The following is a 110023-nucleotide window of genomic DNA, read 5'->3' as shown; positions in this document are numbered from 1 at the left end:
ACAAATTTAAGTTCAGTTTCCTCCACATTATTTAGCACCAAATCGTCTACATCTCGGCCCCCTGAAATATCACAGTCTGCCTCGCCGCAAGCACCAGTTACAAGTTGGAAACTAATTACTGTAACTCCGACAAGACATGAATGCGATATTAGATTAGCCTTTTATCCAGCGACAGTTTTTTTGGGGGGCGGCGCTCGTCAGACTCTCATCAGATAGTGTGAGTGAGGAGATGACAAGAACAAAAAAGAGGAGTGGAGCGGCAAAGTATTGCATTTGTATTTGATTCTGGGACGCTGCCGTTCACTCCAGGGAACTCTAATTTATAACACTTACATGACAGTCGGGGTTGTGATGTGTCGAGGCGGAGAGATGGAATGCAATATTAATTCGGAACATCCTGTTTGAATAAAATATCCCATGTGAAAGGCAGCAAAGACATTACACGTACAGAACCTCACAAGTCTGTGGTGTATCCTGCAGTTACGGCTGGTACTCAGACCAGCTCGCTCGCTGCTGGAGGAGTGATTTTGACAGGCGTGTGTCAGATGAATAAAGGATGGAGGAAATCGCAGACTCTATCAATCGCGTCGACCTAACATGTTGCTATAAGTCCCATAGATGTGTCGTGGTTTTTCCAACCTGCTTTCCCAAATAAGCGCAGTAGGTTCTCATCAATGATAGATATGAATGATAACCACAAGTTCAGTGCATAAATTTAAATGTGAAATGCTTCACTTTATGAATAATCTGTTGAAATGAAAATCTAGATAACATCATATACTGTATATTATATCTTTTTTTAAATGTTATCTCTGTAAACTTACTGCAATGTAATTTTCAGAAAACATATATTTTTTTCACATAGTGCCAGTCATCTGTTGGTTTTACAGTCAGTGTTGAGTTAAGAATGAATACAGCAATAATCATACTTACTGCTGCATGACATTACCTAAACACAGAGCCTATTGCATTAATGTACAGAGATGTATTTGTTTTTAAACATTATTTACTTTCTATGTTGAACTAGTGAATGATGAATGAAATATTAAAGACCCCTTTTGAAGACTAAAAGAAGCTCATATAGCAGCAGCATTTAAAAAAAAAAGATGCATTTTCCCCGTCAACACATCGAGTCGAAGCATTTTCTTTAAAAATTCCAACTTAGGAGCAGTTTTCAAAAAATTGCACCTTCAGGCACGTTGTTGTTGTTTAAAGTGAACATTTTTGCATAAATGGGGCCTTATGAAGTTTGGTCAGACTTGTGTGCCGCCAACCAGGGTCAGATATACATTCCTGAGCAGGGAGGTTAAGTCGATTCAATAATTTCCTCTACCTTTCAAAAGCTCCTGTCCCAGCTTCATATTCTGAGTGAGACGTTCCTGCTGTCCTCGTAACACCCCCCTCTCAGACTTCCTGAGCAATATCTACTGAAGCTGCCCACATGGCGTTTCTGGCCGATTGAGGGATGAGCACTTCTTGGACCTTCCTGGTTCCATGACTGGGCTCCTGTGACCTTCATGGGTCTTTTGTTATTTATTGTTTTTAATCAAACTGTGTCTTAAGATAATGCATCACCAGTGGTTTGAATAATGTAATTTGCGACACAGCTTTGTATTTCTCTTTGCCCCTTTACCTGTAATGTGCTATTCTCCAAGTGGTTAGAAGAGTATCACTTAAATGAATGAGTGCCCTGCAGAAACAGTCCTTGTTTATGAATCACAATTAAGCATTGCGGTTACTTCAACCATCCTCACACAAAGAACCGTGAGGCATTAACACATTCAGAACGAGAACACAGACCGGGTGTAATTTGGCTGAACGGACTCCTGTTACATCAATTGGCTGTGGCCTTTTCAACCTAATGTTTCACGGCAGTCCTGCTTTCTGCACCCACGTATGATTTTGCGTTTGAGTTTTTCTGTCTGGGTTGTGATTATAAACACCACAGACTGAGCAAGCCACGGCCTTATCAGTTGCACTGACACCTTATTGCATAATCAGACAGATTAAAAACAAACCGATTATCAGTGCCAGACATCGGAAACTAACTGCGATGCCCTTTGTAGCATAGTGCATTATAAACTGTTGCCCTGTTGTAATGGAGTAGGTAGGTGCAGTACTCACATTTTAATCAAATTATGGTGAGAAGTTGTAAGCAGGCAGTGTTACAAATCGAAGTAGCAGGCATGGCTGTTCAGCTGTGTTGGTATAGTTGTGTCATGTTTAGTTGTTTTCTTTGCTTGATTTCTTGTCTGGAAATAAGATACTTTAAGTTTAACTAATTAATTCCGTGAAATACTCCTTCAGTCACTGGAATTCTTTGGGTAATGTCCATGATAAATTCCTTCATAATGACATAACACATTTTTTATATTAAAAGAAAAAAAACATTCTGTAAAATCTCTCCACCCGACACTGCTGGCTGCGTTCTTATGGATTCATATAGAAACGCGCCCTCCACTGTGTCCTCCCTCGATTATTTACAGGTCTTTTTGAAGCACAGCCATCTTTAATTTCAGCAGAAAATGATTTGTCACCCACCCCTGCACCTTTTTTTTCTGCTTGAGAGATCCAGTTGATGAAGTTACACAGAGATATGATGGCTCCTCAGCAGGATAATTATAAACACGACAATGCAAGTTTTCGGCTGTGTTACCAGCTGCTGAGATATCCTCCATTTTCATTATGTTGAAGAGACTCTTCACAATTGGATGCCCTCAGCCTGTTTGTGGCTGTCATGTCATAATAGCTAATGCATGCTGTCCTTAACTTAACCCAACCTGACCATTTTCAAGCAGCAGGATGCACGACAATCATGTCAAAGCCAGAAAGAAAAAAGTAGAAAATAACCTTCTAAATTCGTATAGTCATTGTGAAAGAAGTGTACAGCACAAACCTGATTGTATGAACGTGTTTGTGTGATGTTCATCGAGGATCGGCTCTTTCTTAAATGTAATTTATTTTTTGTCAAGCGTTAATATGGAGTTCAAACCAACAAAAATCATCACTGGAGTTCTTCAAGGCGCTGTGCTTGGACCCCTTCTGTTTCATATCCAGCTGCTCCTCCTCCCTCAGAATGAGGAACAATACTGTATAACATGTTCTATCAGGCTTGTGCAGCTGACCCTATGTGCTGTGAATCAGGTCCAACACATGACTACGGTCCATCATTGCTCAAGGAATCCATGAATTTCAGTGGATGTTTGAGAATTTTTGTCAACCAAACTTTAATGTTTTAATGCCAAAATAAAATAAAAGATTAATGATATACGATCCCATGACATTAAAACGTGATACCGTATGTAAAAATCTTAGTGTACCCTGGTCTCAGTTGTCAAACCAGCAAACTTGTGCCCATAAGAGAATAGATTTAGAAATTAGTTTATAAACCGCCGTATCCTCCCAGCCTTAAATTCATGTTACACAGACCCCCCAATGGCATCAATGACCAGAACTATTCGGTTTTTATCAGAATCGAATACAAGCCAAGGAATCTGCTTTCAGCTACCACAAATTATAATGATTGCTGAAACTGCGGAGCTTCAAGAAAATCTGCAGGGTTCAAAACACAATTATTGCAACTTTCCAGGAAAGCAAACAGAGAATTCAAGAGCAATAGTTCTACTGCGGTCATATTTGCATACAACTCTATTTTTGCCTTTTAAATTTGTTTGCGATTTGAGGTAAAGGATTGCATTTTTATTAGCATTCTTTCCATCTCTGTCGCACTTAAGTTGTCATATGCATGAGAAGTGCTGTTTGAAATAAACCAGCCTTGAATAAGAAATGTTAAAGGAGTTCATTTGCATGATTAATACTCCATTAAGCCAATCCTCCCTCCCAGTTACTTATCTCACATACATGAAAAATGTATGCATGCATTTGAAGGATTATGAGCAAATTAGGACACCACAGCTTTCAAAAGCTTCATTCATAAGGAGAATTACTAATTGCAGTCATGGATGGATTGCGAAACAACAGCCAGCCTCTTGGCACTCCACTTGAAAATGATCTCACTTGAAAGAGACAGAAAACAGCCACAAACTGTGAAGATGTAATTCCTGTTTTCTGTTTTTTTTAATATGCATGTATTTTTGTGGACTTTTTTCATCATGAGGTCATTTCACTTATGTGACAAAAGCAACTCTTTCATGTAATGCCACTCTGTTTTCATGTGAGTAACAATACATATACAAGTACGGATGTTCTCAAACATTTGGAGCACCTTCAGATTACTGTCAAACCATTGAAGTCAAACTCAATTCTCTCATAAACAACTCCACTCCACGTGAAATAACCAAGCAATTATTGTGCGTCAACCTAACCAGATGGTAATTTTTAACACATTGCATGTTTTTACTGGTACGCCTGTTACAGGTAATTCCCAGCGGTCATATATCTTGAAAAGTACCTATTCCATCATTTGTGTCTGAGGATGTGCTGTAATGTTCCCGCAGAGATTACAACAAATGTACATAATTATCATTACACCCAAAAAAAACAAGCCATAGAAGATAAATGGGCTAATTTACAGCATCCTTTTCTTGCCAGAAATCTCAAAAACAAAGCGTGATACAACATAAAAACCACCTCCATTATTAACAATTTATGGTTTGACATGTCCTTAGCCTGTCCCTCCTCTGACTCAGACGTAATTGGATTGAGCAGAAACATTCTCTCGTCGCATCGCGATCTCATTTGTAACTGGACCGGAGCCAATCCCAGTGGGAGTCATATCGGATGAGCGAGCAAGTGTCTCTGATAAATCATTACACGCATCCTCATTAGCAGCTTGATAAAGAGAGGAGGGAGTTCCAAATTGGTTTTGTAATCGCTAAACGTTTGAGATGAATGCCCGCGCTGGTGTGAATGAGTGAAACAGTTCAGAGTGGAGTTCTAAATCTCACAGTGGAGTCTGTCAAGGCTCTCGCTCTTAAATACAATGTCAAATAACAATAGAGTGCAAAAGGATCTTTTGTCTTTTTTTATGTCTCCTCTGTCACAAGCCAAAATGGTATATAATTTAATAAAAAAGTAATTAAGTCATAAAATGCCTGAAAGAATCGCTTATAGTTGCTTTTTGCTGCTTATCCCTAACCCTCAAGGGTCACATAAAAGCTAGAATGTAAAAGACACTTATTGGAGAGCTAAGGTGGTGGCTAAATTTATGACCGTAGTTGTGATCTGTAACACCATGATTTATTTGTTTTCTGTAGAAGTTGGCAACAACAGCCTGAAAAGTTTCATGTACTTCATGTACACATGTTTACTGTGGGTTTTCAGTGATTTTTTTTAATTTCTCATATGGACATCACATGGCATCAACCCTGAAAAAAGAAAATAGTTGGAAACTTAATTGAATTGCATCGATTGGTAACACCTAAAAAAAATCTGTTTCTTCAAACTGAAGTTAATGAATTCGATTAAGTTGGAAGTATAATTGCAAACGCCCCCAGCTGTAGAAAGAGATCAGCAAGTGAAGCCAAGGGAACAGCGTGAACCGATGAAGCCACTTCGATAAAGAATGAAATGACCAAGACGTATGGACCATGAGGCACTTGACTTTCAATTTGCTTCGAGATCGCCGTCGATGTGTGAGTGTGTGAATGGGCAAGTGCTGCAGCTCATGTGAAGTATGTTAAGACTGCTGGATTGGTTGGTAAGGTACACCACACGTCAATGAGAGAGTCATAACACAACACTGAGGCCGAGAAGTAAGCAGAAAAAGGCAAAAATGCTGCTTGTGTTTAAAAAAATAAATACATTTAAAAAAGTGTTATTTTCTATAATTTCCCGCAATCAAACTGAGGTTTCTTGTTGGAGTTGTGTGTACTTACTCTCAATTCAGCCGTGATTTTACTGCTCTGGCCAAATTGAGATTGATTTGGTCCGATTGTGGCGCGTTCGACTGAAAAATGAGTCCAATGATCTTGGTTTATGCTTTCCTGTCTGTGAAGCTGAAAATGTGTAATCTGTCGTTCCAATCACCTTCAGTCAACAACATGTTGATTAACTTGCCATCTGATGTCCACATGTTTGTTTGTTGTTTTCTCTTCTCTCTCTTCCCTAACCCCAATTGGTCAAAGCAGATGGCCATTACATCCAGACATGAATTTGCTGCAGTTTTCATTCAGTTAAAAGTGAGCGGTTTTGGGTTTTTTCCCCCTCCACTCACCTGTACCTACTAATGTGGGATTTATTGAGTTTTTCCATCTTTTCAAGTGAAAAGTGCCACAAGAGGACAGTCTGGTAACTGGTGTTATACAAACATAACTAAACATAACTAAATTCAGTCTCTGTTCTGGAGCTTTGAATCTTCCTCTAATGAGTTTCTTGTTAGAATGCGTATTCCCAGTATAATGTTTAAACTTTCATAGTGAGTTACCAGTTTCATGGTTGATTTGTGTTGCACTCTGATGTTTGTATGGCTTCCTGGACGGACTGCAAAATCAATCTTTCCCAATTCAGTTTTAGCAATTAAATTCTTTGTTGCTGCTGAAGCAGCTGACACAAAAAACCTGCAGGGTTCCTCTGGTTTGTGTTTTCAGAAAGTGCAAAAGAAATTCATTGGGATTTTCCATCTGTCGTACGTTTTATCTTATCAGATTCCATCAGCTCTTTGCGCCCCAAGGAGACGATTGGTTGGAAAAAGTGCACCACACAAACCATTCGGATCTTTCACGGGGATTCGACTTTAATTTGCCAAATGTAGTCCATCTTCGTCATTCATTAGTCCAGAGTGAAGCTGAAGGACGGAGCGGAGAGGAGGAGAGACTCTCATTCAACACTACAGGTCAGAAGTGGTTGAAAAGATCCTGGTTGGAAATGCGAAGGAAAGACTGGTGGCAGCCGCCTCCACTAATGCTACAGGAATCCATCAGAAAGCTGCAGCTCGCTCATATTGAGGCATAGTTCAAATTTATGCTTCATACTGTCAAGGAAGAAAATTGATTTCTCCTCCCCGAGCGCATTAGCTCTTGTTGGAGGAAGTAGGATTATGGGTGTTGAAAATCTGCCAAAAGTGCACGATAAATAGGGCTATTTATGGAAAACAAATTATTTTGAACATATGAAATTAGTACCCATGGAGCATAAACGTAAGTGATGCTTTAATTATATTTGAGGATCTTCTTTGCAAACCTGAAAGCAAATCACGTTAATTCCAAAGCAGTCTGAAAATGAACGGCACTGCAATGAATTCAATTCAGTGACGTTTCTGAGGAACAAGCTCTGCTTTAAAACTCCAGTTTAGGTTTCTCCGAGTAATTAAAGGTCAACCTTCATCCTGTATACATCACAGAGGAGCAGGTGGATCCCCAACAGCATGATAGTAAAAAGCAGATTACAGCCTGGACGGGTTATCAGTCCATCACAGAGGTAATATATAGATCAGGCCTGGACAACATTGATCTCTGTGGGGGTTGAAGAAGTTAATCATTACTAGCAGGCAGACTCATGTGACAGGGCATTTCTAGTGCATCAGACTTAAGGATGAACATTTATGAAGACTTTAATTATTTATTTGAATTCTGTTATGTCACACTATTTAGTCCTCCCTGGAGGAACAGCTCGTCACATCTTGACCCTGAGTGTGAGCAATCTGGTTCGAAGTTTATTCTTCTCTTCACTAGCGGTACCTACATTGCATTGAATTTTAGAAATCGATTTGCAGGCCACAAAAAAATTGAGAATGCAGCTTCCAGTTCATCTCCGACAGAGAGATGATGCATCAATGGGCACATACGTGCCAACTTAGAGTCACCAATTAACCGAAAAAGCCTCTTAAAAGGACAATGTGATGTGGTTCTTATTTCCAGGTGTTACATTTTAATATTTTCACAATTTCCAATAACCTTTTACATTGGGCTAATGGACAACACAATAATGAATAAAAAAGCACAAAAAGTCACACAAGTTATGGCTTTTTTTTTCTTTTTCTTTTTTTTTTTGAAGTGTATTACTTTAATAATTCAAAACATGACAGACTTCATTGCAGAAACATCCTCCATTTCTTTTTTTTTTTTTGCATTTAAACAGCAACATTTTGAAAACAATGTCTGTTTCCATGGCAGAAAGGCTGAACATGGTATAGTTTTCATGTTGGGCCACTAGTGGGTTGTAATGAACTCACACACTCAGCTGCTGCCATGCGAGTTTGTTCATACGTCACAGGGGTTGAGTGTTTTTAACCAAGCATGCTTCGACAGGATGAGATGGGGATCAAACCGCCAACGTCTACACTGATAGACGACTTGTTTTAACAACTGAGCCACAGCTGCACTTTTATATTGGACTTTCCAGCTTTAGAATTCACTTTCCTCATACATCCTGAATGAATTAGCATGCGTTGCCATGAATGCAGACTGTTTGTTTTGCATTTTACTGCCTCAAACTGCTTTGTTTGACTGTTTCTGCTCAGCTGGCTGGCTGGTGTGTGTGTGTGTGTGTGTGTGTGTGTGTGTGTGTGTGTGTGTGTGTGTGTGTGTGTGTGTGTGTGTGTGTGTGTGTGTGTGTGTGTGTGTGTGTGTGTGTGTGTGTGTGTGTGTGTGTGTGTGTGTGTGTGTGTGTGTGTGTGTGTGTGTGAGAGAGAGAGAGAGACCAGGTGCCTTAAGCACCAACAAGTTGCGGATTTGCACAAAACACAACTGCAGTTTGATTTGTTCATTTACTTAAACGAATGTTGTGCAACCTCAAACAATAAAACCCAAACTCAGATACGAGCCACCTGTCTGCAATATCAGCCTCGTGACACTCAATACAGTGTTGACAAGCAGTTGGACCAGTTGTGTCCCAGCACATTGGGCAGCTTGTTTAAACTCTGGTCCTCGTGCTACAGCTCGCAGTTTATTTCTCACCTCCCAGTGTGATCATGAGCTCACTGGGACGTGAGCTTCCCCGCCTCCTGAGCTTTTACCCTTTCTTCCGTACATCTGTCTGTCTCGCTGAATAAAATATCCCTGCTGCCTCTTCCCTCGCATGTCTTTGTTTCCCCCTCAGTCAAACTGAACCGCCTCAATCTGATAATAGCATTTATGTGAACAAAAACAATGAAACAGTCTTGGCTGACATGGAAACCCACAAATAAGAGGTAAAGTTGAACTAAATTCTGCAGTTTGAAATAGTAAGGAGTAGCATTGTAATTAAAACCCCAACTTCTGTCTTTTATTTAAAATAGTCTTGACTGTGTTTTCATGCACAAATATGAAACTACACGACCTCTTCTGAGATGTAGTCGCAAAATGTAAATCCAAATGCCACTTCAGTTTCACTGGCTTCATGCAGTCACATGACAGTCCTCCATTTCCCCCCAACAATAAAATCTAATATTCTGCCTTTTTCCTGTTCTGCCACGCTCAATTAGCTTTAGTGTGTTGTCTTAAAAATGTGATGGTTTTCTTCTACAGTGTGAAATGGTGGCTGGCAGCACACTTTACAAGGTAGTAAAGTGCAGTAGAGGAAGACCGACCGACCGAAAGTCACAACACAAATCACTTTGGTTGAATCACTGACCTCCTTTACCTCGTCTCATCCAGACAAAGGACTTTTTCTTTTGATCACCTTCTGCTGGTTATTTCTCCTGGAAGTACTGTCGCTTGAACTCAGGGTGTATACGTGATGATACCTGTAAACACACAAAATGAGCACAAACAAATAGTTGACAGCTTATTTAGATAGAAAATTAGCGACAGTCAAACTTGTTTCTCAGGGTCACGTCACACTGAAAGGAGGGAACAGCCTCGTCAGGCCACAGAAGGGAAACAGAGCAGGCGATCACTGGCTCTTCTTTTAACTGATATCAGCACATTGAGTCATACAAATAGTCAAAATAATACTTTTTTTTGTCCTTGTAGTATGACTGAAACAAGCCTGAACAATTTCTTATTACGACCTTCTGTTGATGATGGAGGATCTGTTAGTAAAACCTCTTGGCCTGAACAACAAAACGCTTCAGCGTCCGTTGAAGAGGAGTCTACTTCTTTGTCATTATATTGTAGCTTGACAATCAAACTATACAGTTTGAGTATATATCACATGCTTCAGATTAAAATAGCGGATTTTTTAACTTGTAGACGAAGGCTACAAGAATATTTCTGGAGCCATTTGTTGTGCAACGTTTGATGTTCCTGTTTCTTGAGTTTGTTTTTCAGACGAAGCAGAGTTTACACGCCGATGGTAGCAGCTGTCATACGACGCAGCCCTGCTATGGGAGCAAAATCAAAATTTTAGTAAACTTGATAGTCCACATAATTTTGAAATACATTCGTAAATCATACTTGATGTGCTTGTCGCGTTAAACTTTGTTTACTGACCTGAGGATTTCTGCCTTACTGTCCAACCCTCCTCCTTGGTGGTGTGTAGTAGCCATGTGCGGGTCCGTCTGTAGTCGCAGCTGTCAGCTGATATTTCTGTAAACATGAATTTAAAGGCACGCACATGCATATCATGCACACTCATCCATTCATTATGTGTTTGTCTTCTTCCCAGGATGGGCTCTCACAGGAAATGTCTACGGGCGAGTTGAGTAATGAGAATATTCATCACAGCAAATTACTATCAAACAGTTGCTCGCTCGCACGCACGCACGCACGCACGCACGCACGCACGCACGCACGCACGCACGCACGCACGCACGCACGCACGCACGCACGCACGCACGCACGCACGCACGCACGCACACACACACACACACACACACACACAAAGCACACAGTGTCTGATTTACACCTGGGCGTGCATACACATGCAACAAGAGCACGGAGCCACGTGACGCTTGTTTATTGTCCCTCAGTTCACTTCCATCCATCATCTCTCACCTTGGTCCTTCTATCCATTCGGTAGACGGCCGTGCCAATGAAGAAAAATGCGGCCGCTCATTCTCGTCTCCATAAAAGCACATTCACCGATATCCTTGGCCTCTCCGGATCCCGCCCGAGCATGGTCATTCCCATTCTCTGCTCTTAGCTCCTTCTCATCACCTTGTTTGTTAACCTTATGGGAACGTCGTAACAGAGCTGAGTGGCTGTGGTACACTAACCATTCAGAGCTTTGTAAGGAGCAAAATGATTTATTTATTTATTTATTTTTGGCGGTGGGGGGGCCGCAAAGGCTACCAAGACACACAATAGAATAGAATAGAAGTCCTTTATTGTCACTCTCTATCAATGTTAAAACACAGTGTGAGCAGTAGTGAAATGTTGTGACAGCAAGAGAAGAAAACACACACTAGTAGAAAACTATAATACAGAGAGAGAAGATATAAATATTAAAATATTAAAGTATGTACAACCAAGAAGTATTTACAAGTAGTGAAGAAAGGAGTGTAGCAGCTGTGCAAATTGACACAAAACAAACATCTAATACTGTCGCTGCCTGGGAACCTTGGAGCATGACCTTTTACTCATCTGTCAGTATCTATGCATTATATATTGATGATTCACATTTTGTAATTTTCCTGTTGAGATTTCTTTGCATCATTTATGACTGTGTTGCTGCACAAATGTCCCATCTTAGGGGGAATATCTTAATGGAGAATGACAGAATTGCTGGATCAATGCTTGCCAGCTGCGAACATCTTTGCAAACAAAAACAGTGAGGAAGACAAGGCGAGCCGATCTCAGCTGGACCGCGGTGGATCCTGTGAGGAAAGCTGTCGCGCTAATTGTGCCTCTTCTCACGTCTGTTGGAGAAGATTCTTTCTCACTTCTGGAAGTGAGATGTAATTTTTATTTATTTATTTTAAAACATCCGGTGTTTTTAGTGTGTTTGTTTGTTGGTGCGCTCACAACTCAAGACTTTATGTATTTGGAGGTGTTTATTTTTGTACCTGGAACGACACAGACTAAATTGTTGAAAGCAGTATAAAAAATAAATAAATAACGGCTCCAAGCGAGAGGTAGCTCAGCCGGTTGTTTTTTCTGGACTAACAGGGAAGGTAAACACTGGCAATCTGGCCATTCACACGGAGCCGGGAGACCCTACGGCCAAGCAAACAGGAGGGAGACACTGAGCTACAAGGATCTTCATCCTGGATTCAGATCTTTTCCCCGTGTTGTTTAATCCCTCAAGCTTTTCTACCCTGTAGTCACTTCAACCAGAAGCTGATTGGATCTGTTATCATTATCACTGTGATCAGTTCACAGTGAGAAACCTACGGTGAGTAAGTAAGAACAGTTTATTTATAAAGTGCTCTTCACTGATAAAAATCCCAAAGTGCTGTACGGTGGTCCAAAAGGCTCAACACAACTGAAACGTAATGCTGACCAACATTGCTGATCAGTCACAACACATAATGACATTAATCTCAATCATTTGGCAGCAGCGTTTTACTTACATTAAACTCCCCTGTGAGTAAAATAGTCCATCAGAAAATATTGTCCACCCTGATCCTGTTTCTCCGACAGCTGTGCTCTTCTATTTTTACGTTGTGGCTCTTTCTGTTGTGTTCTGACTTTTGCGGTTGCGTTACGTTGTTTTTTTGCAGTTGTGTGACCCTTCTGGGCCACCGTAGGGAAACCCGATGCATGCCGTTCCTTCAAAAATGTTGGTGTAATTAGCCACTAATTTAAAAAAATAAAAAACTGACTACGGTCACTCACAAATCAGACATCACTCAAATATATGTTAAACTATTATTACAATGTTTGAGTTTTCATGTGTGATCCGGATGGAAAATATACAGTAATCATGTGACTTTCCAGAAGTTCATCCTCTGCCCTTCAACTACTTGTTACCCCACTGAGTTGTCTGCCCTTCAGATCACAAGCACCCTGCCTGTGCAGATACCTAATGAGCTGAAAGATTATGGCAGATTGCACAGGAGCCTTCTTAAGGCAACAGTGCATGCTTTGTCATCCTGTTGGAGAAATGTGCAGGTACGTATGAATGTCCAAAGAATGTTGTCGACGTAGTTGGAAAAAGTACTTGAGTGTTATTGAGCGTGTATCAGCAGCAGGACGTTGAGGCCCCATTTACACGATTCAAGTGAAAACGCATCGTTTTGGCATTTTTGTTTCAGAAAAGTTTCGCATTTACACAGAAACGTTTAGAAAATGATGTCCGTTAACACAAAAGCTGCAGAAATGCTGAAAATTATGTAGTTTCGTGTTGGGCTACAAGTGGGTGCTGTTTTTTTTTTTGTTTTTTTTTTAATTAAACCACAAACACACATGTGGAGACAATATGCTATAATCATTAACTTGCTATAATGGCGAGTACATAAACAATCATATGGACAGACAATAAAGTTTGATTACATTTGACTCCCAACTCTAAAACCACCAAGTCCCAGGAGAATAAGGCCTGGGAGTCATGGCACTCTGGCGGCTTGTTGTCCATCTTCTTAAACATATGTAGAAGAACTAAAATACTGCAGCTGTGGCGTGAATGCTCAGTAGCAGCATTTCAGAAAAATAGTTTTCCCATGTTTCTGTAAGGGAGCCAAGTCTGGTAACTGCGACCCTGAAATCCTGCCGTCTCTCCTTATTAACAAGACAAAGTATCTGCTCCACCCCAACGCTTCTTCTGCAGCGACCTTTAATAGTGGAATCCTTTTCTTTGAGAGGCTTTTAATTTAGCCTTTTAATCTACGTCCGCATCCTTGATTGTGCTGGAGGTAGATGTTGACAGCAGCATCCCTTATGGCTATTCAGTGAAGCTTATTGTTTTTATTATAAGGTCCTATATCTGCAGGATTTGACGACCATACACTCTCCCACCATCTAAAGTAACTTCACATTCTCGTTATTGCTCATGGCCTTTTCGAGGAGCAGGGGATATACTGTAACTGACAATAAGCCATCGCTTTCCAATCTTTGCCTCGGACCAATTAACACAATTTGGGTAGATGCAGACAGAACTGCAGCCTCAGAATGATGAGCTCAGCTCTTTTAAATGTCACCATGCTCGTCATTCAATCTTCACTTAATGTTAAAAATGCCCCCAGTGCCCATTACAATCGTGCTGGTGTGCCTTTCATAAAAATTAAAGAAATGATACAACTGATGGCTGACGCATGTCCGTATGTGAACACGGTGAAAGAAGAGACGTCAACGATTTCCACAAAGTACTTCTTGATTGACGATTTAATGAAACAAAATTTGAACTTTTGTACTACAACTGGTTCTGACGCCAAACTGGTCAATACTGTCTGGCTTTTTTTTTTTTTTGGCTTCTGAGGATGCTTTTATGCTTCTGCGCCATAAAGCTTTCACTGCAGCACTTAGGAGTTATAACACGGGAGGACCACAAATTTCAGCCACAAAGAGTCAGGAAGAAGCTCGACCTCATCGAAACTGTCGAGACGAGACAATCCGATGTGAAATAGATGGAAAAAGAAGCTGTAATTCGCGCCAGCGACGATCCGGCACTGCTTATTTCCATTCAACACTGGGAAAGATGCCAGTAACAGTGAGTGACTAAAAATTCTGAAGTTAGGACGACTTTGTGAAAACACTGTCAAACAGGGCCACTTCATTTGCAAAGGGAATCGTCAGGACACAAGCGTGACCATATCAAGACATTTTGTCATGCACCGTTGCCTGCCGATTCGCACCGGTCCTCAGAAGCACACACCAATACGGTCCCACTCATATTTCTCTCAACAACAGCTCACGCAGATGACTCTGTTGTTCTGCTAATAAACAAATGATTTTACACATTTCTATTTGGGCACTGAACACCTGAAGACCAATGCGGTGAGTGTTTTTCACACTTCTTTGCTCTCCACCTGAGAACACTGGCATGCCCACTGCTCATGAGTAAGCTCATGAGTTTGCTCCCTGATGGGTCTCGCTACCTTTTCCTGCTGAGTCCTAAACTTTGTGATATTTTCTCGTCAGCTCATTTGGAGCCATAAACATGAGGGAGCTGAAGCAAGAGAAAAGAAAAAAAATATATATGAGGTTCTCTACCCTTTCCTACGATCTTCACATTTAAGCCCTGTGAGGTTTTTTTGCACACTTGGTAGAAGGTGTTCCATTCATTGCTGCATTATTATGACACCAGTACATGGGTGAAGTATAAATCTACAAACACGGTGGAGTTGGATCACAGAAACAAACAGGGAGTGTCTTTCTAATTCTTTCTAATAGGAGCCATTAACCTACTGAAGGAGAAGCATGATAACGAGAGGATAGGATGATGAACTGCCTAAAACTTGCCGGAAGATGTGATAGAAACGACACAAAAGCCCCCCAAACATGCAACAAATTTAGACATGATCGCATTGCAGATAATATACTTTATCTTCACATTTTATTATTATTATTATATCCTTCTTTTGAGACATACTTTAAGTAACCAGTATACTTACTATTCCTCACTTTTTGTCCATATTTCCACACATTGTTGCCACTTCTGCAATGAAAAAAGACACCAATGTTAAACTGAAGCGTCTTGGGAAGAAAAGAAGAGCATGGTTTGTATTGAAATTACCCTAAAGGTTGTGTATCGGATGCATTTAATGTACATCTCATGAGCTGAACCCAAACTAGAACAAGCTTTAGGTCTCAACATCCTCATGAAGGAAAGTTGTTTTTCACCAATGTTCCACAACATTTGCTGCATGTCGGCGTGATCGGGCTTTTCAGAATTAAAAACGTGAACTAAAACTCTCACATGCTGTTAACAGTATCTCTCAATTTACACATCAGACCTTTGACTATTAACTGCTGTTCTTCTGTTTTCAACGATCTTAACATTAAGTCACGTTTCATATGTGGCAAGTTATGCAATGGTGTTCTTGATATTTTGGACAGAATTATAAACACATTGAGCCCAACCTACAACCTTAAGACCCCGTCAAGAAAAATACTGATTAATTTGAAAAACTTGGGTGAACACAGATCTTGAAGTCCTTTAAAATGAAGGACTGCTTCTCCTTCAAGGGTTAAATGTGACGGGCTTCAGGGGAGAAGAGGAGGAGCCATCTGTTGTGGTTTTAAACAGCTGCTCTCCACTTCAGATGTACAAACCTGAGGCACAGTGGCTCCAGATGGTGAAGCTTCACGGCCAAACATGGAAACTTTGGGAGACGTACACTGAAAGGAGGCTGGCCGGCAGAATTTAGAGACACGTATGCCTACATGTCCATTCAAGTTCCTTCCTCAAACAGACTTTGTAACCCTGAGCGAATGCCTTCATAGAGTCCACTCAGATTTGAACTTGAATTCAATTTGTAAAAAGGTGTCCGAAGCTGCGAGACGGAGGCGCGCTTAGAGAAACAAGCACTGCCCGTAGGAGTTGCAGAACTAAAAAGGGGAAAATGAAGAACACACATGCCTGGCGGTATTCTAAAAAGTGATGAATAATTAATCCGATTACGCCGTTAGCGAGGGATGTGGCTCCTTTCAGAGGCAAAAAGATGAATGAGTGCTCATGGCGAAGGATAGCAAGATAAACACCAGAGCTTTGCCAAGACGACAGCGGGAGGCGGAGACATCGATCACACCAAGGTTGCCACGACAACCTGCCGTCGGTTGTCGCCAGGCGGTAGCTTCCCGCCCGTCGGCTGAGGAGCCGTGGCCCTCGAGCATCAAACTAGACAGAAATCCAACTGGTCAGGGTCACACAACGGAGTGAAGGAAACTTTTGAGTGACCACGAAGCTCTGAAACCGGCACGCGTCCGGCCTTCAAACTCCGTCTTGGTTTTGTTTTTCAAGTCGCCAGATACCAACCGGATGAAGCGTGCCTATGCGCCTCACATGGCGACAGAAACAAAATTACATTTACATAATAATGTCTGCACGAGGATCGAATAATTGTTTCCAACATACCTAATATCTCCAAGTAATTAATAGTCATTTTCATGTAAATTTGGTATGAAATTAGTTCATGGTTTTTAGTCTCTGAGCGACCCTGCTCCACAATGATAAGACAACCCCACCCCACCTCGTCTCAGTATCTCCCGCTTACTCTTTTCTCCTCCTCGTCCTCGTTAAGACGTTTTCCCAGCTCCTCAGGGGGAAACGCGAGCAACCTTATTGACTGAACTAGAAAGAGAAGTGATCCACTGCCCTCACTGCAAATACACAGCACAATCAAAAATACAGCATTATGCATTTATTCACGTTCAAACCATTTACTGTAAGCTCACATGCTGACCTTGGGAATGGAAGCTTTCTTCCAAGTGAAGATAACAAAGGCGATTTTCTTGAATTTCCGCTACGAGAAACCAAATGCACGCCGCTAGATTTCTGATAACCTTGACGAAAGCAATTGGAAGCGACGCAAAAGTTTGCTAAAGGGAGACAGGAAATGGAGAGAAAACAGTGAATAACATGTGAGGTTAAAAGATGGAGAGAAAAAAATCCCTTCCTATTAATATTGCGGACTCTTCTTGGGTCTAATCCTGCAGATATAGGACTTGCAAAGATCTGCTGACACAGTCTTTCCTCTGACCTCTCTTTATCTGATGTGAGCGCACTCGCGATGCCAGCGTGGGGCTTTCTCACATTCTGTAACACCTGAAAACACAGACCTTATGTAAGGTGATGTGGGATGACAGAAGTTGTATAAAGTAATTATATAAAATCAGGTCTTGCTCTAAGATTTCCATTTCCATGACTGTATTTGTGGTGATTCAAGCTGTATAAAGACATGAAGCATATACACATGCTGGATACATTAAAGACACTCGACAGGAGCTGGACAGGGATCCAAACTACACCAAGCTTTAAGTCTGAACAGGAATAAACAGTTAACTAGCGATGAACACAAACACTAACTAATAGGGATAAAAGTGTGGACTCTACATGCTTATAAACTGCAATTCGGGCCTGTTCCTGATATCAGATTAGCAATCTTGATGATATGATATTTTGAGGTTAAAATCTGGGGCAAACATCACAGTTGTGGGACTGAAAGCAGCTTAATATGATTTTCTGATAGTGTCAGAAATTTTGCAAATGCAGCAGATAATGACAATCAAAGCGACAGCCTGCGCCGCAAAAAAAACAATAGTGAGCAGATTACAAAGGAAGTGACGCGATGGCTTGTGTCCACACTTTATATTTACTTCGATCCTTTTTCCCCTGCACATGAATTGTACAAGAACAGCAGCCCCTCGGTTCACTTTATTTATTTCCTGAAAGTACAGGCGTCGTACGGCGATGATGTTCAGGATCACACTGTTGTTCTTGTGCAATAATACATCACAGAAGTCGTCACGTTCGGGAGTGACACTGTGAAGTCGAACTTAATGCTGTACGCAGATTCATGACATCCACATCGCACAGTTTGGCAGGTAACCCACACATACGCACATGCAGACTACGAGTCACGCGCTGCCTTTGTACCTACAGCCCAACTGGAAAAGGGAAGTTCAGTTTGAAACAGTTTCTTCTTCACATCATCAGCTGAGAAGATTCCTGCTCATGGAGACGTCTGGGCTTTGACCTTTTCGGACACACGCCTGCCGAGTGTCTCTTTTTCTTGCACCTTCTCCTTGTCGTCTTACTTCTGTAGTCTCCCACTTTATTTCTTTTTTTGTAACATTTTCTTTCCTCCTGCCAGCCACTAATTGGATAAGGAATCAGAGGTGGACCACCCCCAAAGCTTTTTATTCCACTGAACTCAACACGAGGTGACTGTTGTAACACCGTTCTCCAGGTGAGGCCTCATGCTGATCTTTCCAGTCATTTTTATCCATTCATCTGGCAAACAGGCTTCTCTTTATGTTTTTCTTCTCTTTTCTTTTTTGGAGCAGGTACAGTTTAGTTTAATCCTTTTTAGTTTGGAACAAGGAATCTTTATTACATGTATTGGAGTTCATTTTAGTCACTGATTGCTTTTCATTAACAACTTCAACACAAGCTGCAATACAATCCTTGCATTCGTTCCATTACACTTGTGTTGCATGTGTTGTTGTAAATGAAACACTTTAACACCTAATGACAGGAAGGAGGTGTTGAGGATGTTGGGTAATCAGTTTGACAGTGCGGTCTATTGTTAGTCTAGAAATGATCGGCTCTGACTCCTGTTGACAGCATCACCAGTGACTGACGCTCAGTCGGCAAGTCAAAAAACCACAAGAGGGAGTCCCAGCTTTAGTCTGTGTGTTTAAGTGTGTGCGTCTGTGTGTGTGCAGGAGGTATGACTTTGTCGGCAGCTGCAGGCAGACTCACTCAGATATATTTAGGGGTGAGGATTTCTCCTGGTGTCGCACACATATGAGCAGATGAGACACAAAGGCAGCATTCACTCCTTCTTCCTCGTGCATGGAGCTGGTTTCACGCTGTCTTATCCTTCATTTCTGGGCTTTCTGATGTCTGATACCCTGCAGGAGTGCAGAAGAGGCAGATCCATTATATTTTGTCTGTTTCAACGGTGTGTTGTTAAATTTCCATACAACTGGGAAAAAAAAGAATCTACAAATGTCAAACACACTGAGCTTACAGTCTTTGTAAAGGTCATAGTAAAAAATAATAAATACTTAAAAACCTTAACGTTATCAGTCACTCAGCACTTTGGGTTTCTGTTCCACCTCAGAGTCAAGCTTCACTAAACAATTGTGTTTAGCTAGTCAGGTTTTGGGTCGATTTCAAATTAAAATTGGGTTTCCTTGAAAACCAATTAGGAATTTTTTTTTTTTTTTAAAGGATTCTTTTTTTTAATTTTTTTTGACTGTGTCAATCGAGCAGCAATCAGCTGAACACATCTCAACTTCTAACATGGCAACATCAAGCATTTAAAGCAGTATCAGCATCAATAATCACACCTTAAAGTTATGACAACCACCAAGAAAGACAACTTCAATAGGATAATAAGTTTTAGAATTATTCAAAAAGAATTAACCCAAAGTGACATACAAGGTATCAGAATTATTGATATTTTCATATCGATCTGCAACTTGGCATTAGTTCAAAGGTAAAACTGGTCTTCAGTGGTTTATATGCTTGTTGGAAATTATGTTTCACGACGTAATAAATGAAGAGTCAGGAATGACGACGTGTCCTCACTCCTCAGGGGTTCAAACATGAGTGTATTAGTGTTTGTGATTGGGTGACACAGACTACAGAGGTTTATGCATGTGAAGCTGCCCAGGAGCAAATGAAGATACTGTAAGGACAGTCAGATCTCAGATCGATGTAGCTGCAGTGTGCCTCAATCACTCCAAAACAAGTCACACCTAAAGAAAGGTTTTCAGTTTATTATTCAATTGCAGCTCAGCTATCATGGCTAAGCATAAGTGGACAGTCTAATTCACTAGCGGGTGAATATTATGTATTGATGTTCTCGGGGGTCAGTGATTGCTTTGGAGCAAATATCTTACCTGTCTGCGCCTCGCTTCTTTGAAGCCGGTTCATGTTTCTGCGAATTCATTTGTTTTGTCGCTCGACTTTATAATTTTCATATTACTAGGCGTGTAACACGTTTTGTTTCCTATAATCACTGTAATGGAATCCTTGGTACAATAATGTTACCATTGTTTCACAAATGCTGTCAGCAAAACCTTAAAGGTCAACTCCTCATCTTCCGTCTTTAGTCAAAGTGCTTTTCTGCACTCCCACACGCTAAATGAATGCATAAGAATTATAATATGCCGGAAAGCACACTGGACTCTCACAGAAGTGTTTTTTTTTAACCCATGTCACACCCTGGATATCTCATTTGGTAATGATCTTTCTAACAAAACTTTTTAACCCATTTTCTTTTTAAAAGAAAATCTTTATGTCACTGAGAATCCAGAAAAAGTTTGGCGTTATGACCAAATGTGTCATCTTTAGATGCTTTGAAGGTCTTTGCCTTTTATCAGGGGAAACAAATGGTCTTTATCTCAACTCGGGGAAAGGTTGGGCTGTCATTTCCAACCGACTTAAATTCATAACTGAATGAAAAAGATTCTGATCGAAATGATCCGACTTGAAGATAAAGTTGTTTCTCATGTCTCATTAGGGAAGGCAAATTTATTTATAGAGCACCGTTCAGAGACAATTCACAGTTCTATAGTTTCACTTTTATCATTTAGGTTACTTTGTTATGTCACAAAGAGACCCTAGATAGTACTGAAAACAGTGGATGTTAATAGATTTAAATCTTCTCAAACACAGATTAAAAATGAAAGATCAAACTTAATGAACAGCAATAATACATTACAATTATTACTTGTCAAGTGTTTCAAATATCTCATAACTTTGCAATGCTACTTGACCACGAAATATACAGTATATATGTGCATATACTTAAGTTCCCAAGTGAAAGTGCATAATTTTTGTTTCTGAAAAGTTTTCCGTTTATACAGCAAAGTTTTGAAAAACAGTCTGTTTACACGAAAACGGCAGAAACGCTGAAAACAATATAGTGAGCATGTTGGGCCACTCGGGGGCAATGTTGTTTGCTTTTGTAATGACACCACACACATTAGTATTGTTTCTTGTGTGAATGCACAAATATTGCATGATACGCGATGTTCTTTGAGATGTCAGAAAAAGGTCTAACAAAGCGCAGTTTACTGGGGGTTTTTTTTATTAGAACATTCAAAATGGAAAAAAAAATCTTTACATAAAACCATCACTGACAAAAAGCAACAAACAAGTGAAAGATAATTTGAAATGCAAAGATACAGAAGCAAAGCTGAGGATTGAGAAGTCATTACACATTTGAGGGCATCGAAGAGGTTAAGAGGGGGAAAGTGGAGAACATTGCCAAGGCAATTAAATTGCTGAGTGTTTCAGCAACATTTCCGAGGGTGCACCTATAGCGCGATGCTGTGTTTCTACGTGCGTGCATGTACTTGCTCATTGAGTCCATAGACTTCACCGTGTCCCATATCTGGTCCAGTTCGAACTAGCTGCTCGCCGCGAGAGGCGTTCAAGCAACAATAACCCATGGGACTGTGTATTCATGTCCATCTGCATGCCTTCTGTGCTAGTGTGTTTATTTCTTGCGGTAGTCACCTGCGTAAGCTCTGTGATCATCCTGCTCAGGGAACTGGTCTCCGTAGCGTCTGAGTATGTCCTGGAGGCTGGGCATACCCGGTGAGAGCTGCGGGTAGGACATGTGAGGCTCCTCTTGGCCACTCTGGTAGGGCTCTGAGTCGTAAGGGTCCTGCTCCTGCTGCTCTCTCTCTGCCGCCCCCTGGCTGCGGTCCTCCTCGGCGTGGTGCTCAGGCTGGGTTTCGGCATGAGCCGGTTCGGCGTCATAGCGTCGCAGGCGGCAATCCCGGTCATACTCGGGGTCACAGTGGGGGTTGGAAGGCTCCATGACTCCATTGCGAGTGCCGTCAGCGTTCAGATGAGGCTCGTAGGCTTCGGCGGGGTACGGAATGCGACGGTGAACTCCGGAGCGAGGCTCACTGGGCTTCACGGGGAAGCATTCTCGGTCGTACCCAATGAAGCAGTCATAGCCCTCCTTGGTTTTGCCTGGTGGGCCCAGAGGGTGGCGCTCCTCCTGGGGTGGCTCTTGGTAATTGGGATTGGAAAAGGGGTGCTGCTGCCGGGGAGTAGGAGGGCCTCGGCGGTGCATAGCAGCCGCTGCTTCCCGAATAGCAGAGAAAGGGTCATTGGGGTTTGCCTCAGGAGCGGCCTCCATGCGTGGAGCATACGGATCAGTAGACTGAGCTTGGTTCATGAATTGGCGCAGCAAAGCATACGGGTCAGAAGCTGGGGGGGCAGCAGGGGCACTAACCTGGCGATACATAGCGTAGGGATCAGTAACTCTGTTAGCATTAGCGTAAGCATCCCTAAACATGGCATAGGGGTCATTTTGCTCAGCAGCAGGAGGGGGGGCACGGATGGCAGCAGCCTGATCTTTATCCTCGCCTTTGTATGCATTTGGAGGGCTGGCAAATCTGGTGGCAGAAAGAGGATTGCAGTTTTCCTCATAAAGAGGGTTACAGGACCCAGGAGCCGCTGGGGCTGGAGGGTTAGGAGCACGGGAAGCCTGGAGAGACAGATCACAGTAAGTATGCCTTACCTGATGATAATCACACAACAATGTATCTTAAAATATAAAGTGAAAAACCAGCTGAACTCAGTCTATCAAATAAATTAAGCTTACCGCACGGGAGGCAGCATAGGCACAGTAGGGATCCCTCAGTGGATCACAGTTGGGGTACTGCAAGTAGAGACCAGAAGGTGCTTTCTGGACAGGTTTGGGTTTGCAGGTGGGATCTTTCTTTGGGTCACAGCCAAGGTGGGCATATGAAGGGAGCGGCCCAGCAGAGGGTGTGTACCCATAGGCGGCTCTCAGATGGTACTGCAGGCACTCCACATCCTCTGCAGAACAGATGCGGAGAAGCTCGGCCTTCTGCTCCTGCAACATGAGAAACAGGCAAATACTTTGGCTGGTTCTGTAAAAGGAATGATAAAATACTGCATCTTGCAGAGTCAAGTCTGTACTTTTATTTCCGTAGTGTGATATATCCTATGTAGGTCTTCTGGTGCACAGCTTTCAAGCAACCTTACCTGTCTCTACAAGTATCAGCAAACTGCTATGTTTGAGTAATGATCTATAAAAATTGAATATCTTCAAATTGCTATTTATAGATGCTCAACAGCATACCTTGGAGAGGAAGGACTGTGTGGATGGAGCATAGTAGAGATACCCGGACTGTGGTTCCTTGGCGGGAGCAGCAGAGCGGACATAAAGAGGGGCGGGGGTCTTGGCTGGTGCTGGGGCAGGAGCAGCAGCCGGGAGTACAAGGGGAAGATAGGGGCTCTTTCCCTGGACCAAAGCAGCATACAGGCAGTAGGAGTCCTTGGTGGGGTCACAGGTTTTCACCGGTGCAAGTTTCGGAGCCTCTGGTTTAGGCTTGGACCTGGCGGTGTAAGAAGACACACAGTTGGCGTCGTCCGAGTCGGCGCAGGACTTGTAGATGTCCCCCAAGTGGCTCAGGTAGGCCTTGTAGGATCGACGGCCATCTGCTCGGTTTTTGTTCTGAAGGTAGGCCAGGTAGATGCGATCCATCTCTTGAACCTGAGGGACCGGAGGTGAAAGTCTTAGTTCATTATCAAACACCTGCTGCTCAGAAAATGCTGGATAACTTCGCCGTCGGCATCTGTTATGAGGTGAATTTATGAGAGTTGTGGTTGTAAGAAGAAATTATCCACAAAGCATCTTTCAGTGCAAATGCTAAATTTGCAGCAATAGGAAATGTATTCAGTATTTATATGTTTTAGTGTGTCCTTTGTTCATTGTCTACTCACTGCCTCCTGGTTCCCGTTGTCAGAGAAGTACTTGTACCAGCCCCAGAAGTCAGAGTGCTGCTTGTACCAGCTGATGTTCCTGCGGTTGCGGATCAGCCTCCTGTGCAGCGCTGCAGCGGCCGCCCTCTCCTGGATGCTTTCGCCCGCTAAGGAGAGGAGAGAGGAGCGAGGTAAAGCCACTGCTGATCCAAGGGCTTCCACATTCGCTTGGACGTCAAACTCAAGGATGTTCTCATGACTTGTAAAGTTTCAAACAAAACATCCAAGGACTCAAGTCTCATTAGGTGCTCATCCTCCCCCCTACTCCTGTAGATCACTGGATATCAGTCATAAGGTTGAGTGGGTACTACATAAATGAGGTGCAGTGATGAATTTAGGTATTAATCAGAAACTACTTTCTTGGACTCATTTTTCAATAACATTGATGGCCTTTCGCACCAGGCCACCTGGCACTGGGTGTATTTGAGATACTAAAGTTCCTATGAAGGTGCATGTATCGGATGAAAACCACATATTTACCATCTCTTTTCGTCTTCTGTCCGATTGGTCCAGCAGACAAAAACGCTGCGGAAAAGAGAAGAGACAAGCAAAAACTGAGTTGCTGGATGGAAACTGTCTGTAATGGATGAGTGATAATATGACATTTAATCTCAAACACTTACAGGCTGATATCACCCATTATAAAAAGGCCTAGGTAATTGGCTCTGCCTGAAGCGCTGGCAAATGCAGGCCTTTGTAGATTTTATAGGGGAGTCTGTAACGTCAAACCTCACACTGTGCTTTCAAAGACTTTGTGTACACACACACACACACACACACACACACACACACACGGCTACGTGCACCCTTTGACCCCATACAGCGAAGGCAACGGCAGACTCAGCTCCGCAGTGAGTTTCTTTCATCTCCGCAGGGAAAAGGTGTTAATCCCTCACAGAAGGAGAGGAAGATGGGCAGAGGGAGGAAGAACAAGAGGGCGAGAACAGATGAGAGGTTTAAAAAGATCCACGGGGGGATATTTCAACATTACGTGTCGCATGTCTGAAGTGAAAAAAACAAACAAAAAAAACCCCCAACAACCCATAAATCTCACGATTAAAGGGGGAAGACAGGGACAGATGTGCACTGCAGCATTTAAGGTCAGAAAAGACGACAAAGGTATGAATCTACTGACAAAAACAGATTTAAAGGAGGGAGGGGTGAAGGTGACCCGGGCTGATGGGGAGAAGAGGTGGAGGAGGAAGAGGAAGGTGAGCTAAATGATGCTGTCTCAGTGTATCCGCTGCATTTTTTTTTTTTTTTTTTTTTTTACGAGCCTGTAAAAAACCGGCTGGCACATCTGGAAACAGCTGAGCTTTAAGAGGGCAGAGGAGGAGGCCATGCTGACAGGTACTAATTTTTTTTACTGGACCTGGACCGATGAAAGAAACTCCTCTCCTTCAGCTATTTTCCCCATTTAACCATCGGACGGGTTAACTTTGAAAACCATTTTTAAAAGGAAGGGCCGTGCTCCCTTTTAAAAATGTGCCAATCATGTCAAACTGGAAACAGGTGGAAGCGCATCGACCTGTCTTCACGCTGAGACACCGTTGATGATTTATGGGCATCACGGGGTTTGTTTGCGTGCTAGATTATAATGTACGTGAAGCCCCTCTGGGTCCGTGACGTGGGTTTTGTGTTCCTGAACAGGTCAAGGACAGAACCTGGTCCAAACTCACCCTCCACAATCCTTCACATATGCACTGTGAAGCTGTAAAACGTACATTGACGGGCCTTTAAAACAACAAATCAATTTGCAAAAACAAAATGGTTTCTCAGAAATTCTGATCATGTTGGTGAACTTAGAGTTGCTCCATGTCTTCAATCTGCACAATATTCAAATGAAAAAGCAGAAAACAAGCCCATGAAGGGTCTGAATGGCTTCATCAGCATCGTGATGACCTTTAAACTATTTCTCATTTTGAACGGTGTGTAAAATCACCATGTTTGTCTGTTGTAATTTCCCAATCAGACTTCTCTGTCTACGTGGCTGATGGCTTACAGTAAGTGTATGCAGCAAAATGTTACATAAGAGCTTCATTCAACGCACAGAAAAATACTGATTTCGTTCAATTGTAGATCCAAATTACATCAAAAAAAAAATTGTTGGAGAGAAAAGAAAATTACAGCAGGGTTGCTCCTCACATTAAGTGGCAATAGCCGACATTTTTCATCACTCTGTAAAGATCTGGACTGGAATGACTCATGAAGACGTACATACGGCTTCTCCTGAATGGCCCACTCATTCAATCCTTCAGTATTCTCATGTCTCAGGCCTCTAAGGCCGGATTAATACCTTTTCTGCTTGCTATCTATTCATCTTGAAAGCGATACATTTTGTTTCCGCTTCAGTTGTGATTATGAATTATATTTACTCAAGCACTAGATTTAAGGGCAATTATATTCTGGCAGTTGTTTAAAGCTGAGCTTTCACCTGAGTCAGCACTCCCGCTCTGCTCCACTGTTACTATAGTGAGTACAGCCCCACTTCTGTATAGCTTTGTTTGGAAAGTTTATGTACGTTTGTTTATATTTCAGAGCGTCTATGTGTTGGAGTGAAACAGATTTGCTATAGAAGCAGGTCAGGAGTAGGTCGATTTTTGTACTTTTGTAGATTTGGGGCATCACACTGGAATATTTTTTGAGTATTTTCAGTATTGGTGTTTACCAACCTGGGGCAGCGGAACCCCTTGGATGGGCGCCAGAGATCACGTCTAGGACCTTTCCTGCTTTAAGACCATCAAAGTTAGGTCTGATCATGTTGGAGAAAACTATAATAAGAAACTTTCTAGAATGGATTGGTAAATCTGCTGACAAACTCTTTTTTGAAGCCTTCTGCTTTTGCATCTGGCTTCACTGGGGGTCCGCAGTCTTTTTTAGACGCAATCTATGGTTCTCCCCAGAGAAGAAAGTTAGGAACCACAGAATTATGATTACACAATGCATTTTGTCGAGATTGCTTTTTGCAGTTTCGTTTTTACCTAGTTGACAGTACGTGTACTATTCCCAAATTGATAGAACTGTAAATGTTGCTGATTGCGCTTGTATTTCTTTATTTGGAGTATATTTACGATGCAGTTCTCACTGCTCTCAGTGTAGACCCTTGTCATGAAGCTTGCGTCTGTATGTATCCCCCACACTGTGCCGTACACCGAACGCTGTGCCCTCGGTTATGCGACACTGCATGTTAATATAAGATCCCCCACTGTGCACTCACCAGGCAGCAGCATCACAGCCAGCAGAGCGACGACCAGCACGGCCGAGAAGCCGCTTCTCCTCTGTTCAGCCATGACCGCACCTCCTCCTCTTCTGCTACCATCCAGCACACAGATGTTTAAAAAAAGAACAACCAAAAAAACAACACATTAAGTTTCACCTCATATCACTTCAATCAGTAAAAAGGTGCTGTTTATAGTCACCAATCACATCAATATTTATGTTGACGAATTCTCTGATTATCCTCCAGAAATAAGATTCAGGTTGAACAAACCGGTGCCAGTTATCACTTGGAAAGCTGCACTGGTCTTTTAACAGACATGTTGCCACTGGCTGCTGGTTTTGTCATCGTAAAACACAACCAGGTAGTTTTCAGTGGTCAAACTTGACTTCAAGCTGAACTTGAAACCAGAAAAGTACCAGAATCTACAGGGATAAACATAAATCTGGCTGCTTTCTTACCTGTGGTTGTTTTATATTGGCTTGTCCGTCCACAGATCCAGCGAAGGATCCAGAAGAAGCCACTTGGCCTGTTGACTTGCTCGGTCGGTGTGTGTATGTGTGTGTTGATGTGTGTGTGCTCTGCTCCTGCAGCCTCTCCTACAGACTGCTCTGACTGTGGGATCTTACAAGGTTTTAAACAAGGCCCTTCATCTCTGACACATGCAAAAAGGCACATAATACCACCTGAGGGGTCAAGGGCCACCTCAACCAGAGGCTGATTGGCTGGAAGTTTCAACCAATCAGAGGCCCCCTAATTAAAGGCAGGACGGGAGGGACGGTGGGAGGGCTCGAGGCAGTGATGAGGACGTGGAAAACAGGGGCGAAGGAAGTTGCTTTGAGTGGTAATTGTTAAATTTGAGGCACCTCATGACTGGTAGTTAACCCTGAAAGGTTGATTGCCAGAAATCTCTGGCAATTCGGGAAGCAACGGCAACTCCTGAGTAAACAAAACAACTGTCAGTGAGGACAGAGGAGAGAAAACAGGAGGCAGTAGTACAGGGGAGTTTTTTTTTTTTTTTTTTAAGGTGCCACATAAGCATTTCTCAGTGTGGTCCAAACCGCAGCTTCTGTCTAAACGTCAACACACACTCTCTCTCACACACACACACACACACACACACACACACACACACACACACACACACACACAGAGGCACAGCTGGTCTACACATGAGGAATTTGATAATCTACAGTTTCCCCCTTAGTTTAACTGTGTTCAGGCATGCCAGCCTCACAACACACACACACACACACACACACACACACACACACACACACACACACACACACACACACACACACACACACACACACACACACACACACACACACACACACACACACACACACACACACACACACACACACACACACACACACACAGTGGAATCTCAAATCCACAAATTCAGTGGAAAAGACTGAGATTCATGATGCAATGTCATTGTTTATGACTGAAGACTCACACCACACTGTGATTAGCTTTTGTCCAGACCAGCATCAGGGTTCGTTTTTTTTTTTGATTTATGTAGAATTTTCTTCTTTTTTTCTGAGTTTTGGTTTGGAATTTTGTAGCATTGGTAGCACATTTAACATAAAGACAGTTCTAGGGTTTGTGCACAGATCAACTGTGTTTCAGAAGTGTTCAGAGCTCATAGTGCATTAATCAATGTTCAACAAATTATCCAACTTGAAGTCGTGGGACTTCAGCTCCAATTGACTATGGGCAAAGCCATGGTACATGGTGGACTGGACACACAGGGCAAATACAGAAAGAAAACAGACATACTCACTGCCATCTACGGGCAAGTTTGAGTGTTTCTGGACTGTGGGAGTACAGAGAGAACAGCCAATCACAGAGAGCACTCAAAAGGCCAGGATTCAAATCGGGGTTATTCTAGTATCTATATTATAGTAAGGCAAGAGAACGAACCACTTCAGCACAGAGTGTGGTACAATGACCATTAAATGTGTGAAACACCGAAAAACAGTTTCACTCCATCTAATGATAGGCTGCAAAACTGAACTGCTTCAGGTTTGATGTAAGTGGGACATGTCACAGACGTAGGAACCAAAGGCAGTCTTTTACAGATTCGCCTGATCATTTCTGCCCAGACAGTCCAGAACAGACACCTCTCGTCTTATATGTGGAGGAACGCTACGTTCAGAGTGCAGATTCTGCTTCTAAGTCATGGATTGTTGGGTCAAGATGCAGAGAGCGCCTTAGTGATCGCCGCACTGACGCAGTAACACCTTCAGGAGATGCTACTCTTGGGTGAAGAGCATTTCTGGAAAGAAATCAGGCGCAACAGCACCCGCCCCCACAGAGCAGTTAATCAGAGTTGCTCCAGAATATGGGAGTGGCGCGGTAACTACCATGAGGAGGAGGTGTCATGGCTGTTGTGTATTTTTTAATAGGTTTTCCAAATACTGCCAAAAATAGTTCCATTTCTAATACGTCTTTTAGACCCGAGCCATGTAATCCACCAAACCAGAGTCAACAGTACAGAACAACATTGGCATTGACAGCTGACAGAAGATTTACCCCGGAAGCTGAATGGGAGATAAATCTTGCAGCTGAACTCCAAAATCACGTGAGAGGCCGCTCCAGCCGCAGATTATCAGCCACAGCTCACAACCACATGTGGGGGTCGTCCTGTGGCCTGTTGCATTATTTCCACGCCGCTTTATTCATCTGTGAAGGAAACTAGTAGAAACGGCCTACAACTTAAAACAGTGTGATTTCACTGAATCGATGCTTACTGAAGTCGTTTGGATGTCGTTTTTATACGCATTCAGCGAGCGTGTGCAAAACCGGCATCACCTCCGGGAACATTGAATGTATTAAAACTGGATTTGTTCTAATAGAAAAACCTCACAGCTCATTTCACAGTCAGTAAGAAAAGCTGAATCAAACGAAAAATCGCCTTTTTACCTGTCAAATAAACCGACTTCCTGCTTGCCCAAAAACATTTATTGCGGATCGAGTTTTTAAACATTTGCAGCCAAAGACTTCACTTTTTCAGTTCACTTAGGATTTCCACGCATTTGTCAGCCTCTTTCCTGTCCCATCATGCCCCGGGTGACCATTTAGTGGTCATGTTAACACTGTATGCTGTATATAATTACGTATGCTAAAACAGGTGTTTCGCAGAGCCTGCAAACCTGCAATCCGGCCGCGAGCAGATTGGAACACGACGCCGGCAAAACCATACTCATAATTTTCTCCAAAGCTGGAATGTGAGGGATCCACAGAATTCACACACACCTGGTTCATTTTGTTGGCTTCCGTAAAAACAAAAGAGACTTTATTTCAGTGCGGTGCTGAGGGGCTTATACAAGAGAGGCTGTACAAAAGACTGGGGGAATAAGCCCATTTTTCCTTTTATGTACACGTTCACAGATTTCCGTGGGTCTTCGGAGGGCCGCCGTCACTGCAGGTCGTCGTCGTCGAACAGATCCTCAAAGTCTGCGGCGGGAGAGAATACGAAAGAAAGAAAGAAAGTAAACAATGGCTTTAAAATAACTGTGGCCGTTTTCCAACCTACACCTACATTCACCGCTAATTGTTCTACGCAGAAAGACTTTTTGGAATCCTCACTTAAGATGAGTGAAAAACCTCATGTAGCATATGCTAAGGTGTGGGTGCTTTCATCCCCCCCCCTTTTTTCTTACTTTGTTCTTTGGATGCCGCCAAACACCCAGAAAGTGCATATGTACCTCCTACGTATGCCGGCGTTTAAGACAAGGAACAGTTGTCACACGAAAGATAATGATGATACTGGAATACAATTCGCTTTGTTTTTCCTCGTCTGCTCGCTCAAACACGACAATTACAGACGCTCTCGTCTGCAGTGACTCATCGAGTCAATTTAAAAGAAAATAAATAAATAAATGAAAACCATGGCGCTATTTTTTTGTTTTTTTAAGTGTATCAAAGACCGATTCGTTCGGTCACATTTTGAAAAGCCTCGGTTCAGATACACCAGAAGGGGCATTCCCTTAACCCTTGATAAGCAAACACGTCGATCTAATAAATGACAAAATGATTGACCGGCGAATCAATAATGCAGAGAGTCAACCCTGCAGGTGGTTGCCAACATGAAAGGACGCTGCTGGTTCTCCTCCGCTCCCATGCTCAGATGACTGTTTGGCTACAGGCGGCTTTATTAGAGGACTTTTACGAGAGTCTTTGTTCGCGCCCCTTGCTCCGGGACATTTTTTCAACACGCCCCGACACCGAGCACATCCTTTTCTAAACAAGTCAGAGTGTGTTGACTGGCAATCAGCAAACGTCCCGTTTCAATTCCACCAGTGCCCGGCTGGTCAGGAGGGATCTGGAGCCATTTCCAGTTTGAAGCCACGTGTGGCGAGCACAACTCCAGACGTTGCAGAGTTGGCGGCTTTAATGGGATATTTAGCGGGTTAAAGCGATGCAGCCTGCTTGGGTTTTGCGGCGTACCACCACGACTGCCCAGTGGGAGGCCCCGCAAATCTGGCACAACGCCAGGGCACTTTCAGTTCATGAGGTGTTGCTTTTGCATTAATCAAGACGAAAACGTTCCAAAAAAGGCATAAATGATATGTTACCTCAAGTTTGAGGCCCAATTTACACGACATTTTCAGGTGAAAATGGAAAAACCTTTGTTGCGTAACTTTTTGAGTACAACTCTGAAGGATGAACTTTACAAAAACGTTCCAACCCTGTCTCTACGTAAACAAGGGAAAGCACAACTTTTGTGAAGCGCTGCTACCGCGCAGGCTCATAGCGTATTGTTCTATGTATTGTTCTATGTACACGTGCATGTGGTTTCATTCCAAAAACAAACATCAGCACCCTCGAGTGGCCCAACATTGATACTACATCGTTTTCAGCTTTGCTGCCATTCACATGTAAATGGACATCGTTTCCAAAACGTTGCAGTGTAAACGCAAAACCTTTCCACCGTGGTGCAGCCTGAGGGAGGTTCTCTCATTCAGAGTGGAGCGGGTGTGTCGGTGACGTGTTGAGGGTGGGTGTTGGTGATGCGGTAGGTGTTAAAGGAGGAAGTGCGGCGATGTCACGAAAAATGCTTGACAGGTCTACTGTCCTACTTTGTGTGAAGCAATAAAGAAAAAAAACGACTCGACAACTCTGTCCGTCTCCTCTTTCACGGCTTCCACGCCACAAAGAAAACACGAAGACGATGCGTTTTCACTAGCAAACGGCGGCCTGAGTGGGTTTATGTGCGAGGTAGAGATTACTAATGTAAAGTAATACGTGTAAACACTACAGATTTTGAAGTCAACATTTGAACACCAAGAGAAACCACTTAGTAAATGTACTTTACTGAGTCTCGGTGCAGTTTATATATAGTCAAGATGGGACATTGTGTATCTGGGATAGAGCCAACGAATATCCAGAAACTAAAATAAATGTTGATGTCACACAATCTCCACAGAGTTCACTCCACTACAGCTGGGTTGCGCTCCCAACTCTTGACCGTTTGGTTTATCAAAAGTTGAACAATCCCTGATTACCCGTGCTGCTTCCTTTGGTCGCTGATGCAATCCAGTTACATTACCCCCGCCAACCGACTCTCCCTCCGCCACGTTAACAGCCGTCGTCCTCACATGAGAACCTGTGAGTGGACGCAAACTGCCCACTGACCTTTCAAACTGTCTGCGCGTATTACCCCATATCAGAAGCAAGTCACTGTTGGCATAGTCCTAATGCATGTAAACTCTTCTGCGGCCACTCGAACAATAGACACTGTTTTTACACTCTGTCATGTCAATTTGTTCACGTATCCAAAGTCCACGCATGACTTTTCATAGCAGTCTGCAGAAACTTCGCGTTTGTTTTGCCGGGACGAGACATTACTGCATTTTCTAAAATTAGTGACAGTTTGGCCTTTAGCTGCACACAGATATTTTCAAATTTAAATGTAAGAGTAAAACGTTAAAGCCACTCGGGCATGAAGGGATACGACTCCTTATCCCTCATTTCTGTAATGTAGTTTTTTGATTTCGAACAAATTCAAAGATTTCTTTTGATATACACTCATTGGCCTTTTTATTAGGAATACCTGTTCAACTACTACAGAGCGAGTGTGAGAATGGGAAAGAAAAGGTGATTCAAGTGACTTTTTTCTTTAGCAGTGAGTGTACATTGTAGATATTAGATGTATCGATATTGTACACTGACACAAGGTAATTACCTACAACCCATTTTCTGGGCAACCAGATAGAAAAGCTGGCATTAATGGATTTCACTGTAACAGCAAGTTAACACTGTCGCTGACTTGCTGCACTTAGGTGTATGTCTCATGTGTGAATGTCATTAGTTTGAGCCTATAAAGATTTTTTTTTTTTAAACACAGAACTAATGCAAATTACTAATGCAAAATTTGGGGCTTTTTTAATAAAGATCTTTTTGTGTTTATCTCCTGTTTCAACTTGGCCAAATGGAATCTTTTTTTTATATATATATATATATATATATATATATATATATATATATATATATATATATACATTTAGATGTATATATAGATATATGTAGATATATTGGCATAAAGGTGATCACCAATTACGCAGAGGAAGGGAGGCATCAGAACACCCTGAAATTGTAATTACCCTCACAATCTTTGCTCTACTGCCGGCATCCCTGGTTTTGGGCGAAATCCAGTCTAATTGGTGCAACAATTTTGACAATGAAGTTTTTGTTGTCAAAGAATCCTCAGAGAACTTTAGCGTGGAGAGGATATGACGGTACTCTCGCGCTAGAGGACAAACAGCTGCACCCAGCTTCCAGATATGGCTCTTGACAGCAGTTTTAGTAGGAGAACATGGAAATCTGAAAATACTTTAGAATACGTGAACTCGGCCTTGATCCCTGTATTTCAGGCCAGGATGCCAAAGAAGACCATTGAAACATGGATTTTTTTCGTTGTTGTAGTGTTATAATTTTCTCGTCGGTGATCACTTCAAACATACTTGAAGTAAATATACTATCATGACATTTTCTAGCTCCACTGTGCAGTATTTTCAAATGTTGTTCACACCAATAGTGATCCAGTCATCAACAACTGGTCATCGGACTGGAAGACAACCTGCTCCCCCACCTGAGCCACAGATGTTACTGTGTATTTACTGTACAACTAGGGTTTCGCTTCGAGTATCAGGGTCATTGGTGAATGTGCACACATCAATCGAGGGGGAAAATGTTATGTATTTGGACAAAGGAGGAGCACAGTTAGTCGGTTAAACACTTAAATGTCTTCCAGAAGTTATTCGGAAATAGAAGTTGGTGAAGTCAATAAGCGTTTTATTTAAATACAAGACTGCTCAAATGTCATGCAGCCGCCCACCCTAGAGGGGGCTGTTGAGTCATCAGACAGTCGTGCCCATGCAGCAGTGCAGAAGTTTTAAAATAGCAAGATGAAAAGTTTGAGAGAAGTTCTCTCACTTAATGAACAAAGAGCATACGATCAGTCCACAGGAGCAACGCTTGACCACAATCAACTCAAGTATTTAGACTTGAATAGTCTATGACGTTCTCATCACAACAATGACCCCGTAAGATCTGCTTCCACTGAACTGAAGGTAAAGGCTGGGTTTATTTCCATCGAGTTGACAGAGAAACCACTTCCATCCTTTTCAAACTTCCTCTGTATTTTCATGGCATGACAAACTCGTCACGTAAGTCCTGTACTCAAACGTTGGTTGAACTCAACAGTGCTTCACACTGTTGAGTTGACCTTAAACCATCATGGCTACAAACCCCCTTTAAAGGGCAGCGTCACTGGAATCAAATCTGGATTATGTCACCTGAACACTGCAGGACTGACCTCTTAATCACTGACCTTTTGGATGACTGCAATTGTTTTACCAGCAATCAAGCCTAAAATTAAGAGTTGCTACATGGAGAAACTAAGACAACTGACGATTACAAACAAGCTTTTGCTGAAATAGTGATGTTAACTCAAGCTCACATCAGCTCTGCACTGGATCTCAATGCACTCACTCATTTGAATCTTATCTGCTAAGTCTCTGCTTGTAATGCGATGCGTGACGTGTTTGGGTGCATGTGCAGTCATATGTGCTAACAAGACAAGTAATTTTTGAATCGACGGGTCCATTTCCCGAAGTCGCTTGTGCATTGAGAGTTTTTGCCTTGTGCCTCGAGGTGGTAGCTTGTGCATACCAATATTTGACCCCGGTTCAACAAAATGAGACACTTTCAAACATTCATAACTCCTGTTATGGGTAGTGAAGATGTGTCCCCCCCTTTTTTTCCCCCTTTTTTTTTTTAAACGTGTGCAACCATCATCCGTTGCTACTTCTGAGCAGAGCCAAGTATCACAATACTTAGAGAGCACACATTATTAGCTGGAGGGGACTCAGTTTGAGCAGGCTTAACAACCTCAGTGATCTAAAGGACTGCCATGTGTGTGTGTGGGTTTTAAAGCAGCTGACTGGCGAGGTATCCCGCTGAGTTTCAGTCTGACAGCAGCTATAAACTCATTTTACCGTCCTCCTCTGCTCTCATTTTACCCCCCTCCACTTCTCTCCATCTTTTTAACAATCAGCTCTTTTCTTTCTAGGTCATGTGCTGCTGAGCCTCAAGTGTTCTGCCGGGAGCCAGCGCTGCAAGACGGAAAAGCGATTAGCTGGGTGTTTTTAGTGCATCTTCTGCCTGTGTTTTACACGCGCCCGCGTGTAAACGGGTATTTACGGGGAAGATATAGAGAGTCTTACAGGTTAATGTGAGAAATGACTGTAAAGAAGGAGAAACTGGCAATAATCTGCATTCTCCTCAGTGGCCGTTCAGGAAAATCAAATTAACGCATCTTACATCTGCAGGTTCCTGCACCTACATGAGTAGGAATTTCTAAGCTTTGTACTTAGCTTTACCTCAACAAGTTTTAGAAAGAAGTGGTCCTTACAAACATCTAAGTATGTTCACCAGGTGGCTGCTAATCCCTAAATCCATCCCCCTGCATGTTTCAGACGTGTCCCTGCATGCTTTTCAAATGAACCATGAAGCTCTGCAGAAGCCTGATAACTAAGAATCGATTAAAAACAAGTGTGCTGGAGAAGAAAGATGTCAGAACTATGTATTGACGTGGTGAGAAACACCACACTAATATTAACATCTACTTTCTTATTGCATATAAAAAGTCATTTATTACAAAAATCCCTCATATCTACATTAATGAGGGCGTAATAAAGCACCCACACAGAACACAACTGCAATATCTGCCTTTCTTTAACTGGCCAAACTTACAGCCCGAGGGCACTAGAGGGCTTTTATATGCTCAACGCCATCTCTTCCACCAAATGTGACCATTAAATGGACCAATGAGCATCTTTTTGCTCCTTCTTGTGGAGCAATTCACCATGCTAATTGGCCTTATATGTCAGAGTCATGAGACAATTATCTAAGGATTTTCTTGCCAGTTTTCAGTTCAACTCTACATGCTTTCTCCTCATTTTTGAAGTCACGTTTAAAGAACAGATGCCTGATGCCTGAGGCAATGAACAAACACTCCTCCACAGCATGTGCAAATGTGCCTACTTGAGTATGCAGAAATCTGTGTCTTACCATTAAAGAAATCTGAGTGAACTGCTTTTTCATTGGCTGCCAGGTCCATCAGCAGGCCGCTGCTGCCCCCTGCCTGTCAACACACAGCAGTACAATTCGGCTTACAGCATAAATATGACCACAGTAAGGTCATTTTAAATAAATAACAAATCAGGATAAGGTATTAAAAGAAAGGAAATATACATTTATCAGGCAAACTGTGTGTGCTAACACTAACTGTGTTATAAAACATCATATGATAGCAAGTGTGTTAACCCCCTCTATATAGGTAAAAAAAATTTAATGAGAAATGATTGCATTCTGTACACCTGATTCAGTACCTGGTTTAATCTATTTGTTTAGTGGAGCGGTAGTGCTGTTGTACTTTAACTCTGATTGGGTTCAAGATAGAAGATAATCACAACCATGCATGCAAGTCAAGTATGATATTGATATCACACCACTGTTACACTCAAGCTGTTTATTGGTTAACAAAAAAATAACATTTATTTTTCTATATTAATTTATGTTGTCTCCACCAATACAAATAGAGTTGTAACTAAACCATAAAGTCATTACATCAGCTTAAACATTCCTTTATTATTCACACCAAGGGGACATTTCAGATCATGCAGCAGCTTATTTGAAGCAAGGTCTGCAGAACAGTGAGCACAGTTATTACGGTGCATGTGTGACCACTGACAATAATGACATCACAAGAGAAACAGAGGAGCTATAAATACAAATACTACAAATACATGTGCATGTAGTATATATGCTACAAATACAGGGAAACGTCTCAGTTCTCCGCAGAAGCTTGATGATTACTTGTTGATGTCAAGACAGAGGCAATAAGACATGTTTTGGTGTTTCCTTTTTAAAATGTTTCCTGGATCAATAGCAACAACAAATGATAATAAATTAAACAGGTTGGGAAGCTTAACAATGACAGCAGACAGTAGAAGGTCTGAGGTGCAGATTTTACAATAAACAACACGAATGCGTGTTAAACATTGGATTGGTTGAGTGTGCCTTCATGATTAAAAAAGGCAACTACTAGTAGTTTGAATTGATTAATCTAGTCAAATAAACATATTTTCTGTTTCTACAAAGTTTTGTTTACACGCTCCTCAGCGTTAGCCATTAGCAAGCTAGTTAGCATCATGCTATTAGTAAATTCCGCTTTAAAATGTCTTCACCAACCTCGTCCAGATCCACGTACGGGCCAGCTCCCTCCGGGAACATCTCGTCCACGGCTGGTTTCATGTTGTGCCGGTAATAATTCAGCAGTGTTTCGTCTTTTCAGGATGTTTCAGCTTTCGGCTCGATACACCGGAGGTAAACAAAACAACTGTGTGCAACACTAATCTGCTCCCGTTCCGGCTTCTCCCGCAATGGTTCCGCTCTGTTCGTGAGTTATAGTACTGTCCTGCCCAGAATTATTTGTTTATTTTTACCTCCAAAATATATATTTTATTAGTTTGTTTATTATTGTGAGTTTTTCCACTATTCACAGTTCAGTTCAGGAACATTGTGGTTCAAAAGTTTCCAACTATTTGCAGTGGCTTAACTTTGCTTTTTCTCACTTGTTTCTGTTTTATGTTTCCACACTAATAGTAGGTATAGGATGGAAATCCAGAAAATGAAGGTTAACCGGGCATTGCAGAGAAAAGCTGTTACAATAATTTATTGTCAGTACAAAAAGTAGGTCAGAAGAAGAAGCATTTGTTTTTTCAACTGTATCGGATTTGCTTGTGTATTTCCTTTTCTGTTGTCAATGTATCTTTACTCCGCACATACATGGTATCAGATGAAATCATGCATTCATTCGTTATCTGTTTTTCTTGTATACTTGTTTAAAAACGAATTTTAAAAAAGTGATTTAAATAGAGAGAGAAAAGTAAGGAAAGTACATTTAACAAATAAAATTCCATCCATCCATCCATCCATTCATCCATCTATGCATCCATTGGTCCATGTCATGAAAAAAACCAAGAACTTAAATTTTTCAGAAATGTTTTATTTATTCATGGTCATTTATATGAAGATATTACGAAGTGCTACAAGACTATTTGTGCTAACTGTATTTTCTATAAGTATACAGACCGTGCTACAACCTTTGAGAAAGACCTTTGTATGCACTTCCTCTTATTCACCTAATTTCCTTTATAATCTCTCCCTTCAATTAAAGTAATTAAATGCATTGCTTTTTTTATTTTTTTATTTTTATTTTTCTTTATTTACTTGGATGATCCCATTTCCTGTTTTGTCCTTCTTCTACTTCATCTACCCCTTCAGTGTTCGTGCCCTGCGTTGGTCTCGTAGCCCAGCGTGTCTCCCAGGTGCTGGTGGGCAAAGAAGGCCCGGGCCATCTCGTTGATTTGGTTGTAGGCTCCGATGGATCTGAAGTATTCAACGTAGTTCCAGAAGTCGGAGGTGGAGTAGGGCCAGTAGGGAACAGCTGGACGCTCATCGTAGGGAACTAAAAAACACAAAGCAGGCGGGGAGAGGATGAAATGTGAAGCATTAATAGTAGTAATCCAATTGAATAATGAGCCGTGTTAATGTTGGCTGGCTGTGGATCGGTTGGAAGAGAAGTCACATGATATTTGATTGTAGGGCTGGAACGTAATGCTGAATCTTTAAAATGACTTTAAAGTCATGAAGGAATATCCTTCGTCAACATTTTGGAGTTCAAATGTTAAATTTACACATATTTTATTTAGTGCCCTATGAGGAGTCTCAAGCTTGAATCAAAGTCGATTCCATTCATTTTAACTGAGATGTAATTTGTAAAAGAAATTCAGCCGAAATAGTCTAAGAAGAGAATTTATGGTCAAGGGAACCATGTCAATACACCATGAAAGTGTTTTTCTTCATGACTTTACAGTGAGATAGTGTGCAGGATTATAACTCTTCTTGTCTGTTAGGACACTTAAGGAATGTGCTTCCATCGCTCTCAAAGAAAAACAATAAACAGCAACCGAGAGGATTGTTAAAAAACGTATGAGTGATTGGATGAACTCATCAAATCGCGAGGAGAAGATAAACCAATCGTTTTATGAGAGAACACCTTGAATGGTAGAAATGGTAAATGGATTTAATTTATTACGACAAACATTTTACATTTTAGCAAATATCAGACAACAGTATTGTTTATACAACAAAAATACAATTAATAAACCATCAATCTCTATTAATAGCACAACATTTTTAGCTATATTCTGGTATTTCCTTCAGGTTGTCATTGTTAGTCAAGAAGAAAACATAAACAAATGCAGAAGCTATCAGATGTGGTCACTAAAAGGTTCACTTATTAATCAAAACTTGGTATTAAAATAAAGCACCTGGGGGCATTCAGTACTGCAGTTGACCCTTACATCAACAATGTTTTATTGTCAGAAAATCAAATTTGGCTGAAGACAAACAACACATGTTTGTTTTCCATTTTGAATCTCTGAGAAGAGTTCTCTGTATAATGCAAGTTTGTTTTAAGGCCGGGCTTGTGGGTCCAAAGCTGGCCCGCCAGAAGGTCCAAGTATGCAGACAGAGGAGACAAAAGATTCTCAATGAATGTAATTGTATTTTCTAAGCCTGCATAATAAAGAAATCCATAAAGGATTTATTTATCTATTTTTCTTTGCTTTTAACAATAGAACTAATTCAGTTTCTGTTTAAAGGTGCTATCCCACAGGCCAGAAATCAAATGTATTTAATTGCTTCTCCCGTTAGTAATTCAGATGCCAACATCTAGAGAACATTATTTAATATGTAAATTGTATGTTTGTGTGGACGTGGGTTCGAGGAGACGTTAAGTGTTGTTTGTGTGACACGGTACCTCCTTCGGGGATGACTCTGGCCTCTGTAAGGTGGAGAAAGAGAGGAGGAGGAGGAGGAGGAGGAGGAGAGGGGGAGAAAAAAAAAGTTAACATTCCCGAGCAGCATTCCTTAGCTGTCTGTACACAAAGACGGGATTCAGGAACGGGAGAGTGGAAAGTGAGCTTTTTCCCAGCGGACTGTAAGGATACCTGCTTCCTCCTCAAATATTATTGCTGACCCTTTTGCACACACACACACACACACACACACACACACACACACACACACACACACACACACACACACACACACACACACACACACACACACACACACACACACACACACACACACACACGTCTAAACCAGGCGGATTTCATTGCAGACACTCGGACAGACTCGTCTTTGTACACAAAACAAATACGTCCCTATAGATGCAGCACTGTCACTTCACACGAGCCACTGAGAGAAACATTTCTACACGCACATGCATCAAACTTTATGTTCATCCAACTGAGTTCAGTAAAACACTCGTGAAAATTAGTTCTAATTCAGAGATTGAATTGGAGAAACTCACCACTCAGATTAGAGGCGGAGACACAGAGGAGAACGCCGAGCCACACCAACAGCTTCATCCTTCAGTCCTAAATGAACAAAAGTCTCAGTTTAGTTTAGTTTATCTGGACCAAAACAGACGCAGTCACTCACAAGCAACACGATAATATCATGCTTTTCGGAGAATCTTGCAGATGTTTACCTGTGGAGGGTTTGTGAAGCCGTGCAGAGCGACGCTGCTGGTGCTGTGCTGGTCCGCTGTGGTCTGTGGTGTGATGGGGGCTCAGCAGAGGAAGAGCCGGACGACCTCCGACTCTCTCTCTCTCTCACACACACACACTGAAGTCTCACCCACATTACACTGTCAAGTATTTACCGAAGGTGGCTCTTTTTTTTTTTTTTTTCCCCCTCCAGATATTTCCAGCTGGTGTAAAATGAGTTGATCTGTGCGGCTGCATGCGCTCTGCACTGACTAGAGCAGCAAACTCAATTAGTGAGTTTGATTTTTAGTCGACTGGACAAAACCTGAACTCATCATCTGTCCTGATGATGAAGTACTTTGTGTGTAAAGTAACCGGGAGCTTTAGGATCCATACATGAATTTATATGAAGAGCAAAACTCTTAGAGAATTAGTGTTCCACTGTTTCTACATAAAGATTAATGAGTCCAAACAACAAAGTTAAACTGAAGCAGGCAGCGTACGTATGATGCACATATTTAATTTACAGAGTTGCCACAATTTTCCCAACGTCTGCACTGATTTTATCAAGATAGTTTGTAAATTTTGTAAAAAAAAGATTTTGAGCAAAGTGGCCAAACATTTACCTCTTTCATGTTTTAAAAAATGTTCCTCTTGAGTTGAATAAATCTATCAGGAAATGACAGATTAATCAGGTGTTCTTCACCTTTGTCAGCATGTTCGCTTCCATTGTAAATACGATCACCTGCTTTACTTTTTCTGTAACTCCGACCTCCCAGCTTCTGCATTACAGTTCTGCTGTTGAAAAAAAAAAGCAACCAAAACCCTTTTCTTTAACAAATCTTTAATATACACAAACGTTATTACAGAAAAGTTTAGTTTTTTTTCCATCACCCAGAGCAAAACAGTGCTATTGACTGGAATAAGTCATTTTGAATAAACTATTAGATTTGCTTGTTGATGCTTTACAGACTTCATTACTTAATATTGCAAAATGCAGTATTACAAATTTAAAAGGTTATATATTAGATTTTGTTCCTTCATGTTTATATGTAATGGTGCAGGCTGTGATCAGAATAATAAAATGTTGATCATCTGAATTATAAAAAAAGTGTTGAAAAATAATACATTTCTATTACACTGCATCATTTAAGAGGCGGGAACAGGATAAACTGGTCTGAGCAGGACGGCTGAACGACCTGATGAGTCTCTAGTCGTCCTTGCAGCCCGTCTGGTCCGTAGCCTTCATCCTGAAAACGTCGACTCCTTCTCTCACCAGCAGCTGCTTCGCGTGTTGCACCGTCTCCTGAGGTATGAAGCGCGAGCGCCCGAGAATCCAAGCGAAGTCGATGTGGAACAGGCGGAGAACGTCGGTGCAGGAGTAGACCACACTCATGCTGGTGTAGTCGGTGGTCAGCACCCAGTACGGGCTGTACGGAGAAACTGCGAGCAACAAGAAAGAGAAGACAACAACAATGTCAGAGGCAGAGTTTGAACAGTGGAGGCACTGGCAAGTTGACGCAGTATGTGATTAAAAGTGGGGCTGCATATCAATGAATCGATAAAACCTGATTTATCAGGCACTTTTCATGAGAGCAGAATGAAAAACAGTGTTAGTCACAATAAAAACCGCAAAGTATAAGTACACACATAATCACAAAGGTAAGGGAAATATCACAGCAAGGATAAATAGAACATTTTAAATCAGTCAACAATGACGTGGATGAGTGTTCTGAAATAATAGGAATCGATGAAAAATTAGAACAAAAAAAAAACTATGGTCACGAGTAAAACAAAACTGTAAAAAATAAGCTGTAAAAAAAAAATATATATATAGATAACTACAATAAATACAAAATTGTTAAAAACTTCAATATAGCCACCTTATATGCTGGTTTTATTCTGAAATTGATCCCAGCTAAGAATGGGCAAAGAGAGTTTACACCCTGGACAGGTCACTAGTCCATCACAGGACAAACACACTCATGACAGACCTGCTGTCAATACAGAGTTCACCTCAGTAAAGGAGAAAAGCAGGGGAGGGAGAAATTCAACCTCGAGGCAGAAAAGCCCAGTCGGACTCGAACCGGGATATTTCACATCACCATGACCTAAAACTTGCAGTTGAACAAAAAGCCAGGCTGGATATGAACAGTGGATCAACGCTCTCTCTGCGGTGCCTCAAGTCTTCAGGCAAATAGAAGGCCACTCCAAAAAACAAACAAGGACTCCATTGGGTTCATATGATAAAAGCAAATCTGACAAATGGGTAAGAGTGAGATATGAGCTTCAGAAGCCAGTAAAAGATCCTTAAAATCAATTCTGAAGCACACAAGGACTCTTTAAACTTGTTGGTTTGTGTTCTCGATGGAAAAAAAAGTGGAATGTTCAGTCTAATAATGATTCTTTGTTGAGCGACGTCTCATCTTAACTCTTATTGCAGACACTCTGTGCACAAACACATTTTCCTTCAAGTCAACAGTCACATAAATGCAGGCGTCATCGGCATACCGATGCTATGGGATGTTGACCGTAAGAAAACCTCGTCATCTGTCCCTGTGATGCTGTTTCCCAGCGTCGCTAAGAAAAAACATGTCTGGAGACGCAGTGGGATGAACATGAATGATAAAGGACGGCTTTCACTGACAGACAGACTCATTGTCGCTGCGCCTTATAAATAAACTGAGGCTCCTGTGTCACGCATCAGCCGATATCGTCAGTCTGAGGTTTATGTGTTGCGCTTAAACGGGATGAGTTCAGACGAGTTCAGCGGAGAGTCGCAGTTCTGCTAAAGGTGACGCAGAAACCCAACATTATACTTACAATATGAAAAGCCGACTCCAAGTTTGGCTGCTTCTCGTGGGTCAGTAACTATCGCTGTGCCCTCTGCCGTGCGCACCTTGTCTTTGCTGAGAAATTAAATAAAATCAGAGAAATATCATTAAAAATAATGAGCATTTTATTCAGTTATTCATTAACAAACGCTGATATGATAAAATGACTCACAGCATTTCCCTGTAAATGTTAAAAAAAAAAAAGTATGATCTTTCCAAAGACGTAAAAATGTTTATATATATTCAGAGGGAAATTGACGAAGTTTAGCTGCTTCAAAATAAAACTGATGTACAAGTATGAAATGACGGGTGAAGAAAGGAGGAGTATGAACAACTTTGTGTGAGACGATGGGAAACACTTCAGGCCTCGTTTAAACGCTTCAAGTGAAAATGGAAAACCTTTGTAGCGTTCCGTGTGTCTGTTTACACGACAACGGTGCTCGGAGAAAGCAACTTTTCAGAAAAGTCAACAGTGGGTGAACAATAACCAAAATGGCGGCCTCCAGAGTGTCATGATTCCCCGTCCGGATATTCTCCTTGGACTTGACGGTGAACTGCGTCAGAGTCCTTCAGTACTCACTAGAACTGAGAGTTCAGCACTCGGATGGTACCGTCACCCCTGACCGCATAGTTTGCCTCGATGCACTTTCCTCTCTCGAAGGAGGCGGGGAGCTTCTCGATCTCGTACCATCTGCCCAGGTACTGTCGACGGAAACAAGCCGTTCATTCTGGGTAGCTCACTGGGTGCCGGGTTCACACGCCTCTTTATGTATTGCGTTACCTGCTGGAGGTTGAAGCCGGGCTGCACCGGTGGGTTAGGACAGGGACCCCAGCGATACGTCTGGGCTGAGATCAGAGGCAGCAGCAGCAGGAGAAGACAGACAGCCGCCATGATTCCTGCAGAGGAACCGAACAATGTATTCCCACCAGAAAGAGGGTCACCAAAGAACCAATCACAGGCTGGGGATGGTTGTTCTGTTGATTCCAGCGTCTCAGGGGGAAAGACAGACAGAGACAGACTCGGAAAACTATGAATAAATGTCCTTTATAAAATTTGTTTTTTTTTTGCTGTGAGCTAAATGTCAAGCACACTGATGGGATGTTGCCTCAGGCCATCCAGATTGTGGCCTGCCCTGTTGTAATCTGTATATGTGCGTATATAAAATGTGTATATATTTGTTGTTGCTTTTACTTAACTGTGTTATATTGTTACTAATGTGCGTCTGTGTGTTTTAAGCTGCTGAAATTCCTGTGAAGGATCAATAAAGTCAATTCTATTCTATCACTGTGGTTTTCAGGCATGTTAATGAAATATATGACGTATGTATGTATATAAGAATGTGTGGGTATACTCGAATATAGATTATCTATTTTGTAAAAACATGTTTTCATGAAATAAATTTTCATGAAATAAATTTAATTATAATATCATCAAGGGGTTTATATATATATATATATATATATATATATATATATATATATATATGTAGATATGTATGTTTGTGTATATGGAATATATGGATATAGGTGCATCAGTGTGTATATGTGATTGGACACGGTTTCACATGTCTGCAATGAATGAATTAAAAAAAAATAAAAAATTCTTGAAAGTTTGGGACAAGTTCTGAATCTGTTTTTGAACAGAAAAACCAAACCTCCATAAATAAAAAAGGGGGGCTCTGATTATTTCTTTTAGATTATTTTACAATACAAATGGTTAACTAATGTCTTAGCGCATTATTCCCAGCTTAACTGCTACAAAGGTAGATAAGTCTTGGTTTTACTTGCGTGACATGAGATCATAATGTACATTTTTAAATCTTTCTTTGACTGGTCTTTGAGTCTGACACATGTCCCACAATAATGCACTTGTAATATAAATCATTTAATGCTTGAAAGAAAAAAAAAGTTGCAAGAGGAAAAAGTTGGAATGTCAGATTTCTTTTTTGAAATGAAATTTTAAACCACATTAACTATTCTACATTTAGGTCCAGTTTGGAGGGTTTTTCCTTTAACTGACATTTTATGAGAAATGATTTTAAAAAGGGTAGCAAGTTGTTTTGAGGATTTGTTTGACTTTCAACAGAAGATGATAAATGAATAAGAAAGCTGAATTCATCCATCTCGTTTCGATGGTTCTGCAGCAACGTGACGAAGGTTTCCGCTTACAGGTTTAACTGTACACAAAGGCCAAGCTTTTGTTTCCGAACAAAGAGAATTAAGGTGCAGCATCTGAACACCTGACACGATTCACATTCTCGCTCTCACTGTTCCATGTAAAGGCACAAAGAGAAAGACAACCAAAACAAAACATGACACTTGTGTAAGAAACAGACATGGCAGCAAACGTTGCTTTTTATCTGTGGGCTGTTTTCTTTTTGTCTCATAGAGCAACATGGCATGTTGCCCCACCAGTTCTCCTGGTTGCTGATAAAGAGCTTCACACACTGTAAATATGCTGGATGAAAACACATACATACATTTATCAGTTTTTTCAGGAGCTTTAAGGTTCTTCTTAAAGGGCATTTGGAAATAAGGTTAGGATAAATTCTTATTATGGCATTAATGTAGTAGAATAACAGTAGAATAACAAATATTGCTGTTAGAAATAACAGAAAATAATAAATAAATAAGATTAACAGGCATACCTGTGTGTGTTTGTGGTTTTATTCCCTCCCGCAGTTGCTGGTCCGTCTCACCTGCGCTGCGTGGAGACGTCAGGTGTGTCAAGTGAAGGTCTGACGCTCGCAGGGGAAAGTGTCTCTCGAGCTCCTGTGCGTCTCACGTTGCGTCACTCACGTGGCACCTCGTTAAGTAATTGTTATCATGCGCACATTCCCGCACGGTGAGCGTGTGCGCCCGGCTGAAGGGAGAACACAGCAGCACTCTGCTCACTTCAACATGTACAATTCACTTACATTTAAAAAAAATGTAGATTGTTTTTCCTCAGCTCGGCACATTTTAATACGATTAAAAATCGCACTACTTTAAGAAATAGTATATATCTTCATCGTTTACTTTCTGATGATGATCTGGTGCTGGTCAGCATGTAGTCAAACATAATCACTACTGCAATACCACAATCAAAATACTGTACTTAAATGTCTGAGGAATGGCTGCATCAGAAATCACTTACTCATAAAAATAAAAAAATATTGTCATTCATATGACCAGTCTGACTGTGATTCATTATGTTCTATGACCATATTGTATGATGCACTATTGGATGCCTACTGAATGGAAAATATGCAAAAAATACTGTCGTATAAGGACGTGATTTGCAGCAGTTCCTTATTGTGTACAAAACAATCTTTTTGTGGTTAATATCTTACATTTCTATACAGGACATAAGCATAAAAGGAATGTAGTTTCTGAATTGCCCACCGACTACATACCAAAATGGCCATAATATAAAGGAAATAATCCTAATTTTACCTCCTGGTTACATTTATAATAGACTTCAATGTAAAAATGAGGCAAGATTAGATTAGAAAAATACATTTAAAAACAAATGCGAGTTCTGATGCAGTTTATGTAGCCATAGGGAAAATATATTTTACTAAAATAAAATTATTCTTCATTTGGTTGATTGGACGAATGACAAACATCATACCTGCTTGTATTCATCACGACAAACAAGCAGCTTTAATAGAGACACAAAATACTACACAGACTGATCGTCACTCACCTGTGTCAGTGCAACTGGCGTGTTATAACGAGTGCAGACTTCTTCTCCTCTTCAGTGTCGATGCACAGGGCACCCAGCTTTCACTTGGAATTCACCACCTACTGTTCTGGAGTGTTAAAGCAGCTTTTTTTTTGTCTCTGGAGTTTCTGAACACCGCACATGCTCAAATCATTTGTTTGTTCTGGCTCTAGTTCACACTGTATCAAACTATTTATTTATTTAAACAAGCAAAACAACAAATTATTATTTGCTGTGAAAATTATAAACATATTGAACAGTCATGGATTCATTCAAATAAGTAATAGTAAATGCTTCTACATTGGTGAGGAATAGAAGGATGAAGTATGAGTTGATTCCCGTTTTGTTGAGATGTTTCATGCGAAATCAGGAAGCAAAACACACCAATCTAATAAAGATTATTTATTTCCAGTGTTTGTTGGAGGAGGGGCGGGGGTGTTGCACCCATGTTTCGCTGTACACAGGCATAGAGATGTTTACACTTCAGCAAACTTTGTCTCATGCAAAGATACAAATCTGTAGATTTTTTTTTTCTCCCAGTTTTTTTTTTTTTTTTTTTTCTTGTAGCGCCCATGCATTTTACTGCACTTGGAGAAAAAAAAAACACAGAAAGAGTGAGAGAGAGAGAGAGAGAGAGAGAGAGAGAGAAAAAAAAAAAAGAGTAATGAAACATAAACACTGACATAAGCTCTGACCGCTCTGATGCTACTATGGGTTTAACTATAAACAGGATAGAATCTGGAATGCGTTGTGAGGTCATCTGCTAAAAAAGAGCTTTTTCTTGTCTCCACAACCGTCTATAAAAAAACAACAACAAAAAAAAAAAAAAACAGTTTTTCTTTTTAAAAAATAAAAAGAGGCACTTTTTCTTCTCCAGATAAAAACGACTCGCACATATGTAAAAATGTTACTTTTTGGACTATAACTGAACAACATTTGCAAAACAAAAACTACTTTGTACCAGGCATTACATACTATAGTATCAGCATTTCATCACTGCTTTATTCAGTCTTCATCGGATGAAACTTTAACAATGAACCTTCAGTCCTTCAAGCTAATATCTGGCCGTTGAGACTGTACTGCGAAAAACTGAAACTTCCCACAGCACCCAGCTCAGAAAGCAGCCCTCGGTTACTTCCACATACTTCAAGTACAGGCGAAAAAATAACATACATGTTCCGAAGGGAACGTGAGTAAATCGTGTTAGCCTAAAAAATAAGGGCCCGTGTCCAAACAGCAGTTTTTTTTCTGAGCAGACATTGAGGGGGGAAAAAAAATGTGTCGTCACTGGAGTTTTCTGAAAGCAGCCAATCACCGTAGACTGAACGAGTCTCGCCTGGGCGGGCGCCGATTGTGAGCTAAATGTTATTAGTGTTGAATATTAAACTTAACTCAAGTGTTTTTACCTTCTTTCCTCTTTAAAATGTCCTAACAGAAGGAAAAAGGGTACCAAAGTGTGGGTCTCTTATCAGGGGGTTTTGAAGGGGGCACAGCAGCAGGAATTATTAAAGGGAGGGTGTAACGTGGGCTATGACAGAGGGCTGATGCAACAATGCCGCACAATGGTGAAAACCAAAATTTAGGGCAGAATAGGTCTGATGATAATTAGGAGGCATTGTGACACCTATTCAGTTATCTGCTATCAAAACAAACCACAAATGATCAAGTTCACTGTTAAAATCTTTGGAATAAAAATCATCTCAAGTGTGTTTTTTGTAAATTCATCAAAGCAGATGTAAGGACGTCAAAACTCTTAACCAGTTGCCTAATTCCCTGCTTTGTATTGTTTTCATACTCAACGATCCAAAAACATGCATGTGAAGTCAATTAATGAGCCTCAAGGTGTGAGTACGAATGTGAGTGTTTGTCTGTGACGGACTGGCGATCTGTCCAGGGTGGATCCTGCCCTCGCCCATGGTTAACTGGGAATGGCTCCAGCGCCGAACGGCCCTGCACACGATTAAACAGTCTCGGACATGGATGGATGTGTCGTCTTCACATAATATCTTTCCAAATTGAATGAAAGCCAAAAACAACATCTGAAACTCTAATGTGATTGGTTGTCAAAAGCACCTGTGACAACGGTCATAAAGCTGAATGGACGCAGGCCCCGAAACATTCTTCATACGGCTTGTAAGAGGAAGAACTGAACCATGATTCCTATTAAAAAACAAAATTCCTGCTTTCCTTCAGTAACTCTCAAAGTTGACCCTTTTTTTATTTTTAATTTTTTTTTAACTTTTGTATTAGTGCTGTATAACAATCCTCTTGTTCTATTAGTGTCACGTATCAAAAGTTATGTCACATTCTTGCATTAGTAGGGTGCGATCCTGCGGGAGAAAGTTCGTGTTGTTTCCACATCCGTTCCAGTATGGCCGACGACTCGGCGGGTTCACACATAAACATCTCTTCAGCAATAATTCCAGTAACAATCACGGGAGCCTATACACAGTATGTACAGTAGATACATAAAGTATACTTTGTAGAAAAAATATTGTGCAGTAACCTCAGTTAAAATACGCACATTCGTACATGGACACATTCATTCATGTATTGGTTTTCCCACCTCATCACGTCAGACTACTCCGGACCGTTTCACAGATACTGGTAGAACCGTGAGCGGACCACTTGTGTCCCGGAGAGTTTGTGAGGGTGAGCGTCCGCCCCGAGGGAGGCTCTGTTTTTGCCCTGCGGGCCGCTCCCGTTCACAGTCTCCCCTGCGAGCGGCTGAGCGCTCATCGAGGCCGACTGCAGGGGTCGCTCTGCGGTGACGTCCTGGGCTTCCGGGTGATCGTCTTCGGGGACGGCTTTGGGCGCCACCTCCAGGCTCGGCTCGGAGCCTCTGCAGCGTTCTCTGGCGATCCAGTCCCGGATCGAGAAGTCCTGGGAGGAGCATCGGGGCTTGAGGCGGTCCAGAGCCGACAGTTCGGCTGTCTGGTCCACCCCGCCCTGCTCCCTCCAGTCGTTGATCACCGCCAGCTCGGCGAAGTCTCTCTGCCCGCCCATGGTGTGCCGCCGCCGGATGTTCTTCTTCTTCCCGCGAGCATCTGGAGCTCGGTTCTTCTGAGTGAACATGTCATCGGCGGAGGTCCGTAACCTGAACTTGAGCCGCTCGGTGATCTTGAGGTGCCAGGCGGGTTCGGGACGGTCCGACTCGCTGCGCGACGACGAGCTGAGGCTGCTGGTGGATCGGCCTTTCTTCATCACTTCCAGGACTCGAGACAGGCGAGTGGAGGACTCCGCTCTACCTTCGCTGCGCTCGCCGCTCCCAGCCATACCCTCCACCGATGATTCACTGTCTGTTTTCTGTCTCAGGGACCACCGTCTGGAGAGGGTGTCGCACTCTATCATCCTATGCGACGGAAAAAGCCGTCGAGATTCCAGCTTGGGTGTGGCGTTCCCCTCAGCTGCCCCCACACTGCCTCTCTGCTCCGTCTTTTCGAGACTCTGCTCCGGGCATGGCGTGGACTGGCTGCTGCCACCTCCGGGGGCAAAAACCGGGAAGTCGCTCTCGCTGTCCGTCTCCATCGGACGCCCCTCGCTGATGAGCTCGCTGCGCTCGTCGTCTGCCTCCTCGCCGCCCTGCAGCTCTGGGCTGAGCGCGCTGGACTCCGCTCCGGTCAAGAAGGTGATGGAGGAGGTTGTGGAGTAATCGGAGGTGATGGAGCTCACCTCGGCACCGGCGGACGCCCCCGCGCCGATTCCTGGACCACTGGACACCGCGAGATCAGCCGACGCTCCAACCATCCACTTTTTTGGTCTTGACCGCGGCACTGAGGCTCCTGAGCTCATGGTCCCGAGGTCTGAGGTATTTTCATCCAGCTGGGAAGGCGGATCAGACAGGGAGGATTTACCCTGAGGGGCAGTTTGGTAGCTGATGTTGGGGGAGCCGGATATTATCGGGGAAGGAGAGGGCGAAGGCGAGGGGTGTGTGGGTGGAGTCTTCTCTTTCAGGAATATTGAGTTCCTCTTGGCTTTAGAGGTGAGCTCCACAGTTCTGCCGTTCTCCTTCCTCTCCTCCGCCCGGACGAGCTGCTTCGCTACGGGTTTGACGTTGGGGCTGAGGCGAGTCTCGCTCTGAGGATTCAGCTTGGGGCCGGAGATTTCCTTCTTGGGAAACACTGCATCCAGATCGTCATCTGAACTGCTCGGCTGTGGCTTCTCCTTTGACTTCTTTCTTTTGCGGCTGGCTGCAGCAAAGATGGAGGAGACCAGGAGGTCTCGGCTGCATGGGTCCTTCCCTGAACCCCAGGAACCCTGCAGAACAGGAGAGGGACAAGAGAGGGAGAGGAATGCCCAAATGAATGCTGAGAAACACAGACAAAGAGCAGAAACAGGGTCCGACTCTTCACCCCTGCCTGAAATCTGTACTCCACCTGCTCCCGCGAGGCACCACAAACCAGAGAAATGGACAGAAAGAGGAACATTAGCGGCGTCGTAAACAAGGAGCACGTTATCTTCCCATGCCGGCCAGAAGCAGAAGCAGGAGGAGCGGCAGCAGCATGACTGCAGTTAAAGCTGTTGACGAACAACCTGGCAGCAGCAGTGCGATGATGAAAGCATCTGAAGCATCTGCTCTTTTTTTTTTTTTCAAACCTCATGACCACTTTGCAGCCAGAAAGATGAAACTCGGCAAAGAAAACGTATAGAAGAACTTAAAAATGCTCGGCAGGTCGGCAGGCAGTTCTTTATGTTTGTGGCACAGTTCAACCCAATTACAAGCACATTTTCCACAACCCTCGAGTTGTATCTAACCACGTAACAGTTTAACTTTTCATTTAAATAGTTTAATCAAACCCTGAGATTTCTGCTTCCTCTCAAACGCTACGGATGAGAAGGGAGTATAGTTTGTGGCGATTCTCCAGCTCACTGTTCACGGTGAGGTCTGTAGCTGCGGCAGCAGGACAAACTCAAAGTTAGGGGGGATTGAAAGCTTACTCAGAAAAAACCCTGTTTGTGTTTTGCCTGAGTGCTAACTTATACTGCACCCTCTTGTGTGGAGTAGGTAGAAATTGGAAATTGAAACTAGTGTCCACACATTTCAATTTGAGGCAGGATAATGTGCAGAATTGAATAATTTCTCAGGATAAGATTGGAGAAACGCTATGCTCTGACCATACAGACACCTATTGCATAATGATGGGAGCTTCACTGTTGAACATGTGAAGATAATCCAGAATGAGCCATCAATACTGTTCTTTCCTCTTTCTTTTTTTTTTTAAAATTGAAATTAGAAAAGCTAATGTATTTCCTCTTGCCTTTGGTCAAATGTTGACCTGGTTCCACAGGTAATTCATTTCTATTCTGAAAGTTTCTGGTTGCTTCATAAAATCAAAGTTTTCGGTGCTTTCAGACCTTTTTTTCTTTTTTTTTTTTTTTTTAATCGATCTGTGTAAAATGCATTGCCTTTTATCTGTACGATTTTGGCATCTCGATTTGTATACAGAGAGGAACTAATTTTATTTCTGGGCCTCATAGAGCTCAAATTGACCTGACTTGATAAAGAGACTCAGATACAGGAGGAACAATGGTCCTGCACATTCCCCAGGTGGAGTACCCCATATGGACTAACCAAGAGCAAGGATGGATGGATGGATGAAGTTAAAGGGCCTGAACACCATGGTTATTGCCTGCCGGCTGTACGTTTGTCAGTGTGCTTTGGACGGACTGAGCAATGAGCATCACTTTGCATGGATTCATATTAAAGGCTTTAGCAGTGCACACGACAGGATCAAAATGATGGCATTAGACTTGCGTAAGGGTTAAGATCCTTGTGTTAAAAGCAAATATATTTTTTAAGATATTACCCATATGTTGAATTTCATGTTGTCTTTATATTGTGTTGACTTTTGGAGAATTCAAAGTTCCATCTTTAAAGGACTCCCTAATGAGGAAACTGTAGTTGTTAAGGCTTTTATTAGTGTAACAAATCCAGCTAATTTTCTTTGTTTGAGATGGAGGCAGAAAAAACCCCAAAAAAAGAATACTTCAAAAAAAAACTATCTACAAAGTTAGATACCACTTGTGATTTGGATGAAACGACCGTTGGAGTTGAGGTTTCTTCCTACCTCCTGTCATCCTACAATATAAGAGTCCTGAGACATTGGACACACACACTCACCTTTGATTTAGCCGAGTCACTTGTGGGTGAATCTGCGGGTGAAAAGAGAAAAGAGAGACGTTAGACACTTTCTTACCGTGCGGATGAACAGGAGGAGTCGGAGAAGGTGCGGTGGGGGAGTGAATCACAGAGGGGAGAATCGGGTGAAAGAGAGAACCATGTTGATGAGAAGAAGCGTGAGGTGTAAAAACAGCGGACGAGACTGATGATGGGTGAGCGCACACACATGAGCAGACGACAAGCCATGCTACACACGGGGACAGATGAGCTCTACGTTACACTCGGGTCCACGACCGGCAGGCGCGGGACGTTCTTTCCCAAACGGCGAGTCCGAGAGGAGTGCAGGTGGATTGAACACACGGTCAGAGAAGAAGCAGCCAGCGGCTTCGATCCAAGCCTCTGTTAGTCATTCTGAGTGCAACACGTGGAACAGCAGCAGAGCAGATCATGTGCCATGCAACACCAGGATGGAGGCTGATCTGTGTTAGCGCAGATATTAAGTGATGCTCTTATGACTCACAAAACCCTAAATCCGAGTCCATCGACCATTCTATGAAATCTGTATTTTCAACTCAAATGTGTCAACAAAAGAAGCGCCATTAAAACAGCCATTTTCGGCTTTTCAATGGCGCATTTTCAGATTGTATGCCAGATTTATTTTATTAAGGTGGTATTTTAGTGAGAAATCAGATTAAGTGAGGTTGTGAGATGAAAGTGAATGGATTACATGCGTCTGCACGTTCTCAAAGAAAAGATTGATATGTTTCAATTTATATAAGGTTCACTGTTCATGTTAAAAAAAGGAAAACATTTGTCATTGTATTCTAATTTTTGGGGATGCACTATGTAGACTGATGCCGTGCTGACCTCCCATCTGCTGCATACATCCTGTTCACCACCAATATTATCAACAGAAGACTCCTTATCCTTTACTTTTTATCTTTTATTGGCGTTGATGAGTAAAATAAGACCAGTGAGACTCTTAAATGCGAAAAACAAAGGCAGGTACTTTATGTTTGTTTTAACTAACATGTTCCAATAGGGACATTTTTCTTAAATACCAGAGCTCCACCTTACCTCTCTGGATTCCAAAAATAAACTTTTGTACATTAAAGTTCCCGACAGATTTGACAAGACTTTAGTGCTTTTGTACAGAGAGATGTGAGGTGACATGAGCTCCATGACAACAGTGACACGGTGATTACAGAGACGGCTATGGAAGAAACCAAAGAAGGAGAGAGAGAGAGAAAAAAAAAAGTGACATGGGGGTCACAGAGGGGCTAGCTATATGAAACGAGAGGACACTACATGAGAAAGAGAGTGTCAGCAGAGGAAACCTATAATCAGTCCTCACCTGGCTCTGTAGCCACTTCGACTCCCTGACTAAAATTTGTGTTTGTGTGACATAGCCGAGCCCCCCTATACACCCCTCACAATACAGATGATGGCACAATATGCAAGTGCACACTGACTGGTGACGTAGGAACCATACCATGCTATCTCTCCCGTTGGCGAGCTTGCGGGACAGTGAGGAGAGACAGCGGAGAGCCTTTCAGACAGTAGCACCGGCCTGCGATTGGTACACTCTGATAGAAAACCCACACCACCGGAGACCGTACAGTACCGTGTAGCCGCCGCCGTTGCCCCCTTTTTCGCCGCCGCGAGTTTCTTTGTTCAACGCTATTTGTTCTATTTCTTTCTCTTTGGCACTTAAAAGTACTGCGGGTTCCGGCAGACTAGGCAGCTACACTGCGGGCAACAATCCTCCTTCTTCCTACAGTTCCAGCTGTCCATCACGGACATTATAGAGTCCATCAGTGACATCACGGTGTGATAGACTCCTCCCACTTGGCCTGTGTCAAGATCAGTATGTGTGAATGCTGGGAAAGCCTTTAGGACACCCGACAGAGCCTCACTAGAGACAGAGGAATCAGAGGTCGCCTTTCACTGTAAAAACATCTATTTCTGATGTTGGGAAAGAACATGCCGTATTAGTGCAACAGTAGGCAGGATAAAGGAGGGAGGAAGAAGCTTGGTGGGGGAGGTATAAAGGGGAGAGGGAAAAGGAAAAGCAACAATTAACTGTTTAAAAGACGAGCTAATACCGAGGAGAGGGCGTACATTTCAAAAAGCAAATGAGGAAAGCGAGACCATTTGTTGCATCTTTTTAAGGAAGCAAACAAATTGTACACTGAAACCCACAACAGGCATCAGGACTCAAGGTTAGCCATAGACATTTCCATCTAATGGCAACAGCCAAGGAAGCAAACAGGGAGAGGGAGGTGGGTCAGAGCTTGGCCTGAGGGGGGAAGCAGTGTTATCATCAACATGTTGTCCGACTCGCTTCAGACCGCAGTGCTCGGCAAGTGACGAGGCGGAGGAAGGGGACCCCGCCACGGAGTCGGCCTGCTAAAGACGACGTGTTACCTGATACTTCACCCTGCGACGTGCCCGTTCGACCGATGTTGGTGAGCAGGTGGTCGATGTTGGGGACGGGCTGGGACTCCACTGCGCTCTGGTCGTGGGACACGGTCTGCGAGGAAGGCAGGAAGGATCAGGGGGAGTTTGAACGGGAGTCAGCTGCTAGACAAACTAAAACGGTAGTCTGATGCTTTAAAAAGCAGTTTGAGAACATTTCTTTCTGTACACCCTTTACTGCATCTTTAGTTTTGTGATATTTTGTGACCTTTCTGATTTTAGGTTCAACGATTTGGTCTCATAACTGATTATGTGGTATCAATTTCTTCTATAGATCACACAGAGCAGGACGTATGGGGGATGTTTGTGAACAATGCGGAGGAGAAAATCTATTCGTTGTTTCATCATAACACAATTTAAAAAACAAAACCTATTGTTAAGAGCATAAAACTATAAGTTTAAGTTAGGACAGTTGCACACGAAATATAAACAGGTAGGTTTTCTATTATTTCCAATGGATCCCAATACTTTATGAAAACAGGGCAGAGAAATGTAATAAGAAAGAAACATTCTGATGTCTCAAACTCCATCCCAAACCCGAGACAATTGAAAATCTGTTCATATAAAAAGTAGAAAACAATGATAACAAGAAGATAAATCAATGAGTGAGAAGTACAGGCATCAATAATTGACCGACTATCGCAACTTCTTGGTTTCATTCAGGAGCGATATTGAATCTCCACATTTTAATGAGTTAACTAGTAGCTCTGCTGGAGTCCTGTTTGGGTTCCCTTCTTTAACCGGCAGTTTGTACCTTGTTCACCTTTGGGAACCCTCACAGCTACAAATAAGTTTGCAAAACATCTGGTTTCGTGTTGCTTTCTGCCTCTCTTGCAGAGCCGAGTGATAACAGCTACCAATCCGCTGCTGTTTTGACTTGGAAAGCGGGTGTTCAGTTTTCACTGCACAAAAACATTGTAAGATAACGTTTCTCTGGGGTGTCCCACTGACCTCCATCCATCATCACATTCCTTATTCCTTTTTCACCTGAGAAAGGATTTACCAACACACTTGTCTAAAATTACTCTTTCGGAAGAATATATTAGCGTTGTGTTAAAGCAGCTTGTACCCACCACTGGATCTCCGTTTCCTTCCTCAGTGAAAAACCAGTCATACTGCAAAGAAAAACAAACCATTAGATGCACAGATTTTTGCTTCCACTTGTTAATCCGCTGTTAAGTCACGTTGAGCTCTGCTCCTCACGTTCTGAATGAGGGTCTCCACTATCTTGTACTGGTCTGGCATGTGCGTCACCATGTGGGTCATGTTGTCCTCGGTGGTGCGCACCAGAGTGGGCCCGAACACGATGGCCAGGTTCCTGGGCTCCATCTAAGGAAAGAATCCTATTTCTTAATGTGTCTCGTCAAAGGTTGACTGAGAATAAACTAACAGACAAAGCTGAGTAAAATACCTTATTTTTCTCTGAGTTTTCAGCCACAGTTTTGAGATGAGCTGAAAGAAACTTGAGGGTTTCGTAGTGATGATCCGGTAACTCATGAAGCTGTTGTGAAAAATAAGGCAAAAGAACCAATTTGATCACTTTGTTCTTAATAATAATAAAACCTGACTTAAAATACGGCTGCTGCTCACCAGCCTCTTGAGAACCTTGAGTCTCTCCACTGGGTGCTCTATTCTGTTGGCCTCGATGAAGTCTGTGTACCGATCTGAAGAACAGAAATAAGGTCAACTTACAAATACTTATTCAGTCTGCAGTTCCCCTCTCGAGCCACTAGATGGGGTGAACGTACCGTTGGTGAACAACGGCTCGGGAAGCTTTCGAAAAAAAGACTTGAGCAAACTGCTGATCACATTCAGGTCCCTCCATTTCTACAAAGAGAAGAAAAGACTTTGACATATAATGCTTCCACTCCTAATAGCTTGATAAAAGTTGTTTTTAATGGTGATGTCGACCTGCACTTTTCAAATGATTTCAGTGTGGCACACAGCACAAAGAGAACATCACTTTGCACTGCGAGTGGTGCCAAGGAGAGTTTATTTAAAGCAGCGGCGGATCAATACAGGGACACTCACATCATCCTGGACATCGATATCGTTCATGCCCTTGTTATTGAGCTCCTCCTGCATGTTGGAGATGGCAGCGTTGTTTCCGGGGACTCTGTAGATGCCCGTGTACTCCAACCCCCTCTCCTCCACCAGATTACAGCAGACCTCCACAATCAAAGGCACAAACTGCAACGACACACGAGTGAAGACATTTTTATTTCTTTTTGAAGGGACGTTCAGTAAACGTGTATATACATCTCTCAAGCACATTTGGTTCTCACCTTGTTTTTCTGCGCGGGAGGACAGTCATCCAGCCTCACTCCAAACGTGACTCCAGGAGACGGTTTCTTCTCAAAGGGTTTCCTCATTAGGCCCGGGATGCCTTTCCTCCACGTCCCTTTATCCTTGGGAGGACTGGTGTCATCTGCATCAGGAAATACAGAGCACAATAAACGCGATCCTTCAGTATGACAAAATAAAGTGTATCAGCATTTAGTAATGAAAAAAAAAGAAGGAATTCTGTCATTCTAAAGTCACGAAAGCAGGACAAAAAACTCGGGAGAGGAGGGTCAAGTGGCCACATCTCTTCAAGTTTTAAGATAAATCTTTATTGATAGGATTTGATAGATAAGATTTACAAAGTTTTTGGGCATCACAATGCAAGAGAAAGAAATAACCAAATAGGAAAGGCATTTTAAGGAAAATAAAATGCAGGCTGCAAGACTTAACCATGTCCTTTCTTACCTTTGTGCATGTTCTTCTTCTCCTGTTCAGGTTTGGGTGAGTGTGGACTTGTTGCTTTGGTCTCCCCTTTGCCTCCCAGCAGCGTTTGTCTGATGCTCAGCGACTGACGTGAAGTTCTGGGCGACGGCTCCGTCTTACTGCCTGTCGGGCTGCAAGAGACACGGACAGTGAAGTCAGGAGTTTTCCTAATCCTATCTAACTGCTTGTGTGCAAAACTCTGCCTTGCAAACCCTCCCCCTCCTCGTCCCACCTCGCTGGCCCGGCCCTCCTCCCCGATCGCAGCCTTACCTCATCAAGGTGTTGTACTCCTTGATCTTCCTGCTGATGAGATCATGGCTGGTGAAGGCTGCGTTCTAAAAAAAAGAAGGGAGGGAAGAAAAGAGCGGGACAGAACGGACATGAGAAACAATAGAACATGTTCGGGGCACCGGGTGCAGCCGTTCCCTTCACCTTGCAGGTCAAAACGGTTCTTTATGTAACCTGCAGCTATCGGGTGACACAGGTAAGGCCATTGGAATGTCTCGGCATGGACAGCACGGTCAGGACCACAAAGGAGGAGAAAGACTGCCTCCAGTTTCAAAAAAGGAAGTGCCCACCTATTGTAAGACAGTGCTGGAAGGACATATGAAGACATGTCCTATTTTTAGTTTGTCAATTGAAGAAGACAATGTGCCTCATCTATGAGGATCTTTTTATTGGTTAACCGGCGTCATGAGTTTTTTTTTGTCAAACTGGCAGTCTAAAGCCTGAATACTTTCACTTTACTCTCATGTAGATCACAAAATATTTTAAATCATTAAGCCTTCCTGCTCTATTGTATTACATTATGATCCATTTTCAACTTCTGCTGTACCAAATCATCTTAAGATGATATAAAAAGGTTTAATTGGCCAAAATGTAAAAACTTCGTAAGTAGTGTAAGAAAACATACTAGAAGCCTCAGGCTTCATATCATCATTAATGTGTAAAGCATATTTCAATTCATCTAATTTATGATTATAGAGGTTGTGCAGCTGTTTAAAAGTTATTACCTCTGATTTTACTTTACATTTGGCACATTCACTTATTTTTTTAATTGTATAACTTTAAGAGTTGTTTGTTTTATGTTTCTATGAAAGATAAAGAAAGGCTCACTAAAACCATCTGATAAATCTGCTAACTTTCCTTCAAACGTACATTATTTGTTATTAGGATGCGCAAGACAAATTAAAACTGTGTTCATCTGAAAAAGATCACACCCTGGAAACAAATGTGTTGCTAAAGTTGCTTTTTTATGTACAGCAACAAAACATTTAAAAAAAAAAAAACCCACAGACTGCTGGTCCCCTGAAAGTAACGCTGTTATTCCACATCATCCAAAGGCTAACAGAAATGTTAACACATGACAGAAATGATGATAATCAGGCGATGAAGTTTATTTGTCTTTATCGGTTTTGGCAAGTCTGAGGTGAAATGGTAATTTGGACTGTTTGGATTGAAGCGGAGTCTCTAAACACAAAATCATAACAAATGATTGTGAAGTCCATCTGCCTAGGCTGTCCCGGTGTTGGTGGTTGTTGGAGGTGTGAGGACCGCCACGGCATTACTCACCTCCTCGTCCAGGTTGCTGTTCTCCTGTATGACCCTGATCCAGGCCAGCATGTCCTCGCGGTCCTCGGCCTGGAACAGGTACTCGCAGTCCGACGTGGTCAGCCTCAGCACGTTCTTGCGCTTGGTGTCGCTGTACGAGATGTCGATGAGGCACGCCTTGATGCTGATCGGGAGCGGCTCGTCCGCCGTTTGGCAGTTGGCGTGAGCGTGCCCTTCCTTTTTGTCCTTGTACAGGCAGAGGTAGTGACCCCGCAACACGGCGTACATCTGCTTCCACGGCCGCATGCCGCCCCCGACACGCTGCGGAAATAGGCCGCGGGAGAAGAAGAGACACGTTTAACACAGAAAAATAGAGGGAATTAAGCATAACCTTCCATTCAGTGATTGCTGGAAAACGCTCCTATTGTCACAATCAGAGCACATAATCCCCGCCTTTGGGACAATATGAGACCTCGTACAAAAGAGGTCAAAGGCACTGCTGAAAACAAGGGCAGAGCCGCTCGTGTTTACAAACCGAGGTGCGGAGTAGGTCATGTAAGAGTATATACCCTTTGCAGGCTGATGTTTTGTGTGTCAGTGTGTGAGTTACATGAAGCAGAGGGAGTACACACCTTTGCCTTGTCTGTGTGAAGCTGCTTAAAATGCAGCAGACCCTCCTTGGTGGCGTCACAGAAGACGTCTGACGACGAATCCCTCCTGGACCCAGAATCTTCTGACGACCTGTCCACCGCCTGAAAGCAAGGCAACCAGAGACTGGAGACAAAGAGCACTGACACTAATCTACATCAGTCAAATGTCAAGGCTAAAAATAGGCATACGCAGATAAAGTGGATCAATGAATCATAAAAGGTGTCCTCTTTTTCCCAAATGGTGAAAGCTGATATAATAGCCAAAAGGGAGGCGGAAATAGAAGACGCACTTACCTTTCTCAGACTTTTCAGACCAGGTATCAGAGACTTCCTGAATGGAAGAGAAAGCAACGTAAACATGTCAGTAAAAATGTAGTTATGGCAGGCAGGTAGTAGAAAGTATGATTACTGCATATTTAAAATAGACATAGAACCATTTTCCTGTCAGATGTGTGTGTTCATGATGCTTGTTCTACAGCTGTTTAAGTTCACCTATAACAACCTGTTACACTTTCATTAGAAAAAATATACTATAGTGGCCTCAGTCTCAGATCGGTTATAAAATCCAACATCTGACGATATTAAATTTCAGTTTTGAGAGTAATCGAGTTACCGTAATACAGGTCGGCTTTGTGAACATGACCTTGGTTTTTTTTTTTGGTTGAATGCGTTGGGCGTCCGGCTTACCCTCTGCTTTCTTCTCGGTAGTTGTCGAGGCCTTCATCGTACGACTTGGACCGCTCGGTTTTCGTACCAGAATCTGACTCAATAATTGTGAGACGGAGAGAATCTAATAAGAGAGGGTCACATGGTTTATTTGGAAGCGTCCGTGGATGTTCTGACGAAATGAAGAAGTCGTGCACGGAAAACACAAACCTTGGTCGTGTGACAGCTGTCGTCGGATGAGCGGGGACGGAGACGTGGGGCTTGGCGGGAGGGTGGTGATGAGTGGCGCTCCGGTGATCACGGCACAGGCGGGAATGTGTGCGCTGTCCAGGTCAATGCTGGGGCTCGACGGTTCGTCTGAGGACAGAAACGGGGAGGCCGAGTTAATTGAACCTCCTCAGCGAGCAGCTGGAACACAGTCCAGCTTTACGGCTTGTTGCAAACCGAAAACATGAGTGCAAAATGATCAGGGCCGAGGGGTTTGGAAACTGCAGCTGTTGGCATGCGCGACTCTATGACGTCATTACGCGAACTTCAACAATGGGCTGTGTAAATGTGTGTGGAACCCAACAACATCTGCTAAGAGTATCCTGAGCACAATATAGAATTGTTTTTCGATATTAGTGTTATTTGTGTTTAAAACACATTTTGTCAAATTACTGGTGGACAAAAATTTACTTTTCTGAATTGCAATTCAACACACGACTCAAAACTACTTCTTTTTTGACAGGAGTCCTTTTGTAGGTACTGTGAATTAAAACGCCCAATAAACAAAGGTTCCAATTATGTTTGCTCTCGATACCAGAATAGATTTATCAGTACTAGACAGCAGTAAAAACAAAAAAGCGATAAGCGGTAACGCAGTGAACGCAAAGTGATGCAGACTCAGACGGTAGATATGTGTTTCAGTAGTGATAAGCTGCTCCACACCTTCAGCTTCAAACACAGAGATGCAGTGTGCAATGATATTACGTAAGGCTGTGTCACATAGTCCGATAGGTGACATCGGCCTGATGGCGCACCCTAAAAACAAATTAGGAGCAATGTACATGGCAAGTGGAAGGAATTAACGTTATCAAGCAGATGAGAGCAAACTTGTCTGAGTTTTTTCTTTTTTTCCTTTTTACAATAATGCAGAGTGAAGCTTAAATTATTTTATCACATCACGTTCAAACCAGGCGGACATTCACATCTGAAATAAATTGAATACTCTCTCATAAAATGTCATTGTCAAATGAAAATCTGTGAGAAACCAGGAAAGAAAACACAGAACACATCCTTGAGATGCCAAAGCACTGATGCAAATGTTCCACTTTCAATGGCACACTTTAATATGAAACATCTGACCTGCTTGTTAGTCGAGTACAGATTACTGCTGTTAAATCTCTCTTTCCTTTAAAACCCCAAAGACGTCTCCCATGACACTGCAAACCTCATTTCTGCCCGGGCAGCCAGATGCCTATTGCATCTAATCACTTGTTTATACACCTCCAACTCGGTTTCTGGGAAGTCGAGGGCAGCCAGCGATCTTTGACACGAATCATTACAATTCGTTTTCAACGGGGATGCTGGTTTTTGGCACCAACAGTGATTTAGCTTTGAAAAGAAGAAGCAGAGCAGCCCAGACCTGTGAATGTGCAGAGAAAATATGATTTTTTTCCCTTCACTGTGCGAGGGGCTATGTGTGGTAAATGCTGGATTAACCTCACAATTAATGAGATCCAAATCATCCAGACGATCAGTGTATAGTGTTGTTGAGGAATTGTTTAAGGATGTTGAAAGTTTCATTTTGAAAAATGTTGACACTGTGACATGCGTGGCGACTAATGCTATCTATAAAAGAGAAGTTATATCAATTCTGAGGTGACGTAATTGGTGATTCTAAATTTCTCATATGCGAGAAGGTGAGCGTTTCGGTTTGTCTCTTTGTGATAGACTGGTGATTTGGCTCATAATCGAATGGGGTTGGCTCTGGTTCACTAAAAACGTGACCTTAAATTGAATAAAGCAGAATAGCAGTACGTCATATGGGTGCTGTTTGGACTTGACAGGGTGAGCTGGTTTACCTTCTCTAGTCTCCGGGCCAAGCTACCTGCTGGCTATTAAAAGCTTTAATTTGACCATCTATTTTTTAATAAAGTACGGCTCATATATCCAAAAGAGATCAACCATCCTCAATCAAATGTGAAAAAGGATTGATTGCTTAATGGTTTATGGACACACCATCGCCAGCATTAATCATAGCACAATGTGAAGTACTCAGATCTAATCTAAATGTAGTGAACTAATGAGCGAGAGCTGAGAAGTGTCTGTGTCCATGAAGATGAATTTTATGGATCTGACTAACGCCTGCCCTCACTGGACGTAATGAGTCTAAAACAAGTAAGTGTATTCTACTTCAAGCTCGCATGCCTCTAAAGTTGCTTTGCATGAGCAAAGACTGAAGCTTCAAAGTTCCTGAGCAGCTTCCCCTTTTTAAATCCATAATATGTAAATGTAGCGTTGAACTGCACACGGCCAGAGGGAGGAAAAAAAACCGAGCAAAAACATGAGTGGACGTGACTTTTTGCATGTACTTCAGCGGCACCATTGGTACTCCGTTCCCAGCACCAAATGTTTGGCAGACGGCTAATGCACAGCAGTTGTTCCACTTATTGTTTGGAAGCGTACTATGAAATCTAATTGAAGCAGATTGCTGCAGGAATGCTCTTATTTCTCCGTTATGTCACAGTCCATTAGGACGACGTTCTTAGGTTTCTTTCTTTGCTCAACCCCGGGGGAAATATGAGACGTTTCAGAGTGACTCTGTGTGTGTGTGTGTGTGTGTGTGTGTGTGTGTGTGTGTGTGTGTGTGTGTGTACCCAGTGACTGTATGTTTCTGTGCCGCCCTACTCGGATGCCAAAGGGCGGCTTGAATACGTCATGCTTGCCTGCAGTCCAGTGTCAGGCTGTCATATAATCCTGATACAATGTCAAAACCCAGAGTTCAAAATACCACAAGGAAACGATTTCTTCTGGCTTTTAAATATTTATAGGACAGATTTTCTCTGTGACTGTGACTTACACCATGGGCGGGAAGGGTTGTGTCCGAATAAGATGCAGTGAAGTGCATGGCACAACTGCATTTATTTACATTTTATGCATTTCTAAATCAACGTTAGCGATGATGACGGGAACACATGAGAAGCAGTGGCGTCTGGGAAAGGAATAGATTATAGGAAAATAAAATAATTTGGATTAGACGATAATCATATGGTATGGATGCAGATGGATCCCAGTTAAAAAAAAATCAAAGGAAGGTGACCAAGTCTTTCTCTCTTCTTGAGCTTTATCAGAGATGAATGGAGAAGACACACTTATTACATTTATAAAACACAGCAAGAAATGAAGAACGAGTCTAGCTGTAAACCGAGAATCAGAACCTCTTTTTAACTGAAGGCCATGAACCAAGACCAAACTATTGTATTATTATTATTATGCACTACTTTTCAAGCTATTGCTTCTATTTTAAAGGTTCCTCCTTTTGAACGTTGGTAAGATTAGCCAGTCTGCCAGTGTTTAGCCTCACTGCAATATGTAATATGTGAAATATGTTGAGTAATGGGCAAGTGTCTTTGATATGCTTAAAGATATTCTTGAAAATAGTGGACATTTTGTGATTCAACACGTACATGTAATGTGCATAAAAGACAGAAAAATCCCCATAAACAGCAAAACAAAAATGTAATGTATGTTTTCAAATATCTTATCGATTTCAGAAGTTTGAACATTATTTTTCCAGTATTAAGTATCTTTAGTGCAAAAATACTCAAAATTCTTTGTAATAACAACCAAAACATATATTCATAATATCAAAATAACTTTTATGAACTCACACTATTGATTTATGTTAAATATAGTACTGGTTAGATAAACTACTTAGAGACATAAAGACCTATGCAGAAAGATTTAAAAATTACGGGATCATTCCACTGTATAATAGGTTAGGAACAGGTTGGGAAGGATATATAAACCTATAGAAACATTCTAAATGTAATAATTTTAAGTTGTCGATGCCAATAAATGAAATTAAATGAATTTCCCTTGCAACCCCATCCACAGGTTGTTTTGACAGTAATAACACTTTCTTCATATAAATGTTCAAGCTTGCTATATATTTCCAGATCAATTACATATTTAAGATTATATATACATTCCTCACTTTTACTGTATTTTATTCTTATTCTTATGTTCTGTTTTGTTGCACCCATTTTATATACAGCACTTTGTGATTTTTATCTGTGAAAAGCGCTTTATAAATAAACTATACTTACTTACCTTTACAATATAAAATCTTGTGGAACTTTTGTTTTATCCAATCACATATTTGAAATGTCTTTTATGACCAATATTGACATTAAAACCTATTTGAAGTGTCATCAGTCATGCTCTCAAGCATAAACAGTTCAACACCGACACTTGAGCCACCTTCAGGTCATTGTAATTGCCAGCGATTGGAGAAAGCTTACCTATGAAGGGGATGGAATCCAGGGAGTCATCCAGGTTGTTGGAGCCAGATTTTTGCTGCATGTCTCCGAACCTCCTGAGATTTTCCCGGCTGTCATTGGACTTCCAGCACATGGCTCCATCTGCAGAACCTGCCTTCACCAATGGTGCCGACTTATGAATCCCTCCACCGAGTTTGTCATTAACAGCTAGCACGTAAGAAGGAGGACGGATGTGAGCGGATGCAGAGTTTTTGTCCCTTCTTAGGACGACAACTGTGGCGTCAGGCCCTTCGACCCCCTCTGACATGCCACCGTTAGTCCGTACAAGGGCGCCAGTGGAGCTAGAGAATTCTTTGACCTTTGGCTTGTGGGGCATAGCACTGTTGGAAGTGGAGGAATTGGTGGAAACTGTGCTTTGTAGCTGTCTTTGCATGGGCAGTTTAGAAGAAGTACCAGAGCAAGAGGAGGATCTGGCTGCCAGCCCAGGCTCTGGCCGGTTCTCCATCTTCAGACTGTCTGCCCTGCCCCTTGGCTGCAGGTGAGGAGGGGATGGGTAGCCCAGGTGGTTGCCCATGATGTTAACTCTTTGGTCTTTAAGAGGATCTGTGGCTTTAGTGGGTGGTAAGGCAGGCAAAGGGTCCAAGATTGAGTTTTTGACAGGCAGACGGGAAGGTCTTATTATGAGACCGTCTGTCCGTGATGGTAGTGCAGAGTCTGTCGTACCTTTAACAAACACAGGAGCAGCTGGAGAAGGGTTCAACGGTACGCCTAATCGTCCTTCGTCCTCCTGTCCAGAAACAGTCCTGTTCAGATGAGGTAAAGCTCTCACGCCCGATCCCTGCCTGCCCACCCGGGCATCCTCTCCTCGGCACACCAGCAGCCTGTCCCTCAATCCCACCCTATCCCCAGAGATCCCACCACCCGGCTCTCCCTGCTGCTGGCCCAGGTAGTCACAGGACTGTGCCCGAGCTTTGGGGACTCCCGTGGGGGTGGAGAAAGGCAGAGCATCCTGGGAAGCACTACGAGGCCAATTCCTGGGCGGTATTGTTCTTTCTGTGCCTAGCTTCTCCTGCGAGACACTACGCAATGGAACTGTCACTGTCGCACCCTGACTGCCTGCATCCATCCCTCGGTCAGTGGAGGCGCTCCTTCGTCTGACCTGTGAGGCTAATGCCCCTCGTTGCCCAGCACACGCAGTGGGCGGAGTACGCTGCTGGGTGTAAGCAGAGCTGGAGTTAGCAGCCGCTCGTAAGCTGTCGAGGCGCTCCTGGATGGTGCGGCAGCCGTACGTGTGCAGCCTCTTAGCGTCAATATAGTCCTTATACGTGGTGTAGTTTTTCCAGTCAATGTTCTGGTGCGGAGAGGTGGAGGGGGTCGTGGTAGAGGGAGAGCAGTGGTTGGCATTGGGTGAGATGGCAGTGGAGAACACATCTGGAGATGTGGCAGTGAGATTGGCTCGTACTGGTGGAGAGAGGGTGTCACTATAAACCGTAGGAGGTCGAGACGTCGTGGGAGGGGTGTACGTTGGGGTTTCTGCGGGATGAGAAGAGGGGTACTGCAACTGAGCACCCCCGGGTACAGAGGGAATCACAGGTCTGGGTCTGAGTGAGGCCGAATCTGGTGAAGGCCACCGATTTTCCTCTGTCCTGTGGCTGGGCCCAGCCCGAGCCATCCGCGACCCTCTGTCGACAGCATCAGGGGACATTGGCACCGTCCTTGTGCTCTCCGTACAGACACATACCGCCGTCTGAGACTTTGTCGTCTGCGGTGGAGGAGGAGACGGCGGAACAGGGATTTCCACCCGATAGCTCTTCTCCGCAACTCCCCCTGGCCTTCCTGCTACTTGCCCCGGCCCTCGGGCGCTCTCGCTGACTGCGGCAGGCTCCGGTGGCTGGGCCATGCCTGCAGCCTTCACTTCTATCCGAGGGTAGCATATAGGAGGGGGCTCGGGGATGTTCTGGGCATTTCCGCTGTATGCCTCATTTCCTTTGAGGTATGCATCCTGGGAATATGCCTGCAAGAGATTACAGGACATTATGTCACTTCGGCAGATGAGATGGAGAGAATCTTTGAAACTTTTTTTAAAGGACACAATAAGAGCATAAAATGCTTTTTTTGCAGACGTGTCACACTACACAAACAATTGCTGTGAATCTAAACATAATCAACAAGGCAACGAGCGATCTATTTCTTATTTTTTTCTTCAGATGCCAACACTATGATTGATTCACTAGTAGATTTCATGCAGATGTTCACATTCGTCGTTACAGTAAAATCATGTTTGTTTACTAAAATAAAACTGGACCAGGTATGCTTCAGTGTTTTTGTCGCTGCAACTCTTCAAACTGTAAATGGCAGATGCAGATGCTGGATGAACAGCACATTAGCAGCAGACACAATCCCGCAGTGTCATTTTTCCTTGAAATGTCTCTGTTTAACAGTTACTAAATCTCTTTCCTGGGAGACGGCGAGCAAACTTTACACAGTGTCATGACACAAATTAACCACCCTGAAACAGACCAGATGTGGATAAGTGGAGGGAACAGCAGAGTGCCAGAGAAGGAAACCAGAGGAGAAAGAAGGCTGGAGCGGTTTCAGAATGAAACCCGGTGCAGCCGGAGCGAGCGTCAAGCTGGCAGAGGCATACCCACCTTTGGTACTGGAGAGTGCGCCCGGAGGCAAGAGGAGAGGGTGAACGGGGGTCTCCTCTGTCTGCTGCTGGCGATTAATGCTACTTCTGTCAGCATGGCTCCACAATTCCACAGTCTCTGTTCAAACTGAGCTATTTGAATCCTGCTCTACTGAAGTACCGACTTTAGAGGAAAAAACAAAAAAAACAGCTCCTGGGAGGTGGTATGTTGTCATCCTTCCAGCGCACCGGCTCTCAGGGAAATGACAGGGAGCGAGTGGTGGACTTTAATCGATAGCACTCTACCTGAAGTGTCAGGTTACAGCCGCATTGACATCTGCTGCCGGGTGACTCCCACAAGGTCTGCACAGGGCAGTGCAGTTAAATAGAAACCTATTGCTTGATTATGGAAAGTACGGGGAAACAGATGACTTCAAACCACTTGTTTTCGAAGCGCACACGCTTTCCCTCAACGATCCAAATACACTCCTGCATTGCCAAAGGGGGAATATTTTTTAACCGTTTGCCAACAGTGAAGTGCAAATGTGCAAAGACAAGCTATGAATGTGGCGTAATGTAATAAAGAGACGTGAATCACCAGGAGAGGGGTGAGTGGGTTAGTGAGTATCGTTTCCCTCCTTACCAGAGCAGTGATATCCCTGGAAAACTGCAGTCCACAGGTTAGATAAGGGCAAGCAGTGAGAGAAAGAGAAGGGAATAAAGAGAAGTAAACAGGTGAGAACAAAGGAGTTATAAGTGGTGCAACCCCCGTCGATGGAGGCAATTTCTCTGGCATGAGCAAATCTAAAAATACATCCTGAACAGAGAAGAGAAATGAGAGAAAAGCTCCACTTCAGCATCCATCTCAGATCTGCTGCAATGTACCAACATTCACCCTCAACTACTTCCACAGCATCTCCACCGCTGTCACAACACACTGCCACATGTATGCTGTTGGCTTTTCCTCCTTCCTACCATGCTCTTCTCTCGCTCCGTCACTCTCACCTGCTCACTCGGTCACCTCCCCTCCCCCTCTCCGGCTCCTCAAGCATCTTTCTCCTGCGTCCCTGTCAGCTTCTCGCTCATCCGACATAAAGCTGCTCCTGTCACACTTTCACTTTTGCATGATCTGCGCTAGTTTCTGCTGCTGTAAACAGTGTTCAGAGAGGAGTCAGCTGACTGAAGCTGCACTCCCTCTGGTCGTGAGCGTCTAACAAAACAGGCTCAAACAGAGACACAGTATGATGCATTTGTCACTTTAATCCTTCTGCAATTATCATTATTATTTTTCAGATCGGAGAGGTAAAACATGTCCGTGAAGCAACAGTTCCATATGCATTGTGTATAATGTTTTGTCAGTTATTTCTATCACCGATTTGCCTGGTGGGATAGAGAATATTTACAAGGTCGAATAGGTCTTGTAGTTTCAGACAGCACTGTACGTCGTCTACTTAACGTCTTACTACAAATATATTGAAATACAATCATACTGCAAGTTATAAGCTCAGGAGAGACTTGTCAGTATATATAAATATATCATTGGCTGATAAAATGTCACACTGAATAATAACATGAAGACAGATTTTTTTTAACATGGCAATTTTAAAGCTGTTGGAAAAATGTGAATTGTGTCCACAGATTAAAAGAAATCAGATTCATTGTAAAAAGTGATGCTCAACAACAAACTTCTCCATATCTCATATTTAGAAAAGGACCACTGCTGTTTGACTCAAAATAAGTTAGATAATAATTATATGTAAAGAATAGTGTGGAAAAATGTGAAATGGAAACACATTTTTTGGATGAAAACAGCCTCATATTGACATAATAAGTAGATCCAAACTAAAATCCCGGTGATGTCAGCTCGATTTAAGCTCTGCTGTACATCCACAGATCACTTTTTAACCCAGGGGAATTTTGACTTGTTCCATTGGCTGATTTTATTCACTTATTACCATCAAAAGGTACTTTAGAAGGAGGGTTTTTATACACTCATAACTGACTGTATTTCAAAACCTGAAAGCCATTCTCACACAGAGTCTTTCAGTAAACAATCAAACCAAACATCGCACCACATCAGACTCTGAAATCCATGAGGGCAAACAGCTGATTGCTTCACTGAAATCCGTCGGCCTTGTGAGCACTCAGACTCATTCCAAAACGCCAAGAGCAACTTTCTGTGGCTTTTGGTAGAACTGCAGCCAAAATGACTAAGCTATGCAAGGAATTCAGCCACACAGAGGGAGCCGACTTTCTGCATCCAGAAAGAGTTTCCCAGAAAGAGGTGAGAAACGAGTGAGGCGGCATTATTTTCTCATCTGTGGGGCTCTGAACCCTGACAGCAAGCCTCGCTCATTATGATCCAAGTGCAGCCCCGCTGCTCTAATTTGCTGTAATCACCACACTTCAATAACATCTCAAGGATAAACATAACAACAACAGAATTACTAAAGAATGCTAAGTTCCATTCAGCTTTGACCAATATGAATATATCTTTCAGTAAAAACTGACATGTTGCATCAGTTCTTGTATTTCATTTGTGTGATTTGTTTAGTTGACTGCGATTCAAATCGTGACCTTTCCACTAAGCCAAGATGGGTAAAGCTAAGGGCCCGCAGGCCATACAAAAACCTGGCTTTGGTCTATTTGATGTATATTTTGTCATTCTCTTAAGCTGTGCGGGCCATTTGCCTCCACTTTCTCCATTTTTGTAGAAGACCTATGGTGTGGATCACTATCATTGTTGGAGGTTTACGGAGCTAGAATCAACTAAAGTTGCTTCTTTACAGATGAAAATACATACTTAAACACTATCACATGTTTTGATTTGTTGTTTTAGAGTGTGAACATAAACTTCTCTGAGTGCATTAGCAGGAAAACTGCTGTGGACATTATTATTGCAATCATCATACATCTTTTATTCAGGAGAAATCAGTTGTGACTGGTAGATACTGTGTGGACTTTACAAATTGAATGGCAATGTGCGTCCTGTTGGAATGATTGCGGAAGTACAGGTGAAGCTTTGAGATTTAAAGCAAAACAAACTAGTGAAATGCTTCACATAAATAAGTCCCATTCAGTGAAGGCGTTTTGAGCAAGGGATTAAATTGACAAACGGCACTGACTTATGAAATTTCACAGCCTCAAACAAAACAGCAAATTATCCTTTACTGGGACAGAAGGTTTTTGTTTCCCTTAAAGTTATTTAAAAACAATACAACTTAACATTGAAGATTTCACAAGAAGCCTATAAGATAACCTGACTAGTCTTGTAATATCACTTGATGCAGTTCTATTTAATGACCAGAGAGATCATAGTAATAACTCGTATTTTTTTTAACACATCCTTCGGTGTAAATGTGTCAAATGGGTGACGATGACAACGGGATCCCACAGTTCTTCCACTCATTGGCGAATGGATATGAACAGTCTGTAAGTGCTTCTAAATGGCACATTTCAAAGAGCACTTTGAATATTCAGCAATGAATGAACGCTTACCAGCTGCAAAATGTCCTCATCCTTTGGCATTACACACAGCTCCAGCGAGGCATCACTGGCGGAACGAGACAGAGGGAGGCTGTTACAAAATGGGGCTTGAACTGTTCACACTTCAACAAGTAAACAGGTTTTAGTGTAGAATGAATCCTTTAATAGCCACAGTTTAATGGAGCGAAGCCGAACGTGGCCTTGTTCACAACGACGGAAATTATTCTCCTGATGCATTTCACAAATCGTTTGCCGTTATTAGGCCACAAACATGCAGCAGAAAAGATTAGATCTTCAGACTTGGCTGATTTCAACCACAAAGTTAAATCTCACCTGTTCTGGATCAAGGCGATGACTTGTGAGTACGTCTTTCCAATGATGCTCTCGCCATTCACCTTCACAATCCGATCCCCTGGATTGCAAAACAGGGTTTAATCAGCATAAATCAGAAGTTTTATTCCAAACAGCAGCTCAAAAAAAAAACTGTGTTATAACTATTCAAAAGAAAGCACTCTGGAACAACTGCCTCTGCCACAAACTCTCATCCTCTAGTAGAATGTGTTTGTGTTACGGACCCTGCGTTAGGGTCCGTCTCCATTCAAGCTTTCAGAAGATGGCCATCTTACAGGAAGTGAGGCGAGGTAAAAACCTGATAATTGTGGGAAAACGCTGCTCTCGTGCTGTCCCGGGAGAGAAGACGAGCAGATAAAAGCCGACAGCGCAGAGGGCTTGTCCCGACCACTTAACATTTCCTGTAACACAGACTGCCAACCTGGCAGTAATGCTCAACTTCACACAACACCTCCGAATAGCTATTTTTGTAAACTGGAGTTGACTTTCTTGGTGTATTTCGGTCTCTGCTGGCTTAAAATTAGAAGTGATTCATATTTTATCAAGTGACTGGAAACAGGGGGAGACATAGAAAAACAGAATTAAGCAAAGGTTGTGTTACATTTTGTTCAACCTCCCATGTAGGAGGCATCTGTTATTTTGTAACCCGGATCTGTTTTGCTTGGCGGCTCACGAGGAAGTGGAGTCACTACCTACAGCACGGACATCTCAGACGGAGCTCTGAGGTCAAATGTGAGACGGTCAGAGTTAATCATAAGATCTGCCGGTTATCACACGGCGTGCGCTGCTCCCAGTGGACAACTGTGTGTGTGTGTGTGTGTGTGTGTGTGTGTGTGTGTGTGTGTGTGTGTGTGTGTGTGTGTGTGTGTGTGTGTGTACCTGTACAGAGTCCAGCTCCGTGGGCGGGGCCTCCCTCCTTCACTTGCTTGACGAAAATGGTGTCCATTGGCTCCAGACGGTTCCTCTGTCTCCCTGGCAACGACGGAGAGGGAAAAGAGGGAGAGAGCGCGGTGAGGCGATTGGTCACACGGCGAGGAGAATCGGCAGCGGAGTCACAACGAGGCCAAGCCGAACAGGGAAATGGTTACACACTGAAACTACACACAGATCAGTCTACTGTCAGATTATTTAAAATTCTTTAGAAAAAGTTAATAAATAAATATCTATCTGGCCTCTGGGGGCAGGTTACACTGTGGACAGTCCATTGCAGGACAGATGCAGAGAGACAGACAGTCACCAAGATCACTAGAACAACTCCAATCACTGTCAAACACATACACATTAAAGAACTGCCTTAATCTTAGAAAAAGCGCAGAAACAGTCATTTATTCACGTCACCTTTTTAACCATTTAACAGCTGGAAAACCTGAATGAACAAACTTTATAAAATTATAACAGTTCATACTATAACGTACTTTCCTATGCTCATTGACTAATGCAAACAGCAGTTTTCAAGATGAATGCACTGCGTGTACTGTTTGTTTACACACACGCACACACAGTTTGAAAGTCTTCTAACACCACCATGCTTCAGTCTGGGAGCCTGATCTTACATACTATGAGAAGCAATGCACATTTTCTTTGCTAGAAATTCGTATGTTTGGGATTTTGCCAGCCGGGACCGACACAATCTGGTAAGCGCACAGTTTAGAAACCTCTTCATCCATGATGATTGATTGATTGATTGATTGCTCTCAAAATGAGATGTAGTGAGCTCAGGTGCAGTGTTAGTGCATTCCAGACGGAAGGAAACAGGAAGCGGCTACACTATTGATCAACTCAATATGTGTCCGAAATCAATGCCGCAGTGTTTCTTGTTGTTTTCAGGCTGCAGCATAGAGCCGACATACACACAACTTGTGTACTATCTGCCTCTCACACGAAACAAGAAAGAAGGAAGATTTCTTCATTAAACAATTTCATCTTGTACGCATTTCTTTTAATCATGACTTGCTCTCAACGATCACCAGGCCGTCGAAATGGCACAAAGGTAAGCGCTTGCAATTTGATTGGTTTGTGAGACATTACACCTGCAGCACACCTTCGGATGATTAAGAGAATATATATCCAGCCTGTGTGAACTATGCAGATTATCCACTGTTGAAATAGTAAAAGAAGTCGTGGACAAACGTATCCAAATGTACAATCCCAAGATTTAAGATGTTCAAATAAAGTCATGGTTTTTTTTATCACCATCTCTCTCTTCATTACAAATTTGTATTTACCCCATGTTGAAGTTGAATATCCTTGTGTGGTGGTCTTGCTTTCCCCACAGCAACAGTCACAATTAAAGCTGCAGATCACTCTCATTTTAAATCAAATGTAACAAACTTGTATTATTAAGTATAATACTACAGCCTAACTCACACTGCAGAGTTTAAATCCGTTACACCGTTACAATGCCAGTATGACTAATGAAAGTCAATATGAAGCTGGACCCTTGATACGTTTGGCATTTCTGTTGGAAAATATCTGCTGGAAAACCCTGATCAACGTGTTTTTCTTGCATTTATTTTAAATGACAAAGCATTCAAAGATGTGTTATTTTCCATTTCTGGGTAGCTTCGTGACAGAATATATACACATGAAAATTTGTCTCTAAAATTAGATGAAAATTCATCATCGTTGGTCTTGAAACCCTTCCGCACAGTCAAATCAGAGCTCATCTGTGCTCTTGCATCTGACGGAGGACAGCGGGGAGCAGTCACAGTGTGCTGACACGACTGCATGTAAAACAAGCCACAAGGGGCGTTAGAGTCACGCAATGTTGTGTTATGTGCAACGAGGAAAATGAGCAAATATTGTGTTAAAAATACTAATTCATAAAGACGGCATTACTGTGCTTGGGACTCTAACCACGACAGAAAATGTCTTTCCCTGAGACATATTTCACAATCTCACTGCACGTCAGCCGCCTCTCACACCCTACAGGCTTGTCGGAAGTGCAGCATCACAGCTCACACTGTTCTTCATAGACATTCCTTTTTCATGCCCCGAGCAGCAGATACAAGCATTTACTCGCCACAGGCCACTAGAATTTCCACTGCACTGCAGAGTCCTCAACAGCTGCTGCAGGTCCAGTTTGTTGCTTCAGTAACATTTTATGTCTGAACCACCCACATTTTAAGAATTTTTTTTTATAAAATTTATGTCTGCTGCGAGTATCCAATCATAGATAGACGCCTCTCTGCTAGGAGGAAACAGTCAAATGCATCCAGCAGGAAATGTGACATTTAAAGTGTGTCACCTCAGATGTCCTCTCCCCCATGCCAGCTTATCCGCTGCATTTGACTCTATGTCCCCCTTGTGGAAGGAAATGTCATGACACGGGATTAACGTTTATGACCGGCAATGTATTAAATTACAGATTATCTGTAGTATAATATCTAATAAAAGCGAACACACCAACAAAGACAGTTTAAATAATAACTGACTGATTAGTTTCTAACACCCTGGTTTAGTCAGACCTCACCAGGGTAAATATGGGAAGTATGACAGAACCACCAATCAGTAAATGTCAAAATAGTGCGTTTCTGAAAGAGACTTTAACGAAGGAGCCAACATTTTCCCTACTTTACGCCAAAGACCCCAACCTTTCCTTAAAGAATAATATTTATATCCATGTAACAAGCTGCATGTGTTTATCTGATCCTGGAAAAAGCATCAATGTTCATCTGATCCTGAGCTGTCCATGCAAAGTAGTCATCAACAAGACCTTTACACAACCTAAACAAAAATTAAACCGGATTTAACTTTGCAGATGAAAGATGTTTTAAAAATTTTTTTAATGCAGAATCTCTAAAAACAAAACAAAAATGAGAGAAACATACATTTTCAATATAAAGAACAATTAAAAGCCAGTGTTTTGAGAGTCACACTGCATCCAGAATCTTTTCATTCACCCTGACATCATGAATAAGTCCACTGGGCTTGGGCAGCAGTAGCTGCAGGCCTCTTGTTCATCCAGCAGAAGGCAGCAGAGGCTGTGAAGTGACATGTCTCTCGGGGACAAACTACTCCTGTGGGTCAGCCCTGTGTTTACACTCTTGTTAACCCTGGTTTTGAGTACAAATTACTAGGCGGCTGATGGCAGGACAAAAACCTGACATGCTGCAGTGGCTCTTCAGCGTTTCAGCAGGATGAAAACCTGCACTGATGCATGAAGGTGCAACAGTAAGGACGCAATTCAGGCCATGACTGACCTGCAGGTCAAGATGTGCACAAACATTACGCTCTCCCTTCGGTCCCTCACTCTCTCTCTCTGTCACAAAGTCAGATTCCCAATCTAAAGCCAATCTCGCTGATCTCCTACTCTGCGGCACAAATTGGATTCTGGAAGTTTCCATGCCCCTGCAGCTGGATGAGCAGGATTAAATGTGCAAATCTAAAGCTTTGGATATATTTTCTTTTAATGCTCCCAACTGTCTTAGCGAAAGCATAAACTACTGTGTGGATTAATGCAATAAATCAGTCTCCAAATGACTTTGGCCCGGTCCAAAAACACAAAATGAGGAGTTGAATAACCACAGCAGCAACTCCTGGGTGGTACTTGAGGGAAAAAAGTTTTACTGGTGGACTAAACACTGAGTACTTCCACTTTGATTCAAGCTCAAAATAAACATCGGTATACTGGAAAACGGATCTGCCCCAAAATACACGTGAATAACTGCAGGTATTTACTTTCAAAACTGCAGTAAAAGGCATTTTTACAAGATTAACACCCATGAGTAGGGCTGTGGGTGGAGGAGCCCTCCCGACAGATCTTGAGCTCCATCCTGCACTACTGAAACCAGTGCACCGGTACATTATGGGCAATGACAGAAGGACTATGATGGCAGAATGACAATGCAACAATCATGTGATGCAAGAGGAAATAGGTTGCCGTTTCCACAGGGACGTTTTTCTTGGACAGATGTGATTCGGTTGGAAATAATATCTACCCATTAAAGTAGAATTTGTATGCACTGATATGAATGTCAAGGCTAATTCCCATGGTCAATCCTTATTCATTTGGGATTAAAAACACTAAAGTCACAACAAACTCTGACACCAACATGCATTTTTGTTTGTTGGAGTTAAAATATATTATATTACATGTGTTTATTTGCGTATATAAAGAGGTAAAAAAAAGCAGAAATGAATAAAGAAATTCAATGTTTATTTTCAAAGGGTTGCTTTTATCCACTGCAAATGGATGTCTATGCCAGTGTTTGTAACTGAATATCAACAAAAGAGCTTTTGTATGAACCACAACTACACCACACCTTTATCATAGATTGAATAAAAAAAGACATGACTGATGATGAGGATTAAATAAATTAATACAATGTGTAATCCCCATGTGACAGGACTGGACACCAGCCAGCTGATCACACTGTGGTAGGTTTTTGATGTATTATGTATTATTCTGATGGCTGGATACTGAGCAACATCCGAGGGATGGACAGCCAATGAAAACACACCTCTTGGGGAAACTTGGTTTAAATTTGCATATATTTAAATGTTTATTAGTGGGCACTGTCACTTCTTGATTAATTGGTTAAAAAACAATGGGAGAATGGTGTGTGATACTTTAGCTTGTAAATATGTTCCAGTGTTGTTATTTTTCTCTACAAATAAAAAACGTTCTGGTACAAAATCTGCGCCCTCTGCTTTAACCCCGACTCTCATTGATTTGGCCATTTGGAACTACATTCAAATGCTTGAGCTGACAAGTCTGTTTGCTTACACTCTGAGCAAAACGACAAAAGTGAACACATATAAGCTCCAACACCAACTAAATCAAACCGGACTCTCGGCGGTTTGCAGTGGAGAGCCATTCTCTGGTGTGAGCGAGTGTCAGCGCTGCTCTCTCTTGGCTCTGCTCCCCGACTGCACAGCTGGGCCTGGTTGTGTGGGCCAGCTCCCCGCTCCCCCTGTTGTTTTGGGTTAGATAATGTTGTTCTACAGAGGGCCGGGCCCGCTGCATTAACCCTGGCGTAATGCTGCGGTGTGTCCAACTCTTTACCATTTGTGTCACTCTGACCAACCAACCTCGCTTTCATGCAAATGGTGGGGATGGAAAAAAAATAAACAAACGGGAAACTACGCAAACGTGTCAAGTGATTCCAACACCAAAAGGATTGATGGCTATCAGTTGCAGCTCACTTCCGGCTGAGAATGATGAAGATGCACATAATCGTGGCAGAAAGTTCCCCCCACCCCTCCCCGTCGCGTGGGAAGGTCAAAGCATGAGTGCACTTCAAATACATCCACAAACAACGTCCTTCAAAGACACAGAGTGTTTTATAGTCAGAAAATAAATACTGTAACTCTGCCTCTGCTTCTTCCCTTCCCAGCCACACATTCTGTATACAGTTCACACACACCGGTCCAAACACAACTCTGCCCTGAAAGCTTAAACTCTGCTCAAGCACCTGCTCACCCGATTCCTGACCTCGGCCGCACACTCAACAAACCCACATCCTCACAAACGGCGCCAGCTGATGGAGAATTTACCCGTAAGGCTTCGCTCCCAGATTCAAACGCAGGTGTCTCAATGTGCTCACAAGCCGCAGTTTGTCAAGCCGGGCACACGCTGAAGCAGTCCGTACGACTCAAAGCTTCTCCCATCACTGCGAAAGGGGCAAATTAACAATGGACGGACGCCGAGACACATAGTTAAAGGCTGAGGCCAACATTTACATGACAGCGAGAGACCAAAGACTTCAAAGTTGCAAAAACATAAAGCATTTTTTTGACAACCATTTGGTACAGATCATTAAAAAGTCTCAACTGGGACCCAGCCAAAACATTCCTGTCCTTCAATATATCTCAGCATGGCAGCCATTGGTGTGCGAGCGCAGGACTGATCATTTGAAGTACATTGAGATTGTTGACGTGTTAACTTTTCCATTACTGTGTATTTACAAAAGAATGCAAAACACAGGAATTAAATGACATAAACATCCGAGACATAACGAAAAATATCTGACGCTCGTGTTTTGTTTGTGTTAAAGTTAAAACTGTCTGACAAGCAACGTTTCAGGTCATTCGAGGGAACAAGTGACAAAACATCTGGAGACAGATGGGCTTTTTGCTTGTTTCTCAGTTCCTAAGAAACAGTCGAAATGAGCCCAAACTCTTCACAGGAACACTGGAAATTAAATCGGAGCTTAACAAGAGCTCACAGGCAGAGCAGAAGGACTGTCAAGCTTTAGAAAACTCCATGTTGAACAAAGAGTGGACGTAGTAAAGCAATGTCGCATTCAACAAGTGTGGGCAATTAAAATGCCTGCACGGTGCAAATAAGCAGGTCTGTAACGTTAGAAGCTAACAACCTGAGATAATGTGCAGTTTGAGCTCGACCTGATGGACCTCGGAAGCAAGACGGCGCCTGATTAACATGAATTCTCAAGATGGTTTCAGTTCCTGACCTGCACAAGAAAAATGCTTTTTTTTTTTACATATTGTAAAGGATTTTTCTAGCGACTGATTCCAAACAAAGTGCATTTATATTATGTGCATTCTCTGTGTGGAACTGCTTGTTGTCAGTTGTTTAAGTATCTGAATACTTTCTGCTATTGTCTAACGCTGCAGATATTATGTGGGGGACTTAATGAATTCCTCTGCAAGGACTCCAGGCAGGAATGTAGAATCAGTCAGGCTGTAGTGGCAGGTTTTATTGTGCCTCGTCAGATTCTTTTGCAGAAAAATCTCCTTTTCTAATGCTTGGAAAATTAGTCTACACACCTGCTACAAGTCAAACATATTTTGGTTTGGAAGAGAATGGAAAATGTATCATCTGTTTATCTGACATTATCGACCAAATACTCCAATGAGCAATCAACAGATACTTTGACCTCAGTGCCATTCTTCAAACTTCTACCACAAAAAATGGCAAAAATGAACATGCATGCCAAAACGGCACTTGCTTTATGGCATTTTAAGCATGCACCAGTAATAGGCTTCGGTAATAATCCTGGAGTGGAAAACCTTGACTCTTTCTCTCGCTGGTCACTGCAAATGCAAAACATCACAGGCGTTGCTGTAAACTTCCTTTAAATTGTCCTCGGTCTCCGTGAAATGACTCGTTTCCCTATCAGAATGTGATCAGCTGGGCTCAACATCATTAGGAAACTGAAGTATTTCACGTCTGTTCAAGCGGGTGTAGAGCTAAAGTGGAGGTAAAACGGGCTTCGTGGGCGTCTGATGGGCAATGCTCAGCCCAAAGAGCACGTGACCATCCGGCTCGTGTGACAATGTCTCAGCAGAGACGAGATTTAAGAAGTGCACCGACTTATAGAGGGAACTTGGGGTTTTAATGGTCTATGTCAGTGGTTACTCAAGCAGGCACGTATGAATCACTGTAGGGGAATTAAACTTGCAGCCAAATAGAAATGAGAAAAAAATAAAAAGAAGAAGTATGTGATTAAAATGAAACTGCATTTGATGAGTTCAATGATGGGCCGAATGAGAAAGAGTGAAAAATAAGAGGGGGGTGGGGGGGGTGATGGCTGGAAAGGCAACATGAGAAGCAGACAGAGAGAGAAAAAGCAAAAGGACAAAACTTTGGCCACGGCTTTGTTAAAAAAGGTGGGGCATCAAATAAGCCCACTGGAGAATACGGGGGAATTCTGTTTGCTTGTGCTGCATTACGTCCCCTCTGCAGAGTTTATGGGAAAGAACAGAAATTCAAGCGAAAGAATAAGAGGGGAGGAAACAAAGAAGTTTCTACAGAGAAGTTTCACATTGAATGAAAAACAAATATTTGAACAGATGGAGAAATTTTATGTTGCTTCCCTGGCTGCGCTGTGGTGCCACGGTTTCATAAACACCACACAAAACTCCTCACTCTGATTTTGGCCTTTGGAAAACTTGCTAAAATACACACGTGAATAGAAAAGACATACAGGAAAGGGAAAGAGGGGATAGAGACAGGGCAGGGAGGGAAGAAGAGAGGAAGTGAGATAGAGAGGACGATTTGGGATTGGTATGTACACAACCGCTGCGAAGGGAAATAAACAGATCCACATTTCAGGCACACAAAGAGGCAATGCTGTTTTTTTGTGTTTCCAAGATGCAGCCCGCTGCATACGTCCTGTACATCGGTGTTTGTTTGTGGGTGCGCGTACATCAGTGTGTGGGTCTCTGTGTCTGTGCTTTCTGGAGGTTTGAAGTATTTCCAGCAGCAACACCCAGCTAGTCAACATGCGGTCAGTCATTCCCCCTCCTCCACCTCCTCCCAAACACTCACAAACACACACATGCCTGGAGTCGAGCAAATAAACTGCACTGTGCACCTCCCAGGCCCAACTCCAGCAGAACGCAGCTATTTTTTTTTCTTTTTCTTTTAAGACATTGAAATAATCAAGCACATGGGACTTACTATCCGTCTGGGTCTGTGTGATCAAGCATGTGTGTGTGTGTGTGTGTGTGTGTGTGTGTGTGTGTGTGTGTGTGTGTGTGTGTGTGTGTGTGTGTGTGTGTGTGTGTGTGTGTGTGTGTGTGTGTGTGTGTGTGTGTGTGTGTGTGTGTGTGTATTCATATGGTTTGCCGATGACGTTAAGCGGATGTTTTAGATCTCACAGTTGTGATTGTGACCAAGCAGTGTCCACGGTTGTCACATAGCAACAACAACTATTTGTAGACATCTGTTAGAACTAACACTTGAGTAGAATGTGTAGAAAGTACGCCGTTGGTTCTCCAAGTCTCTTCGTGCACCGGTAAAGAAGGAAGAACGTCAAACACGATCGCCACTTTCTTTTTGGTTGTGAAATTGCTCAGGAAATGAAGTTTAAAAGAAAAAAGAAAAAATTAGAAAAAATGAAGAACACTACAATAGTTGAATGAATTATAAAGATGTAAAGCATAGGTGTCTTTGGTAAGTTTCTCTGCCTTTAGAGGCAAATTCCTGGGGTTTCTGGAGACTCTACTATTTGTTTTTAAAGTCAGTAAAATAAATGTAATGTTGGGAGCAAAATTCAAGAAGTAGAGCTCATTCTTCTCCCTAAATATCTTATTTCTTCAGTAACCTGAATGTACCTGATTTTGAAGATAACAAGTCTTGGCATTTGAGCTACAATCATTTCACCCTGAGTGACTGACAGTGCACCAGTACCAGTGTACAATCGAAGGATGTTTCTGAATAATGTTGCTTTCACTGATGCTGTGCTCCAGTCGCCTTGGACCTTGAATTGAGCAAGTTTTTTTACCGAGTTTTAAAGGCAAGGACCTCTTTTATTTTCCGAGGGATCCCATTGTTTTAGATCAAATTTAGGAATCAGCTGTGAAGCAACCGGAACGCAGTATTACTTCTCCAGGACCCGGAGAAAGGTTCAAACACACCTCTCTGTGGAGACGTGTGTGATGGAATGCATTAGGACTTAATGAAAGAGACATAGAATTAGATCAAATTACATTGCATTCACAGTGCATTGTACTTGGCTTATAAGTTATGCACATAAATGATGCCTGAGTTCTTAATAGATTTAATGCAGCCGTCAAATTTTCTGGTAAACCATCCTTCAATCCTTCACCATTAAACGACCAAAAACTGAGGTTTGGCCTCTTCAGATTTGCAGTAATACTGACACTGACATAACATGCTATCATGTAGAAGAAAAATGGATGTTTTTTACTTGAATATAACCAATTTTTTTGGGGGGGGGGGGTTCATTCAGCATTGAGTTACACAGTTAAGTAAAGGTCACCTATGTTTTGAATTCATTTCAAGACCGGTGCACTTGATTTATTAAGAAATGGTTCTAATGGTGGATATTAAACACAAGTGTTTTGGTTCCACTTTCCATTTTGAATTCTTGATGGGTTAAACTCCTCCGGTTGCGGTCCCTCGGGACACTTCCTGATATCGGTTTCAGATCATCCCACTACCTGCATCATCACCATTACGGGGTCTCGCCACCCGCCGAGAGGCAGAGACGCTTTCATCAGCGGCTGGAGGGAAGCCAAGTGACTTCTTAGGAGGGCAGGTCTCCAGGTGAGGATCATTATTCACCACGTTACCAGGGATGAATGTTTCTGGTGTACTTGCCACACAGGGTTTAATGACACACAAACATGCTCGTATGGGGGTTTTACATGACCTCTTCCAAGCGGAGTCTCGCAGACGACTTCAGAAAACGGCGCAATGCTGCCACGCAAGAATGCGCAGACACTTACCCCTAAAGGGTTTCCTCTTGCCACAGTGAGGCTCAATGTGTGTGTGTGTGTGTGCATGTATTGTTTAATGTTTTTAGGCCTGTGTTGACTGAGACGGGTGGATGAGGAGAAGTTAAGGAGGCTGGGATGAGGGCAGAGTGAGGAATGTGACACCACAAGCCAAGAGGAATGATGAGGGACACTTACAGGAATCTCTCAATTTCCCGTCCAGAGGCATTGAGGAGTCAGATTTATCGCAAAGCGCTCCCCTCACCCTCCCTTAAACGCAGGATTTTTCACTCTCACTGTACGCTCATGCCGCAATTATTTGCTGACACACACCTGGTAGGACTTTGGGGCCATTACAAGCATAGAAAACAAGCTAATGATGGTTATCTACTCCTTTTTGTGCCTTGAGACTACAATTTGCAATACAGAAGCTTACAGAAAAATGCTGATCTTTATTTGAATGAAATTACAACTGATGATTTGACCAAGATGATACATGGACTTTACTTATGTGAACACTTTCAACCAGCTTGAGAGGCCTGAAGTATTACATGATCCATCATTTTTCACCCAGTCGCACAGACAGAACCATGCACGCCATCGGGATTGAGATACTTTTCAGGAAATTCGACTGCAAGAACCAAGAACCATCACAGAAACTGGAAACGTGGTCTAAATTTAGATACAGAGCAATTCTTACCCCTTAAACGCCCTCGGCGATGCCACAGTAATAAAGAAAGGCTTTGAAACTTTTGAGGCTGGCCACTCACTGTATCATATTTTACCTGCCAAACACTCTGCAGCTGTGTGCTATTTTTCTCTATGTGTTTTTTTGTCATTGTGCTTTGATCAAATTCAGTATTTGGACCTTGTTATTAGGATTTGTCTCCTTTCCAGTGTTACCTAAATGTAATTAAGCACAATCACCAAACCGTGTCCCCACAATTGGAGTTGTGGTTCCATTAATTGCTTTTCTGTGGATCAGTGGAAACACGAGCAACAATGGGCACACGAGTGACTGAAACTAAAGGTTCCAGGAACTTTTGGTCAAAATTCAATTGTGACACATGCTTTGTTTGACCAACAATTTAAAACATGTCACATTTGCTGCACGGAAATGCAGGATATCAGTGCCCTGCAGCAAAAGATAAAAATTTGAACGCAGTTTATTTACATGTAGTTTTCGTGAAACCTTCAGGAAGCCAATAGAGCCACATGTGGCTCCAGAGTTACAGGCCTCAGATGTAGACAATCTTTGTGAGTCTAGGCGTGCAGATGTAGGGCTGCTTAAGAATGCTTCTGAAGAGGAGCAGCAGGGCCATCCTCCTGCGTGCATGCTGGGCTGCAGACGTGAGCGGAATACTGAAGGCCTGGAATGACAGGCCGGATGCTCCGAGGAATGCTGAGGCCTCGCCAAGCTAACCGCACATGCTGCTCAGGACTGCCACTCTAAAGAGAAACGACTTCAAACGGTAAAACGCAGCATGAGACACAACCTGCCCGCCTGACGGCACACACAGAATACAAAGCAACCCCATCACGAGGTTTTCCTAAGGACTTTACCTCCATTGCCTGGTGAAATTGGTGCTTTTATTAAGTAACTGATGGGGCGGAATTATCAGCACTACTGAGGCGTTCAAACAAAGACACACAGCGTCATCAAAATGCATCACTTTCTACCTACAAGTAGTGAGAATACGTTCACGTAATAGACTGTCAATCTTAATTTGATCTGCTATTCTGGGGAGCGTCTGAACACGAGCAAGGACTAAATGGTTTCTATCTCCTTGTCATTGAAACACCTGCGCTCCAGAATCACACACTCTGCTTTATGCAGCGATTAAATAAGTGAAAAATTGTTTTTACACACTTACCTCGACTGCCATTTTCATCATCCTGGAAGAAGAAAAAAACAAAGAAACAAATGTCAGAATAGCTGTGGTTTAATTTGACCTTTTATGAATTTCTTGTTCTCATAGAGTTTCATGCAAATACACAACAATACAGCAGATACTGATAACGTTATTCTTCAAAGGACGGGAAATGAGTCAATTATTCAAATAGGTTTAAAAAAAACTAATTATTTGGGCCCTTTACAAAAAAATTAGGATGAATAGTTGCCAGCTAAAGACTATCAATAGAAAAGCTTGGGTTTTTATTTAAAGAGGCAACTTCAATGGAAACAGCAACCCTCTCTATCGCAACTAAATGCACAAGGCATGTAGAACATACACAAAACATTGTCGTCGTTTATTGAACTGATTTTCTTTTAGGGGAATCAGAAAATAAAGAAAAACTTTTGGTATCGATAAATGTTACAGACCAAAGTTTATTAGAAATGATCGAAGAGCAATAAATCACTGTACAAACAAACCATCCTCATATCGACTGATAACCATAATGATGGCCAAATAAAACAATCCACAGAGAAAAAGACCATTAATCATCATCAAATAGAGATCTGTTCTAAAAACACTCTGACAGTTTTAAGAATGAAAAAAAAAAAAAAAAACACACTTCCTACCCATATTTTTCCCCCCATTTCCTCAACACATAAAACCTTAATTTCCCTCAGACTGCAGTTAAATTCCACACTCGCCGCTTTAATCCGCCTCCCCTCTCTCTCTCACACATATGTTCTCCATGCATCCTTTAAGACTCTGCACTCTCCTCAAGCTTTTCTTAAGACGGCCTGACCCTCCTCAATCTAACCCCAATATCCCCGCACTGCGATTAGTCAAGAGCCGTGATCCAAAGGCCCGAAAAGCAATTACGATGAGGAAAGATGAATGTGCCAGCATGACGGGCTGTTTTAACCCCTTCACTTGTCAGTCGAGGTTACATAATTTGAGGGCTGGTTGAGGTCTACAGTGAGCTTGGTCCGAGGTTTCACCTCAACACTTCACAGAAACACATCTTATGATAAGGAGTTTGTGAAAAGCCAGAGCAATTTTATGACACAACAGCTTGTTTTGATGAAAGGCTTTATAACAGGATAACTAAATGAATGCAATTTGTGCCTGGGAACGAGAGAGGAATTTTACTGCTTTGTATTTCAATGTTGGAGAGGGGGAAAAAAAAAACCCAACGTATTTGTAAAGTTATCTTGTATGAAAAATCACAGACGAACAAACTGGCCAGACTGGACTTAAAAGAGACCCAAACACAGCAGTGATACCCAAGAGGACCTCTGGGAGAAAAGCCTATCTCTGTGGTTACACAAATGCCTGAGAACCCTGACGTGCCACAGTTCCTCTTTCAACATGAAACGCCACAGCCAAAGCCTATAAACAGAGCAGAGTATGCTAACTTTGTAGGAAATCCTTCTGTGCAAACACAAGAGGTTGTCAAAATACACTTCAGAGAAAAGTAAACCCATCTTATCCTGAATTATCACGTAGAAAACGAATACAAGGCGGCTCACGATAAGCTTTGGGAAAGTGGACTCAAAACACCAGTCCTTTTTTCCCCCATTAAATGAGACCTGGTGTCGCATGCACCCAAAAGCCCTTTCACCCGCATTAGTCTGTGCCCATTAGGAGGCGGAAGTGCTGTAACATCAGGATTATTACCAAAGGGCAGATGTTATCCAGAGGAGGGCTGGCAGAGTTCCCAGGTGGGATGACACAAGTCAAAAAAAAGGCATTAAAAACAAAGGGGAGATGCCGTAGTAGATAGACTGCACTTCTATGGCATGTTTGAAGTGTTCCACATTTCCTGTCTGAGTCGACCATTCACACACCGATGTTGAGGCGCTCGCTTTTAATCAGGAGCCGCTTGGCTTCAGTGTTTTGCATGAAGACACTTCCCCATCAATGAGAAAAATAAGAACGTGAAATAAATCAGTGGTGCCTTCTGATAAGTCCCCTCATAGATGTTGTAATATTATAAATTGGTATTTAGAGTAGATTGTAGGCATGTATTTTACAGTAACTTCATAAGAAGGTTTATATTATAAGACATTTTCCCAACAGTAATTCAGTTCTTTAAGTTTTGTGGCCACGTCAGACTGTGTCCAGATGTAATGTGACAAACTGGGCATATGTTTCCGCTTCAGCTTACATGCTGCTATGAGCACAAGAACAAAATGACATAATGATGAATTGATAAATAGGTCACATTAAGAAAAATGTCTTGCATAAGATAAAACACCAAAATATGTCTTAGCTCTAGTTTAAGTAATAAAATCATAAACAAGCATGTCAAAAGCCTGTAAAAGTTGCTTCACCTTCAGTGAGTTGTGGACGGCAGACTCGGGCGGGTAGACGATGAAGTGTCGCAGCGTAAAGCCGAAGCCCTGAGAGGTTCGCCGGAGGTGGAGCGTCTTGGGCCCCGGCCAGCAGAAGGGCTCCTCTTCTGCCCCGGGAGAAGCGGTGGCCGACCCCTCACTCTGATCGCGCCCATCCTTTTGCTTAGCCTGGGCAAAAACAAAAAAAAGTATAATTAATTTAAATCATATAAGCAGCATAAATTCTGCACTGTTGATTCATTATCCAGGAAGGTGACAGTGTGGCAGACATGCTTATTTGCGTCATTGCAGAGTAAATCAGTCACCAAACAAGGACACATTTTTCCCCCGAGTAATCAAAAGATCGGATTGTTTTCTCTTTTAGAGAAAATACCACCATAGAAGAGCTGCAATGTGAGCAATTTCATCTCTCAGTATTGCTTTCCTTTCAACACAATTTCCAAGATCTAAAGTCTGCTGCATTCAACAAAAAAAAAAAAAGAACAAGTATATCATTATGTAAACATGCAAACAATTCTTCTCAGTGTTTTCATTTAAACTATGATCTCAACCCAAGAAAATGATCTTTGGATGCCATTGGGGGAGATCCTGACCACCACTGCAGATGCAACACATACTGACTGATATGAAACCAGTCATTTCCACATAAAAAGTTGAGCCTTGTAATTGTGCACAGTGGTAAAGAGAGTGGTGTGGCTAAAAGTACAGAACTGTAAACTGTTTCTCAGATTAGGAAGGAAAAAAACAAAAACAAACCACCAACCGGTTTTGTCATATCTATGGATTTTGTGTGTCTTTTTAAAATCCAGATGAGGATGAGAGGTTTTATTAGTATCTTAAGCTTTAGTGTCACTATTAAAAAAAAAACTAAACAATGGCAGATCGCAAAAGTATTGAAATATCTGTAAATATTCGTATTAGAAGGATTCATTTCCACAGAGCTCAAAATATTCTCAATAAAAGTTTTACTGTTTCTAAGATGGATGTCAAAAGAGTGAGATTTATATTACAATCTGTAAAAGCTGTGGATTAAGACTTCAGGTGTGTCCCAGGTAACAGTATTTTTGCAGACCGTGTTGACGACTGATGAACAATTGGCCATAAATATAGTCAAATAATTTTCTTCCTGACTGGTCGTTAATGTCACAGATCACAAGAGTGCCAATATAATGTACATTGTCATTTCAGTCCCAATTGTGCTGCCCAGAGCTCCAGAGACACGGCCGTACATACATGTGGCTTCAGTTACTGCACATTTGGGGCTTTGCGGGGCTATTTGGCGTGTTTGCCCGATGACAGAAGTATCTGCTACATTCCTACTGTGACTAACACGGGATGAAAACATCCCTTAAATGCTGGCAGCTCTCAGCTTGCGTAACGTTACCTTTGTGCCGACATAACAGAAACACATGGGCTGCGAGGCAACGGTTTTAGGTGCCTTGTAAGAAAAACGCAGTTGATCACGCCTGACGTTGGAACGATGACGAACTTGTGAAATCACGCGTCCTACAAGACCATGTTCAAATAAAAATAATGAATCACGTGTAATTCACCAGCATGCAGCATTGGTAGTCGTAATTAGACACCAGCCTTCTCTTGCCGGCTGCTGATTATTTGGACCAGTTGATGATGTCCTGACATGTAAACCAAGAGTCAGAATAGTCTGAGGCCTGAGCTTCTTTCTCCTTGAAGGAGCTACTTCAGCAAGTAGTTAGCCTCTGCCATAAAAAGAACACGCGACATTACGAAGTTATAGATATGGAACAGACACTAAAGAAAAGCACAACAGATCCCTTTAAAACCCAAATGTGCCCACATTGGCGTGCTCTGCAGGTTAAATGGACAAAATTATTGCAAAGAGATGCAGTGTAACGTGACTGGTTAAAATTAGAAGAAAAAAAATGGCCCAGAATATCACAACTGGTAATGATAAATCGGATAAAGAGATGAAAAGAGGGCATCACTCACATCTCTAGGTATTAAAAAGAAAAAAAAACAAAGCATAGAAACAGTCAAAGAAATATGACATTTGTCCTCGTTTCAATGGAATGTTTTCATAAGGATGGAAATAATTGCAAATAATTTCATCATTATGACAGGCTGAATCACCCAGAATTCTTTTGGTTTATAGACAAAATGTTTGACCAGACCATGATCAATACATTCATATTTTTAAAAAAAATGCACCACATCGTTCCTGACATCAGCGCAAGTTTAAATGTTGAATACCATTCTAAAATTGTGCCGATTTGTTTCCTGAAGAAAGAATCTAATGTGCTTCCTCACAGATTTTTATGGCAGTGAGCTTTTTGAGGTGAGAGACTGACATATGTCATCGAACTATTGATGGGGGCTGAACCGCTGCACCATGGGATGCAAGTTAGCGGTTACTGCTAACACTTCCACAGTGACTCCGAGCATCTGCCAAGAACATCAGCCTCAACCCAGATCTCTCCGCGGGCCCTTCCCCGACCAAATACGTCTTTAGGTATGGATCCAAAACAAAGACATTCTCCCCGCCACCCCTCTGGCTACTCTCTCCATATCTCCCCTCGTTCGCCTCGTCTGGAAGCAGCAGATGTAGGGAGCAACGGCTGGGCGTGGTGTGGTTACTGGTATGACTGGTGAAATCACCCCCAATACCCAGCGGTTTGGAGCTGGAATCGAGCCACAGACCATAATGTAAGCGAGAGAGGAAAGATGAGACGAGGAGGAGGAGGAGGAGGAGGAGGTGGAGAGGGAAAGGAGCTGATGCAGGGCAACTCTGCTGTTTGTTTGGATTTCATGCTTAAAATTTTATGTCCCATTATGCAATAGCTAAGCTGTTAGGCTTAAATGCCCCCTGGCCAAGGCACACGCAGACTTTCCATCACTATATATAACATCTTGAATTATACAGCAGACAGGAAGCAGAGGACAGTGTGGGGAGGAACTGCTGCTGCTGGTGGTGGAGTCCCACAGCAGATATATTCAAAAGGAACAATACTGTAAACCTGCTGCAAACACAATCACCTGAAAAATCCCGCTCAATTATGCATGCAATCTGTTCATCAAAACAGTTGCTAATATGTGCACGGCGAGTTTGATGTGTGACTTGCCATATGGTGCTGTACCCCACAGGACAGGACATTTGCATGCATCTTTATGCATATGTGATGAGAAGTTTGGCTGGATTTGAATGGTGTGGACTAAGCTTTTCTCCCAACTGCTTTTTTTTTTTTTATATATATATATTTTTTTAAATTCTGAGTCACTCCTGCAGCTTTCAATCTCTTGCTGTTTCTTTCCACACTCCTTTCCCCACAGGCTTTCACATTAGTCACTCTTGTTCACTTTATCATTGGAAAAAATGCCTTCAATGCCCTTCCTTTTGGACCGACGCTGAACAATGACTGCATCCAAATTCACTGGAAATGGAAATAAAGACGAGTTAAGAATATATCCTGAAAATAAGTGAGTGCACTGACAGCTGAAATGAAAAGATTATCCCGAGACAGCAAACTGCAAAGTGTCATTCTGAAACCACCATAGGGACCAATGACAATAAACGAAACCTAACCCAAACACACACACACAGACGCACTCGTGTTACAAAAGATATCGGTCAGTGAAACAGGACTACCCTGCTGCTGGACAGCAGGATGACGCACACTAAATTCCTCAGACAGCACAACAAAGTGTAGCCGCCCCTAACCTCTGCTCCCATCTCAAATGCATCCTATGTAAGTCTATACACCTCCTCTGCCGGATACTGATATCAATGTTAGAACAAATCTTTTTTGAGTATTCTTCAAAAAGTGGAACTCAACTCAGCTCCTCGCAAACCACAGGGATGCACTCCATCCCCAATGTCAGACCCTTACCCGAGATCGAACGCAGTTCTTCCGAGAGGCTTCTCGTAAGCGAGCCCAGGACACGCTGCGATTGGGACTGGTGAGCCCCAGCTCCACTTCGCCCCAGTAGGCTCGGGCCAACAGCTGGAACCAGAGGCAGTACGGCTCGGACAGGCAGCCGTCCACCCCGGCCAGCCGAGCCCACGGGCAGCCTCCGGACGTCGGGGAGGGAGAGAGAGAGCAGCATCCTTCCGCATTCACGTCCACATCCCGCAGGTCGGGGTGATCCTTCAGAGGACCCGGCTTACAGCCCGGAGGGAGCCCGTTCCTCTGGGCCAGCATGGCATAGCCGAGCCTGAGGTGGTAGGTCCAGAGGGCACAATAGATGAAGACAATCCTCAGAGAGCACCCCTGTTTCTGTGTTATCTACCTCTCCTTCTCTTCCAGAAAGTCTACTCCGAGTTACCGCCTAAGCCCATTTTGCTCCCTCTCTCTCCTCAGTCCGGCTCCGACTGTCTCTTCTGGTCTCAGTGTGGAGAAACAGGGCTGTTCCTCTGGGCGTCCCACAGACACATGATGTTTCCACTCAGCCGAGAGGAGAGCACAGCGGCTGAGTGCACTGCAGAGCCCGGCCTGACTGACTGACGCACCCACCCACTCACCACACAAAACTCTCTGAAGTATGCACACACACACGCACACACACACACACGCACACACACACACACACACACCAGGCGGTCCGAAATGAATTCTCTTCCTTTCCTCTCCCTTTTTCTAACTCTCCGCCCGCAACCTTTAAAAGTTTCAGATGCTGTGCGCCTGCCAACACGCACTGGCCGACTCACGTGCCGAGGCTGATCAATTAATCATAAGAACAAATGAAAGGAGAAAACAAAGGGTTCACGCAAGGTATTGAAAAGAAGTGAGAGCAGCAAGAAAGTTTTTCAGGGCCGGAAGAAGCAGAAGCAGGTAAATCCTCCAAATGTGACAGAAAAAACACAGAAAGTTTTCACAGCTTGCGGGGGGAAAAAAAATCAAGTTGGCCTAATGCAGATAAGAAAGCAGATGGGTCTTCTTGTGGAATCTATAAGGCACAAAAACGTACAACTAATCCACCCACCTCTCCATGCCTGCAGCTCATCTGGCAACAACAAAGCGTTAATGTCTGGGTGGCACACATGGTGGTCAGAGAAAATACCTGGAGTTGCATAAACACACGGTCACGCCTGCACATTTATTTATTTGTTTACTTAACAGAGACCATGCCGTTAACGGTGGTTACATAAGCATGAGTAATGCAACAGATGGAATCTATATGTAGAGCCTGAGTAATGTTAATTTACAGCCTCGTCCCTGTACAGCTTTTGGCCATTTAAGTGTTGTCCGGTGTAGGAAAGATAAATATAAAGCAATGATAAATCAAGATGGAACATTTTGGGGTGCTGTTCTCCCCATACGTGCATGTGATGGTTGAGTCCTAAAACACAGACAGCATGAACTAATCTCTCCATCCTGACCGTGTTTCAAAAATGAGTTCATTCCAAGTTCTTTGCAGAGAAATGGTTGATGATGAATGTATTTTGAGCTGCTTGTTTATACATTAGGAAAACTTTGGTACAAATATAAACATTTGCATGACAGACACGTCACATGTTTCATACAAAGTGAAAATTAGAATTAAATGTATGAATATTTATGAATCAGAATGTGAAAAATTGACTCTAGGACCAGTGTATTAGACCGGACAGGGCAGTGATAAACATAAAGGGTTTGCTTGTATACTAAGAAAGATAATAGAGACAGAAAATAACATACAAATACATACAAGTGCCTTTGGGGCACGAGAAAAACTCTTTGCTGAAGTTGCGGAACTGCAGTCTGTACCGAATGGCTTTACTTCAGTCACTCATTGAGAAGGGTCGGGTGGTGGGTAAATGTTGTGATGATTGAGGAGAAGTCTGACCTAAGGAGAACTAAGCTTTTTTTTGTGTAAAATATGTATAAATTGTTGCAGTGATGTTTAAAATTACATGGTTTTCATTGTTCCTGCCATTTCCGTGTAAAGTGACATCATTTTCAAAGCATTGCCATGTGAAGGTGAAACTATGTGTTATTCACTTAAAACGCTGTTGTGTGAATTGGGCCTCAGTGTCAAAGGCTTTTTACAACAACTCGTACCGCAACTTAAGACTGCTATTAAGAATTTAACAATGCATGGTTAATAATGAGTTAATAAGAGACAATCATTTTAAACACATAAGCTGCGGAATTACTCAATGAAATCATGCCATTTTTAACACAGGTGCAGTAAACAGTCTTTATAGGGACAGATGAAAATGTTGCCTTGAGTGTTGAAAGGTTTAATTAACAGTGCTTCAAAGAGTTCATTGAATACGTTTTTAACCTAGACGCTTTTCACATTGTATTGTTTTCTAGAAGATACCTACAAATATGACCTGAGGGCATGAATATGACACGCGAACAAACTTCTGAATGTCAAACTCTGCTGCTAAAGGCTTCTTGCCCGGGTGGTAACCGATCAGTTAGGCTTTGCTCCACCGGACTACAACTTGTCTTGAGTAGCGCGAATCATTGAGAACATCTGTGCGACGTTTTAAGCACAATAAATACGGAGAGATGGAGACAAAACAAACCTCTTGAAAACACAAGGTGTGTGTGTCACAAGGGATTTGTCGACTTTCACCTATAAAGATGTTATTTTGAAGGACAGCTCTGGCATCACCAGCTGGACTTATGTCAATTATAATAGCTACTAATTACATTAAGTGTGTCCAATAACAATTAAAACCTTGAGCAAGCTACAGACACCCCACCTCCTTTCTCATAACAGTTTGTTCTCATTTAGTCTTAGTGAACACAGGAATCTAAACTCTGTGACCCACCTGCAAGCACCTTCACACTGCTGCTCCCTTCTTAATGCCTCCAGGTAGCTGAACTCCTCAGAGACTCGACAGCCGCCTTTATTTTAGGAGCAGCGAGATGTTTAAAAGCAGGATGAGCTCAGCCCTGATACCTTTTAGTAAATCTCTCCGGAAGAGAGGGAGGCCAAAACATCAATTTAATATTTAATCACATTTTCATCCAAGGAGCTCTCTGGAGCATTTGTGCTGCTCCAACAGCAAACGTTGGGACTCAGCTTAACTCTAAAAGCCTCCTACTCAACATTAAATGAGTCTTAGAAATTACAGTGAAATTAATATACAGTGCTGTGCAAAACTAAGTGTGAGCAGTTAGTTTTCATCCTGTAAGAGAAAAGACAATATAGAAGCGGGTATTCGGTGCTAAAACCCTTTGCACCCAAAACATCATCAATTCTTCTCCATGAAGGGTCTAGGCTGGCTCAAATTCTCTGGTCTCTTTATGTAATCCCAAACAGACACCCTGATGTTGAGATCAAGACTCTGAAGGGGTGAGGGAGCCACCCTGAGACTAGTGTGACTCCTAATTCATCCACAATGTAGTAGGTAGTACCTAAGGTTATTGGTTATGTGATGGACATCAATAAACATTGCTTTAAGACATGCCTACAACTCATGTACAGTATTTTAAGGGTGGAGATGGGGGTAGGAAATGGGATGGGAGAAAACAAACAGTCCTAAAGTTGAATAAAATATAATTTTAAGTGCTGCTGGTATATCTACCAAAGTCAGTTAGATTTCCAATTGCTGTATCAAGCCAATCAAAAACCCAGGCTGAGAATTAGTTAACACAATAATGATGGAAACCTTTAGCTATGACATAGAGATGTAGTCTAGTGGCAATAGTAGCTGTGCAATAACCAAGTCTACTCCACCAACTCAATTCACTTCACCCAATCTGGGACCACTGCAACTATCAACCAAAAAGAAAAGCCAAAGGGCTGAACGCCTGAAAGCCAAGCGGAGAATAGAGGCCCTAGAGCGACTCAACACTGCCACCCAATGTACAACAGAGGCACTACTGAGATTTTACATAGAGCCCCTTTAATGCAACAGTTTCATCCGCTGTGTCTGGGCAGACTGTGACCTCCACCAGCAGCTCAGTCAAGTCAGTCAACAGAGGCTGCGCTTTGTGCAGCCCCTTTAGGATGAGAGCTACTGCTAAACGTCAAAAATGCAAATACCAGGCTATTTTGATTCTCAGGAATATTTGCCATCCGAGACAGCAGCAGTGACCATGAAAACAACATCAGGAACCCAGTGTGTGGAATGTTCCCCTCTCCGCCATCGGTTAGGAGCATCTTGTTACCACATTCACCCAACTCAATATAGCATGTGGTAGTCTGTATGGAAAAGGCGGCAGAAATAGAAGTGGCCACACAGCAGCCGGCTGAGACACCCGACTCGTGGAAGTCCAAACAAAATTTGAGTCGCAAAATGGTGCTTTTGTCTGCGACACATATGAGAAATCGCGTGAAGTTGAAAGAGCCTACATTGTGACGTGAGGATCCAATATCCTGACCAAAACACCATTTCGACCTACCTCCGCTAACACGTTTGTGTTCTGGTTCTAAGGTTTCGAACCACTTCATACACAGCAATGTTTGCTGAAAGCTCCCAAATCTGAAACACATGATTAGACGGAACAAAATAAATCTTTAAATGGAATTCCTGGTGGCGACGAGCTCCATTTAGTACCATGCAGGAACACAAAAATGAAAAGGCACGCCACCCAGAAATATTATGGTGTTGCCATGGCGACAAACCAGACCACAACAATGTCGTCCGCTGGTCTAGGGTGTTCAGGGTTTGTGTGAATGTGTGTGTGTGTTTATGCATCGATCAGTGTGTCCTTCAGGCATTGTGAAAGACGGCAAACACTGTAGAGGATGTGATCTGAGGCTTGAAACTGGCTTTCTATCTCACTTCCTCTGATTTCATGCCATGACTCGATGTGCAGATAATGAGCAGAAAGTGGGTGAAACTTTTGGATGAGGCTTTTGTTTGTTTTGGTGGCGGGAGAAGAAGAGGATCACGCTTCAAACGATCAGGCAAAGTGATGCAGCTGCAGTTTTAAATCAGGTGATCTCAGATGTTGTCCTTGAAGAGTAAACAGTTCAGGCATATTACTAAATTACTGTAAACACAGCAAGGATTTTGTCTATACAGACAGCAATATTAATCATTAATGTAACGGGCTTGTCCAAGAAGCTAGAAAGTAATGTAATCAAAGCCATCAAAGTAGAGTTCATGTAAAAGAAATTTTAATAAAAGCCCATGAAACCATTCACAGATCTTAAAGAATGACTGATTATTATTATTCATTGATCTGCGTATGAATTGTTTTAGAGAAAATATTATTATGCAATTCACGACCATTAAATTCCCCAATAGGTTCACTTGGCTGTTCCACAGTTCAACACCCAAAACATATCAAGTTCACTTTGATATAGAACAAAGCAAAGCAGTCACATGTTCATACTCAAAGTCACAATAAAACAGCTCTTAAACACCGGCTCAGAAAATGCTTTGAAGAAATTTATGAGATGACATAAAGGTGCAAATTGTGAGCAACACTGTTCGCCTGAAGAAAAGCAGCAACAACAAACAGGGCCAGCGCAGCCGGGAAGACAAATATCAACTTAAGCGCGCGATCACAGATGCCTGTGAAATTCTAGGGGTGGGTGTGGAGGGTGGCACAGTGAATAACTGCCCATCAGACAGAAGGTTTACCAATAGCTGCTTGTCCTTGGTTTGTTACCACGAGACCCAACACGCTGTAGTTTGGTTTTGAAATCCCCCCGGCAGATAATTATTCAAATGGTCCTGTGGCTACACACAACATCACAATACAAGCCAAAGACAATGTTGAGATTCGTGTCTGTGGTGAAATGAGCATGAGGACTGAGAAATCAACAAGCATTTACAGGGACTGGTGTGGGGCTTGTAACCACCAGGGCAGGACACCAAGTACAGAGTGTGGATTTGGACAAGCTAATGGAGCAGGCACTGTTCTGCTTTCGGCATGTGAAGGGGAACACGCCAACACTCACCAGCGAAGTCTCCCCAACGTCTCACAGCCAAAGTTGTGTTTCCTCGGTTGTGAAACTTGTTTCAGATGTTTAAGTTTCTGGAGAACACGGCGCAATTAAAACCAGGTTGTTTTGCAATGCTGTTTCATTTAAATCCACTGAAATGTTAGAGTCTAGGCTTTATTAGTTGATTATCTGCAGCTCTGATTTGTGTAACAAAGGGGAGGAAAAGAAGGGGGCCTGTGGTTTGCAAGCAGCTGACAGGATCTCTGGACGGGGATTAAAGACACAAGGCACCAATAGGCTTCCAAAAAGGACAATAAGTTAGTTTGAAGTCCCCAACTGGTGCCCGTGTGTGACCGACCCTTCGTATCTGCGACTGTGAATGTGTATGTCTTTGTGTCGGTGTGTGGCGCACGAAGCCTGAAGAAAAGAGAAAGTCTTGCCGGAGGATTAGGCTCGATTCGGGGGTGGCTTTTCAAGACTCCTGGCGGGTGTAAGATCTAATCTCAACATGATGCATCTGGGCTCTGCGAGGCATGGCTTACTGTAACAAAAGGCTGGCTAATGAGGGCCAAGGGACAGACTGCTCCAACTATGCACCCACACTGCTGCGCACCAATAAAGCCCTTCTTCAGTCAGCGCAGGGGAGGGTGGGGGGAATCAAGGGGATACGAACTCTGCAATATTGACGACTGTGGGGAGGTAGCGGGCAGCCAGTGCTGATCAGGTAGATATTGTGGCAGATTGATCTGGCTTCAGGCTCAGATAAGTGCCTCAATCTGACAGGAGGAGCCAGTGGTTGAGTCACTTATTGTATACGAGCTCCTATAATGTGATTTGACTGGTTTGTCATCTGCTAAAGTGCTGGGGGTAAAGTGTAAGCACAGAGTCAGACCTGATATGCTGGAAGGAAGGGAAGAACAAAAAGACAGAAAGGGACCCATAGTCTTGTCTTGGGCCCCAAATGTAGCAGAATGCTCTAAAATAGCCCCCCAAAAATTTGTTATCAGTATCCAGTTACTGGATATAAAAATTATATGGAAATTGTTATACTCCAAAAATTATTCAAGCAAACTTTACCCTGCTTTCAAATTTCATGGATTTTTGGGGGAAAAAAGCTGTGGTTCACAGCCTGGGATCCTGACATCCCAGGGGCTCGTAAACACGAGATTTGTACTTGTCAAAGAAAACCAAAACAAGACAGTTTCTTGATTCAAGAGCTGCTTTTGTACATTCAAGAGAATGGGTTTGTCCAACAGCAGCTTCACTTCAAGTTTTGGTCAAACAGAAATCCAAGATCCATAGAGATAATATGAGGCAGGTACCAGGTTAATAAAGTAGGAAGCCACTATCCTAACACATTCTTTAGGAAAATGTAAAGAAATCCAAAGCAGGTAAGGAATTCCATCATAATGTAAATGTAAACCTTTGTTGTCCTGTTTCTCATATTAACTTGTTAGACTGCCCTCCTGCAGGATCAGTCTGCTCAACTCAAGCTCAACTTTGTCCTTCGATATCAAATCCTCATTGAATTCAGACAAATAAAACGCCATCAATATTGTAATTCACCACCATGTGTCTTGAAGAAATGCTTTTTTGGGGGGGGGGGAGATTTGAAACAAATTACACACATGACATCCAGTTCTGTTAGCATGGGCACAAGAAATGCATTCCGTTTTTCAGGAATGTAAAACTGTACCACCCGTGCAACAGACTGGAGGTCGATCAAGGCGACTGCATACATGAAACCTGATACATATGGGGTGTCAAAGTGTAATAAATCTAGCATCCTACGTTTTTTAATCCTCGTTCCTAATTGTGGGAATTTATAATCATTCATTTCACATGACAATAAAATTAAGTTAAAGTTTTTGGGCTGATTTTTGGATGAGTGACATGATGTGAGGGAGTCAATTGTCCTAGCGGAAACACACGTTTTGAAAATAGACAAAATAATAATGGTATAAAATGTGAGGATTAGGAAATAATAACAAAATGCTCAATTGAACTCACTGCTATTTGTTTATAGAATACCAGTATGTCAAATCTGCTCTGTATTAATTTTGTTAATAAATAAAGACGTGGGCAGAATCTGACTTCACTGCCATTTGCATTTTCTTACTAAATAAAGGTTGAAAACCTCAACTATATCCACTAAAAAAGGGCCAACAACACAACAGCTGCCTTTTCTCATGCATACTTTCATCATGAGGATAAAGCTGGCACAGCATTTTCTTTTTATTTTTAAGTGGCCTCCAACTAAAATGCAGATCATGACGCAACAACTCCAAAAAAGCAACCAGTTTAACTCCCAGTGACTCACGCCCTCGACTTATTCATGAGCCCGTGTATCACATCTCTTCCACTGGCAAAAACAACTATCGGAGTTCACAGTTTGCTTTGGAGACCATCTGTGTGGAGCTCAGACAGAATTCATGACAGCGTCAAACCTCCGACGGGAAAAAAAAAAATTCAAAGTACAGGGGATTTCCTTCAGGCCGGAGCTGAGGTTGCAGACAGGAGAGTTGGACAATCAAGGAAAGTCTAACACGAGGAGAGGGGAGACAAAAGCTAGAGCTCAGGGTGAGGGGCAGGGGGGAGGAGTATTACCAAGCTCCCCAGTGAAGGAGGCCTGCATGATCTGGACAATTGTCTGCAGAGGTCCCCAGACAGCTTCTGACAAATGCCTCTGCCAATCAAGCATTCAGAAGGCCACACATTCACTCCTCGGCAGCTGCTCTCACACTGCAAGGAAAAAACAGCAAATATGTTTCTGATGACAGCCCGACCCTCAGCTCCTGAATAAAGGACTGTCACTGTCAGTGTCTAATTATTGCCTCTCTTCTCCTCTGTCAGACGCTTCCCCTCAGGGAGAAACCATATGGCTCAGGAGGGGTGATGTGACAAAGAGCTGGGCATCATCAGAGAGCGCCGATGAAGATGCACTCTTCCTGCACACTGAGGCCGATTAGATAAACCCAGGAGTCAGGTCCGTCTCAAGAGGTCAATATGTATTGTCTCAACTACCTTCACACAATGTTAACAAGCATGAAACATTTCTGGATAAGCGCTGAGCCGTATATCAATAATATGTTGTATTGGGATGTGGCCTGTCCTAGAAGAATCATTGTTTTGAATCTAATTATCATAAGACTCTAGAGATTTTGTGAAAGCACCAGCAGTTATCCCTACGATACCATTTAAATACACATATTAGAGTGTTTGATTTTGACATTTTATATTTTTATAAAGACATGATCGATTGATTGAAAAAGATGATTGTCCACATGTTAAGCCTTAATAAAAAACATGCACCAGTATTACTGCTCTACAGATGGGCACTAACAACACCCTGTTGTTAACAACTCTGTTAAAAATAATTGCTATATATACCAGTTTGCCTTGACCCATCACAACAGTTGCAAGACAACCAGGGATCGGCAACAAGCTGGGTAATTCTCTATGGGGCCCGATGAAACTTTAGTGGATAAATAGGCCCCGATGTGAAGCAGGATTCACCCGTCATACATCACACACTGCTATTCATTCAAAACTCCATAAACCACCCACATCTGGAAACTTCGCATGGACACCATCAATCAGACACGAACACGTGTGGACAGACACCGAAGTCAGACAGCCAAGCTGCTAAGATGCAGGAGCGGGGCGTATAGGCCAACCTGTCCACCCTGAATGTAAACTCAGGCTTTCCAGCCATGTCAAAGGCTCCTTTAAGAAGCCGTGTCACTCCCATCGGCCCGCATGCGCTTCATAAAGAGCCCATATAGCAGCGGTGAAAGCCGATCTTGAAATTCCTGCAGCCGAGGTATGAGGTTGGACTGTTGTATGGACTTGGAGGGAGGGAGGAGGGTCCGCTCATTCCAGACGCATGCCTGACACATGCATAATAACGGTGTAATGGATGACAACACGCATGACGGGGGGGCATACAGGGTGTTATGAGGCTCCACAATCCAATTACTCGCTATCTTTATTGATGACTCGCTTTGTTTCAAGTTTTAATGATGGTCCATTTGTTTTCTGGACGACCCAAGAAACCATCACATGCAAAACAGAATCACAATATAATGGTTCATATTCTCACCCCCTCTTTTTTTTATTTTTTATTTACTCCAACAGACTAAATTGTCAGTTGTTGTGAATGTGGATATGAATCTGCTAATCCTCAGCCTGGGTCGTTACATATTTTAAATGTTGGCTGTAAGATTAACTGTGAAGCCAAAAGAGGACACGCAAGCCATCTATAAAAAATGTTTTAAATACCTAACTACACATCTTGAGCTAAAATGACAATATCAGGATTAATGGCACAGATATAACTAAAACCAGATAAAAACCATCTGCTACTTTTGTTATTTATTATCTTGTCTTTAATTGTCAAAAATAACGACCTTTTACTGTTACAGGCTCTTCAAAAACTTTTTTTTCCTTTTGTTGGCTTTCATGCCTTTATTTTACAGCGTGACATTAAAGAGAGGCAGGACACACAAACAAAGTGAGACGGGGATGATGACACGCCACTAAATACGTCACAGAAACATCTTAAACCACTCGCACGCCGGGGTGTAAGTATGTTTTGCTTTTATATCATTATAAACTGAGGAGCTTTGAATGTTGATCACATAAAACAAGCATTTGAAACCATTTATCAGTGAGTGAAAATAAATAAAAGACACTGGGAAACGGCGGAGTTGGGACAGAGAAGTGCGTCAACACTTCTGATTGCATCTACCCAGGAAATACCACGCATGTCATCTCTCGCATCCAGCACAGCTATTCCGGTCGCCCGGTGAAATATTCAAAACTGCCATTCAAAATTCATTAGTGACAAGAGTGATGCTGCAGGGCTCTAAAAATACACTTTACTATGTAATGGAATATAAAATATTCAGCTCGCCATGAAGCTTGTTGCCATGTCTGGCACTGCCTCGTGTTTACCTCGCTCACGTGCGGAAGCTGCATCGTGCAGCTGAACGCAGCGGCCAAAGCCACAGTTGCAACTCTACGCTGCAACTTTCACTGCAGAGACTCGTCCCACTTAATACTGGGTGGACACGCAGATCCACACAGAGGGGAGGGAGAGGCCCTAATGTGCCACTCGTTCATTGCTTTAGGTTCCTAGTGGGGAGATTTTACGTTGATTTTCATGGGCCATTTGAATTCTTAAGGAATTAATCATAATGAAGGCTCCAGTCATAGTTTCTTTCATTCCAGTTGTTACTATTAAATTATATTATTTTGAGCTGTGCTTCCAAACATCCAACTTCAAAATCTTTGCACATCTTCTCAAACTGATTCAGCTCAACTGGACTTTAATTGCTTCAAGACGCTTCGTACTTGAACAAATGACAACACTCATACAAAGGAATCCAACTGCTATGAGGCTAATATAGTAGCAAATGCATATAGCATGCCTATCCATCTACGTTTTAGTGCGCTTCTTAAGATTTGTATGCATGTATTTGGATTTGAGCATGCACCAAAATGTATGTGCGTGATGATATTTATGTAACTATACTGATATTTGTGCGCGTATTTACAATTGCGTGTACTACTATGTTTATATGTGTGTGACAAGAACCATGCTACTCTTGTGCCTGACACAGATTTCTGTGTTTTAGAGTACATTTGCCTTAGCTGAGTGAGACACATTAACTGTATAACTCTCAAGCTTGACTGCAAGACTAAGATCAGGTAATTCTATAGTCTGTGGTGGTTGCTGATGTTGATGCAAGACGGCAATCAATAATGACATACGTTAACACGTATTCCTATTGAAAGGAATTGAGATTCCATTGGAGCCATTTACTATCAGTGGTTAAGATACGTTACTCTCTCAATATTAACACATTTGGCTAACAAGCATGCAATGACAGAATAACAAATAGAGATTATTCTGCAATCTTTCTTATTTCAATCATATATTTAAATAAGTCATAATTGACCAATCAAAAAAGTGAAAGCCGAACATTTTGCAATTTAGGAGATCCAAATGAGATGTTTTAGGTGTTTTGCACCAATTGTTTTTGAGCTTTGTCCTTTTCAGACAGGACTTTATTTGTACACAATGCAACGAGAAAAAAAAAAAAAAAAGGTTGGACACCAAAACATTGGACACATTGTCCATATCTTGTTCTTGTGCTACTCAACTTCAATTCCAGGCACACACGGACACATGAAGTGTATTTTAATCTGCAATACTAATGCTGCTACACTGCTGCAAAGGCATTCAGTGGATTGTAACAGATTTGGTATGGGACAGATCTGGTGGTTACGAAGAAAGCCAACACTGTTGAGAGCTGTGGGACACGCCCTTTTAAACAACACACACAGCGCGACACACACACAGAGCCCTCGACTGACCAAGAGCTGTAAACTACTCCACTATTATGACCCGGCCACAGAGAGAGAGTGTGTGTGGGCAGCCGATACTGAGACACAATATGAGAGAAACAGGCAGGCGGAGGGGGGAGGAGTTCGGGGAAAAGCGCAGTGTAGATGCACGGAGTGTGTCAGAGACAAATGACGGTCCTTGGAAAACACCATGGTGCTTTCCCTGTGTGCACATGGCCTGAATTGGAGCACATACAGTATTGCTGATCTGCCCTCCCACTTCCTTTCATTGGACTCGTCTCTGCCAATGGGTGTGTCCAATGACCCCCCCCCCCCCCAATACTCATTCCTCCGAGCGCTCATTTCTGCACTCCAGACTTAGGGGTTCGGCCGCAGAGGATTCATCAATCCAGACTCTGACGTGGTGGTAGTGACATCATGTACGGGTGGCGTCCAGTCGAAAAAGTCTCTGCATAAACCACAGTTGTTGCATGGTTAGGCTCCACGCGGATCCAGATCATTACTAAACACTTGTAATGAGGCGAAAACAGCAAAAACTCAAATGTCACACAGCTTGGTTTCAGTTGAACGATGGGGAAAAGAAAATAGCGTGTCAGTCAGCTGCTTTGGTGTTGCAGTGGAGAAAGGCCTTCGTTCTGAGCTCATCTGGCAGGAGCAGCATGCAGGTCCTGATTTACAGTCCGAGAAATTCTGTGGATCAGCATTCCTGCAATCACAGATTTTATGAATATCTTGTCTGAGCTGCTGTCCCAAGTCTTCCCACTCAGGTCAGCGCCGGGTTCTGGGCCAAAGGTCGAGGACATTATCCTGCAGATGTTTATTCCATGAGTTAACACTTGGTGTCAGGTGTAAAATCATACAGGAAATTGATGATATGTGACAAGAATGTGACTTTTTTTTTTACTGGGCGAGGTTAAAGTTGCAGAGCTTTTTTTTTTTTTTTTTTAATCACTTTTATCTGCTGTTGCATTACAACAAGTTTGCAAAAGTAATATGTTACCCATAACTTGCTGCTAGGACCTTTTGAACATGCAGTAGTTGCCGTGTAAGTTAAACATGTCGCATTACTTCACAGGACACATTTGGAATGATGCCCCTCATAAGGTGTGACCTTTTAAAACTAAAAGCTATGATATAAAAAAAGATAACAGGATATGATACTGTCTTAATAGATGTCATAGGTCATCGAAGGAGAAAAAAAAAAAACAGCAGACGTGAATGAGTTTGAGTGTGAAGTCAGGGATTGCAGATAAACTATGAGTCCTGAGAGATGATGGACTGACTGAGCTGAGGAATGATTTGGACGCTGCATAACTGTCGCGAACGTCGGCCAGGACTGCCGTTCTGGGCGGGGTTCAACAGAGTTCATGTGACCTGCTGCAGAGTCAGAGACAGACTGTGGGATTTATGCAGGGTGGGGCAGGTGTAACCGAACAGTAATGTCCTGTATTAGCTGAGAGGAGAAGAATGTCGTCTTTCAGCTGAGCGCTTAACGTCACTGCATTGAGAGCGGATCGCTGATGTTTAGCATCCGTCTGAGTTTTAACAAGACGCCGGGCTGCATGTCTCGCTCCACCGAGGAGAGCGCACGTACGCGTCGAGATCACATCAGAACGTCGCTTCAGACTGGGGTGTTTACCAAAAATGCATCTCATCCTTAAAAGCTGACATCAGACACTCTTCACAGCTACAGCCGGTCCGGCTTTTCTTAGACCTGCTCTATTCCGCTACTCTGTCAAACAAAACCCATTTACGTAATAAGGACCGAGGCGAGACTCCGCTGAAGAAAGGAGTCTTTAGCTCTCTGCCTCTCTCCCTGCGGTGTGGAGCAGCTCAGCCATTATTCACTGGAATGTTTTCCTCCCCTGTTTGTCCAGGGGGGCCGAGACCCCGAAGCCACAGGGCTGACGAATCAGTGCTGTGTGTGTTAGTCTGCCTGTCTGTCTGTATTTTCTTCATCTGGAGTAAATGAGTCCAAGTTGACTGATGAGTAACCTTTTAGAAGAACCAACAATGAGCTTTCCGATTATTTCTCCATCGGACACGCCCCGACTTTAAACACCCCCGACTCTAAAAAAAAACAATACAGGCTTAATGTTTTTCTTTACTTTCCACAGAGACACACTTTAGTAAAGCAAGAAACAAACAACTCAAGAAGCATCAATTTATAGGACAAAAAGACACTTCAAATTATATTGCAACATGTCCTTGGACTTGAGGTTTTACACTTATAACACAGATGTCACTTTAAAACAGCAGCTATATATTCAAGACTTTATTCGATAAAAGGATTTTTGAAAGCCACCCAGCCAGCAATTTTACTAAGAACCATGTGATAGACCAGAAACTAATCTCTCTACAGTAAACATGAGTGTATTTAAAAAGGAAATATATTGTATTAGGTACAAGCCTGACACGAAGGACATCATAGGGCTGCTTACTCAACACACTGTAGGTTTTTCCTAATGTCATGCAAAACTAAAGCATTTCTGGCTTTTCAAATCAGCTGATCACAGACGTAAATGAAAATTAAGCATGGAGTTCACTTGAACAGACCTTTTACACAACTTTTAGCGCCTTAGAGCGCTTGTGAACGCACACTAATGACCGATTTATTTGCGATGCACGGTGTTCAAGGTCCACCGGGAGCAACGTGTGTTACATGTCCTGCCCAAGGTCATCTTGGCACTTAGATAGATTGAAATGGGAATTCAACTACCAAACTCAGGAAGAGAGAACAACCTGATCGACCATCTGAGTCTCCACTGGGGAAAAGGTGGCTCCGATGCCGATTTGGGGTTTAGGAGAGGTTATAAATGAGCAACCCTGCATTATTAATGAACTTCACTGATACAAACAGAGGGAAACACTTCTACGCTCGCTTGCAAATGATGATAATGCTGATTGAAGTAATGCATGCCAAATGAATAACACCGTTGTGACTGGCCAAGCGGTTTCCAGACTGTCATGAGGTTGTCATTATCAACATGTGCTGTGTGTAAGTTTGTAGCTTCAGGCCAAAACACTGTTAGAAAAAATTAAACCACAAACATTTACAGGAACAACATCTTCTGAGGCCATCGTGATTAATTTTAAACCACAACACAATCTGTGATGTTTTTGAAAGATCTACGACTGTTTTTATATTGTGTGTGTGTATATATATATATATATGTATATATATATATATATATATATATATAGTTTCAACAATTCAAACTTTATTACAATTGTTTATTAAGGGACATAAAATAGAACTTTTTAATTAGATTTTTGGTGAATTGTAAGCATCATTGTCTATGTTGTGTTTTTCCGAACACCAACTGTTTCAGACTAAATATTTTAACTTTATTATTTATTTCACTTTGTTCTTTTTTGCTCATAAGAAAACTTTGCTTGCAGGAACCATTAAAATGCATTCAATGTGCACCATCCAATATTAATACTACATATGAATGTAAACAAATAAATAAATCCCCAAGAAACAACGATCAAAAGCAAACAGTCTGAAACTCGACAACCTTAATAATGCATATATTTAAATGCATTGACACAAAATATCCAAAGCAGTGACTCAGCATATCATTGTTTGTACCAGGATGCGGCACATGCACGGGCTTATGTGTTGTGGAATAAGAGGGAAAGAGAAAGGGCTGTTGGTGTTACCGCAAGCACAGATTGAGGGACAGATGGCCTCACCAGCAAACTCCACCGACTGCCACTTGCTCGTTGGGGCGGGGAGAGCAGGGGGCGGGGGCGAGAGGGGAGTTGTTGGTACGTTGGGGGAAAGGAAAAAGAAGCCAGTGTTGGCGGAGGAGCTGAACTACAGAAACTGATTAGGCATCAAATCTGTTTCTAATCTGCGAGGGAGAGAGGATGATTTCTACTGACACAGAAAGGACCTCCTGCGTGGCTCTCGCACATAATCCAAACAGAAAAACAGCAGCGGAGGCCGCCGATATGCACGTGCGCACACACTGCGAGCTTTCACTGGCATAGAGAATGGAATTAGGTTTCAAGGTTAGGACTAAAAGTCAAGGGTTATGTGTGGGCAGCAGCAGACAAGACACTTGGCTATAATGGAGACTAGGACAGATGAAGGCAGCAACTTTCTCTTACTGCCTCGGAAAATATGGATGATTTAAGTGGATTGTATATATTTATATATTTTTTCACAGATTGATACGCATTGTCCCTGTCTAATTAATAAAAATGTCATAAATGAACATTTTTAAATCACAATTGTGTTGTCTTTTCAACAGTAAAGCCTCATCAAGGCTTTTATTCGACTGAGCTATGAATGTGTCCTTACATAAAAAGTAGTATTACATCACAGTGAAGTGCTTCCTGCCATCAACCCTCTCCACTGTCCATTCAAGGAAAGGTATTGATAGCAGGCTGCACCTGCACCTGGTTTGGCTAAATGCAGGGCTCATTACCTGAGCGATTTGGTGCCTGCCAGTCTTAACTGGCAGGCACCAAATCGGTGAATGAGACTGCAGGGCAGCTTGGCAACAGTCCCCAGTTACAATGTTAAACAACGGCCACGGCCATCAAAGACGCCCGCTGCCTACCCTATTGGTGCCGCCACTATAATCCTTTTGGGAGAGCCCAGCTCAGCAGCTAAACTGAGCAAACCTCGCTCAGTCAATCCCATTGACAGGAACGTTCCACTATCGCGTCAGGAATAATGGCAGGAGTCAGTCCAGAGCCTGGCTCGGCTCTCAGGAGAGCTCTGCAATAAGCGCTGTGCTTTCAGAAAAAAAACAAAACCAACAACAACAACATTAAGGCCACAACAGCTGTCCCAGGTAGGAATCTTGCATCCTGGGCAAGAGGTCCTCGTTTGAACCCCTAAGGTATTGCGTAAGATGGGGCATCCTTCAATGGTTTTCAAAATGTGAGAGGATAAGCCCATTCACACAGCTGTCCGCACACAGTCTCAAACCACAAAGTAATTATAGGTTGAAAGTCAGATTTCCTAAGGTTTTTCCCATTGTAATCTGATATTGTCAGATTAGGTAAGAAAAATGTGAACTCTACACAACTTGTACATCGTTACATAGCCTGAAATCTCACTTTAAGATTGTGAAAAGGTGTGTTTTACTAAAGGTAATAATAAATGCTAGATTTACCCACAATTATTATTTTTTAATTGCAATTAGTAAAGGGCAT

General features: G+C 42.5%; 5 protein-coding genes across 10 annotated transcripts; all 5 read right to left on the bottom strand.

The window, feature by feature from the left end:
- Positions 1-20885: 20885 nt before the first annotated feature.
- On the bottom strand, positions 20886-28056 carry and1 (actinodin1). Of its 2 annotated transcripts, none has more exons than XM_080489073.1 (7): positions 27862-28056; positions 27401-27492; positions 24664-24708; positions 24145-24290; positions 23501-23914; positions 22997-23251; positions 20886-22879 (listed from the first exon to the last, which is right to left on the bottom strand). In XM_080489073.1, exons 2-7 carry the CDS (start codon positions 27471-27473, stop codon positions 21875-21877), a joined length of 1938 nt encoding a protein of 645 aa, XP_080345199.1. In that variant the 5' UTR covers positions 27474-27492; positions 27862-28056; the 3' UTR covers positions 20886-21874. The 2 variants fall into 2 exon arrangements, with proteins under 2 accessions (XP_080345199.1, XP_080345200.1); XM_080489074.1 differs by having other exon boundaries at positions 20894-22879; positions 27401-27495; positions 27862-28054.
- Positions 28057-28920: 864 nt separating this feature from the next.
- On the bottom strand, positions 28921-38348 carry cops9 (COP9 signalosome subunit 9). The gene is made up of 3 exons (XM_080489414.1): positions 38171-38348; positions 36989-37061; positions 28921-30868 (listed from the first exon to the last, which is right to left on the bottom strand). The coding sequence occupies exons 1-3, from the start codon at positions 38231-38233 to the stop codon at positions 30831-30833; spliced, it is 174 nt and encodes a 57-aa protein (XP_080345540.1). The 5' UTR covers positions 38234-38348; the 3' UTR covers positions 28921-30830.
- A 776-nt stretch (positions 38349-39124) lies between these two features.
- otos (otospiralin) lies at positions 39125-41682 on the bottom strand. The gene is made up of 4 exons (XM_080490032.1): positions 41544-41682; positions 41364-41430; positions 40806-40829; positions 39125-39449 (listed from the first exon to the last, which is right to left on the bottom strand). The coding sequence occupies exons 2-4, from the start codon at positions 41419-41421 to the stop codon at positions 39262-39264; spliced, it is 270 nt and encodes an 89-aa protein (XP_080346158.1). The 5' UTR covers positions 41422-41430; positions 41544-41682; the 3' UTR covers positions 39125-39261.
- Positions 41683-42023: 341 nt separating this feature from the next.
- Positions 42024-48129, bottom strand: apodb (apolipoprotein Db). 5 transcript variants are annotated; one of them, XM_080489795.1, is made up of 7 exons: positions 48064-48119; positions 47024-47238; positions 45157-45272; positions 44956-45077; positions 44365-44450; positions 42741-42984; positions 42024-42336 (listed from the first exon to the last, which is right to left on the bottom strand). In XM_080489795.1, exons 3-6 carry the CDS (start codon positions 45265-45267, stop codon positions 42752-42754), a joined length of 552 nt encoding a protein of 183 aa, XP_080345921.1. In that variant the 5' UTR covers positions 45268-45272; positions 47024-47238; positions 48064-48119; the 3' UTR covers positions 42024-42336; positions 42741-42751. The 5 variants fall into 5 exon arrangements, with proteins under 5 accessions (XP_080345921.1, XP_080345922.1, XP_080345918.1 ...); XM_080489796.1 differs by having other exon boundaries at positions 42025-42339; XM_080489792.1 differs by lacking the exon at positions 42024-42336 and having other exon boundaries at positions 42366-42984; positions 48064-48129.
- A 346-nt stretch (positions 48130-48475) lies between these two features.
- Positions 48476-93010, bottom strand: arhgap21a (Rho GTPase activating protein 21a). The gene is made up of 24 exons (XM_080489841.1): positions 92527-93010; positions 88643-88831; positions 86289-86310; positions 74146-74238; positions 73249-73327; positions 72928-72982; positions 66822-68814; positions 62524-62670; positions 62335-62437; positions 61942-61978; positions 61630-61749; positions 61019-61318; positions 59717-59781; positions 59429-59577; positions 58966-59108; positions 58712-58870; positions 58429-58507; positions 58271-58344; positions 58092-58181; positions 57884-58009; positions 57754-57795; positions 56630-56735; positions 54203-54234; positions 48476-52338 (listed from the first exon to the last, which is right to left on the bottom strand). Exons 1-24 carry the CDS (start codon positions 92836-92838, stop codon positions 50677-50679), a joined length of 6177 nt encoding a protein of 2058 aa, XP_080345967.1. The 5' UTR covers positions 92839-93010; the 3' UTR covers positions 48476-50676.
- Between the last annotated feature and the right edge of the window lie 17013 nt (positions 93011-110023).

The sequence above is a fragment of the Lipophrys pholis genome (assembly GCF_963383615.2).
Source record: "Lipophrys pholis genome assembly, chromosome: 20".
NCBI lineage: Eukaryota > Metazoa > Chordata > Actinopteri > Blenniiformes > Blenniidae > Lipophrys > Lipophrys pholis.
The sequence above is the reverse complement of the archived record's forward strand: the minus strand, read 5'-3'. Positions and strand labels throughout refer to the sequence as shown.

Excerpts from the sequence above, each read along its gene's own strand:
- and1 (XM_080489073.1), bottom strand. The coding sequence starts at position 27,473 with ATGGCTGAACAGAGGAGAAGCGGCTTCTCGGCCGTGCTGGTCGTCGCT. Across the intron at positions 24,709-27,400 it reads GGCTGTGATGCTGCTGCCTG|CGTTTTTGTCTGCTGGACCA; the intron begins GTGAGTGCACAG and ends TCTTTTCCGCAG. Across the intron at positions 22,880-22,996 it reads CCTATGCTGCCTCCCGTGCG|GCTTCCCGTGCTCCTAACCC; the intron begins GTAAGCTTAATT and ends CTGTCTCTCCAG.
- cops9 (XM_080489414.1), bottom strand. The coding sequence starts at position 38,233 with ATGAAACCAGCCGTGGACGAGATGTTCCCGGAGGGAGCTGGCCCGTAC. Across the intron at positions 37,062-38,170 it reads CGTACGTGGATCTGGACGAG|GCAGGGGGCAGCAGCGGCCT; the intron begins GTTGGTGAAGAC and ends GTGTGTTGACAG. Across the intron at positions 30,869-36,988 it reads TCACTCAGATTTCTTTAATG|ACTTTGAGGATCTGTTCGAC; the intron begins GTAAGACACAGA and ends CTCCCGCCGCAG.
- otos (XM_080490032.1), bottom strand. The coding sequence starts at position 41,421 with ATGAAGCTGTTGGTGTGGCTCGGCGTTCTCCTCTGTGTCTCCGCCTCT. Across the intron at positions 40,830-41,363 it reads CTCCGCCTCTAATCTGAGTG|AGGCCAGAGTCATCCCCGAA; the intron begins GTGAGTTTCTCC and ends TCCACCTTACAG. Across the intron at positions 39,450-40,805 it reads CAGAGTCATCCCCGAAGGAG|TTCCCTACGATGAGCGTCCA; the intron begins GTACCGTGTCAC and ends TGTGTTTTTTAG.
- apodb (XM_080489792.1), bottom strand. The coding sequence starts at position 45,267 with ATGGCGGCTGTCTGTCTTCTCCTGCTGCTGCTGCCTCTGATCTCAGCC. Across the intron at positions 45,078-45,156 it reads CCGGCTTCAACCTCCAGCAG|TACCTGGGCAGATGGTACGA; the intron begins GTAACGCAATAC and ends TTCCGTCGACAG. Across the intron at positions 44,451-44,955 it reads GTGCTGAACTCTCAGTTCTA|CAAAGACAAGGTGCGCACGG; the intron begins GTGAGTACTGAA and ends TTAATTTCTCAG.
- arhgap21a (XM_080489841.1), bottom strand. The coding sequence starts at position 92,838 with ATGCTGGCCCAGAGGAACGGGCTCCCTCCGGGCTGTAAGCCGGGTCCT. Across the intron at positions 86,311-88,642 it reads CCGTCCACAACTCACTGAAG|GATGATGAAAATGGCAGTCG; the intron begins GTGAAGCAACTT and ends TTCTTCTTCCAG. Across the intron at positions 57,796-57,883 it reads TGGAGACCCTCATTCAGAAC|TATGACTGGTTTTTCACTGA; the intron begins GTGAGGAGCAGA and ends TTTTCTTTGCAG.